This window comes from Mus musculus, chromosome 6 (genome assembly GCF_000001635.26).
Source record: "Mus musculus strain C57BL/6J chromosome 6, GRCm38.p6 C57BL/6J".
NCBI classification, from domain to species: Eukaryota; Metazoa; Chordata; class Mammalia; order Rodentia; family Muridae; genus Mus; species Mus musculus.
In genome coordinates, this window is record NC_000072.6 from 118,461,119 (window position 1) to 118,605,297 (window position 144,179).

The following is a 144,179-nucleotide window of genomic DNA, read 5'->3' on the forward strand; positions in this document are numbered from 1 at the left end:
GTCAACATCTCAGAGTTGACTTTGATCAGGTTTTGTGCTTACTGATTAATGACTTGAGACAATGGCTATGCAATGGGGTCAGGTTTGACTCTGGAGAGAAGGAGTATCACGTTCTCACCAGTTACCTGGGAAGAGTTCAAGCTTTCAAATGTGAAGAACGGCTTCTGCCCAATGGGCACTGTGTTCATCCAGTTATAAAGCCATTTTCAAACACCGTAAGTCAAGGCTCATCTGTGTGAAATACAGGAACGCGTTTATAGGTTACCAGTTAATGTAACTGGAGTTAGGCATTACGTGTTGTTGTTCCATTACATTAGTTGAATTTTTTAAAAAAGATTTATTTATTTTTTGTATATGAGTACACTGTAGCTGTCTTCAGACACACCAGAAGAGGGCATCAGATCTCATTATAGATGGTTGTGAGCCACCATGTGGTTGCTGGGAATTGAACTCAGGACCTCTGGAAGAGTAGTCAGTGCTATTAACTGCTGAGCCATCTCTCCAGCCCCACATTAGTTGAATGTTATATCGATGGAGGAGGGATAGTGGGAGGGCTCAACAGATAGAAGCATTTGCTGCACAAGCCGGATGACCTGACCTCTGATCTCTGCTCCCCAAAACCCACAGTGGAAGGGATAGAACAGACATCTGGAAGTAGTCCTCCCCACATGTGAGCTGGGACATGCCTGAGCCCCTGCCCCGCCCCCACAAATACATATACACACTAATAATAATACAGATAGCGTGCTATTATGAAATAGTAAGAAAATTATAAATTATGTAAGAAAAATTAGTCACTGACTTGGAAGAAAATAAATGAACATCATGGGGAAAGATTAATTGAAAATTTAATTCCATTTAATTGAGACAATGTTTATTTCATATATTTATTACATTCCATCAGGAGATATGCTTTAACGTAACAATTCAGTAAGTGTAAAAAAAAAAACCCACATTTCTTTGGGAAAAAAATACTTCAAAGCCTAGGCTTTTCCCACATATAAATACAATGCACAAAATAAATATACTGCACAAAAATTACCCACCCATACACTGAGGCATCACATTTGGTAAACAGAACGTTTAGAAGAAGGGCTCAGGACCGGCTGCAGCGTGTGCAGCCCTGAGTAACAGAAACCGATGCGGTAAAGTGCTGAGTCAGCAACATCTTAGGTCTGCCTCGCTAGCACAGTTCGAAGGCAGCAAAGGCAGAATGTAGCGAACGGGTTTGTATTAGTGTTCTCAAAGTGCTTCAGTTAGATATATGGAACTTTTGTTTTGTACAACCTTCATGTGTCACAAAATACTTAATTTTTGCAATCATTGAGTAATATAAAACTAATTTCAGCTTACAGGCTACAAAACGGGCTGTGGATCTGGCCGATGGGCTGCGGTTCACCAACCCCTGGCCTTGCCTACTTAGGGTCTGCTCCTGAGCCACGGTGGGGAGATACACAGCCAAATCAAATCAAGGCACTAACAGGAATAAGATGGGAGATAAATTCTGGGTTGCCAACCTTTTCACCATGTGATTCGGGAAATACAAATTAATGGGAATACTATCTAATGTCGAGTTCTTATGTTTTACAGACACTGTTCTGAGTGCTTCAAAATGGCAACGTATTTCAACCTCAGGGCAATTCTAGGATGTTACTGTCATTTCTCTTACAGAGGAAGAAGGTGAGGCACAGTGAAGTTACATGGTATGTCCATGCTGGGATCTGGGTCAACAAAGGTAGTAAGAGCCTAGAATCTCACTTTGAGCCACTGGTCATGTTGCCTCTGCTACCCAGAATAGGAAGGGAAAGTCATGAGGTATTTTTCATACACAATACAAACACAGATGCCACTGCTACATCTACAATAAAATAAGGAAATACTGCTGCTTTAGAAACAGCTCTGACCGCTCAAATGCATGTCCAAGCTGAAGTTCAGCCCATCACAGTTTAGCCGAAAACGTTACAAAAACAGTGTTTCTTTTGAAGGGTCCATTTAGTAACAATGTCTGAACCCATTTGTAAGTGCCCAGAGATGGACAAAAAGACACACTGTGCATTTAAAGTATACACCAATATATGTTACAGGAACAATGCCACCGGTGGGAGTCACTGTTGATACAATGTGACATGTGTTCTTACACAGCTACTGAGCTCAGGAACAACCACAATGGGCTCCAAGAGCAAGACACACAGTTTTTTAGATAGATTTTTTTTTATAGGTAAACACACACACACACACACACACCCCTAGATCCTACTTATTAAAAGACTTATTTGTTTAATGATGTTTTCTGATTGTTTTTTGCTCTTTTTTTAAAAAAAGATTTATGTATTTATTTCATGTATATGAGTACACTGTAGCTGTCTTCAGACACATCAGAAAAGAGCATCAGATCCCATTACAGATGGTTGTGAGCCACCATGTGGTTACTGGGAATTGAACTCAGGACCTCTGGAAGAGCAGTCAGTGCTCTTAACTGCTGAGCCATCTCTCCAGCCCCTGTGTTTTGCTCTTTTACTACCTTTGATATATGTGATATTAGTTGGTTTCTGTTTATATTGTATGTTTCTTTAGGAAGTAAAAACAACCTTGGAACTGGCATTGGGACTAAGAGTGTGACCGCTGCCTTCAGGGCATTTTGTTGAAGGCGGTTCAAATATTTAAAATACGTACATAGGGATGATTAAAGTACTCATGCAATTAACATTTCACGATGGGCGTGTTCCTGATAAGGCTCTCCTATCTGTTTGCAATCTATGCATGAATGCCCTTCCATCTTTTTAAGATGAGTGCAACCTTGTAAGAAGACTTCTGAGTGCCTGATACCCACCGGAGTTCCTCACTGTGAACTCTGCATGTGTAATGCTAGATGCTATGAGAGAAACTTCTGGAAATCCACTTACTTACTGGATTTCTGCCCTGTGTTATTTCTATATGGCACCAGTGTGACTTCTGAAAGAAAAGTTTCTTTCAAAGAAAAGTTTCTTTCACATTTTGTAGCTTGCAAAATGTCTTCTGCCACCTGATATTTATGAAAGTTGACCCTATTGTCAAGGTCTACCTAATAACATCGAAGAATTTCTTTCTGCACATTTGCTGATAATTCTCGGGGGGCGGGGGGAACATGGCTGACATTTTTCCTCCATATTTAGAAGGTTCTCCCTCTGTGTGTATTACAGCCAAAGGGTGAATTCCTGCAGGGGTTCTGAACTTGCGCTACTTGTTAGCCTTTCCCTTCTTGGAGTGTGTCTTCTGATGTGATGTGAGTTGTGACTTCTGGATAAAGCCTTCCCCACACTCCTGGCACTCATAGGGCTTCTCCCCTGTGTGTTTTCTCTGATGGATGACAAAATGGGACTTCTGAGAGAAGGACTTCCCACATATCTCACACTCGTATGGCTTCTCTCCCGTGTGAGTCCTTTCGTGTAATCTAAGGACTGAGTTCACAGAGAAAGATTTGCCACACTCTGCACATTCGTACGGCTTCTCCCCTGTATGCTTTCTCTCGTGTTTGGTGAGATCTGACTTATAGTAAAAGTGTTTCCCACACTTACTGCATTCGAAAGGTTTCTCCCCGGTGTGAGTTCGCTGGTGCACGGTGAGGGCTGACTTCTGGTAGAAGCAGTTTCCGCACTCCTTACATTTGTAGGGTTTCTCCCCTGTGTGGGTTCTCTGATGGGTTTTGAGGTGTGAATTCCTAGAGAAGAGTTTCCCGCACTCCTTACATTTGTAGGGTTTCTCCCCTGTGTGTGTTCTCTGATGTACTGTGAGGTGTGATTTTTGTGAAAAGAACTTCCCACATTCCTTACACTGAAAAGGCTTCTCGCCTGTGTGTGTTTTCTGGTGCACCAGGAGGTATGCCTTCACATAGAAGAACTTCCCACACTCCTTACACTCAAATGGCTTCTCCCCTGTGTGTGTTTTCTGGTGCTCTGTGAGGTGTGGCTTCTGATAGAAGGATTTATCACACTGGCTACATTCGTAGGGTTTCTCCCCAGCGTGGATCCTCAGATGTCTAGTGAGAGACGACAGGTGATAGAAAATTTTGTTACATTCTTTACATGGGTATGTTTTATCTCTGGTATGGACTTTCTGATGGATTGTGAGGTCTTCGTTCTTATAGAAAGCTTGTCCACATTTCTCACATTTATAGGACTTCTTGGTGTGTGTTTCCTGGTGCGCCAGTAGGGAAGACTTCTGGCAGAAAGATTTTCCACATTCGCTACAGTCGTAGCTTTCATGCCGGGTGGGAGTTTTCTGATGCTTTGTAAGTTCTCCTTTCCTAGAGAAAAAGTTCCCAAAGCATCACTAATAGGACTTTCAAAGCTCTTCCGATGCAATGAATCCCCTTGATGATAATTTCCATAATCCTGTTTGTCACATTCATAGGGCTTCTCCCCTGTGACACTGATCTACTCTGTGACCAAGCACTGTACAGAATGAGGCTTAATGGCCAGATTGCACTTTCTATAATATGGCCTCCCCTAGTGCATAGTGCAAGGATAAAAAGATAGCTATAAAGTTTGACTCTCTTGATCCTACATCAAGCCCCTCAGGAAGGTATTCCTGTTTGGGTCACATTCTTTGGGGTTCACTCTTGTGCTAATGTGACCACATTTCTTAGTAATTAATAATTATTCTCCCATTTCCAGCATCACAAACAAGCCTATTCTTCCTCACAAAGCTTCTATTCTACATATTAATTCTTAAACTTGCCTTGCATTTCCAGCCTGTTGCTCCTGATGTTTGGCTCTGGGGTCGTGAGCGGTCCGCCGCTTATCTACAAAACGAATCAAGATTTTTAACACACCATCATGGCTAACGGTTGATTCTTAGGCTTCAGGAAAGGGCATCAAGAAGGAAGCACTCTCAAATGAAATTGTCCTCTATACCATTGTATAATCTTGAGAGTCTCAAAGATGGGTCAGCTAGATCTGCTGACCTGTAGACACATCTTGATTATGTCAATGGATGTGGAAGAAGTAATCTAAATGTGAGAGGCGCTGCTACCTGGGTTCTGGTCTTAAATTGCATAAGAATAGAGAAATCTAGAGGGCCATAGGCATTCAGGCATTCACTCCCCACCCTTCTCAGACACACACACACACACACACACACACACACACACACACACACAGTACCTACATGGCAGCTCACAACTGTCTATAACTCCCATTTCAGGGATACATACAGACATACATGCAGGCAAATTGCCAATGTACGTGAAATAAAAATATGTTATTAAAAAATAAAAGTGTCTAATAAAAGAGAGATTTACATGGAGAGAAGGAAAGTTGGTGTGATTTAGGATTTAAATATAAGTAGACAGTATCTTCCACCATTTCTAGAACTATAGAGGATTTAGGAAGATTCCTTAACTATTTCAAAAGGCATTCTTGATAGATCTTTCTCTTTTTTTCTTTCCTTCCTTTCTTTCTTTCTTTCTTTCTTTCTTTCTTTCTTTCTTTCTTTCTTTCTTTCTTTCTTTCTTTCTTTCTTTCTTCCCTTCTTTTTAGACAGGGTTTCTCTGTGCAGCCCTGGTTGTCCTGGAACTCACTTTGTAGACCAGGCTGGCCTCGAACTCAGAAATTTGCCTGCCTCTGCCTCCCGAGTGCTGGGATTAAAGGTGTGTGCCACCATGCCCAGCTTTTTTTTTTTTTAATAGATCTTTCAAAGGGTCACGTGCAACATGATTTTTTTCTAACTCACCACCACGGCTCTTACGGAAAAATTCTTCTAATGGCCATGGCTCTTTTCCTTTCTTCAACTTTGCAATCACACTTGGCTTAACCACACGATAACCTGTTAATGATAAAGATAAGGGAAATGACACACATTCCTTGGGAGAGAGGTATATATATATATATATATATATATATATATATATATATATATATACATACATACATATATATATATATATATATATATATATTTGATTCACAAATTTATTCTTTAAATAAAGTGGTTAGGAACACACACATGCTTTTTCTGGTATCCCCAAACAGATGAACTCTGAATCATGAAACCAAGTATCACGTGACTTTGTAGCGACCTGACATGTTAATGGGAGAAGAAATGGAAACAACTGGGAGTTACATAGAGGAAAACTCTTCTCACCCACAGAGAACAGGTTACTGAAGGTCTCCAGCATTACATTTTTGTAAAGGGACTTCTGAGCAGGGGTCAGGAGCTTCCATTCTGCTTTGGAGAATTCCACAGCAACATCCCTTAATGTCACGGGTCCCTGAGAAAACAAATTAGAACTCAGTGTGAAGTGACTTCAGGAAGGCACAAAGGTTGGGAGGTAGATCAATAGCAGGTCACTTGCTTAGCATTTGCAAGGCCCTGAGTTCAACCACAGGACAAAAGGGGGATAAGTGGCAGTGACCATTAGGAGGGAGCCATTAGAACGCTCAGATTGAGTTCTTTATGGATTTCTGAAATCTCAGTCTCTTTGGCTGCGTGCATGGTTTTGTTACTTGGGGATGCCACTGTTCATCTGCCTTTCTGACGTTCTGACTGTCACTTTGCTTGTAGGTGACTTGGTTCTTGTCACTTCTCTCCTCTGGCATATCATGCAGTATAATTTCACATCTCTGCTCCCCTGGGTGTGTTATATTCTAATCTTTTTTTGTCTTAGGTCACTTTCTGTCCTGTTATTTTCTTTTCCTGAGTTAATCTATGTTGTGCATTTGTCTACTTTTCTCTCTCTCTCTTGTTTTTTTTTTTTTTTTTACCATTAGCCTACAATTTCTGTTTTCTAAGGCTCTTTCTTATCATAATTACTCTATACCAAAGAATTATATTACAATGTTCCTCAGTTTTGGTTAGGAGACTATTCACATCAACTGAACAAGTAAGCACGCATGCTCTCTGCCTTATCCTTACCTTAGTATTACATGACTGTTAGCGACCTCTTTTGAGAGAGATTACATGCAGGTCTGTGTTTGTGTGTTCTTGCAGGTTCGTGTGCACATGTGTCTATTTGGTTTTTTGTTTTGGGTTTGGGGGCTTTGTTTGCTTTGGTCTGGGCTTTTTTGTTTTGTTTTGTTTTGTTTTTGAGACAAGTCTCACTTGGGCCTGACGTTCACTGAACTTGGCTCCCAGTTGGTGGCACTGTTTGGGGAGGTTTAGCTGGTGTGGTATTCCCAAAGGGAGCATGTCCCTGGGGGGCAGCCTTTGAGATCACACAGCATCTATTTCCAGCTCACTCTTTGCTTCATATTTGTGTTTGATGATGCAAACCCTCAGCTTCCTGCTTCTACCTCTATGCATGCTGCGTGCCGACATGCCTCCCACCATGATAGACTTTTGTTCCTCTGGAACCATAAGCCAAACTCTCTCTTCCAGAGTTTCTTTTAGTCATGGTGTTTTATCACTGCAACAGAAAAATTACTAGTGTAGCCAACTTATTAAACGGTGCTGGGGATCAAATTCTAAGTCCTTATACTTGCCTGGCAAGTGCTTGACCAACTAAACTATCTCCCTGTGTTCTAGTAATTTATTTTATTCATGATCAAGCAGCAATAGAAGTGGATTTTATTATGATGCGGTATGAGAATATTGCCCAAGTGTAGGTTTAAAATTGTGTTCTTTGTTAGCAAAGCAAGTTATGTACGCCTAAAACCCCCTGGGAAGGTGGTGCTGGGGTGTATAAGAAAGCAAAGCGAGCAAGCAAGGAGGAGCGGGCCAGCAAGCTGAGTACTTCTGTGGCCTCTGCTTCAGTTCCTGCCTTCAGGTTCCTTCCTGCGTGAGCTCCTGTGCAGGCTTCCTCCAGTGCTGGACTCTGACATGGAAGTGTAAGCTGAATAAACCCTTTCCTCCTCAAACGTGCTGTGACCAGTGTTTTTTATCACAGCTATAGAAAACAAGGTTTATCCATTTGTATGTGAGGTGTGTGGGGGTGTAGGGCCACGGAGCTAGAAGAGACTGAGGGAGGGAGAGACTAGGACACACACAACATGAACACAGAGGAAGCTATAGGGATGGGTGGAGCAGGGGAAGGTCGGAAGGTCATGGGGAAGGGGGAGGACAGGGAGTAGGGGAATCAGCCTAACAATGTTCATATGAAAATGACAAAGTGAAGCCAGGAGCTGTATATACTTTCTTAAAATTTAAGAACAAGCAGCACAGAATGCACTAGAGATCAACATCAGATCTGAGCAGGCGCAATACAGAATCTGTGAAATGACAATGTCGCAGCAGAGGAACACTGGCTCAGCTTTCTAGTGTCGGTGTGACTCATTACCTGTTACTAAAAACTCAAAGGGAAAAGTGGCATCGTCATCTCAAAAGATCTGCTCATAATGAAAAATGCAAACTGTCCAAACTAGGGCAAGACGGTGCCATGGTTTGGTTTATAAGTGCCTGTCAAAATTCCATGGGTTCAAGTCTTGTCGGGAGCTGAAAGAATCCTTAGAGGACCTAGCTAGACATATTCATGTGACTGAGTGTGTGCCACTCAAGAGCACCCTTTTAATCATAGTATGAGAAGTTCATCTCCACCATGACTCCCACCATGATGAGGTGTTTGTCCACAGACATAAATGCAACTGAGCCAGCTGATCATAGATGAATCTCAGAAACCATGAGACCCAGACAGCCCCTTTCTCCATATGAGCTGACATGGTGACATATGTGACAGCAGATCGACACTGAGGGGACTTCCTTAATGTGATCTAAGATGTTTCTCTGTAACACTCGGTGAATGACTAACCTCTTTCTCCTGACGTAAAGGGGGAAAACAAGGAGGTCTATTATCAGCATTCCCATTCAGACATCATCCTGGATAGACATCATAGCTGTGTTATAAATAACAAACTAGAAGGACTATAGAAGGAGAAATAAAACCATTTCTTTTTGTAGATAGTATTCATTCATGTGGACCATTTCAAAGAATCTTTAAAACACTTCCCATGACTGATAATTGAGTTAACTAAAGTCAGTGTTATTTAAATATGTATTTCTATATATAGTACTATTAAATACTTAAATATTAGTTCAACCAAGTATGTCCATGCATAAAGAAAACCATACAATAGCGAAGAAAGAACTCAAAGACTCGAGCTTGGAAGACTACTGTGTCAATCTTAGACCAATCAGTATATTTAACATAATTCTAATATTAGAACGCAAAACACATCCAGTCCAATTTTAAAAGTTCCCATAGTCTTTAACAGTTGTGACAATATTCAAAATTCAAAGTCTCCTCTGAGACTCAAGCTAGTCTTTACTTTGAGTCCTTATAACATCAAAAGCAAGTACATAGCCAGGCAGAGATGACACACACCTCCCAGCCCTCAAAAGGGAGGCAGAGGCAGGTAGATCTCTGGAGGCCAGCCTGCTCTACAGACAGAGTTCTAGGACAGTCAGGGCTACACAAATAAACCCTGACTCAAAAAACAGTACATACTTCCAACCTACAATTGTATGGGGCAAACATTTCTATTCCAAAATATAGGGAGGAGGGTGTGGGGTGGAACAGGGAAACAGAAGCAAACCAAAAACCTAGCAGGGGAAATACCAGATCCTTGAGCTCCATGTCCAGTATCCAGGATACCTGCAGCACACATAAGTCTCTCCTGAGTTGGCTCAGCATGTGCTTACAGTTTTTCTCAGTCCGGGCATCTCCAACACCCTGGGATCTCCATGACAACTTAAGGATCATCTGCACAGCTTCATGGGTTTAGAGAAGGAGCCCTTTAATACCAGTATTACAGGAGATGCCTGGTGTCCCTGGTGAGGTTACTTTACTCATTTGGTACTGCTTGCCAGTCTCTTGCCATTGGAGCTATTTTTTCTTTATCATACACTATTACTTGAAAACAAACCAGTCTAGTTTAGTCTTCTCAAGAGGGGAGGGAATATGCTCCACCTCCTAGAGGGGACAGTACCTATACATATTTGGACTGTTTTATGAAGAAGAACCAGCCCTTCTCATTTATACTGAATTTATATTGAAGTGGCCTCATATACTTATTTTATGCTTTGAATTAGAAGCAAGCATTATGGTATTTTTGGTGTTTAAACTGTTCCAGCTTTTTCAGGGAGGAATTGTTTCAGGTTCCCCCTCCCCAACCCCTATATTATTTTACTACACTCCAGTTGTTTGGTTACGTCATTCCCACACTTTCTGACACTATGGAATTATCTGAGCTTAATGTATCCCTTGCCTCAGTATTAGACTCAACCAAGTCGCCACAAAGAGACAAGCAGATTCTAGTCTGCACTACATAATGGGACGGTCTTAAAAATACAATACAAAACCAAACAGAACCAAAATCACTTTTTCACAACACAAAATAGGAAGCACTCTGTGTGCACTCCTGTAACTATTAACTCAGAAAAACAAGAAGGACAGTGAGTGTGACGACGTGGAGAACTGGATCCCATCCATGCATTGCTCACTGGACTACCAGTGGATATGGCCACTGTGGAAAACTGTTGGGCAGAGTTCCTCAGAAGATTCATTTAGCGATAAACTCAATTACCAACTGGAACTTTGGTGCTATCCTTACTTTGGTGTGTCTTCAGTTCCCTCCCTGGGATGAGCAGACATTTGTTCATGTACCCTCATGTCATGTTACACAATAAAACCATATGATTCTATGTGTAAAATCCCTAGGACACCACCAAAAAAGTTCCATAGCTGATCAAGGCATTCAACAAAGTATCAGGATACAAAATTTAAGACACAAAAATCAGCAACCTTCTTATGTACAGATGATGAACATATTGAGAAAGGATGGGGCCCATCTCCCATTCCCTCACAAAAATATTTCAGAATAAGTCTCCGTAAGGTAGTAAAGACCTCTATAATAAAAACATAAGCACACCAAAGAAGGAACCTGAAGAAGACACCAGGAGATGGAAAGACCTCCTACACTCAGGGATTAGCAGGATCACCACTGTGAAAATGCCCGTCCTCACAAAAGTAATTAGCAGATTCAATGCAGTCTCCACCAGAATTTCAACACAATTATTCACAAAAATGAATGCATAATCTCATGTTTCACTTGGAAACACAGAAGTCCCAGGAGGCCAAAGCAATCCTGAATAGTAAAAGAATTGCTGTGGGAATCACCATTCCCATTTTTAAGCTTTATTACAGAGCTATAGTGATAAACACTGCACGGTACCACCATAAAAAGACATGTTGATCAGTGGAATAGAGCAGAGGACCCAGATATAAATCCATACACGCAGGGCCACCTTTTTATATACTAGAAAAAAGACAGCATCTTCAGCAGATGGTGCTGACCAAACTGGATGGCGACACGTAGAAAAATGAAACTAGGTCTTATCTCTCACCCTGCACAAAACTCAACTCCATTGGACCAAGAACCTAATGTAAGACCTAAATCTCATTAAAGAGAAAGTATGGTACATGCTTCAATGTATAAGCTCAGGAAAATACTTTCTCAGTGGGACTCTGATAGCACAGCGTTAAGACTAGCAAATGACAATTGGAGCCACAAGAAACTAAAACACTTTTGTAAAGCAGAGCACAATACAATCCAAGTAAAGAGGCAGCCTACAGATTGAGAAGAGGTCTTTAATAACTCTATAGCTGAAAGAGGGCTAGCAAATAGAATATACAAACAACAAAACCACCCTAAATACCGAGAAAACGACCCAATTTTTTTACATGGGACACAGAATGAAGAAGAATTCTCAAAAGATGAGCTACAAATGTCTGAGAAACACTTCTTTTAAAGAGTTATTTATGTAATTTAAGCATATGAGAGTTGTATTTGCTGTTATGAGTACTCTATTTGCATGTGTGCTTGCATGACTGAAGAGGACATCAGATGTTGAAAGGCATCATGTGGGTGCTGGAAATTGAACTCAGGACATCTGGAAAAGCAGCTAGTTCTTACTGGTGAGCCATCTCTTTAGCCCAGAAATACTTTTTTAAAAATGTCCATCATCCTTAGCCATCAGGGAAATGCAAATTTAAAAGACTTTGAGATTTCATAATGCCCTAGTCAGAATGGCTGAGATCAAAGAAACCAATGACAATAAATATTGGTATGGGTATGTGAAAAGGGGAACACTTATTCACTGGGGGTGGGAGTGAGATGATCCAGACACTGTGGGCACCAGTGTGGTGGTGTGTAATGGCTTGTATATGCTCGGCTCAGGGAGTGGCATTATTAGAAGGTGTGGCCCTGTTGGAGTAGGAGTGGCCTTGTTAGAGTAGATGTGTCACTGTGAGTGTGGGCTTTAAGACCCTCATCCTAGCTACCTAGAAGCCAGTATTCTGCTAGCAACCTTCAGATGAAGGTGTAGAACTCTCAGCTCAACCTGTACCATGCCTGCCTGGATGCTGCCATGCTCCCACCATGATGATATTGGACTGAATCTCTGAACCTGTAAGCCAGTCCCAACTTAATGTTGTTTTTATAAGAGTTGCCTTGGTCACACTTGAATTTAGGACCGATATATCTGTGACAAGTATGCCGGGGGGGGGGGGCACCAGAGCAAGCCACTTCCCCATCACCATCTTCCCATGGAATCCAAGACCTAAGACAGACAGCCTGCCAAATGGAACCGCCTTCATCCTCTGCCTGTGCAGGGTTAGACATCCACCTGGCCCCAGCAAGGGGCAGATGGTGGTTTGCAAACCTGTGAGCCTCAGAGCAGATTTGCTACTCGGAGGGAAGGCTGCCTGGCCCTGCTCCAGCCTAGACCGCAGGTTCAGACAGAGGTGCTGAGCCCCGGGTCAAGTTGTTCAATGTTTTTGTTCTGTTTTTGAGCTCCTTCCCACTCCTTTTTGATGACATTTACAAAAGAAGGAAGGTCTGGACATGAGGGAAAGGGCATGAGGACAAGGCTAATGGTGGGGAGTGCTAGAGGCTCGGGTTCCCCTGTCCCCTTGGATGGGACTCCAGAGTCTCTTGTCAAAGGGCCCCTAGGTTTTCCCCAGCTCCCATCCTCTCCTCCAGCCATGGTGATGGCAGAGACAGAAGAAAACTTTGAGCCCAGTTCTCACAGGAAAGGAAAACTCTCATGGGCTTTGCAGAGAAAGTTCCACCTACGCTCATACATTGTCTTTACCATGTGCTAGGATATCACATCAACAGGACAAGAAAAAATGTAAAATACTTGAATGATCTTGTATTATAACATTAATATTATTGAGAGTGTCTGCTTCCCAGGCTGAAGTGATTCATTCATTATTCTGGTCCTGCTCTAGTCCTTTGTAATTGGTGGTAATTACTATGCTTTTCTTTTTAATACAAAAAATGTATAAAAATTAAAACTTGAAAAGGCAAAAAAAAAAAAAAAAAAAGAGTTGCCTTGGTCATGGTGTCTATTCACAGCAGTAAAATCCCAACTAAGACATGGTGAGTCAGAAAGCTAGCAATATATCCATCATGTGTTCCAGCTATGCCATTCTAAGGCTTCTATATCTTACTACACAGGTACTTGCTCATCTGTGCTCACTGCTATTGCATTCACAATAGCCAGCAAAGAAAAACAGTCTCAGTGATTACCCTGGTAAGATATTCCAACTGATACAATAGTAGCACATATGTTACAGGCGTAACCAACTGGCTTTAAGGCCACACAGAGAACTCATTCCTGGTACCCTTAACTAGAGTGAAAACAATTGCTAGCTAGATCATAGGCCCTACAGAAGACCCTACTAATATTATTTTGCTAAGTGGATGTAGTAATAAACTACTCTCTATGATTTTATCACTATATCCAAAGATTAAGGCATTTATCAACCCTTTCACAGCAGCTTCTTTCTGCAGTAGATTGATTAACACAGACCCACAGTTGGACCAGGTGTAGAGAATAGGAGACTCCAAATAGGCCCAGTTGGGACAGGTATATCACACCCTTCTGTCCCAACTCTCAGGGATCAGTGTAGAGATTGTAGTGCCAGAGACAGTGGATAAAAACTACAACTTAACAGTATTTTCCAGACACACTGAGGCAGTTGCACATACGAATGTCACAGTGGCTATGCCATCATGTTTAGGACCTATGCAAGTGCATGACAATGAAAGTCCAGCCTGTGGAGGGAAGGTGGGTGTGAAGCCCCTCCCCTAGCTGAGGAGCTGATAGCTGCCAGGAGAGGAAGAACATTTTTTAAGGATGTGACTCCTTGTGGGTGGTCTGGCTCACATGGAAGGTGACATCTATCAAAAGAGATTGGACTTAATGTTCTTTTTCTTGAAAATGAGGATACAAATTTGGGTGAACAGGGAAATGGAGGTGGATCTGGGAGGAGTTGAAGGCGGGGAGTGAGTGCGATCAAAATATATTGTACTAAAGTCTTAAAGAATTTTTTAAAAAATATTTTTGAAATGTTAATACATAACCAATTAAAGGCTTGGAAAAGCTCTCTGCCATACTCAGACTTCTATCTCAAAGTATCTTCAATTCCATTCACCCTTGTAAGGATATCCAAAGATTCGGGTTCACTCTTCTTAACCAAATTCTCGGAGAACAGAAATCCACCTGCCTCTACCTCTGCCTCACAAGTGCTGGGATTAAAGGTGTGTGCCATCACCGCCCGGCTCATAATATTTTTTTTTTAAATTGTTTCTGGGCATGTGGTGGTGCATGCCTTTAATCCCAGCATTTTGGAGACAGGCAGGAGGATCTCTGTGAGTTCCAGGACAGCTAGGGCCACACAGTGAGACTTTGTGAATTTTGAATAACCATAGTTTTTCTGCCACTTCAGTTCTTTCAATATATAAGATGTCCCATGAAAAACTGTCATGATATTTGCATAAAAATCACACAGGTACTTGCCCTAGGGTACCAATCGTTGCCACTCAGGGGTAGCTTAGAAGGCCTTATAGGAATATCCCATTTTCTCACACAAAATGTTCAAAAGACGTGAACTCAAGGGTCAAGGGTTAACTAAATTAATAATTTTTACAGTAGCATTAAGGATGAATGTGAATGTAAAGTATGATAAGGAATCAGGAAAAGTAAGCCATTAGTACTATTATTATTACAAGTGTATTCTCATTATCTTTTAATCGCCACAAAGTAATAGTGTTTACTGTTCCCTTAAGGATATTCTTAACAAAATGAAAAGTCTTTTACTTAGCTCTTTGCAATAACCCACTGATAATAATATATCACTGTCATATTTTTGCAAGCTCCTCACTTTCATGCTATATTGAAAGCTAAATATGAATCAAAGTCACCATATATCTTTAAAGCAGCAATTTTTAACCTATGGGTCATGACCCCAAATGACCCTTTCACAGGGGTTGCCTAACACCATCAGAAAACACAGATATTTACATTACAATTCATAACAGTATCAAAATTATAGTTATAAAGTAGCACCGAAACTAACTTTATGGTTGGAGTCACTACAACATGGGGAACTGTATTAAAGGGTAATAGCATTAGGAAGGTTGGGAACCACCGCTTTAAAGAATTGTTCTCAGTTCAGAGCAGAAGGCTGACTTATTTACTGTGACACAAATATATAATGAGCAGTGTATCCAAGATGAAATTTCAGCAAGGAAATAGGAAAGAATTTTAGTTCTTTCTCAATACAGCGAATATGTAAACACTACACAATATATATGGAAAACATACAATACATTTCATAGGTAAACATAACTCCCAATTTCTGCTGCTCAACTTGTGTGATCTCTCCTCAGCTGCTCTCCTCCATCATCCCCACTGTTATAAGTGATGCAGGATGGTCATTGGTCTGTATTATTGCTTCTGCACCATTAGTACAAATGCAATTTGCTCATTGATAGCATGACCTTTGGTGGTGCAGGATCCCTTGCAAGGGTCTGGAGGGCACCCGGGGCTCTTCAGACCATGCTTTCAGAACTACTGTTTTATTCAACCCTAAAGGTACTTTCCTAGCTTAATATATTCTCGATCGTTTTAAAGATTGATTTATTTCACGATTTTGTGTGTATGGATGTTCCGTCTGCATGTATGTATGTGTTCCATGTCAATGCCTGGTACCTGCGGGGGTCAGAAGAGGGCATCGGCTCTCCTGGGACTGGAGTAACAGAGGATTTTGAGACACCATGTGGGTGCTGGGAAATCAAACCTGGGTCCTCTGCAACAGCAACAACTGCTCTCATCTGCTGAGTCAACTCTCCAAACCCATAGATTCTCTTTCAAAAACCCTCATTGAATATATGTGTGCACGCACAGAGTTAAGCAAATTAAGGTACCCACCTTGTACTTGGTCATTTTCTGCAGTGTTTTAGAGCGGGGATGGGGAGTGGTGGTGTTCTACCCTCTAAAGTTGGGAGAGTGAAGTCCTAGGAAATCATAGGCCACAGCTCCAGGTCTCCTGTGAGAAAGTTAGAGACAGCATTTTAGTACTGTATACTGAGAAGCTGTCCTGACCCAATCAGAGGGACCAGGATGAAGTACTACTGGCCTCTCTATTGAGCCTTCTCCCCATCCTGATGAGCCTGGGGCGTGTTTGTCTTTGACTAAATCTAAACATTTCTACTGTCTGTTTGAAAAGCATCTGTCTGCTTACTGACTAAGATAAAAGCACCCAACCTGTAAACACCAAAGAACAGATTCATTTCAAAGGAACTGTAACATATGCAAACAGGGGACCTTGGCTGTTTATATTGGAAGTAACATTTTTTTTCTGTTAATATTACATTCCTCCAAAGCTAGAAAGTCATCTTAAAGCTTTCAAATACCAGGCATTTCTTCTCCCTAAATTACAGTTTCTCAAAGCAAAAAGAAAACGGAGCACTTCTTCAAGAACCTTACATGTGATCCATTTTCTCTTATATATGATTCCTTTTGGTTCTGTTGCTATGTCTGCTACCGGCATTGGGACTTAGTTTCAATGCTATTATTCTTAAAGTGAAAGGAATTAAATCATGGTGAATAACCCTCTGTGCAGCCTCCGGTCAAGCCTTGACAGCCACACAACAGGTTTAGATCCCTGTAATTGACTGGCCTCTCAAAACAGGCTGAAACAGGGGGGTGGGGTGAAATTAAATTACATCTTAATGAACTGTTGCATGGCTGCCAAATCTAGCTTTGAAACAAATGAAGCTTTGAAACAAAATTACCTTCAAAAATAGCAATTTGAAGCCACATGGAGTGAGGCACACTTCTAGCCCCAGCACTGTAAAGGCCGAGGCAGGCAGATAGCAAGATTAAGGCTGGTTTAAGCTATAGAACGAGAGCTAGACCAGCTTGGACTACATAGTGAGACATTATTTCAAATAAATACATAAATAAAGTCATTAATTAATTAGACAACAGTTTTAGTACCATATTCCCTAAAAAGGTATATCGTGTATATAGATTAAAAACAAAAACAAACAAACAAAAAACCAAATGCTTAATTCCAGTCAGCCGGGTGCATACCAAAGGCCTAATGTATAAGGCCAGATACAAATGCGCCAATCATCAGCCTTAGGAAATCTCCTTCGTAACAGAGAACACAAATGAACAACAGTTCTCATCTTTTAGATCTGTCTCTGCTGGACGGGGTGGCACACACCTGTAAACCCAGCATCCTGGAGGCTGAGGCAGGAGTTTCAACAGCTCCAAACTAGTCTGGAGCTCCAAGGCCAGATCGACACCCCACCCCCAATCTGTTTTACTTCTATTCCCTTAGAGGGTGAGTGTATATAATTCCCAGATTCTCAGGAAAATTTAATACTGAAAGACCTTTTTTTAAAAAGCAATACTGTACTTCCAAATAACTGTTCAACAGTCTAACAAAGGATAGCTGAGGGATATGGGGAGGGAGAGCCTTAATTAATCTCTCACACTAAGGGATCCAGAGGAGGCTGGAGGAGTTTTAGGAATAGAAGACTCCAGGTATGATCAAGTATGCTTCAAGGCTGTGTCCTCAGCGGCTGCACGGAAAGCAGACGCAGACAGGACTGCGTGGAAGAGACAAGCCCGGCAGAGTTAAACAATAGAGGATTACGACCACCCGCAGGTACTGGGTAAACCAAACAGCCTCTGTGAACAGCTTTGAGGGGCCCAGATGAAAGGACCTGGCTCTGCTGGAAAAGCAGCAGCCCGCCCTGCTTGTTCCACAGCACTCTGCAAGACTGCCCTGCTCCGTGCGCCCTGAGCGATTCTCACCTCGGTGACAGCGGCCTCCGCTGCAGATGCCCGGGGATGGCTGAGAAGCGGGAGGACGCCGACGTGGCGGGAGGACAAGGCGAGTGGGTGCCACGTCACCCGGGCGGTGGCTCAGACCCGCCTGCCTCCCGCTGATGTCCCCTCCTCTCCCCTCCCCTTCCCTCCCCTCCCCTCCCCTCCTCAGCCCGCCCAGCGCGCTCCTCCCGCCGCCGCCCCACAGGATCGCGTGCTCGCTCGCCCGCCCGCCCGCCGCAATCGGAGAACCCCTCAAATCGGGGGATGCCGCGGGGCTCGGTGTCCCCCGCAAGACGAAGGACAAAAGTTCCTCAGCTGACAGGCGAGGGCTCTGCCCATGCGCCTAACGGCCCTCCTTTCTGGACTACGCTTTCCAGAAGCCTCCGCGATGACTCCGTGTGTGATCACGTTATGAAGTTTGGCTCTGAGTACCTCACTGTTGAGCGCTGCGCTGCTTCCCTAAGGCCTGATCTTTAAGGGGATGATTGAACAAGCAATGGGCACCCTGCGGAGTTAGACAGAAGGCCGTCAGAGGGTGCGCAGTGTGTACGGTGGGGTAGCTTAAATACTTGAAGTTTACATCCAAGGAGCTTGCAATTTTGTCTTAGGATTACTACCTTTCAAAACTATGTAAACGATAACACGAAACGCGAGAAACTAAAAAAATATGTACAGTATATATAAACCAAAAGAATACACCAAGTAAAGTGCCCTACATGTTAGTCCCCGCCTCCCCCTGGCCAAATTTTTAAAGTTGTATCCTACCGATGCAGAATGCCATTCTTATCCTCTCACTAAGAACGATGTCCTGAATATGTAAAACAACTTGTATATGTCCTTGGCCATAACTTTAGTCCGCACTGTACTAACCTTAGAAATATGGAAATATTACATTCTTCATACGAAAGTTACAATTTTTACACATAAATGTATACATATAGCATATATGGTGCCAGAGCTTTTAAGATCAACGACTGAGCCCCGGGCAGCCATAAGGACTCAGACTCATTGACTGGTCCTCAAAAGGCCAACTTAAGAGACAAGGGGACCAAACAGCCTGCAAGGTTCAGGATAAAGGTATTGTTGGCACAGAAACACAGCTCTTGCCTCTAAGGGGATAACTCTAAGGGGTTATTGTGAACTGAACATAATGATGGTCCTGGAACATAGACTTAGGGCACCCCAAATTTCCTTTTCCAACGTGCAAGCTGCTTCCCGGGGCTGTTTTATTTTGTGTATATGGGTTTGGGCCTGCATGTCTGTGTATCATGTGGGAGACATGCATGATGAAGCCAGAAGGGGGCATCTGATCCCTTGGAACTGGAGTGACGATCAGTCGTGAGCCATAATGTGGCACTGGGAAATGAACCCCTGGTCCTCTGGAAGTGGACCCAGCACTCGTCACCTCTGCCCCATCTCTTTGGTCCCTTCACAGAGCCTTCAGAGTAATAGAACAGAAGAAGTCATCAATGAGGACACTCACACACACTGGCGGAAACAATAGATGGGCAGGGTAAAACCAAATGGGAAAGTCTTGGCCTCAGACGCTCTCAGATGACACTCATAGCCTTGGGTTGGTGAGGACCAGCCATCTCGTTGTAGACTCCAAGTAATTTACCTGATAGTCACAAAGATGCCAGCTCACACATAGCAGAGGGCAATCAATTGCTTTTAGGAGTGCTAATGTGCTGGGTCACGTGACTGTGTGTGTGTGTGTGTGTGTGTGTGTGTGTGTGTGTGTGTGTGTGTGCAAGCGGGAGCGCAAGTACACTCACTGAAGATGGCCCACGATAACTTGACTCTGAACTGGTAGCATTCCAAATTCTCTATAACCATTGAGGTTCTAGTAAGCCTTTCAGGAGACTCTACTTCTCAGGGATCAGAGAGTGAAGGGCATCCCTAAGAGGAAATGGGGTCGCTTTAGAGTAAGTTGCCTGCTTTGCCTCCATGGCTGGCGTGGGGGATTGGTTTGAATGAGGAGGTTAAGAGGCGGCTCGGAAACAGAGTAGTAAATTTCAGAATACAACCTGTCCTCCCTGAGACTGGCCATTTGGGGTGAGATGTCTGAGCCATTAGGAGTTAGACCCTAATTGTTCTGCGAAAGCTTCCCAGGTTACTGGCAGGAGCCCAGCAGTCAGGCCCTGGCTGCTGGATGGTAAGGTTGGCTTCTTATTTTCAGCCCTTTTATTTTTGTCCTTTTGACTCTACAAGTCATAGTGACAAAGCAAAGACAGGAACTTCATCCAATGTGGCCACATTGGGGAGAGGAACAAAGAGAGCCAGTGTCCAGATTTCCTAATGTCCCCCTTCAGGGTACTCAAATGTGGCTAGGTTTAGATAGAATACAAGAGGTTTGCAAAGCTAGGTAGTCTCATTCTAAGTGTGGCCCTGCAGCTTCAATCCAGCATCCTTTCTGCTCCTGGCCAGGGCTCCGAGTATGTCACATAAATTGGGAGTACTGTGTAATGTCTTTCTCCTGGTTGGTACCAAGGCCCAGCATTTTCCTTCCCCAGGAAAAATTTCAATTCATTGGTGTGTCTATTCTATGGCTAGTCTGAGGGAGGGGAAACAAGTGTCTCTTTTTAGATTAGCTCTGTTCTGCCAGGACAGTTACACAATGTAGAGTAAAAAAGCTAAAACTAAGAACAAAAAATCCCCATATTTTAACAAACACGGACTTCTTGGAGCCTAGCCCAGTGATTTGTTGAGGCCTTAAACACACATTTAGAAACTACACCTATTGGGCTGGAGAGATGGCTCAGTGGCTAAGAAGGTTTGTTCTTGCTAAGGACCCAAGTTCAATTCCTAGCACCTACACGGCGGTTAGCAACTGTGTGATTCCAGCTCCAAGGAATCTGCTTCCCTCCTCTGGCCCCTGAGAACACTGAGTGCTTATGGTGCACGGACATACATGTAGACAAACACTCATACACATAAAATTAAAATTAAAATAAATATGTATTTTTAAACAAACTAACCCATAATGGTCTGTGGCACTTAATGGCTCATCTCAGGAAAGGCAACTGGTGGTGTAAAACTCACTGCCTAAGAGAGTGGTAAGTTAGCTTGTGCTCTCAGATACAGACCCTGTAAAAATGGCCCATGAGATAATACTGAATAATCTCACCCTCAACTGCTGTGAAAACCTCCAACCCCTCTAAGCCATTTGAGATAATCCATCCTCAGAGAGCTTGCTGACTGGGGCTGTGCCACACTGTATTTATTAATGGTTTACTTCTGTCTTTTTTTTTTTTTTAACTTTTGTAAATCCATGACAGCGACTGCATCACTGACCTGTCAGCAGCCTCAATGCACGGTGCACTGATTTGCATTCATAGTTATGCATATATACACATTATAGGTACATGGTACCGTTTTGGATGTCAGGTGTTAGGGAAATAGTTAAGAATAAAGGTTCCCACCAACTCTGAATCTACCTCCCACAGATGACCAAAAGGACGCAACAGCTTTATTAAAAAAAAATTGGCTGTATGAATTACAGGTCATCCACTGATAAGTTTTCAGAGACACAGTTTCACACAGACATGTATACCTCCTCACATGTTCTCTAGACAAAAGATAGCATCCTCAAATGAACGGGCCAAAGGATACCTATACTTATTTGCTTGCTATACCTCATTTCTCTTAAGTTTCTCAGATACCGGAGGCAGCCATCTGTGTTAATTTACTGCCCTGTATCTTCTCCATGTTGCATGTGACTGGAGCTAACAGCAGTGGTGCGCAGGCCTCAGACACAGGTCCACACAGCTTCCGACAGCAGCCTGAGGAAGTTCTCCTGGGACCTCTACTCAGGTAAAGATGGGATTCTTGACTTCACGGGAGAAAAGAGGATTTCAGGATGAGGCAGTATTTAACACAGTCAAAGTTTGTGTAGAAGAGAAAGGATGAAATAACTAAACTTGTTTCTTTTTACTTTAAATGTATATGCTGAACTTGGAGCATAATTCTCAGCCATGCCCCTGTCTTTGTCCTCTCTAGCCTACACTACCTCAGTTTTGCATCTACAGAGATAGCATCTATACAGATAGGATTTTATGTCTTTATGTAAAATATAAGGCACACAACTAAGAGAAAACATACAATATTTGTCTTCCTGAAACTGTTTTATTCTACTTAAGACCTTGCACACCTATGATAGGGTGACTTGGCGTTTGATGGGGGTACTCAGAAGTCATTTGGATGTGGAAGGTTGATTTTAGTTTGTTGTTTGTTTATTTATTTTTTCATGACAGATTCCCATAATGGCTGGAGTTGTTTCTATTCCTACCAGCAGGTGTAATCATTGCCTTATGTCCACATCCTCACCAGCACTTACTATTCTGTTTCTTTAATGACCGAAAAGAGATGGAATGGCAATGCAGTTTTCAGTTACAGCTCCTCATGGCTAGGCATGCTGAACAGTCCTTCCCACGTGCACTGATCATTTCTCCCTCGTCCTGGGAGAACTGTCTGCATAGCTCATTTGTCCATTTATTGCTTTCTTACTATACAGTTCTTTGTACAATCCTAATAACAATTTTCTGTTCTATGAATAGCCAGCAAAGGTTGTTTTTTTCCCTATTCTGTAGGCTCCCTCCACTTGACTAGCTATTTCCCTTGCTATACAGAAGCAGTTAAACTTTTTAAGGTCCCACTTTGTCAGTTGTTAGCCCTATTTCTTGAATGAGCAGCACTTGGGAGGCGGAGGCAGGAAGATCTCTGAGTTCACGGACAGCAGGGTCTACATAGCAAATTCTAGGACAGCTAGGGCTACACAGAGAAACCCTGAGTCAACCAAACCAAACTAAACCAAACCAAACCAAACCAAACCAAACCAAACCAAACCAAACAAAACCAAACCAAACCAAACCAAACCAAAAACAAAAAGAGAGGACAAACACATAGGAAAAGAAGAAGTTAAAATGTTTTTATCAGCAGGTGTTATTCTGCAGACCCTACAGACTCCATAAGAAAACTTTTTCTAGCTGTTAGAGGAAATACTTTGAGTTTGTCTCCATTTTGTATAATAGTGGCCATAGGCTTTTCATATGCAGACTTTTATTATGTTAAAATATGTTCCTTCCATTCCCAGTGTCTTTGTGGCTTCTTTTTTCATTGATGGAAGTTAGATGTTCTCAAAAGCCTTTTTCCCCCATACATTGGCATTACCATTGGTCTCTTCAGACACACCAGAAGAGGGCATCAGATCCCATTACAGATTGCTGCAAGCCACCCTGTGGTTGCTGGGAATTAAATTCAGACCTCTGGAAGAGCAGTCAGTGCTCTTAACTGCTGAGCCATCTCTCCAGCCCCTATTATGTATCTTTGAATACTTTTAGCTCCCTTTATTTATGAATTTTTCCCAGAAGAGTGATAGATCAAATCCTCTCAAAAAGCTTTTCTTTTTTACTCACAGAATCTGAGAAGCCATGGCAGAGGAGGATGTGTTCCAGGCAAGCTTAGGCCATACAACAGCCTTTTTAAAAATTCATTTTAATTTAAAATATAATTTTAGGCTGATGAGGTGGTGTGTGCCTATAAGTAAAGCATTTAGGGGGCAAAGTTAAGAGGAGCAGGAGTTCCCATAATTCTCAGCTATGTGGGAATTCCAAAGGCAGCCTGAGTTTCATGAGACCCTGTGTCAAAATGACAGTAACTTTTCCATTCTGCATTTTTTTCTTTTTCATACCAATTACTACTCTTATTTTGCTGTTTCCTTTCCAAACATACCAACTGTAAGTAACTATCTTAAGGTATACAACCATTGGAATCAAAGTAGTAAATTTTGTGTTTATTGCTATGTTGGTGGGACCACCTTTACAGTTGTATTTTGTGCGGATGACTCTACTCTCTGTGTAGTACTGAGGACTGAACATAATCCCCCAAACACACGGGCTGAAAACCTAGCTACTGAGGTGAACCCAGTCTAGCTGAGAAGCATGTATGTATGATACCTCAACTGTACCACAATGTACTCTTCCTCAAATACTGCAAATATTTCCATTGGAACAATAAAGGTAATTTAAAAAAAAATCCAACCAATGACATAGCCCATATGCACAGGACTCAAAGAGAAAAACACAAGAACTGTTAAAAACGGAGACTCCATGATGGCTTACTAAATAATGGTTTCCTCTAGAATGACCTCAAGCAGAGGTAAATTAGATGAAATCCCAAAGATTCAAAGAGTGTTCATAGGTATATTTACAGAAATCAGAGAGAACACAGACTTCTGCATGAATTTCAATAGAACACAAGGAGCCAGATGGAAGAAGGAAGCCAGTGCAGCATCTAAACCCAGTAAAGAGATAAAAAAAACGTCAACCTGACACTCTGGAAATGAGAAATGTAATGACTCAAAAAGCTCTATGGAGGCCCTAAAAAACAGTTACCTTCATATCAAAACCACAGAAAGCTAGGTGTGGTGGCACACACCTTTAATCCCAGCACTCAGGAGGAAGAGGCACTATGAGTTTGAGGCCAGTCTGGTCTATAGAGTAAGCTCCAGGACAGCCAGGGCTACACAGAGAAACCTTGCCTCAAACAAAACAAAGCAACAACAATAACAAAAGAACCATATACAGACACAACAACAAAGAAAATTAAAGGTAAGTTTTTTTTTTTTAAAGATTTATTTATTTATTATATGTAAGTACACTGTAGCTGTCTTCAGACACTCCAGAAGAGGGCGTCAGATCTTGTTACAGATGGTTGTAAGCCACCATGTGGTTGCTGAGATTTGAACTTCAGACCTTCAGAAGAGCAGTCGGGTGCTCTTACCCACTGAGCCATCTCACCAGCCCTAAAGGTAAGTTTTACTGAGGAACACAGATGCAAAACTTTTTGATACAGTCAGGGCTATACAGAAATAAACCCTGTCTCAAACAAACAAAGACATAATATTCTGTCCCCAGTTATGCTGAAGTCATTAGTTGCTATGGGTCATGACATCTGCTCTTTCCGTATGTTAATCTTTATAGTTTTCATATATTGGAAATCAATATTATGTCTTATCCTAATTACAGTCTTTGCCTTTTCCCTCTTCCCCAGATCCTCTTTCTGTAATTTTTATTTTTATCATAAACCCACAAAATAGGGAAAAATATTCACATGTGATCATTTTTATTCCTGAAAACTGGACAAAAGAAAACACAGTGGACTGTGTCAGGTTTTTGTAACAAAGTGTCATTTGATAAGAAGTATAATCGAGTTCATGTGGGAAGGTTATTTTGTTATATTTCTACAACTTTGGAAAGTTGAAGGACAGGAACCATAAAAGCCAACCTAAATATTTATATTCACAAATAACAAATGCCTGCTGACTGAAGAATGAGGCAATATGAAAGGAAAAGGACTCAGCCCGGATGTTAATGCCTTTCCTCTGTGAGTGTGACTTGGAAGCAATACCTCCTAACTGCATTTCAGAATTTATTAGGAAACCATACTCAAGAAAAAATTCTGATGAATTTAATGCTTATGGAAAATTATTACTCAACATTAAATGTGAAAAAAAACTTGTTAGAGATCAAAGTGAAGTTTTAAAACATAAGGCTACATACAGCCAGCGGTCACAGAACTCCTGCTCAGCGTGCAAAGGTCCAAGCTATAGAACAGAGTTTTGAATATTCTGTATGCAGGAGGCCATCTTACAAGATGGTGATAGCGCAGGACACAGTGGCTGTGAGTGAAATGAATACAGGAGCTGTTCTTCAATGGCTTGCCCCTTCTGACTCCTCAGACATCTTTCTCTGAAGATGATCGCCAAGAATTCAGTCATTGTGATAAACTGTATATGAAGTTTGCTGCTTCCAAACATGATAGTATACATATGAAACACTGGACCCATAACAAAATTGAAAAAAAAATGTTAGGAGTGAATTTTATCTCTCCCAACTTCAGAACACTCAGAAAGGAGAGAAATGCTTTGTGTGTAAAGAATGTGGCAACGCTTTCTTGGAGAAATTGCATCTCACGTGACATCCGAGGACACACACGGGAAAGGAAGTCTTGCAGTGAAACAACTGTGGGAAAACCTGGGAGAAGTCAAAGCCATGGAACCTCAGAGATCATATACGCAGACTCCATGAATTCAGTCCACTCCATGTGGAAAAGCCTTTTCTACAAGTCAGTTCTCACCTTATACTAGAGAACACACACAGGTGAGAAACCCTATGATTGTCACACACACATGGAACATCATTTTGTATGAATTCACACTTTAGAGTACATGAAAGGGCACACACATATGAGCAACCCTTTCTATGTCCAGATCATGGGGAATCTTTTGGTCAAGACCCACATCTTAGGAGCACCAGATAATTCATATAGGCAACAAACCCTGTGTTTGTAAATTATGTGGGGAAAGTTTCTACCATGAAATACTCCTCACCAGGCAGCGTACAGGACTGAAACCTTATGAATGCTGGGAATGTGAGAAGAACTTCTGCTTCCAGTCAGACCTCACGGCACACAGGAGAACTCACACAGGGAAGAAACCTTTTATGTGTCCAGAATGTGGGAAATTCTGTAGCCATGAGTCAACACTCTCCCAACACTTGAGAACACATACAGGAGAGAAACCATGTGAGTATCATACATGTGGAAAGATATTTACAATGAGCCATACCTGGCTAAACATAGTAGGGGAGAAGCCATATGAATGCAGTGAATGTTGCAAACACTTCTGCCACAAGTCACAGCTCTAGAGCACAGAAGCAGAGGACTCACATAGGGGAGAAACCCTATGGATGTACTCAATGTAAAAGAGCATTCTCACTAAGTCAGCTCCAATTGTATAGCTCCACACAGAAGAGCGCTACAAATGTAATGAACGTGGAAAGCATTTCAGTGTGCAGCCAGGGCTTGTTTTACAACGGAGCAAACACACAGAGAGCAGACATATGGATGTGGGAAAGCCTATAGTCACAACCATGCCTCACAGCACACAGCACACCACAGGACTCACACAGGACAAATCCTGCCGCTGTATTGTTACTAGAAAAATCTCTTACAGTAAATCAGACCTTGCTAAACACTCCCACAGAGGAGAGAAACCAAATGAATGTGAAATGTGCCGGGGAAACCTTTTGTCAAGAATCAAACCTCACTGTAGCCAGCCAGATACACACAAGAAAAAAAGCCATATGAACAGAATGAATATATGAATGTTGATCTACACTTCAGACTCCACACACTGGAAAAACTACCCCACTGCTACATCCTTAAGCCTGGAAATCATTTGATTTTGATGAGCTTTAAAAACAGATAATTGAATAATATGATAGCCCTAATAATTTATGTAGACATACATTTTTTTGCAACCTACTCTTAATAAGGGTTCAGCCTCCCCTCTGGCCCACCACCCAGAAGAGGTAGCGGAAGAGAAAAGTTATTAGGATGTGGGGGGTGTGGACTTGTTCCGCCATAGTTCTCTTGGGCGCAAGCTCGATCTTCTTGGGCAGCAGTTCAGTCCTGTAGCAAACACCAAATATGATTCAGCAGCTGCCGACCAGTCCTCTTGGCAGGCAGACACCAGACAAGAACCAGCAGCTGTAGTTCAATCCTGAAGAAACCACCAGGCTCACCAAATGGTCTAAGGTAAGGCTGCGGAGGGGGCAAGCTGCTGCAGGAACCTCACGGGCAGTTCTTGGGCAAGTTTCTCTCAATGGCAGCATTTTCCAAAAGGTGAGATCAACAATGCTATGTGTAGTGGCTATTCCTGGTTGTCAACTTGACAATATTTGGAATGAACTACAATCCGGAATTGGAAGGCTCACCAGTGACCCTTATCTGGAGGCTTGGAGATCCTTATCTGGATCTTGGTTTGAAGATCTTGAGCCATAGTGGCTATGGATTCCAGAAGATTGAATCTCCGAGTTAAGGAACACACCTTTAATCTGGGCTATGCCTTTCATCTGGGATTAAAGGTGTGGTGGAACACACCTTTAATCTGGGCTACACCTTTTGCTGGAGACAATATAAGGACATTGGAAGAAGGGAGTCTAGCTCTTGCTCTTGCTCCTTCGCCTGCTTGCTGCGTGAGACTGAGTAACTGCTAGATCCTTGGACTTCCATTCACAGCTGCGACTGAACCATTGTTGGGAATTGGGCTGCCGACTGTAAGTCATCAATAAATTCCTTTACTATTTAGAAATTATCCATAAGTTCTGTGACTCTAGAGAACCCTGACTAATACAGAAGTTGGTACCAGGAGTGGTTCTAGAGTAACAGAAGTACAAGGATGAATCTTTTAAAATACTGGAATTGGCTTGTTGATCCACCAGCACTTTCAAATATTGAAACCTCTCCAGATTCTCTCCCTCCTGGGAGCTCAGAGAATTTTGAAGACCCATGGTTGAAACTATATTCCGAACTTAAAGAAGCTAATGCCCTTGATTTTCTTAATGAATTAGGTGATTCAGTGCACAAAGCTTTCTACAAGATGGGGAAAAAATCGAAAAATGATTTTACTGGCTGGCTGCTCTTAGTATCTGTGGAAAAAATGATGAATGAAAGGAAGGAGTTGTGTGATAAAATCGAAAGGCTCCAGACACAAGTAAACGATCTAAAAGTTGCTAAGTGTGTCCTTGAGGAGAATCTTCTCTCTTGTAGCAATAGAGCTCAAGTTGCAGAAAATCAAACAGAAACTCTCATTGTAAGGTTGGCTGAACTACAGAGAAAATTCAAGTCTCAGCCTCAGAGTGTGTCGACAGTTAAAGTAAGGGCTCTAATTGGCAAAGAATGGGATCCTACAACATGGGACGGGGATGTGTGGGAAGACCATGTTGAAGCTGAGAATTTTGAATCCTCAGATTCTCAAGGGTTTGCCCCACCTGAGGAAGTAGTACCCTCAGCCCCACCTCTTGAAATAATGCCTTCCCCACATGAGGAAATTAATTTTGCAGAGTCTGCTTACGGCCCACCAATAGTTTCTTCTAGACCTGTAACCAGACTCAAAGCAAAACAGGCTCCTAGAGGGGAGGTAGAAAGTATAGTCCATGAGGAAATTCGCTACACTACTAAGGAGCTTAATGAGTTTGCTAATTCATTCAAGCAGAAACCTGGTGAATATGTGTGGGAATGGATTTTAAGGGTGTGGGATAAGGGTGGAAGGAACATAAAACTAGAGCAGGCTGAGTTTATTGACATGGGTCCTCTGAGTAGAGATTCTAGGTTTAATACGGAAGCTCGCATAGTTAAAAAAGGTGTCAAAAGTTTGTTTGAATGGTTGGCTGAGGTGTTTATCAAAAGATGGCCTACTGGAAATGACTTGGAGATGCCTGATATTCCGTGGCTTAGTGTTGATGAAGGGATTTTAAGACTTAGGGAAATTGCAATGCTAGAGTGGATATATTGTGTAAAGCATAATTGTCCACAATGGGAAGGTCCAGAAGATATGCCTTTCACCAGCTCTATAAGACGCAAATTGGTGAGAGGGGCACCAGCACATTTGAAGGGTTTTGTTCTTTCCCTTTTCCTTGTGCCAGATCTTAGCATTGGAGATGCTTCTGCTCAATTAGATGAATTAAATTCACTGGGTTTAGTTGGATCCCGAGGTAACAAGGGCCAGGTGGCAGCATTGAATCGCCGGAGACAAGGTGATCCTAGTTATTATAATGGACAGCGTAGACAAAAGAATGTTTATAATAACATACCCAGTAATGGTCAGCACAGGAGAGGTGAAATTTATAATGGCATGACTCGCTTGGACCTTTGGTACTGGCTAATCAATCATGGTGTTTCCAGGAATGAAATACATAGGAAGCCTACTGCATATTTGTTTGATCTGTATAAGCAGAAAAATTCTCAAACAAATGAAAGAAAGGCTACATTAGATCGTGGTAAACAGCAATCTCGGCCAGTGAATCAATTTCCAGACTTGAGACAGTTTGCAGATCCGGAACCCCTTGAATGAAGGGGTGGCCAGGTTCCTCTGAGGAAGGATCTTGATAAGACACTCAAAGGTTTTGCTGTTACCCTTTCTCCAGTTCTTCCCCAGAGGGACCTACGGCCTTTTACAAGGGTAACTGTACACTGGGGAAAAGGAAATAATCAGACTTTTCGGGGTCTCCTGGATACTGGTTCTGAGTTGACACTGATCCCAGGGGATCCCAAGAAACATTGTGGCCCTCCAGTTAAAGTAGGGGCTTATGGAGGGCAGGTAATTAATGGAGTTTTGACTGATGTCCGACTCACAGTAGGTCCAGTAGGTCCCCGGACACATCCTGTGGTGATTTCCCCAGTTCCAGAATGTATAATTGGGATAGATATACTCAGAAATTGGCAGAATTCTCATATTGGTTCCCTGAACTGTAGAGTGAGGGCTATTATGGTTGGAAAGGCCAAATGGAAGCCTTTAGAGTTGCCTCTGCCAAAGAAAATAGTGAATCAAAAACAGTATCGTATTCCTGGAGGAATTGCAGAAATTACTGCCACTATCAAGGACTTGGAAGATGCAGGGGTGGTGGTTCCCACCACATCTCCATTTAACTCTCCTATCTGGCCAGTGCAGAAAACAGATGGATCATGGAGAATGACAGTTGATTACCGAAAACTAAATCAGGTAGTAACTCCAATTGCAGCTGCTGTACCAGATGTAGTTTCCTTACTTGAGCAAATTAACACATCTCCTGGCACCTGGTATGCGGCTATTGATCTGGCAAATGCCTTCTTCTCAGTACCTGTCCATAAGGACCACCAGAAGCAATTTGCTTTCAGTTGGCAAGGCCAACAGTATACCTTCACAGTTTTGCCTCAAGGATATATTAACTCTCCTGCCCTGTGTCATAATTTAGTTAGAAGGGATCTTGATCGTTTGGATCTTCCACAAAATATCACATTGGTGCACTATATTGATGACATTATGCTGATTGGACCAAGTGAGCAGGAAGTAGCAACCACTTTGGACTCATTGGTAACACATATGCGTATCAGAGGATGGGAAATAAATCCAACCAAAATTCAAGGACCATCTACCTCAGTGAAATTCTTAGGAGTCCAGTGGTGTGGGGCATGCAGAGATATTCCTTCTAAGGTGAAAGATAAGTTATTGCACCTGGCCCCTCCTACAACCAAGAAAGAAGCACAACGTTTAGTGGGTCTATTTGGATTCTGGAGACAACACATCCCTCACTTGGGTGTGTTACTTAGGCCTATTTACCAAGTGACTCGGAAAGCTGCTAGCTTTGTGTGGGGCCTGGAACAGGAGAAGGCCCTTCAACAGGTCCAGGCTGCTGTGCAGGCTGCTCTACCACTTGGACCATATGACCCAGCAGATCCGATGGTACTTGAGGTGTCTGTGGCTGATAGAGATGCTGTTTGGAGCCTCTGGCAGGCCCCTGTAGGTGAATCACAGAAAAGGCCTTTGGGATTTTGGAGCAAAGCTCTACCATCATCTGCAGACAACTATTCTCCCTTTGAAAAACAGCTCTTGGCCTGCTATTGGGCCTTAGTGGAAACTGAACGTCTGACAATAGGACACCAAGTCACTATGCGACCTGAACTACCCATCATGAGCTGGGTACTATCAGACCCTGCAAGTCATAAAGTGGGACGTGCACAGCAGCAGTCTATTATCAAATGGAAGTGGTATATACGTGATCGGGCCAGAGCAGGTCCTGAAGGCACAAGTAAGTTACATGAAGAAGTTGCTCAAATGCCTATGGTTTCTACTCCTGTTACAATGCCATCTGCTGCCAAACATGCGCCTATAGCCTCATGGGGTGTTCCCTATGATCAACTGACCGAAGAGGAGAAGACTAGAGCCTGGTTTACTGATGGCTCTGCACGTTATGCAGGCACCACCCAGAAGTGGACAGCTGCAGCATTACAACCCCTTTCTGGGACAACCTTGAAAGACACAGGTGAAGGGAAATCTTCACAGTGGGCAGAACTTCGGGCAGTACACATGGTATTACAGTTTGTTTGCAAGAAGAAATGGCCAGATGTACGATTATTCACCGACTCATGGGCTGTAGCCAATGGATTGGCTGGATGGTCAGGGACTTGGAAAGATCACAATTGGAAAATTGGTGAGAAAGACATCTGGGGAAGAAGTATGTGGATAGATCTCTACAAATGGGCAAAGGATGTGAAGATATTTGTGTCCCATGTAAATGCTCACCAAAAGGTGACTTCAGCCGAGGAGGAGTTCAATAATCAAGTGGATAAGATGACCCGTTCTGTGGACAGTCAGCCTCTCTCCCCAGCCATCCCTGTCATTGCTCAATGGGCACATGAACAAAGTGGCCATGGTGGTCGAGATGGAGGTTATGCTTGGGCTCAGCAACACGGGCTTCCACTCACCAAAGCTGACCTGGCTACAGCTGCTGCTGATTGCCAGATCTGCCAACAGCAGAAACCAACACTGAGCCCCAGATATGGCACCATTCCTCGAGGTGACCAGCCAGCAACCTGGTGGCAGGTTGACTACATTGGACCACTTCCTTCGTGGAAAGGACAGCGTTTTGTTCTTACTGGAGTAGATACTTATTCTGGTTATGGATTTGCCTTTCCTGCACGTAATGCCTCTGCTAAAACCACCATTCACGGACTGACAGAATGCCTCATCTATCGTCATGGTATTCCACACAGTATTGCTTCTGACCAAGGAACTCATTTCACAGCCAGAGAAGTACGACAGTGGGCTCACGATCATGGAATTCACTGGTCTTACCACATTCCCCATCATCCTGAAGCAGCTGGGCTGATAGAAAGATGGAATGGCCTTTTGAAGACGCAGTTACAGCGCCAATTAGGTGGTAACAGCTTGGAAGGCTGGGGCAGAGTTCTTCAGAAGGCAGTATATGCTTTGAATCAGCGCTCGATATATGGTACAGTTTCACCCATAGCCAGGATTCATGGGTCCAGGAATCAAGGGGTGGAAAACGGAATAGTTCCACTTACTATCACTCCTAGTGACCCTCTAGGAAAATTTTTGCTTCCTGTCCCCATAACTCTAGGTTCTGCTGGCTTAGAAGTTTTGGCTCCAGAGAGGGGAGTGCTCCTACCAGGAGCTACAACAAACATTTCATTGAACTGGAAGCTCAGACTTCCCCCTGGTCATTTTGGGCTTCTAATGCCCTTAAACCAACAGGCTAAAAAAGGAATAACAGTGTTAGGAGGGGTGATAGATCCAGATTACCATGGGGAAATTGGATTACCTCTTCACAATGGTGGTAAGCAAGATTATGTCTGGAGTGCAGGAGATCCCTTAGGGCGTCTCTTAGTACTACCATGTCCTGTGATTAAAGTCAATGGGAAACTACAACAGCCTAATCCAAGCAGGATGACAAAGGACGCAGACCCATCAGGAATGAAGGTATGGGTCAATCCTCCAGGAAAAGAGCCAAGACCTGCTGAGGTGCTGGCTGAAGGTGAAGGAAATACAGAATGGGTAGTAGAGGAAGGTAGTTATAAATACCAATTAAGGCCACGTAACCAGTTGCAGAAACGAGGATTATAAAGTAATATGAATGCCCATTGTAAATTTACTAATGCGTTTGCGATTGTACGAGGGATAGTTATATCATGTTAGGCGTATTTACAACCTTGTTATTGTTTCATGTGAACATGAGATATTATTTGTGTCAAGTTGACAAGGGGTGGATTGTAGTGGCTATTCCTGGTTGTCAACTTGACAATATTTGGAATGAACTACAATCCGGAATTGGAAGGCTCACCAGTGACCCTTATCTGGAGGCTTGGAGATCCTTATCTGGATCTTGGTTTGAAGATCTTGAGCCATAGTGGCTATGGATTCCAGAAGATTGAATCTCCGAGTTAAGGAACACACCTTTAATCTGGGCTATGCCTTTCATCTGGGATTAAAGGTGTGGTGGAACACACCTTTAATCTGGGCTACACCTTTTGCTGGAGACAATATAAGGACATTGGAAGAAGGGAGTCTAGCTCTTGCTCTTGCTCCTTCGCCTGCTTGCTGCGTGAGACTGAGTAACTGCTAGATCCTTGGACTTCCATTCACAGCTGCGACTGAACCATTGTTGGGAATTGGGCTGCCGACTGTAAGTCATCAATAAATTCCTTTACTATTTAGAAATTATCCATAAGTTCTGTGACTCTAGAGAACCCTGACTAATACACTATGTAAGGTGAATCAATACATGTGTGTCTTAAGTGAAGAACAGTGAGGCAGAACAAACCAAACCAACACTCAGTGCTCCTCTCCCACTGTCTGTGGGGGTCATATTTATATTCCTTCATCACAGGTTCTTTCATGTGTTTGCTATATCAAAACATCCTTTCACCTGTGTCTGCTTCAGGAACAGTCTTTCACATGTTTTAGCAAGACATCCTTTCACCCGTGTGCCCTAGCAAAACATCATTTGACATTATTAATTTTCCAAAGAAACTAGAAGTTTCCACTTCACATCTCTGGGAAGAGTCCTTAATATGTGTAGGCCTTTCTTACATCCAAGTGCTAAGGCATATAAGGTACGTTTTGATTTGGGGGTGTGCAGCTCAGTCTATCTATAGAATACTTGTGCAAGACTCTTAGTTAATTCCCCAGCACCAAGGGATGGGTATATACATGTTCCCTTTGTACAGTGGATCTTAGAGTAACTGATAACCTAGCTTAAATGGATGGATTCTATTAAGATGAATTCTATCAAAACTTATGCAAGCATAAACACTGAATGTGTATATTAATATATGGGCATATTTTAAGAATTTAATTAGTATTTAATAATCTTCCAAACATAAAATTCCAGATCTAGATTAGACCACTGGTGAATTCTATCAGACATCTTGGGTAGAAATCCCAGCAGTTCTATTTTTTCAGAATGTAACAACAGCAACCAAAGGCCTGCTCCCTGACTTATTACTCCATGTGGTCAGCAGTACACAGACCCTACTCAGTCATTTCAAAGGTGAAAACTGCTGTGCGGGGGAGGGGGGCAGCCCGGTGGGGTCTTTTTTCTTGTCAGTTCTCAAGACAGCAGAGGGGGAAGAGAGTCACCAGGAGCAAGACTTTGTCTTGCGAGATATTTAGGGCTGCTGTGTAATAATAAAAATAATAATAACAAGTTACTTCTCTGAATCAAAGTAACCTTGCTGATCTGCATTCTGTGATCCTCAGAGGCCAGGACCGCAGCCTCGGGCATTTAGCACCTCTTCCTAAACCAGCAAAGGATTAAGTACATAGCCTTTGTACCATCTCAGCAGGAACTGCGGGACTCTAACTAGTGGGAAGTTCCAGGAAGAAAAAGGGACACTTTAAAAACTGGTTAGAGCGTTTATTACTAAGTTGTAAAAAGTTTCCTATTAAAGCTACCTAAGAAAAAGGGGAAAGCGGAAAGATGCTAAGCAGGGCAAGGGAAAAATTTCTCCATCTCTTCTCTTTGTCCTCCGTACTTATACATCTTTCAGAATACATGATCACACGTTAAAAGTTCATCACAGGGTCACACATAAAATTCAAATCATAAATTGAAATAGAAGTTTACAACAGAGAATGTTTACATGCATAACCATCAGGAATAATTATCTGGCTAAACATCCATCACCTGTCTCAGCTCCACAGGCTCATTGAAAGTTGAAAACCATAACTAAGTTACTAGCAAAGTTTTGTATAGATAAACCCAGTCAATATTTTATCTTCTGTTCTAGCACCTATAATAAATCATTAGTTCCTTTTTTATGACTTTTGGTTAATTGTTTTACAACCTCTTGGAATGTGCTCTGAGTAGGAGAAAGTCTGGTTACCATCTAAGAGGCAATTAACTGGTGACACATGGGAGACTGACAGAGTTCTCATTTCAGTTTTGACTATCAGAAAAGGACCTAGTATCAGTCCCACTATAAAAGAGCTTAATAATCACAGATATAATTATAGGAATTCTTATAGGATCATCATTAAGACTTAAGAAGTCATCTACTTGTCTATATAGTTTTACTACAAGACAGTACATCTTCGTAGATCTGCAGAGATCTGCTTAAAAGGGTGGACTAATACCTATTGATTGTTATATGTGTTTAATAATAACAGGAAAAGCATATTGATAACAAGAATCTTTCCTAAAATGAATTCTCTTGGGTCTTGCTTATAGAGCGAATCTGTCATTGACTAATCTGAAGCAGATCATCTCAGAAAGATCACCTACTAGTTATAAACTTATCCTATTATGGCTCCTGTAATCTGTCATGAAAATGATGAAGAAATCCTCAGCAAATCATCAAATCAACTGTGCATAAAAATAATTCACTCAGTGTTGTCATGAGGGATTTATTACTTAGCCATCTTTACACGAGGCTGGTTCAACATTGAATAATCCCTGTGTAACCTATCACATCAATAGGCTGGTAGCAAACTGTGATCGTATTGATATCAATCATATACAATAGATGCCAAACAGGCATTTGATGATATTCAATACTCACTTGTGAGAAAACATCTCCGCCAACAGAATACCTATGGAAAAGGAACTTCAGTATAGGAAAGAATCATTACACTGCAGCTAGCATCATGTTTTAAAGCAGGTTTGTTTTCTCTCTCTCTCTCTCTCTCTCTCTCTCTCTCTCTCTGTGTGTGTGTGTGTGTGTGTGTGTAACACTACAAAGGTGCCAGCAAAGCGCAGAAGGGGGAGGGGGCCCTGGAGCTTGAGTGACAGACGACCGTGAGTTGCCCAGTGTGGGTGCTGAGAACCAAACTCTCTCCTTTGAAAGAGCAACAAACACTGTTAACCACCGAGTCATCTCTCCAGGCCCTGAGCATTCGACTCAGTGGCTGGAATGCAGATGTGTCCTTGCTGAGATCAGGGAAGATGCACGGATGCTCCTTTCCCCACTGCTCCTCCTTAGCTTCCTCAGAGCCCCAGGGCGTGCAGTAAAATGTGTGATTTTTAATAGATCCAACAATTTTGAAAGTTTGGAGGATTCTTCCCAGCCAGTCCAGCTCCTCAACTCACAATAGGCAAATTAAGTTGAGAGACAAAGTATTGAGGCCAGAAGGTAAGTATTCTAAAAATTGGCTCAAGATGAGGCTCCCAGCGTACAGCCCATCTTGTCCAGGAGCTGATGCAGTGGTGATGCCCCTGACACGTTTCTAGCTCTTTTTATTTTTTCTTTCAAGTTCTGAAAGAGCACTGTTTCCTCAAGCCAAGTCTGTCACCACTGTGTTATATACTGTGTTATATACTGTTCAGTGGACAGAGCAGAGCCAGTGATTGCTGCCTGAGGCCCTCCTGGTGCTTCTTAGGTAAATGTGAAGCACCACACTGCAGAAACGCCCTTCTCCTCCCGAGCGTGGAATTCTGGTACCCTGCCCCCTGCCTGAGTTTCCCAGTGTTAGACTACAGTCTAGGGGGATTTGTGTCAGTCCTTCAGACCAGGTTACCTACTACTTAGTGGGGAACCCACAAGGGGAGGAGTGGGCAACCTGTCCTGATGGGACATGAGTACGTCTGTCATCTAAAAATTAATAGATCTATTAATTAAACAATTTAAAAGGCAAACTAAATGAATATTCTCTAAAATAACTTGCCAATAGGATAGGTTGGAATTTTAGCCCCCAGTCCCATACCCCATGCCAAGCAGTAAACGGCCTGATCAGGTCCATGTGGCTATTAAAGTCCCTCACGGTGAAGACAATTTATCTTACACTAGATTAGATTCCAATCATCCTGAGAAGGCCTTAAGTCCAAACAAGTCCCTGGGCCTGCATTGTCTGCTCCCAGAGGAGGCTCTTTGACCATATTGGGTTTCCCAAGACATCTACATACTACCCTTTCTGATACAGTTGAAGCTAATCACTGCCTCCTAAGTACTACTCTATTTAGAAGTATAAAAGAACTGGGCCCAGGACACGGCTCAGTTATGAAGTGATTGCCACATAAACATGTGCGGCTTAGTTTGGACCACAGCACCCGTGCAAAAAGCCAGGCACAGAACACAGCTATAACCTCAGCACTTCCTCTCCATGTTCCTCTTGCTGTGATAAAACAGCAGAGCTAAAACATGGGAGGAAAAGGCTTATTTCACCTTACAGTTTATCGTCCTTCAGAAGGGGAAGTCAGGGCAGCAACTCAAGGCAGAACCTGGGGCAGGAATTGAAGCAGACCACGGAGGAACACTGCTCACTGAGCAATATTTATAAAGTGCTCATATCCTTAGCCACCAGGGAAACGACATTTAAAATTCTTGGAATTTCATCGTACAGTTAGAATGGCTAAGATAGAAAAAAATAAATAAGATGGTAAGTGCTGGTGTACAGGGAGAGGGAGCACTTGTTCTCACTGTTTCTGGGAGCACAAATGGCTAATAGCCATGATAGAAATATCACTAAGTGTGGAAGTTCCTCAAAAAAGCTGGAAATAGATCCACATGACCCACCTATACTACTTAGACATACACCCAAAGGCCTCTGTATCTTACTGCAGAGATAGTCGATCATCTTTGTTCATTGCTGCGTCATTAATAATATCCAGGTGATGGCAATAGTCTAGACATCCATCAATAGATAAAGAAAATGTGGTATGTTTACACAATACCATGGCATTCATCTGTTAAAAATGGAATTACGAAATCTGCAGGTTAGGAACACTATTTTGAGTGAGGCAAACCAGACACAGAAAGGCAAAAGTTGTGTTCTCACTGATGGAGATTAGCTTTTAATTATCTGATGTGTGTCCCATTAGGAATACCCATAGCTTAAGAACTTAGTTACGGGGCCATTTATGGGGAGCAGTCTTCAAGGAGCAAGAGGTAGAAAGGAGAATAACAGAATATGAAGTGTTAAATTGGGTGGGAGCAGGAATGCAGGATAGAGGCTGGACTACACAGAGGGATAACTAACACTAAGGCCTTTTGAAAGAGCCACATGGAAGCCCACTAATGTAGGAGCTACCTAGAAACATGCTAGAAAATAATATGCTCAAGACCAGGAGGGGCTACCTCTTTTTGAACTGTTGGCCAATGGGTCATATAGACCTCAGCCACTACAGGCTGCTGTCAGCACTCTTGTCTGTCCTGCAGAACTTGACAGTTAGACCGTGTTGCCGAAGACACCACTTCTTTGAAGTACTGGAATTGAGGACACTAAGTTGATACTCATCTGTAAACTCCATGCCTGATGACGACCTTCCAGTGTGCCAGAAGCTGCTATGTATGCTATCAGAGGAGAAAAACTGACGATAACAACCGGCCTGGCAAGACATGACCACTGTGCAATACTGGCACAGATGTTATCTGAGTCACAAATCACTTTCTGCCTAGATCTAAGGCCTACTTATTGAGACGGAGCCCATACCTGGAACTGTTAAAGGCGCCAACGACCTGCACTCGGATGTGCCATAGGTAATAGGGCCTAGGGAAGAACACAACCCTCATCAGAGAATCTTTTCTTTGCAGTGGACAGCCGTTATCACAGAAACTCTCAACTAGCAATATTAGGTCCTGGATTGTGCAGCGCTAAGCGTAGGTGGGGCAGTGATCTTCATGGAAGAGGGGCAGAAAGACTGTAAGAGCCAGAGAGGTGGTAGACACCATCAAAGGAGAGTTTTCCCTACAACAGGGCAGCTGTGCCAGCATGCTACAGACCTTTGCAAACTCTAGCCAGACAAACATGCCAGCACAGAGAGAAGGCAGACACAAATTCTCATTTTGAATTTTTTCTCTATAAGAAGGACACATTGAGATAACTGTTAAAATTGAAAAAGGGCTTGCAGATTAGATATTGATCTTCTTGATTCAGATTATTCCTCCATGGGTACAATGATAGCCCCTTGTTTTTAGAAGATATGTATTTAGGAATAAATGTGTCATGTCTGCAACTCACAAGGGACAATACACACACACACACCACACGCACACACACACCACACATACACACCACACATACACACACACACACCACACGCACACACACACCACACATACACACATACACACCACACATACACACACACACACCACACATACCACACACACACACACACACACACACACACACACACACACACACACACACAAGTCAAAGAGGCCATGAATTTGAGAGGGAGCTGGCAGAGACCTAGGACGAGCTGAAGGGGAGAGAAAATGGTGGAAATGGTATAAATATAGGATTCATGTATGAAATTCTCAAAAATTTAATTTATTAAAATATAAAAATAATTTGTTATCAATAACTTATATCTCATTAAATAAAATAAAGAGCCATTAATCTACATGAATACTAGTAAATGAATATATTGTACATTTGATAAGAAGCAGATATTTACAGTCACAAATTATCTCTCCACATATCAATTATTACAAAACAAAAGTAAATATACTGAGGAAAAACAGTAGGTAATTGCTCTAGTGATCAATATCAACATCATAATAACAGAGAAACATCTATATTAGAGATCACATAATAGGATTAAGTGAGAAAAATTACTTCTGTAATACTTCTGCCAAGAATGCGCGATGAAACATAATAAAATAGAAAAATTCAATTCAAGAACATACTACACGAATTGCCCCTTGAAGATTTAAGGTCGTGAAAGTCCAGGAAGGACTGAACAATGTTCCAGACTGAAGGAGTCTCAGAACGTCAGTACCTGGGACCCATCGGTCCGAATGGGACCAGTCTTTATTAAAGGACACTGTAGAGAAGAAGCCAAGCTGGAAAGGAATCTGTTAGTGTTAGCCTTCTCGTTACAAAGGCGACACTACAGTTACTTAGAGCGTTGCTAACTACAATAAATACTGAAGTAGTAAGGAATGACAATGGCCGGCAGCAAGGCTCTCTCAAATGGTTCAGACGAGCGGGATAGAATTACCTGAGCTTCTCCCTAATTTTATGACTTGAAAAAACTATCAAGGATGAACCAGCAAATGAATAAAGAGACTTGGTGAAAAGCCTTAGGTCATCGTGCTGTTCCACAGGATCAAGAATGATCAGTGCTTAAAATTAAAGTTAAGTTTGGTGGCAACACTATGGCTGGGAACCGTGAAAACATTAACAGTGGCCAAGGCAGCAGCCTACTGAACTGAACTGATGTCTGGCTAAATCTTTTGGCCCATGCAGAGTGACAAAAATAGAAAAATATAAACACAAGGATGGTATTTCATCCCACCAAAGTATTCACGGTAACTTGGTTGTTTGAACAACTCGCTTTAGGGTGTTTTCATAAGTAAAATTTAGTAATACTGGTTCAATAATACTTGCAAAATCTGCTTACGACCACCAAAAAACTCCTGGTAAATATATTAATTTCTAATACATATGACGAAAAAGTTTTTCTCGTGCTTTCAAGTTATATGGTTAATACAAATATAAACAGTTTAATAAATATGTTTTATTTATTTTAATAAGCACTTATATCTTTGTTTTCTTTTTTTAAAGATTTATTTTATGAATATGAGTGTTCTATTTGCACATAATCCTGCACATCAAAAGAGGACACCAGATCACATTATAGATGGTTAGAGCCACCATATGGATGCTGGGAACTGAATTCAGGACCTAGGGAAGAGCTGCCAGTGCTCTCAAACTCCTGAGGCACCTTTCCAGCCCAAAATGTTATATTTTAGATCATGTATATTAATGTGTATTATTTGTACAAAATAGTAGGTTCCATTATGACTTTATTTTTCAGTATGAGACATGTAGCTCTGACTGCCCTTGAATTCAGAGATCTACCAGCCTCTGCTTCCCAAGTGCTGGAGTCAAAGACACGTGCCACCACACCCAGGCCACGGAGACATTTCAGACACACAGCACGTGCCCCTTTAACTTCTCTGATCCTCTCTCCCAAAAAGTCCCACTTCTACTTTTTCTTCCTTTTTCTCTTTTTAAATTCAGCAGATCATATATTTTTTCTTTAGAATGTCTATAAATTCTTGCGATGCGTCTGAGAGTTGATCTTGGCTTGCTTTAGTAGCAGATCCCAGGGGAGAAACTCTGCAGAACTCAGATTCAAGTTCAGCAGTAGCTGGAAAGAAAGGGATATATATATATATATATATATATTTATATGTCAAGAGTTCACAGTTAACAAAGCACAAGTCAGAAGAAGAGCTGAGACTGAATTGGTAATCTGCATATGAAACTGCAGTGCACACTCATGACTGAATTTAACTTGTTTGCAGGTGCATACTTAATTATCATCGTGAATACCAAAGTGTCTGTGTTGTTGACTCGTTTCTTCAACAATCATGTGCGAAGCTACAGTTACAAGCACAGGAATGACAAGATGAGACAATACAGTTCACTGCAGATAATCACATAGCGGTGACATCAAAGAGTATTGAAACCAGCATGGCCCCGGCACACAAACAGGCACTTGGACCAGTGGAGCAGAATGCCACTGGGACCATGTTGTAAGACCACATATTCATAGCTGCCGATATATGACAAGATTCCAAAAATACACACTGGAGGAAAGAGAAGTTCTTTGACTAATGGTGTTTGGAAAGCTGATGTCCACCCGTGGAACGAAACTAAATTCTTCTGTATCAGCCTGCATGACACCAGCTCTACACGGGTGAGACGTCAGCGAGAAACCTGAGAGTGCTGGGAGAACACAAGGCAGCACCCTACAGGACACACACAGCACAAAGGACTTCCGGTACAGGCGTCAGATGGCTCAGCACAACTGACAGAGTGGCCTCATAGACCAAAAGACTTCCATACAGGAATGGGAACAGTCGGATAAAGAGGAAACCTCTCGAATGGGAGAGAATCTTAGTATAGCTGACAGAAGATTAATATTCAGAATATATAAATACCAAAGAATCAAGAAAACCAATAACTCAATTAAGAGTGAACTATGGATCTATACAGAGTTCTAAACAATGGAACCAAAGCCCAGAGAAGTCCAAAGGGAGCACTGGCTGGAGGGGATGGAGAGAATAACAGCAGGATGCAGGCCACAGGAAGTAGGAAGTGGAACACGGGAGGAGGTTGTGTGATACAGACCCAGGGAACTGTATTATTTTATATTTGCCAAAGAGTAGGGTATGTGTACATGTGTGTGTATAAAGATTTGTGTAGGAAACCTTAAAGGAAGTTATGCCACTTAAGCTACAATGTTCCTGACAGGAACCATGAAAAACTCCAGTAACAGTCAGGAGACTCCTCCTTCTGAACGGTTGTGGGGGTACCAGGGACTCCCACAACGATATGTATATCGCTGATGTAGCCTTGGCTACCTGGTAGAGGTTGATGGTAAAGCCCTATTGCCAAAGACACTGGACACTTAGGACAAGGACTAAGAAGTTGGATCTGACCAGAGAGCTCCTCCCAGAGGCCAGCACGCAGTGTTAGGAGGTCTGGGATAAGCTGCCGAGGGAGGAAGTTAACTCTACCAGGCTGTAAAGCCAGAGAACCACAACTGGACAGGCAAGATACCCCAATAATGCAACAGTGGCCCTTGTTCCTTGGGGGTAACCAACAGTGTCTAACTGAACCTAAAGCCCACTCAACAGGAGGGAATTCATGCCTGATATTATAAACTAGCCAAGAAACTGTGGCTGGACAGGCCTCAGACCTTAGAGGAGAACCCAACACTATCATGTCATTAAAGTAAGACTTTTCACATTCCTTTGAAATTTCTCATTCTTCATAGCCTTAGATATGTGTAGCTCTCATCTGTGAGCACATGGAGACTATCACAGAGACCAGCACTGGTCAAAATCAAAGAACAAGTGACTGTGTGGTGCCGATCACCAAACAGAACACCTCTGTCACAAGCCTACACTTAGTGCAGGACACATCATGGAACAGAACCGTGAACTCCCAACAGTATGACTGCTTCCACATTACCTCCAAAGACCACACCAATCTGCATACCTACAAGGGTAGAGGAAAAATCCAAAGCGTGTACTTGGCTTTTTTTGGGGGGTGGGGAGGTGGTATAAAAATGACACAGTTTATCTGGGAACAGGCTGCAAGCATCAAGTCAGTAGGTGGCCTTCATCCATGGCCTCTGTTTAGCTCCTCACTCCCAGTTCCTGACTTGACTTCCTTCAGCAACAGACTTGTAGGATGAAATAACCCTTTCCTCCCCAAGTCACTTTCGTCATGTTCTTTATCACAGCAACAGGAGCCTTACCTAAGGCAGCCGTACCCTGAGATGAAGAGCTAGAGACAGGCGATGGCTTCTGGGAAAGGGAGAACCGTTCTTTTTTCAAGGATGAGACCTTGTTCCTAAGTGGTTAGTCCAGAGCACAGGCAAGCAAGGGCAATGCTAACTGGGCTACAGGTTGCATACATGAGAAGAGGCCATGAATTTGAGGGGAGGGAGAACGTGGGTGGCATTAGAGGCAGGGTAGAGGCAGAAGCGACGCTAATGCAGTGTACTTATATATGAAGTATTCAAATGAAACAAACATTTGCTGAATTAAACTCCGAAGGAAATACCTTCATATGTTTAATTTTGTGTAAAATAATGCTTACTGTAAAATCCATTCATTGAGCAAGGAAAATTAGGTCATGTAATACTTATAATTTATTTTAAAAATTAGTCAATCTAACCTTAATTCATAAATTTTGGCACATACCTTCTTTAAGTTCTCTATTTATACTTTTTTCCAACTCTTGATGCATCTGAAATGAGATGAATATTTATAATGGTTAAGAAAATGGAAAGTTTTTAACTCAGAAATTAATCTTATGCAATGCTACACATTTATTTATTTATTTATTTATTTATTTATTTATTTATTTATTTATTTCCCTGGAGCTGAGGACCGAACCCAGGGCCTTTCTACCACTGAGCTAAATCCTCAAAGCCAACACATTTACTTACTTAATAATAGTATTTCTATCAGATTCCTCTAAAGGATACACATCCACATGTAGGTCTCTGGATGTCTGCCCTTCTCTTGTCACTAGAATAGAATGATGCTATGGGAAAAGTGTCTTTAGAAGGTGTGTCATGATGTCCCAAGCTATACCTTTAGTCACAGCCATATCTATTTTCCAAACTATAACTTAAGCACAGCTTTTAAAGAAATGTACTGGTTTAGCGACCGTCGCTGAACCAAGCAACAGTGAGCACCTACTGAAACGAGAACTCTAGAAACTTTAGTAATGTTTTTCCATTCATATAAGTTCCTATGACAGCATGCATTGGCCAAGCAAAACAGTATCATGTATTAAATTAAAAGTGAGAATTTTATCAGAAACTTGAACAGAGAAATACACTAACCTTGGTCAGGTAGATCTCCACTCTCTTATTTGATGGCTGTAGGCCTGAAGTAGGAACCACTATGTTTTCTCTTGGAATAAGAGTTCTGTTGAATACCAAACTATTATGGAAACTTCCAACACAAGGACACTCCACAACAGGCCTTGTACTCAGAGTGCTCAGCAAGGACCTGTTCTGCTGCTCCTCCAGGAGCAGCTTGCTGCTGGCCTCCTCCAGCTTCTCACTGGTCCTGTGAAGACCACAGAGGGCAAATGCTTAGTGTCTCCAGGGTCCCAAATGAACCCTGAGTCATGGCTGTCTAAGAGGTTGCGGTGAATACAAGGAATTTGCAACTCAACAGTGACACAGCCTAGAAAACCTGACAGAATGCAGCTACTGAGGATTGCAGGTTTAAAATTATTCTAAAAAGTGCAGGTATTTCTAGAGGGAATCTTAACACATGAGAAATTCCAGCCAAGTAGGAGGGAGAGACATGGCTGCTGGGATGAGCAGCTTCACCAGGAACCATGGTGCCTTGGAAGGGCCCTGCTTCCCGGCTTCCTGAGGGCCTCATCAGAGACACTAAGTGGTAACTGGGAGATGATTGATGTATCAATTTGCTTCACTACAGCAGACGTGCCACTGTGTATAATTAACACATCTCACTCCCTGAAGACATAGAAGTGGAGACATGTAAGCATTCGCTCCCATTACTCAGGATAAACTAGGAATAACTCAGAGCCACAGCTGAGAGAGAAAGAGGCGCCGTGCTGAAGCTTCAGTCTCACATTACTGCTTCCCTGCATCGCACATGCGTGTAAAAGCACAGATTAGAAAACCTGTCAATTACAGTTTATAGGGACCTCTACTGGAAACAGTACAGACGACAATCAAAGAATATTAAAATACCAAATGCTGAAATTGCTCAGAGGAGAATATTAATTACAGTACCTGATCCTTGGGACCAAGTTATCATCTTCCCAAAACAAAACAAAACAAAACAAAACACAATCAAACCTATTAGTAGTTCTATTTAAGGGAACATGAATAAGCAATTTTATAATAATATAACTTTCTTAACTATAAAGCTTCAAAAATATCTACCTAAAGTTGACCATATTAACTAAGACAGAAGGATAAAAAAAAAAAGAATATAAGCTATCCCAAATGAACATTATTTCTAGTGTTGTCTATAGCACTCACAGCCTCCTAGTCTCACTGAAGACGATGCTGTAGAGCTAAAGCCCCGAGTTTCTTTTCTGAGATTCAATGTTAGAACTTACTTGTTTAGTTTACTTGACAGCGATTTTCTAGCTCTGAACTCTTCCTGGTAGAGCTGCTTATACTTTTCCAGTTCTATTTTATCGAAGTCTTCCTGGGCTTTCATTCTGTAGAGCTGGGACTCCAGGTCTTTAATCCTGAGCTCCATCTGACTTCTAACCGAAGCGTTACTGTTCTCTCTTAACTGCTCCAAGCTCTCCTGGGATGCTGCTTGAGCCTACAGATCGAGAGAACACACTTCAGAAGCAGTTATAACCCGAATCATTACTGTCCAGTTGTTTTGAATGAAACATGTGAAAGCAGATGCTGATGCTGGGATTAAGACAGGAAATTATAAAAAATGGAATCTTCCTCATCGTCTTTTGTTTATTTAGTCCTGGGACTCAAATCCAGGGCCTGGTGCATGCTAACTGAACACATTCCCACTGCGGGTATGCCCAGCTCTGAACGACACATAGGCACACAGTGATCTCATCATTTCAAGAACTCAATCAGCTCCAGATGAAAGCCTGAACTAGATGGCTTAGGAGTAACGTGAGAGTTTCGTGTGCTTCATATGTCAACCTGTTCTGTTCCCCTTCTAACAATCTCAGTTTTTGCAAACTAGCTTTGAAAGTCAAATGAGTCTCTAATGAAAGGTCCACTGAGTTATAACAACAAAGAATCCTCAAACACAGGAATAAGCACGTGTCTTCTTCTCTCTAGAACTTTCTAAAACTCTAGGGATAAGCACGTGTCCTTTTCTAAGATTTGAGGAGACACAGGACGCTGTGCAACCCCCCCCCCCCCACACACACACACTCCATCTCTCCCTTAGAGTGTGAGAACCACAGTGGCCATGGAAACAAGCTGACCTGCAGGAAGAGGTTGACCTGTTTTAACTTTTCCACCAAGTCCTGCCTCGCTCGCTCTTCGACCTCCCGCGCGTACTGCTGTGCTTGGCTGTGCTCCACCATGTTCTTCTCCATGTGACTTCTGAGGTTCACGACCTCCTGCTCCAATTGCTTTTTATTCTTCTCTAGTTTCCCACACTTCTTTTGTATAGTCCTCATCAATAGTAACTCCTGCTGAAGCAGCTGATTTTTTTTACCCAGATGTAGACATTTTGAAGATGCAGTTTCCAGTTTTGCTGTAAGATCATCAATCTGCAGGAATAAAATGCTACAGTTTGGTGATGATGAAGGCAGCCGAGAACAGGGCAGCATAAAGCAATCACAAATCCTACCTAAGAACAGATGCGATTAAATATAGCCTGCAATAATAACAATAATCAGGTTTTTCTTTTTCTTTTTGGTTTTTCAAGACAGAGCTTCTCTGTGTAACTCTGGCTGTCCTGGAACTCACTTTGTAGCCCAGACTGGCCTCGAACTCAGAGCTCTGCTTGCTTCTGCCCCCTGAGCACTGAGACTAAAGGTGTGCGCTTCCATGCCCAACTCATAAGGTTTCTAGTCAAAAGTAGCAGCTGTCACAAAGCATACTTGTGATCATTATTTTTTACACACCAGCATTCACGTTAGATTTATTTTATGTGAATGTCTCCTATCTTTCCTTCTTTGTCATCTTGAAAAATCTGCACAGTGGCACACTCCTTTAATCCAGCATTTTTGGGAGGCGGAGGTGGAGGCAGAAGGAGAGGAATAGAGGCAGAGAAGCAGAAGCAAGCTGAGGCAGGCAGATCTCTGAAATCAAGGTCAACCTAGGACAACAGGGCCTATGCAGAGAAACCCTGTCTGAAAAAAAAAATCACTCAAACAAACAAACAAAAAAATCTGTAACTGTGATCCCTATCTTTATGCCCCACAATTTCTAGAGAAGTCTTAGGGATATACTGTTGTTCAGGCACCGAAAACTTCAGTGACTTTGGTGAGGAGTGGTGACATCTTACAGTTTAAACTAACTGACATGGCCACTGTTGCACTCTGGTGCTTCCCTTAAGAATCAGATGCTAGGCTGAGAAAGGAGAGCAGGACTGGTGGAGCACACCTGTGGCCCCACGGTCAGGAGACTGAGGAAGGAAGACCGTGAGTCCAAGGCTAGTCTGGGCTACATGGCAAGATCCTAAAGGAAAAATGGAAGGAAGGAAGGAAGGAAGGAAGGAAGGAAGGAAGGAAGGAAGGAAGGAAGGAAGGAAAGACAATTCAAATCTGAACTCTGGAATCAGCTCAGTTTCCAATGAGAAAAGCTGGGAGCGCATACTTAATCTTCTTTCTAGGTGGCAAAGATCTACAGACGATCTTAGAAATGGTAATGCGTGAATGAAATACAGTGGCATAAATGCAAACACGCTGAGCCAGCGGATCCCGTGCCCACGACCAGAGACAAACAGAAGCGAAGGGAGAAGCACTCGGCAAGACACCAAAGGTTTGACTTAAGAAGATGAATGGACCCTGCCTTTCCAAGTCTGCCTTCACATTGTGTCATGGGTCAGCAAGGCAGAAAACAAGTTTCTAGATGAAAACCAGTGTTTCCACAGGAGTGAAAGTAAAGGCCTTCACTCTGCGGCCATAGGCTACTACCACGGTATCCAGCCATATGCAACATGACTGGAAAGTTCTCCCTTGAGAACCCAACTTGATTTGGCACCGTTGCATGCAAAGTGGGGACTAAAAGTCCACTCAGGTATCGATGGTGAGCTGACTCCAGCAAGTTTGATCAAGAATGATGTGAACTATGTCTTTCCAGCAAAACCATTGCTTGGACGAGTGGAGACCCCCATAGAAAACAGTAACCCAGAGCATACTATCTAAACATAATAAAACTATAAGATTCTTAGAAAAAAGCACAGGTATAAGTTCTTGTGACTGGATCTGGTAAGCTTTTTAGACATTATATTAAAGGAAAGAAATAGATTAAATGGACTTTGTCAACATGTGTTTGACACCATCAAGGAATGAAATGCAAGCTACCAAGACAAGAGCAAATACTTGAATATCCTGTATCTGTTTTATCTGTAGATATCTAGGAGATATAAAGGATTCTTACAACAACAACAACCTCAAGAAGATAACCCTTGAGGGGAGCACTCAAACAGACGTTTCTCCAGAGAGGACACACATATGGCCAAGAGTCACATGAGAACACATGTTCCACGCCATTCCTTCACTCCTAGGAAACAGCGAAGGAAAGCCGTAACCAAGCATCACGTCACGTCATTAGGTTGGAAACTTGTAAACATGGTGGAAAACAAGTGTTCCAGGGGCTATGGAGAAACTGTTAACCCAATGGCGCTGGTTACAAAGTGTGGCCACTTTGTGGGAGCTGCTCAAGTCTAGCAGTTTCCACACAGCTCTGTGGTTCCTAAGCACGTGAAGAAAAACGAAAATAGATGCAAGCTACACTTCTCCACAGCAATGCTATTAATACCCAAGCAAGGTGAAGCAATAAGTGATGTATGTTAAATATAATGTACGTTCTATCATACAATAGGGTAGACTCAACAACAAGAAGACACTGTAAGGATGCTTGCTTCAACACAGATGGACCCTGAACACAGCGATAAATCGAAGAAGTCAGAACACATATGGTGACTGACATGGAATGCCAGAACAGGCAGATACAGGGACAAAGCTGACTTGGTGGATCCGTAAGGCCATGCAGAGGAGGCACGTGATAGATGAAAGTGTTATTTTAGGGTAGCAGAAATATCCTGAAGTGGAAGGGATCACAATAGTATGGGATATGCTAACTGCAGTCCAATAAAACTGCTACCAATAAACAAATATAGAAGATGTGTTACTCATTTAGGATCACATAGTGATGGACTGCAGCCTGGGTTCCAGATGTAAGACTCAACAGTACATCTTTCTAATAGAAAATACAATTTTCATTGACATAAAGTCCGTGAAGCAATATAAAAACTTCAATGCATCCACAGATTTATGTTACTTAAAATTAAGTTATTTTTCATCCCCAAAACTGATTTAAAATTACCTTTTTTATTAGTGTACTAACTGGGATATCCATTTCAAGGTGATTGTTTTTTATATCTTGACGAAGATTAAGTTCTCTGTTTTCATATTCATTTAATTCTTTTTTGGTCATTTTTAAGACTTCCTTAAATCTGCAAAAATGAACAGAATAAATGAAGACTTTAAAGAGTATAGCCAACAATTATTTAAACATATACTAAGTTCTGTCATTTAAAAGACATACATTTTGGGGGTGTGGTGGCACATGCCTTTAATCCCAGCACTTGGGAGTCATAAAATAAGCAGCAGATCTCTTTGAGAGCAAGCGGTTCAGAGAAAACAGTTTCAAAAAATACAACAACAAAAAGATAATTTTTAAGTTACCATACTTAAAATCTGAAAGCATTCTGATGTAATTAAAATCTTAGGTAAATAATATGAAGAAAAAATATGCTATGCATGGGAGGCAGAGTTAATATTGTAATCATGTACAGAACGCCTGTAATTATTTATATCCATTTTAGTATATTACTATAAAACATTTTTGACACCATTGCATACACTAGCAAGATTTTGCTGATAGGACCCTGATATAGGTCTCTCTTATGAGACTATGCCAGGGCCTAGCAAACACAGAAGTGGATGCTCACAGTCAGCTATTGGATGGATCACAGGGCCCCCAATGGAGGAGCTAGAGAAAGTACCCAAGGAGCTAAAGGGAACTGAAACCCTATAGGTGGAACAACATTATGAACTAACCAGTATCCCAGAGCTCTTGACTCTAGCTGCATATATATCAAAAGATGGCCTAGTCAGCCATCACTGGAAAGAGAGGCCCATTGGACTTGCAAACTTTATATGCCCCAGTACAGGGGAACGCCAGGGCCAAAAAGTGGGGGTGGGTGGGTATGGGGGACTTTTGGGATAGCATTGGAAATATGAATGAGGAAAATACCTAATTAAAAAAAAAGAAATATAAATAAAGAAAATATCTCATAAAAAACAAACAAACAAAAAAACCCATTTTTGCATGTTAGCTATAACCCAGATATTGGTAACTCAGGAGGAAACACTTGAATGCTGTCACCTGTTGTCCCTCCTCTTCTGCAAGGCAAAACACACAGCCGAGCATGAGGATTTAGTATAGAATGAGAATGAATGATCAGCATCCAAACCCAGAAAGTATCAAGAGCATCCAGAGCAGAAATGGGGAAAAGCAAACAAGTCTTTGTAGTTTGAGTAGAGGGAAAAACTAAACAGAACTTCACAAGAAATGAAAGAGAAAAACAGTGTAGGATGACTTACAGAGAAAAGAAGACATCACAAAGTCTTTGATCGGGATAGCTAAAAAACCCAAAACATGTACAACTGCACACAGAGCCCAGGGCTGGTGCACACATCACTAAGTCATGCACACAAGACAGTTAAATTTAAAAAGAAAAAAGCATTGATTAGAATCAGACAGAAACCCCAAAATCTCAGGAATGAACAGAAAAGCTGCAAACAGGGCTGGAGAGATGGCTCAGCGGTTAAGGGCACTGACTGCTCTTCCAAAGGTCCTGAGTTGAAATCCCAGCAACCACATGGTGACTCACAACCATCTGTAATGAGATCTGATGCCCTCTTCTGGATGACAGCTACAGTGTACTTACATATAATAAATAAATAAGTAAATAAATCTTTAAAACAAACAAAAAAAGAAAGAAAGAAAGAAAGAAAGAAAGAAAGAAAGAAAGAAAGAAAGAAAGAAAGAAAGAAAGAAAGAAAGAAAAGCTGCAAACGCTGGGAAAGATTCCACTTTAAGAGACCAGCAACACAGGGAAGAGGCGGGTCTGCCAGGTCCCCTGCGTGAATACCACAGCTTTCAGTTTCCTGTTTTTAGGGGACTCCTGAGTGTGTGAACAAGTGGGTCTCTGACTCCTGTGCCTTCTCTTGGGCTCCTGCCCAGCCATCCAACAGTCTGTTTTATCTCGCTCTAGTTTATTTTCTTATGTTTTGTTGTTATCACTTAGAAGCCTGTTCTTTTCTAATGAGAGAAAAAGGGAGTGAGTCCAGATGGGAAGGGATATGGGGAGGAACTGGGAGGAGTAGAGCGAGGAGAAATGCATAAGAGAAACAGCTATTTTCAATGGGGTGGGGCGGTGACAGAAACACAAATGCTCACGTAGCTTTATTTAAGCCATGCACACGTTTGTAAGCAGGAGCTAACCAGTCAGCTCTGTGTACTCGTGGGCTCCATAGCTAAGAATTCAACTGACTTTGCATTAAAAATGGTGAAGAAGGAAAAACTGCGTTTATACTGAACACGTGCAAAACCTTTTCCTTGCGATTATTCCCTAGCCAACAGAGGACAACACATGCTTAATTAACATTTACGTTATTCTTGGTATTTTAAGTAGTTTAGAGAGGAGAGACAGTATACTAGAGGCTGGGAAGAGGTTAAATGCAAATAGTACCCTATTTCATTTAAGGGACCTGAGAATCACCGATTTTGTTATCTGTAGGGTGTCCTAGATACAGTCTCCTGAAGATACCGTAGCAGACTCACAGTTTAATTTTACTGGAAGTCCTACCTCCTCGTTTAGGCCCCTGGCTGCCCAGTAGGAAACTCAAAGCAGATAAAAGTCTGGGCGCCGTTCTTATTCCCTTCTGTGGCCCTGACTGTGGGTTACGCTCTTGTCCAAGCCTGCAGCCACCTTAGTCATTTCAGGAGTTTATCCACAGCTAGCTGGCAATCCTCCTTTAAGACTAAAGACGCAATGCCACGAGAAACAGGACATTGTTAAGACGCTCAGGGACAAGATAATCAAAAGATTGCCCGATGCCAACTTTTACAGCGTCATGTTCCAGGCCCCTGCCGTGGTGCCTGGACTCTCCAGTCATCACCACAAGTCCGAGGGAACGGAATCCACCTTCCCTCTCAGACTTCCTCGGACTCTAGGGACAGTACACACTATCTGTAAGCACAGTGTGACAACATTTCAAGCTCTTCCTAGACAGCATCCACTTTACTGGTAAGAGTCTCCAAGCACATAAGAAAATGGTAACTGGATCCCAGGCTGACCACAAGCATATTTCTCTCCCGTCTCCCAGTCCCTCTCTAGATAGGCCTGATGCTCTTGGATTGCAGGGCAGCACAACTTTTTCCCAGTATGAGTATCCTGAACAATCTCCTGCCTTCTGTCCCATGGTCCTTTTACCTCTTGGTCAACTGGAGTGAGGGACCCTCAGAGTCAGACCTCTTGTCTACATTCTGGTGCCAGCAGCAAGGGATGGCATGCCTATATGCTATGTATGTGTATGTATTTAAAAATTTTAACCTGAAGTTCAATATCATGTAAACCTCATATACACATGGGAGATGCCCATGGAACAAGTTTCTCTCCATAATAAAGTTTTGTAACTAAAGAGAGAAAGAGCCAGGCATGGTGGCACACACCTTTAATCCCAGCACTTGGAAGGCAGGCAGATTTCTAAGTTCAAGGCCAGCCTGGTCTACAGAGTGAGTTCCAGGACAGCCAGGGCTACACAGAGAAACTCTATCTCAAACAAAACAAAACAAAACAAAACAAAACAAAACAAAACAAAACAAAACAAAACAAAACAAAACCCCAAACCAAACCAAACCAAACCAAAAAAACAAAAACAAGAGAGAAAGACAATATAAGTTATATAAAGGTAGTTTATGATATAATTAAAGAAAACCACAGATAAAGGTTTTCTTGTTTTGTTTTTGTTTTGTTTTGTTTTGTTTTTCCAGACAGGGTTTCTCTGTGTAGCCCTGGCTGTCCTGGAACTCACTTTATAGACCAGGCTGTCCTTGAACTCAGAAATTCGCCTGCCTCTGCCTCCCGAGTGCTGGGATTAAAGGTGTGCACCACCACGCCCGGCTCAGATATAAGTTTTTAAGATGTCGAAATAACCAGATGGTGAGGAGAAGGATGCTGCAAAGGAAGGAAAGAGATGGGGAGCGAGCTGCCAGTGAAGCCTCTAAGCTGATGAACAGCTCAGCTCACACTCTACACCAAAGACACTGCACCGTCTCAGAAAACCTTAGCGTAAACGCAGTATCTTAGGGAGGAAAAAACCTTCAGTCTCGTCAGTTTCTGAAGTCAATTTTAAAGTAATTTACTTATGAAAAATGAATTGAGAGAGAAATGAATTTGTATGCAGGCTCTAGTACAGTTAGTTCCATCAGCTCAGAACGGCTGAGAAGACGGAAACAGTAAAACCTTACTCTGCCAGTTCTTTTTCTAACGCACTGCTTCTCTTCTGTTCTTGATCCACAGTACATTCCAGAGACTCCTTCAACTCGGTAAGTTTCTGCAGTTTTTCCTTATCCTCTTCAGACTTTGAAAAGAATTTTAAAAAAAAAGAAAAGAAAGAAAAGACTTTTTGTTTTTACTTGATTAAAAAATTATTTCTCTTGTGTGTCTACTGGGGGTATTTTGCATGTGTACCTGTGCATGTGTCTCTGTGTGTGTGCACACATGTGTGTGTGTACGTGAGTGTGCATGTGTGAGTCTGTGTGTCTCTGTGTGTATGTGCACATGTGAATCTGTGTGAATCTGTGTGTGCACGTGAGCATGTGGATGTGTGTGTGCATGTGCGTGTGTGCACGTGAGTCAGAGGACCGCTCTCAGGAGTCAGTGCTCTCCTTTCAGCACACAGATTCCCGGAATCAAGTTTAGGTCAGGCTTCGTGGCAAGAGCTTTTATCTGCCTGACCCATCGTGCCGGCACTTGGGCTTTGTCAGTTAGATTTGGTTTTGCTTCACTTTGCTTTAAGTTTTTCACAGCTTGGCTTGGAGCTGACTATCCAGCCCAAGCTGGCTCTAACTTTTGGCCATTCTCTGCCTTCAGTCTCCCAAATGCTGGGATTACAACTATAAACCTTGGCTCCTTATTAATAAACTCTTCATTCACAGAGAAGACTTCAACATAGCGCATATTCTGAATTCTTATCATTTTCTCAGAATGCTACAGAAATGTCATCACTTTGGAATAAGCTTAACAAGTTTGAAGCCCTGCTATAAAATGCTCAGGGGCAGTGAGGTGGCCCAGTAGGTGAACATGCTTGCTGCCAATCCTGACCAATTGAGTCTGATCCCTGGAATCCATGATGGAAGGAGACAGCCTAAGTTGTCTTCTGAGCGCCACACCCAGGGCATGGCATGTGCATATCTCTCCTTCCATCAAAGGAAACATATAAAGGAAACGGGAGCTGGGCAGAGTGCCTTTTATTTCAGCACTTGCAAGGCAGAGGTAGATGTAGATGGATCTCTGTGAGTTCGAGGCCAGCCTGGTCTACATGTTGAGTTCCAGGACAACCAGAGCTATGTAGTAAAACCCTGTCTCAAAAAACCAAAACAACACGAGACACAAACCATAAACTTAAATTTGTATTCTCAATACATTCCTCCGCCAGCCTCATAGATTCATCAACAGATTATCGTGTTAGGAAAAGTATGTTCCTCATACAGAGCACAGTGACTCTGGTGGCTCAGGTCAGCGGTGAGAACAGCTCTGTGGGTGGGTGTCCAATGCGTCTATCTTGTAAACTTTTCTAGTGTCAGCTGTTTTTTTTTTTTTTTTTTTTTTTTTTAAATTCAAAGTGGAAAACATAGTTCCCTAGGGAAAAATGCTTATATCATGATCTGGTATCTATTCTGGATAAATAAAAAGGGTAAGCAATTCATTTTCAAAATCTCAGTGGAAGGCTTTGATTACTAGAAAGTTTCAGGCGTCTGGATCAAATAACTTTCATTAGAAGCTTTACTGTAAAGCTCTAGTGGGGCGATGCTGTCCGATGTCCTTAGCAACATTACATCTCTTCACCGAGAGACAGCTAATCCACAAGCCTACCAGTGCACAGATCATAAACAGGATGAGGTATGTACACAGCAGCACACTATCACAGTACTTTATTCAAACGTTTGGGCTGAACTTATTAACTTATGAACTCAGCCAACTTCTCTGCAGAGAGGACTTGTACTGTGAGGAGCAAGCAGTGTGAACAGAAAACAACACCAAGACTTTGTATACTGCCCACTGTGTGCATTCCCACAGCACCACTGCAGAGGACTGCCCACTGTGTGCGTTCTCATAGCACCTCTGCAGAACACTGCCCACTGTGTGCGTTCTCATAGCACCTCTGCAGAACACTGCCCACTGTGTGCGTTCCCATAGCACCTCTGCAGAACACTGCCCACTGTGTGCGTTCGTTCCCACAGCACCACTGCTGAGGACTGAGGTCCACCTGTAGTACTACTGCAGAGGACTGTCTGCTGTGCTCTCTCAGAGCAGAGACCCTCCCTCTCAGCAGGGAAGACTCCAGGAAGAGGACCACTTACCAAATTCACCCTTGACAGGTTTTCCTGAAGTTGATCAATTTCCTCTGATTGCTTTTTAATTGTAATTTCGAACTTGGATTTTTCAAGTTCAAGCCTAAAATTATATTTTAAAATAATTATATTTATAAAGTAATTTTTAAAATATCACAAAATTTGAAAATCAACAGTTACTTAATAAATTCTTAAATTCTTAAAAGTCTGAAATGTAGATGATTTGATAACTATTATTTCTCTAGCTATGTTTTGTGGGTTAGGAATTGAGCCCACATCTGCATGCAAAGGTCGAACCCCTAACTGCATCCTGTTTTAAAGGTATGCACTTCTGAAACTTAGAGGTGAAGCGGTGTCCTGGCTTCAGAGGTACTGCTACCATAACTGGCACAGTAGCCACAATATATTGCTTATTTGCTTCCTAAACACTGGAGTCACACTGTGTAAACTGTACTTTTGTAGGTGGTCTTCCATCTTCTCAGCATGGTGTACAGCCTCTCTGTGTTGATCCCGCGCCTCCTGCAACTGGAATAAAGAATAAAACAAACCTTTACTAATGAGCTATTCTAAATCTGCACGCTTTGTTCTGTGCTACGACTTTCTAGGAACACAGGGATACCTGTGATCTGTGCTGTTCATGTGCATCTCTGAAGGGAAGGCAGTTTTAACTGAGTTGTTGCAAAAGGGGTCTTATGCTCTCAAAAGCTAAAATATTACTCAGCCCTTTACAGAAGTTTACTGATATCTGCTGTGACTGACAGTCCCATTTGTAAATCATTGTCTACTAGTACTTGGCTAGCTCAGTCAGCAGAGCAGGGAAGTCTTAACTATAACTAACCAGATATGCAAACCAGCTACACTGGTGGAACCAAGAAAAGAGAATTTCTCCTCTCTCTCTCTCTCTCTCTCTCTCTCTCTCTCTCTCTCTCTCTCTCTCTCTCTCTCTCTCTCTCTCTCGGGTGTGATTTTAAAATTTCTTATGCATATGTGTTATCTACCTATATATCTATAAATTGTCATAGCTCTGCCAGTTATGATGAACATAATATTTTAATGACAACTGATCATAGATCTACCAGCTATGATGAATATAACATTTTAATGATAGTTGGTTGCCTTATGAAATAGCTTCAGTGGAGGTATATCCACAAGGAAGCCAGAATGACTGGGTCCAAATCCCATCTCCTCCAGTTGCTAGATAGATTCTAAGCAAATAAACTTTGTGTATCTTAGTGTCTTCATCTGTGAAAGGGACATGCTCCTACCCATGCCAATAGACTACTGAGATGATTAATTAGAATATAAAATATTTGAAGCATCCAGTGAGTGAGATGTTAGGTAGGTGCTATGACAACCATAGACAAGATCCGTTATGCAAACTGTATTGGCTTATCTCACTGAGTATGGCAGGAAACGGGAAGACTGGAGCCCATACTATATCCCTAGGACCCCCTGCAGCTCCCGGAAATCTCTCTGGCCACCAGTTGCTTTGTCCACTGGCTCAGTTTTTAGCTTCTTTTTTCTCCACACCACTCAGCTGGTGAGGATCACACAGTGCAGTAAACTGTGTTTCCTGGTGTCAGCAGTGAATGCAAGACAACCAGAGGCTGGACTGAGGTCCTTAAAGCAATACACTCCCAAAAGTGTGTTGGGTTGCTTTAGCCAGGCCCCTAATGGCCCATGAAGGTTTTGCGTAGGAAGATCAGAAAAGCTGCAGACAGAGCCTCACAGCTGGCACCTCCTACAGACTTATAGATCCCAACTCTGGACACAGAATGAAAGGCGGCAAATGCAGTGACTTTTTTTCTCATGGCGGAAAAAAAAATGTTTGGCAGAGCATTTCTCCTCTGTCACATTATGTGCTTGCTGTCTCCACATGCAAGTCCTTACGGTACTTTAGAGTAAGAGCCTTATTCCAGGGAGGCATAAAATTCAGTTGGTGAAGTACTTGCTGTATACATGAAGCCCTGGGTTTGAGCCTCAGCAAGGCATAAACCAGGCATGATGGGACTTGTCTATAACTGTAGCATCTGGGAGACAGAGGCAGGAGGGTTAGAAGTTCAAAGCCATCCTCAGCTATATTACAGTTTGAAGCGATCCTAGGATACATGTCTCAAAAAAAAAAGTTTAATCAACTTAAGGTCTCAAAAGAAGTAGTGGTATGAAGTACCTAATTCTATTCTAATGACTATTAAGCAAAAACATTTTCAACTTATTCAAGGGTAAGATTTCTTCTCATACAAATAACACCCAAAGAAGCAAAAACCATTTAAGAGTAATGGAAAAATCAGGATGTTAAGAGTGACGTATATTTAGGGAATGCTTCATGAAAATGTTAACTGTGAGTCAGTTCTGGATAAACGAGGTAAAAATGAATAAAAACCAAGAAGACTAAAAACATGGCATGAGCAAAGCCATGCAGGTAGCACTCGGGGCCTAGGTAACTGAGGCGGTAAACCCCACGGAAGACAGCGAAGTGCCCTGCAAATGACAGTGCACAGGCAGCGTTAACAGCCACGGAGTAAGCAGCCTAACATCCGCCACCTGACGAAGGGAGAAGAGCAACAGCCTGGTGCAGCAACAGGAAGCTAAAGGGAGATACCGAGGCCTGACAGCAATGTGCTGAGAACAGAGCCGTTCAAAAGGAGTAAATATTGTATGATACAAAATGCTCAGAAACAAGAAATTATATACAGACGTAAAGAGGATTAGTAGGTCTGGGAAAGGCAAAGGGACAAGGGTGACAACTGAGAGGCGCAGGGTTTATTCACTACACCGAAAGGTGCTGACGCCTATGTATCTGTAAATACAACGCGACGAGGATTTTTTACTTCAATGTGAGCTGTGCATTCTATGTTAATGGTAACTCAATACTGTTGCTGCACTTTGCGAGCCACGCATACTGGGACCTGCTTATAAGCCCAGCACTTGAGAGGAGGAGGCAGGAGGATGGCTGCAAGCTGCAGGACAGCCTGCTTCATGCTGTTACTTCTAGACCAGTTTGGAGCTACAGAGATTCTAAACCAAACACACAAAACAGATGGTAGACTCCAGACACTGCTTTCATTTTGTTTTAGATATGAATACTATATATGATCTGAATATTTCCATACGATTTTATTTCTAAATCAAAGTAATGCCTAGCTTTGGAGACAGGTTTTAAATTATCCTAAAACATTTGCTTTTGATTTATTTCTGGCCCAAGGGATTGAGCATAAGGACTCAATTTTCGAGGCGAGTCCTGCACCTGAACACACTCCTCAGTCTCTTTCTCTTTTGTTTTGTTTTCAGGCCAGCCTCAAACTCAGTCCTCCAAATAGCTGACATTACAGGTGTGCTACCACACCTGGCTAACATCTGCATTTTTGAACAACATATATGGCCGTTCTGTATCGTTCAAGTTATCTTGAAGTTCATTAAATAAGTTTCAAAGATACTGTACCCACTCATAAAAGTGGGGGTAAAAAGTAGGCAGATTTTCTGGAACTTTCCATAAACAGAATCTGAGTTTAACCTACTTTATCTCAATTGGAATAGAAAAATCTCTGAGGAACGATATATAGCTCTCAATTTGCACAAGGATAAATATATTAAAGAAAGACGAAATTATAAGAAAAAGATGGGGCCGGTGAGATGGCTGTGGAGGTGGAAGGTGTCTGTGGCTAATGATGACATAAGCCAGACCTTTCAGACCTCTAGATCATGTGATGGCAGATGAGGACAGACCCCACAAGCTGTCCTCTGCCCTCCACTGGAACGAGGAGGCATGCTTAAGCCTGTTCCCTCACAAGAAGCAAATGCATTCTTTAAAATCAAAGGAAAAAAATGGTAAAATCAAAGTGGAATTTAAGAAATAAGTTCATCATAAAGGTAATGGTGGATTACATGAAAATCCAGAGGAAGGCTGTCTGCTGACACCATCCCGAGCAGCTGGCATACCAAATTCATACATACCTGACTTCTGAGCTGACCTAATTTCTTCTTTAAGTCTCGCGCCTCTTCTTCTAAATTGCTGCGGTAGCGGGAGGAGACTTCCAGCGAAGCCTCTGACATCGACTGCTTTTTTAGGGTATCAGCCAATTCTTGCTGGAGTTGCCTCACAACTACCTGGTAAGACATTTGTTACTAATTTTATAAAACATATTACAACATCTACTCATACTATTTCTTTCTTCCACACGCTCTGAGGAATATCACTGCACACAATAGTGTGTGTCAGTGGGGCTGGCAGGGACGGATGCTACCTTGAGAAACTTTTTTACGTATTTTATTTTTAATTTACTCATATTTAAAAATTCCATTTTCTAACTGATATGAAAAAACATAAGATTGTACATAGTATACATACTGTCTTGATACATGTATACACTGCCTAGTGCTTAAATCAAGTTAGACACAGTTATGGCTTCAAACACTGATTGGTGAAGTCATTTCTTCTAGTTGAAATACAGGGTATGTTATTGTTCAGTAGCTCCACGCTTCCTGTTCTTCACTGTAACTGACCCACTGACCCACATCTCCCGTCACACCTCCCTCCTCATCTCACCCCCAGCTCCAAGAACCACTATTGTACTTTGGGGCTTTTAAGAAATTAGTTTATTAAGATCCTTCATTTTAAGGGAGATCATGAGGTCCTTGTGTTTCTGTGCTTGGTCTTCAGTTACCGTCCTTTGGTCAAGCACCAAAGGATTCTGCCCAGCTTTGGGCAGAGCCACTAGATTTTTTTTTTTAGCTAGACTTAATGCTTAGTATTAACAAACCATATTTTGAATTTCCCTTTGGGATGTTTTTAAAATGTTTATCTTTCTTGGGATTGGAGAGATGGCTCAGTGGTTAAGAGCAATGACTGCTTTTTCAGAGAACCTGGTTCGATTCCTAGCACCCACAGTGCGGTTCATGACCTCCCATTCCAAGGGACCTGATGCCGTCACCTGGCCTCTGCAATCATTCTGCATGCACGCAGTGCACAGACGTACAGGCAGGCGCACACCCATACCCGTGAGATGGGAAGGAACGGAAGGTTAAATTATACTTCTCTTTGTTGATACTCACCTCTCTTTCGGCTTTCTCGTTCTCGTACTGACACAGTCTTTCTCTTAGATGGCTGCACTCACTGACTAACTCCTGGTTTCTGTCTTCTAGCCTCAGGCTGTGCCGCTGACTCTCAGCTTGGAACCTGGTTAGCACATCCTGGAACTGGTCTTGGATGTTGACTATGGTCTTGTCTTTGCTCTCGGCCTTGTTGGCAGCGTCGTCCAGCTGCTGCCGGAGCAGCGTGTTCTCACTCTGCAGCTGGGCCAGCCTCTCCTCTATGGACTCCTGCTTCCCCATGAACTTGCTCACTTTGCCTTGTTCGTCCTGAAACATGTGCTCCACCTCCTTCATCTGGCACTGGGTCTGGCTCAGGTCTCTCTGCGCATGCTTTAACGCCAGCGTCTTCTCTCGAAGCTCATCTTTCGTGTGATGAAACTCAATTTCTAGGCTATTCAACTTCCTTTCAGTTTTAGAAAGCTGTTGGGAGAGAACCTCATTGTTATCTCGGAGGTTAGACATATCGAAATTCATCTTGTCTTTCACACGAAACCACTCATCTCTCGCTCTCTGGAAAGCAATTTCTAGGTCTCTTTTTGCTGTCTGAATTTCAGCGTGATCATGCAGAGCAGAAGCCAGCCTAGATCGGAACGACTCAACGTCTGTTTCCAGTCTCTCCTTATTTTGTTTTTCGTTGTCCAGCTTAGAACTCAGCATTGTGTTCTCAGCTTTAAGACTATTAAGCTGTCCAGTATACTGGAATATGGTTTTTGTAAATGTTTCTTCATTCAGCTTGACCATCCTTTGAAGGTTGTCATTCTTCTCATTTGCAATCTTAATATCCTCAAGATACCTCTTTTCCTTCTCCTGGTTATGGCTTTTTATTGTGTCCATTTCCAGTCGTAACACAGCAACTTCATCCTGCAGCCTCTGGTTTTTATGCAATAGATCTTTTTCTTTTTCATGACTAACAGAAACCTAAGAAAGGAAAGAGACATTTAGCCAGCAGTATATGAAATGTCAAAATCTCATATAGAATTCAAGAACAGCATGTAGTTCTTCGAACTCAGCACTGAGACACATATAACCACTAGAAAAATAAACTAATTTCTGAGCTTATAGTAGTATAATTCCTAAAAGTTCATAAATGTAATAGAGGACAATGACTTTATGAAATTAAGAGAGAAATACTTCGTAAGAAACTTAGCACTAGAAAAGCCGTTCTCTGAATTACAACAGGCTTCAGGTCCCATTAACCCCTACACACATGCACACATGTGCCCACAAACAAATATGAACACACAATCAGGTTTACACTGATAACAATCAGTCTATAATAAGACCCTTAGTTCTTTCATTTACACAGAAGAAATTTCCCAAAGCTTTTAGTTCTTTTTATCCAGAAAGACTTTTCTAACACTATTTTTAGTCACTAAAATCACATTTATTGATAAATGCTAAAAATAAGCACTAAACAAGAAAGTATGTCTGCACATGTGAGTGAATTATTGTCACTACCACTGCGAAAAGGAAAGATTCAAAATATAACAAGCTGGGCTGGAGGGATGGCTCAGTGGTTAAGTACATTGACTGCTCTTCCAGAGGTCCTGAGTTCAATTTCCAGCAACCACATGGTGGCTCACAACTATCAGTAATGGGATCCAATGCTCTCTTCTGGTGTGTCTGAAGAGAGCAACAATGTACCCACATACATAAAACAAACAAACAAACAAACAAACAAACAAACAAATGTTTAAAAAAAAAAAAGACAGGAGACGATTGTTCTCTCCTTTAAAAAAAAAATAATTACAAGCTGCAGAATTCCCCAGTCCCCTGAAGCTGTGGCTACTGCTCCCTCACAAAGCACTTATTTCTTTACGTTACTTCAGACAGCAGGAAACCTCCTGAAACAGGTTTATTATGTATGCACACATATGGTTCAGAAATCCTCTATGTGTTCTGTGGTCTATAAGGCTGGTTCTGAAAATATGTAAATACATAAATCTTTTGAAAGCTACAGAAAATACCTCAGAAGTCATTTTCTTCTGCGTCATTTCTATCTCCTTTTGCTTGCAGAGGTGACTTGCAAGAATCCCATCTTGTAACATTCTGGCATTCTGTTCTCGGGAGAGCTGCCTCTGAGTCTCATTTCGTTCCTCTAAGACCTAGAGATACAGTGATGAAGTTTTCAGTGTCAGGCCTCTGTGCCTGCTGTGGACACGGTATCTAAAAGCTTACTTAGGGCTAGAACAACAAAAACAAACTGGAGACAGCCAATGAAAACATGAGGAGCCCACACAAAGCACTCAAGTTTGTACTGCCTATTATAGTTTAATTGCTTAAAAAGCAAATCCACTTCCTACAGGTGGAAAGTATATTGTAAACTAGAGTTTATTACAAACATTTAACTAGGTTTAACAGTTTCAAAGTCAGCTTTTGTTTGTAAGAGTGCTAAACTAACTTTATTTTCCAGATTAAACTCGCCTTCCGTTACTTCACTTTGAGACATATGTAAACCCGTCTGTTTCCGAGAGTCACAATGAATAACTTCAGCTCTCTAGGTAAGATTTACTCTCAGCACTAGGAGCCACTGGCCCACAATGGGCTGTATACACCCCGGCAGCCCCACCCAATCACGCCAACTAGTGATGAAGCTCATGACGTTTGCATAATAAGGAAAACGACATATCTCAAGTGGCTCATGGAGATATACGTATGTGTATGTATGTGTGTGAATACACTTATATAATTAAAGTAACATTAAGATAACAACAAATGAAGGTAAGAGAGACACTTTTACCAGGGATTGGCATACCTGGTTGAGATGGCTTTTCACCGTCTTCAGCTCCATCTCCAGGGTTCTGAGAGAGGCTTCAAGCTGCTGCCTGGCTTCCACCTCACTCTGACACTGCTCGCCTTTCCTTCTAAGCTGCTCCGAGGTTTTCTCAGAAAGCTGGTCTGCACTCCTCCTCTTCTCTTCCTCTTGTTTCAGTGCAAATCTGAAATTAAATGTGCTCACCTTAAAATTAACTTGTTTATAGAAACAGAGATCACGTTGTGACCTGGACCTCAACACGTTGTGACCTGTGACCTTTATAAGGACTACCCTAATAAAACTTCTCTGCTGTTAATCTCTTCTAAAGCCCATATGCTCTTGATGATAATAAGGATGAATAAAAGCTTTAATTAGCAAGTTTCTAGAAGTCTGGTAAGTGTTATTAAAAAGGAATTCTGAACTCATTCAGTAAAGTTACAAGTTGAGAATTATCTTTTGAAGGGAGAGATTTCTCAGTGGTTAGAGCACTGGCTGCTCTTCTTCTAGGACTCCAGCCCAGTTCAGAGCATCCACATGGCAGTTCACAACCATCTATAGCAACAGTTCTAAAGGACCCGATGACCCTCTCTGGCCTCCGCAGGCACTGCACTACACAGATATACATGTGGACAAAACTTCCAAACTCATGGAGTAAATTTTTTAAAAAAGGAAATGATATCTTTACACAATTGTATTTACTTCTCAATCAAAACAGGCAATTTAAACTTAATTGTTTAAAAGGTATTAGTTATAAGGATTAGACTGGGGAACTGGAGAGATGGCTCAGTGGTCAAGAGTTCTTGTTGACTGTTCTCCCAGAGGTCCTGAGTTCAAATCCCAGCAACCATGTGGTAGCTCATAACCATCTGTAATGAGATCTGATGCCCTCTTCTAATGTGTCTGAAGACAGTTATAGTGTACTTATAATAAATAAATAACTCTTTAAAAAATAGAAAATAAAGATTACACTGTGTATCAGAAGTAAAATTTTTATCTTTATGAAATATTTCAGGCCTCCCTAAAGCATTACATCTTAAGACAGCACCCTCTAATTCCATAAAACACACACACCAAAGCTTTAGCCGAGTTAAACAAGACTATCCAAATTAATAAAATTAAAAACAAAAATGGATATTTTTTTTTCTATCCGTAGGGTAATAAGGATATACTTTCAAAATCTTTATTCCATAAGCTGGAAAATCTGAGAGAAACTGATGAATATGTGACATACCAACATTAAGTCATAAAGAGATTTAAAAATGTAACAGATCCCCCACAAGCAATGAGACCAAAACAAGAATAAGACCTAGGTCCAGATGAATCCTCCGCAGAACCCTGTCACAGCTTTAGAGAACTAAAATCAATTCTATAACAAAGAAAAGGAAGATAAATTAAGTAAGTTCTTTTAAAAGGAGATTCTCTTTATGAAGGAGGCACTGCACTGATAGTAAATCCGATAAAGAAACACCAACGAAGGAAACGTATCCATCAGTCTACCTGACGAACACAGATGCAAAAATTCCCATTAAGATATGCCAATCAAATTAAAAACACATCAAAAAATTATCCACCATGATTAAGTTGGCTTCATCCCAGAGATCTAAGGATAGTTCAACCTATGTAAATCAGGCAATGTAGCCTACCGCATGATCATCTCACTATCTGCAGAACAGGCTGCTGAAAAGGCTCTAACAGGCTTTCAGAGCTGCGCTATCATGGCTGGGGACATGCGTCAGAGGCTAAAGGCACCTGATCAAGCCAGACTACTTCAGCTGGATCTCTGGGACCCACATGGCGGAAGGAGATCAACACTCCCATTAGCACCCGACTTCCACACACTTGCCAAGGTGTATACGCTCGCATATGAGTGAGTGAGTGTAACAGAACATTAAACAGTAATAAATAAAGACAGAGACAGCACACCTCAGCCTGCAGAGCTCCTGTTCCCATCCGACCTTTTCATGTTCCAACCGTGACTTCACTTCTTCTGTCTCTGACATTTCCTTCTGCAATCCCTTATATTTGTTTTCCATTCTTTTCAGTTTTCCTGTAAGTAGTTCACAGTGGCTTCTTTTAAGTTCTATTAATCGTTTATATGAATAAACGGCATCCCGGATTTTCAATAGACTAGCAGTATCTGAATGAGGAAAAATAAGAGACAGATAAAATGAGTGTGCATATTAGAAAAAGCCTGCATGCTTGCGTTCACTCACTCACACTAAGCGCCAACAATGAGGAACACATTACACTAGGCTCTGCAAATAACACAGGCGACCCTTGCCCTGGTTCAGCTTTAAAAAAAAAGTGTAATTTATACACAATGGGGTTGTTCTTATAAAACTGGATAGAACTGGAGATCTTCATGTTAAACTAAACTCAGTCAAACATTCCATGCTAGATTTAAAACAGAAAAACAAGAAGCATTTAATGAGCCTCCATTTCAATCTGCTTTTAGCCAGGATGAGGTAACAATTGTGGAGCCATGTTCCCACTTGAAACAACACAAACGGAGACTGATAAAATATCTTAAATAATTCTCACGACAATGATCCTTAATAGACAAATGAAATTTATGAACATCCCAAGCCTGACTCTCTTACCACTCACGGACAAAGAACTGAAGTAGAGCTCCCTAGACTTGCTGAGTTGAGGTGAATGAGTTCAGAGTCTGATAATCAAAGACAGCTTGAGATCACAGGACAGACCAGAGAGGAGCCAGCCACACAGATAAAGACCCTTTATCAGGTCTATAGAGGGCCTGGAGTACTCAGCAAGGAACTGAACAAGACACGAACAGCAAGAAACTACATTAAACAAGAATAAACTATCTGAAAAGATTAGATGAAATCTCATCCACCGCTCCTATAAGAATAATGTCTATTCTGCTTAGTCAGGCTGGACAAATACAATTTACAAGATAATGGACACAGATCAAGAAAGAAGTTCATCAAAGACACAGTAATGGAAAAGAAATACACGGAAAATGTTTGACGTTAAGGAAAATGTTTGACGTTAACTAGTAGTGTAATGGACATGAAGACCAGCATGATATGCATACTGTGCAGCTGTCAGAATAGCTAAGATTTAAAATACTGATAATCAGTGTTTCTGAGAACACACACACACACACACACACACACACACACACACACACACACACACACTCACACTCACTCACTCACACCCACCCACCCACACACACACTGGATCTCTCCTATCTCATGGTCTGGAAGACAGAACGGGGGACATGCTAGAGAACAATCTTTCAGCTTTTAAATAGAGAGTGTGGGAGAAACGGGGGCTTCTTCAATAGATCTGTTAACTAGGCTGACTCTGGTAATTAAATATGTGTTTAATACATATGTTGAAATGAACCAAATTACCCTCTATATATCAATATGTCTTGCTGAAACTGTATAAAACAAAACATTCTACTGCAACATCTAAGACAACTGAAACACAGAAAAGCAAGCTGAACAAAAACACTGGATGTGTCAGTCTCGTGAGAGGGACTGCAGCTTTGGCTGAGAGTACATATTGAGCAGCTCACATACTATGTTATCTAACGAGTACTTCTCTCTCGAAACACTCCTCAGTACAGGAACAGTACTGCCACACATCCAGGGTCGAGGGGCAATGCTGAGCTAAGTGGCATACATCACCATACATAACAAGGCCTTCCATTTACACCATGGCCATACCTTTACACTCCAGTCTGAGATGCTCGATCGCACACAAAATGCTCTCGGAATCAGGGCCCTGGAGCTCATGGTCCTCAGAGGCTGTTTCAGACGACTCAGTAAAGTCGTCAAGGTTGTCCACTGCAGCTGTCTGCCCGCTGTCCTGTAAAGGAAACACGATTTTAAACTGTTCCCTGATGCTTACACCGTACATGTAAGATAACAAGCTTTCTGTTTATACAAGCAGAAGGAGGCACTTTCTAAAAGAACTCAATTGTAGTCAAAAGGACACTGTTGTCAACCGCCACTGTTTGTTACCTGATGACAAGGTCCTCTGTTTTCACTTTGTCTTTTATATCTTTTAACTTACATTTTTAAATACATCTCATATTTTAAAACAAATTATTGTTTTTTATTCTTTTCACATTACCTTGTTATGTTTACTAGATGTTTTCTTTGTGGGCCTAAAATAAAAAAAAACAAAACCATTAAGAATCCTTTAAGACTAATGTTAAGTTAAATATAAAGAATATATAAGCCGGGCTTGGTGGCACACGCCTTTAATCCCAGCACTCGGGAGGCAGAGGCAGGCGGATTTCTGAGTTCGAGGCCAGCCTGGTCTACAGAGTGAGTTCCAGGACAGCCAGGGCTACACAGAGAAACCCTGTATCGAAAACCAAAAAAAAGAGAAGAATATATAAGATAGATTATTGACTTTTATATAAAACCTCTACATTTGAAACTTATTTCTTTCACTAATAAAGTTTACAGATTATTTACATAATCATTTTCTGTAGGGGGTTTAGTTATAAACAAAGTAAGAGGTAAAAAACAATTATTACTATCGTAAGAAAGTGAAACACACATATACTTGATTTATTCACTTGGGGATGATCTTGAGCCCCAGCCTCACCCCCAGAGCTGGGGTCTGAACTGTGAACCACCAAGGCCCTCAGTGGGTTGTTGGTCATCAAATACAGGGTTCTGTGTATTCTAGGCAAGCTCTCTACTACCTGAGCCATATATCCCCAGGCTAGAAAGAATTAAACTTCGGTCGAAGTTCTGATGATCACAGAAAAAGGAAAAACATGCTACCTGCTTTATTCGATAGAAAAAGATCATCAAGAAAGTTTTTTACTTTTCTTTCTAGTGTGTATGTGTGTGTGCACATGCAAAAATGTGTGTTATAGTGCAAGGGAGGAGGTCAGAGCACAATGTGTATGAGTGGTTCTCTCCTGCAGCCAGTGTATTCTGGGATATCAGACTCAGGGCCTCAGGCTGGTGGCAAGTGCTTTCATCCTCTAAGCTGTATTGCTGGCCCCATTTGTCATTGTCACTGTCATTTGTAGGCACTACAACCTATATAAAAAGTGTTTCAGAAGTTCTTACATAGGAAACCATTTTGTTTTGAGATAAGGTAAATGTCTTACAGTTCTGCCTATAACAGACAACTCTGTAGACTAGGTAAGCCTAGAATTCATTATGTGTTCCAGGCTGGCTTATGTGATCCTCTTGCCTTAGCCTTGAATTACAAGCATAAACTACCATACCTGGACTGAAAACAGTTTTTTAAAACTAATTAATTAATTAATGTTTTGTTTTAATGTATGAGTGCATGGACATCCGCTTGCCAGAAGAGGGCATAAGATCTCTCTATAGATGGTCATGAACCACCATGTGGTTGCTGGAAATTGAACTCAGGCCTCTGGAAGAGCAGCCATCACATCAGCTTTTAATCACTAAGCCATCTCATCTCCCCAGCCTCAGAGACACTGTTTTGTTTTTTGTTTTTTAATGATGAGAAAATGTAGCCTTTTCTGGACCTACAATTACTGTGCATCACTGTAAGCACTATTCATGTGCTAATCTCACTGTGGTCCTCACAATCCTGTGAGAAAGGTTAAAGTGCAGTAGGCAGTTTACAAAGTGGGGCAAAGAAAAGCTCTAGAGAACACAGCGGATCAGTGGCAGGCCCAGTGTCTTAGTTAGGGTTTTACTGCAGTGAACAGATACCATGACCAAGGCAAGTCTTATAAAGACAACATTTAATTGGGGTTGGCTTACAGGTTCAGAGGGTCAGTTCATTATCATCAAGGTGGGAGCATGGCAGCATCCAGGCAGGCATGGCGCAAGAGGAGCTGAGAGTTCTACATCTTCATCTGAAGGCTGCTAGTGGGAGACTGACTTCCAGGCAGCTAGGATGAGGGTCTTAAAGCCCATGTCCACGGTGACACAACTATTCCTACTCGCTGGGCCAAGCATATTCAAACCATGGCACCCAGCAAACCCAGAGGCATGCTACACAGTGTGAGCACAGGCCTATCTATCTCCAAGGGATTTATACTGACACAGCGGCAAATGAATTCACATTATTATTTTACTGCTACTTGTAACTTAATTTCTGAATCTTGTAAACATTTTCTAAATAAAAAACCTTACACCTCCACAGTTTTGAAATAAATCTTTTTGTTGTTGTTGTTGTTGTTATTATTTTGAGTCAGGGTTTCTCTGTGTAATCCTGGCTGTTCTGGAACTCTCTGTAGACCAGGTTGGCCTAGGTCACAGATGTGCCTGCCTCAGAGTTGCTGTGCTACCACACCTGGCTTGAAAATGTCAAGTGTCAGTAACTTAGACGTACAAACCCAGCGACACTGAGGTAAGCAGAGACAGCTCTGCTGGGTCATCCCTGAAACTACACAAACATTCTGATTTTAAAGAAGACTATTAAATCAGTCAGTACCCACATTTCTATTATCGTTCCCAGCATAGAAATCTGATGAGTATTTTACCTGGCTTCACTTTGGTCCGTGTCACTCCAGCAGGAACCATCCTGCATTTGTGGCCAGCCACCAGTTGGTAAGCCGGTGCGCTCACTCATTGCCGTCCTCGCGGGCTCTCTGGATACCCATTTTTCATTTTCCATTTTCTTTGCTTCCTTCATAAGCAAGGCAGGACCACTATTTAAAAACAAATCATTTTTTAAAAAAATGTCTTTTAAAAATAATTCTACTGACAAAGAATAAAAGAAAAGCAATTTTGGTACAATTCTGACAGGCAGCAGTGGAAAAGAGTGAGACTGGGCCTGGTATGGGCTTTTGAAACCTCAAAAGTCACTCCCAGTGATGGACCTCTAACAAGAAAATAACATTTCAAATCTAATGCTGGCCATTCTCACTCAAACCCAAATGAAAAAAGAATATGTATATATTATATATCAGTTACCTGAGTAGTTTGTTTTTATTATATTTATAATGTATTGAACTGGAATTAATTTGGTATGTATATATTAATCCTTAACATGTATTATTAATCTCTAATAGTACCTCTTCAAAAAGGATTAAATTCCCAGACTTGTTAAAATAATATATTAAAATAGTATGCCATTCTTGAAATAAATTTTTAAAATAAATTTTAAAAACCAGAAATATATTCACATAACATAACTGAATTTTAAAGAAACCAAAATTCTTACTATAGGAGATAGTAAATACTTTTTGAAGATAGTTTAATAGCATGTATCATGATCTGAAATACACCCTAGCCTGACAGTTAATAGCTTCATTCCTGGGATCAAATCCTTCTGGAATAAAAAAAAACCATGACTTATAAATACTTACATGCATACATATGTTAAGGATGTTTATATACTGTGTCACACATTATAGGTAAGTAACATAATGTATGTTAAGGATATCTTATATATGTTTTGTATATATTTTTAAACAAAATATTAATATAATTGGAAAAAATATGTCCTTTAATGTTTTTCTGTCAATCATGTAAGGCTGAATATGCCTAACCTATATGCACAACATTTATTTAAAAATGAATAGTAACTCAAATTAAATTGCAATGGGTTTTATAGTAACACCTCTACAATGTTAAATATTGCCCACTCTTACCTGCCACGTCCCTCACTCCCCTCCCGGGGAGACTGCTGGTTCTCAGTGTCTCCACTCTGTGGCTTTACATCAGCACCGCCGTCAGCAGCACCGCTGTATAGATTTCCTGAGGGTTCTGCTTCGTTATTTTTGTATTTTCTCTTTTCTTCAACCTTTAATGTAAAGTGGACAGAGGATGACTTGATTTAAAAAAAAAAGAAGAAGAAGAAAAAAAAAAAGACTTTCTGTGGGAGGGGCTGAAGAGAAGGTTCCGGGGTCGAGAGCGCTGATTGGTTCCCAGCACTCACGTGGTGGCTCACAACCATCTGGACCTGTTGCTGCAGGGACCCAGTGCACTCCTCCGACCTCTGTAGGCACCAGGGTGAACATATGTACATGCAGGCCAGACACACCCACACATAAAATAAAAATAAATCTTAAAAAAAAAAGTCATTATTCAATGGCAAAGGAATTCCTGCTTTTCTTAAAAGCTCTTAGTTGTCATTGATCTCTATCACGTGACAGTTTAGCCAGGATTTGCGTTTGACACTCGAGTCCCACGTTTTGCATATTGAGAAAGAAAACGTTACACAGAATTTTATTCTTAGGAGTTCTTTCTGGGACTGAAGAGATGGCTCGGTGGTTAAGAGCACTGACTGCTCTTCTATTGGTCCTGAGTTCAATTCCCAGAACCCACATGGTGGCTCATAACCACCTGCAATGGGATCCGATGCCCTCTTCTGGTGTGCAAATGTACATGCAGGCAAAATACCCATAAACATAAATAAATAAATCTTTAAAAAGAGTTCTTACTGTAAGGCTGTATATTTTTAAAAGAACTTTATTTTTAAATAATAAAAGAGTATATACAAAGAAAGCAGTTGAGATCTTACCAGTAAGAAGGGCTTTAGCTAATTTTAAGTCACTGGACTGTAACTAAGAAGTAAAAGCTAACTTACTCAGTGTACAGTGGACACCGTGACCCAGCAGACTCATCGTGCCTACTGACTGACTGCACCACACTGGACTCTGTGCTACACTTACTAAACACAGATTACGAGGGTCGTGTTTTGTTTTGTTTTTTAGTGTTACAAAGCCTTACCTCATCACACGCTAAAGAGTAGCTTAAGTCCTCTTTCTAAAGATCACCAAATGATCTTTAGAGAGGAGGCAAACTTTATTAAGTGCCAAAGTCAATAAATACTGATTAGAAAAAAGAGCAACATTAGTTCCAATTATAAAACTATAACAGTGTAGTCATTTGTATTAAGTCCAGTTCTAATACAGTCTCCTGTTCAATAAAGATGGTGGATGAAGCCATTTAGGGTATTTGCCAGGTTCTGACGATACATCAAATTAGAACGGTAAAGCGTATCACCTAGTAGCCCAGTACCGAGGCCTCACTGCAGAGCTGTGATTCTCTGCCAGGCGATGGAGGTATTTTATATGCTGGCTCAGCGAATAGTTCAAAGGTTATGTTGTGGGGTTACTGAGCTCCCACACTCTGCTACTTCTGCCCCTCGGTGCTGCAGTTACCAACACACATGTCTACCTTGGGCTTTTTCTATGGGAATTCTGCACATCGCCTACAGGCTGGCTCCAGACACCAAGAATGGACTGGCGGGGGATGGGCCTTCCCCTTTTTATAAGGGGGTGGGGGCTTTGAACAGAATCTTGTCTTGGCTCCATTAACCTCTCGCTGTCTAAGTCTCTTTCAGCCCTAGCCTGCCTCCCTGGTGTACCTGGTCCTTGTAAGTCGCAGGCCGGCTTGCAACATTCACGTACCTTCTGCTGGCTGTCCTCGCTGCCACTGAGCCTTGTCTGTTCTTCTCTTGATACTGATTCTGGCTCTGAAATCAAATGCGCACACTGGGTTAAAATAAACTTCTTTACTAGATAAAATCTTTATAAACCTAGAAAAATAAACAATTTGCTTTTAAGAGTTTAAGTCACACTTAATCCTTAGCTATAAAGCTACATATTTACTACTTTAGGGAAATACTCCTAATTATCCAAAACTTCTACAAATCATTCAGACACTCTCTGGAGCCAAAATCATTACATACAAAATCTCAATGACTCATGCACAAATTCACTCACCATAATACACCCCGAGGAGGAGCATTAGAAATTCCAGACTCACAGAACATAAACTCAAAGGGCACACAATTCCGTGCGCTACCAGTGACTTTGGCTTCCACAATTACTGTTACCTCTTATGCCCGTCGTGGCTGAACACTGTATTACATCTGAATGCGTCCAGCCGCTGCTGTGAGGCATCTCGTCACTGGCTAACAGGTGCTGCTTTCTTGGGGCTGTCTTAGCAATTTTCCCGCCACATCTTTACCACTTGAGCTGCATTCCCCTCCTTACATGTATATTCGTTTTGCTCCTGTATTGGACAGGTCAATTTTTAAAAACCATCTGCATATAAAGATTTTTATTTTCCTTGGGAACCAGTACTTGAGTTCCTACTAAATGCCAGGCTTTGGAGTCAAAAGCATTTAAAGAATGGCGCGAAGGACGGCTTTCCTAAGGGTAAACCACCAGGTTAGCCAGATAAAGGGCGGAAAAGGATCATTAGTTCAAGAAAGGCAGCAGTGTAAGAGCGGTGCCAAACGGGACGGTAAGAAAAGGACATTACCAGCAATGTAGTAATGTCAGAATCATGAGAGAGAAACAGAAGGAAGAGTTAAAGATTGAGAGCTGGGCAGAAGTCGGCCTGTGAGGTTTTGCAGGTAACTGTGTGGCCCTAACATTAGGGTGCTTTATGATCCCATCTGCACTGGTGGCAGAGTGCCAAGTGCCCTAGGGTGGTGGGAGCAGTGGGTGCTAAGTGTGAGGGCCAGGGGAACTGAAGTCAATGAATCAGTAGAGGACAGCAGCAGAATAAAGGGGACAGAGGGACTGTTTCTAGAAAAATTTAGGACACGGCATTATCTGGGCCTAGGATAGAACAAAATTTCATTTAACAAAGAAATGTACAAATTTGAGTTCTGAAATACTAGTCTTTTCATTGCAAAAAGTATCAAGTATCATGCAAAAAGAAACTACCCAATTCGTTAGCTGTGCTCACTTTGTAGTTTGGCCTCACATCTTCCTATGTTGAAGGAATTCATTCATTTACAATGCTAACAAAATATGTGAAAATGATATCTCCAGTATTATAAAGATAGGCAGAAGTATTCTAGAGTTGAAAGTTCTTTGTTCTGTTTTCTGTCTTCTATGAGTCACACAAGCCATGCAGAATATAATTTTCTAATGGAAAAGATACATTCAATATTCATCATCCCATGTCCTCCTGGGGACAGCTTTGCAAGTTCTGTGCATGGCACCTGAGTTTTTGACCCTGACTATGCTATGAACTCATTTTTATTATCACGTTAACACAATCTTTGATGAGTCTTAGACAAGGTCAAATCAGGATTACAATCTGAAATATCTGAGTATAACGTTTTCACTTCTTAGGACATAAACGATACAAATATAATGTGCACAAAGTTTTCCTTGAAGAAGCCCCATATCCTCCTCTGCCTCACAAGCTCGACACCATGGGTTACTCTACTGCCACGCCACCTCCCGTAGGATCTGCGTGACAAGTTCCACAGACTGAGGCGATTGACCTCAAAATGGGGAGGCCTCCTGGAACCGGTTGTGGAACTCTTTGCCGGAGAAAAAATATTGAGCCGTAGTTCTCAGGGCAGTCTATCTGTTTTGTTTTCTCTTATTCCTTTTCTTATTTACATGTTCCTGGGAACCTAGGCCAAGATCTTAAGTGAGAATAATGGGTAAGAAACCATCCTTAGAGATGGGGTCACTAACATGACCTTATCCCCAGGGAAACCAACGCTTTACTTTCTAAATCATTTACAAAACTATGATGATAGATGAAAACTTCCCAACAATAAAATTTCATATGTCTACATGTGTGTCATCAGAGGTAGGTTTTAGTATATGGTAAAGAAAGCCTTAATTAGAAAGAATTAAAATAATTTAAATTTATGCATTGAAGATTTATTTTAAAAAAGCAGGCACTAGATGTTAAATAATAATTGACCACAGGGCTGGAGAGTTAGTTCAGCAATTAAGAACACTGACTGTTAAAGATTTATTAACCTGCTCCTGGAAATATGCCACTAGCCTTGGATGATAGCCCCCACTGAATACATCCTTTTAGAATTGTTATATTTTGATGATTTATAATGATGTTACCTGTTCTGTTTGTGATTCACTGACTACATAGTTTCAGAGTTGTAATGCTTGGATGATTTTTGTGCTTTATTGTGCCAAGTGATTTTTGTTGGTATTTGTGATTGTTTCACTGGATATAGTTTCTAAGAGATATAATGTTTGTTTTTTAAAAAATGTATAAAATCCCCTGCTTGAGAGCTGCAGAATACACTCAGATTCAAACTGCCTCTGTGTTTGTTTCTGTTTGTCACTGCTGGATCCTTACCCACCTAGCTTCAAAGACTCTCATTCCAGGGACCCCCATACCCGACTGGGGTGGTCTGTGGAACTCTATGTCACCTATCCCTTTTCCTATTCATTCAGAGATGTTCAATTATTTATCCTCTTTTCATCTATTAGTACTACTTGTTTGATGCACACCAAGTATTTTCAGAGTTCCCCTTTTAAGACAAGGATAAACATCACAAATTTAAGAATAAATGATTTCCAAAGTGATTTCCTGTCTCCCATGTAAAAACAGAATGAGTCTTGTTCCACATAAAATCAAAGAGTGGATAAACAGGAGACAGGAAATACAAACACAACAAATATTTGTTTCTTTTTTCTTTTCTAAGCAGAGTGGCCAGAGTTAAGCTTTTTTGAGATAAAAGGGAAAATATGATGAAACTGTAAGAACCATTTCTCCACTAAAGTCCTCTAGTCTTTTGACATTGTGGTGGTTTGAATATGCTTTGCCCTTAGGGAGTGGTTCTGTTAGGGGGTGTGGCCTTGTTGAAGGAAGTGTGTCACTGTGGGGGTGGGCTTTGTAGCCCCACCCAGTCCAGAAGAGTGACAGACACTGACAATTATGGGGACACGAGAAAAGAAAGAAGCCACTACAGTATGTGGTTACATGGCCAGCCAGCTGAGCAGCAGAGGCAAGCCTAGGTACCACTTGCTTTGGAGTCATGCTCCTCAACCTGTAGGTCACAACCCCTTTGGGGGCTGAATGACCTATTCATGGGAGCTGCATCTCAGACATCCTGCATATCAGACAGTTACAGTACGATTCATAACAGTAGCAATGAAAGAATTTTATGGTTGGGGTCACTACAACCTAAAAACTGTATTAAAGGGCTGTGTTAAAGAACTGTATTAAAGCATTAGGAAGGTTGGGAACCACAGCTTTAGAGACTTCTGTCTTCTCAGCTGTAAACCTGGTAGAGGTCTCACCAGAAGTCCTATTTACACTAAAAGATATAACCCCCTTGCATGGCCCTCGTTTACCTTATCAGAGCATTTTCGCTTGCAGTTCGGAACCAGATAGGGAATATTAGTCACTGACTCCAAGTAGAGAGAGCAGTGGTAATCGCCTGCTAAGAACAGGTGTTAATTGATAAATGTCTGTGGCTCTAGGTAGAGAGCACAACAGATAGATGCTATAACAGGATGGCTGCTCTAGGCAGAGAGCTTAACAATTAAAAACCATCTGCTTCCTATAGGCAGATATTAGTGGAAGTTTGAATTAACTGCTTTAAAGATGGTATAAAGATATATTGCTCTAGTAAGTCTTATAAGATACTCATATTCTATTTAATGTAGGTTCCACGGGAATTTTTGAATTTTGAATTTTTCATTCAAGGGACCCAGAGTCAATTTATAATCTCATTTATCAAAACAAGAGGAAAATATAAGAAAAAAAATCAAAGTTTCTAAACAACCCTTTGAGATGTAACTTGAGAGCCACCAAAGCGATATGGCTAATGATCCCACACTCAGTCAGGTCCTCCTTAGAAGCTCACACCCACTCGTGGGCATATCCTCTTTCCCACATGTCTCTCTTAGCTCCTCTGCTTAGGAGCCACAGCTCAATGAAACGTCATACGCATGTTCAGATGGGCTTTTATTCATTTGAGTGTCTTCCTCTCTACTTTTAGCAAAAACCTCAACTTTGTTTCATCCTGGCTAGTCTGAACATTCTTTCCTATGTCGAATCCACAAATCCAGAGACTGACTTAGTTGAAGCCCCTAAACAATTCGGGTAACTCCTGGCTTCCAAAGGAGACAGTGTGGTACCTACCAATGACAGGTACCAATAACAATGCTGTTTTATTTACTTCAAATCTTTCTAATAAAATAGGGAGTAAAAAATGTTTAGGAACCATAAGACCGAGCATTTCCAATGTGCAACGCGCCTTCCCCTAGAGTACCCCACAATTTACCTGACTTGAAAGTCTGTGCATCCGTCATTCCCACTGTCTCCGTTTTGTTCAGAACAGGAGCCCTCCTTTCGATGGTAGGCTGGATGGATTTGAAAACAATATTTAACAAATGTGTACTCCATATAACATGTAGTAAAAACTCATGAAAAACATTACTATACCTCCATGATTGCATATTTCCTGGGGGCCTCTGAAAAGCAAAAGGAAAATGTATAATTTATTATATATAAATATGGTAAGCCAACCATCGATTTATGCAGTTACTATGGCACTGAACCCTCATGACACATTTGAAAATGATCAGTTCTGCTATCCCCCTCTGCTAAGGCCACCCATGTATCAGAAATCTATTCAATGAAAAACAAGAGAGTAAGTTTGACAAAACATGCAGTTAGGACTCAAAGCGAGGCGTGTCCAGTGACCGTGACTAAAACAGAAACATGTGTTTTCACCAAAGTGAGCATGCTGATGAACAGACAGAAACATGATCGTTAGTTAGAGCGACAAGTCATGACTGTGAAGATCCACTGCAGAGACGATGGTAAAAGCGTGTCTTTAATGCAGCACCCCAGAATGGTTTTTCACATTATACTACAAGCATTCATCATGGTTTTCAGTTTGCCCTATAATTTGCAAAGCAGAAAGATAAGAAAGTTCAGTGGAATGCACAATTCATTTCCTGCCAGAGAAGATTTTAAAAATCAATTAGATTTAGACATATACTTGTAGAATAATAGTTAATAAAAATACCATTTTTTTCCATACCCATGTGGGCTACCGGAAGGCCTACATTTCTTGACTCCTCTAGTTTAGCCATTTTAAAGCTTCTTGATCCACTCATGCAAGAAGGTATATAAGTCACATCTAAGAAATAACGCACATGTTTTAGACTGAGTCATCAGATACTAGAACCAGAGATATTAATACACTTTTATTTCAAGATTGGTTTAATATTTATTTAAAATACTTAAGAAATGAACCATAATGCTTTGCTTTAAAATCAGTTTGGTTTAGCTGTTAACTATGTTAGTCTTTAATAGATTTTCATGAAACAACAACTTCTTAAAAAAAAAAAATCAGTTATCTCAAAAGACAGCAACACAACAATAACAATAATAATATAATCTAAGTAACATATTAATGAGAGTCTCAGGTGCCTGTTAGTTGTTCAGATGACATCTGTGAGTAAATCAAATTCTAACTCTGTTTCCAAATTCCAGTAACACCTCGAAGCAGCAAGAGTCTAGCCTGAGTTCCTTAGCATCCCCACCCCCACCCCGGGTCAGCTCCCACAGCGCCCGGCTGCTTCCCTCCTTTCCACAAAAGTTACTCTTCTCTTCTAGTGACCTCCAGACCTTCACATGCATGGCTTTCATCTTACATGTTTTCTACTGATTATTCCAGTACCTTCCTTCCTCTGTATTATAATTCTGAATTATAATCCCTATTTCCCCTTTCTTTTGAACTTTCTAACTAGAAGCATGACCAGTCTGTATTTATAACTGCCACATATTCAAAACACAATATTCACGGATCCTATGTCTCCTATACAACTTCTTGGGTTTCACTTAGAATATAACTAGAAATGTTTTCTAATTATGTAAAAACAGTAAGACTGAAAGAACAGTCAGAAAGAAGAGGGGATGTAAAGGTTAGAAAATTTGTTTTGGGTTAACTGTTAAAGGAAAAAGAAACGCTTTTGAATATGAAAAGGCTTTGTGTGGTAAACTAGGAGGCCTAAAGGAAAGGATTTTTTGAAAAGGAAAACAGGTGATAAGCAATTGGAAGGCTAAAGATTGTCCTGAAGAGTTTTGAAAAGGTAAACCTTCAAGCATGTGCTGGGTGTAAGGTAGCTATAATGAAAGGTTATTAAGAATTCCTCATGTCAGGGCTGGAGAGAGGGCTCAGCAGTTTAAAGTACTGGCTGTTCTTCCAGAAGGCCTGGGTTCAATTCCCAGCACCCACACGGCAGCTCACAACTGTCTCTAACTCTAGTTCCAGGGATCTCACATCCTCACATGAAGTCAAAACTTCAATGCACATAAAATTAAAGATTCCCAAGGTCAAAACCCAGTCTGTTGATCCAACATGGCACCATGGTCACAATAGCCATTCTGCCAGTCTAGGAGCGCGGAAGCTCTTCCATCCACAGCATCTGCCTGGATTCCCTTCTCAGGGTCCTGACATTCCCACTAGAAGGGTCTCTCCTTTTTTAGTTAGGTATATTCCATGCACACTTAACTCCTCTAAGCTATTGTAAGTGTTTTTTATTTTTAATTTCTTTCTCTGAGAGTATACTGTTATGATACATATGAAGGCTACTTTACCAACTGTTCAAACAGGGGGCTAATATTGAGAATTTACAAAGAAATGCAGAAGTTGCATACCAAAGAAGCAAAACTACAAAACGACCAACGGGCTAATGAAATGGACAGCTTTCAAAAGAAGAAACACAAATGGTCAAGAACTATTTTTAAAAGTCTTGAATATTCCTGGTCATCTTGGAAACACAAATTAAAACTACATTGAGATACCACTTCACCCTATTAGAATAGCTGTCATCCAGAAACTGATAGAGGATTCAAACTGGATTCAAACTGGCCAGAAAAAAAATAAAGAATAAAAATAAATCATTTAAAATACTATGAACTTCAAAGCAGTTGGCAGAGTATGAATGACTCTGGTACAAGAGGAGAATACAGTGTAGCTGCTCAGAGTGTGATATAGATATACTTAAATATTGTTAAAAATGCCCATTTCCAGGCTGGAGAGTTGGCTCAGTAGCTAAGAAGAGCACTTCCAGAGGTCCTGAGTTCAATTCCAATCAACCACATGGTGGCTCACAACCATCTTCACTGGTACCTGATGCCCTCTTCTGGTGTGCAGGTGTACATGCAGATAGAGCACTCATACATAAAATAAATATTTTTAAAATGCTCATTTCCTTTACTGCAGCCTTTACTTTTTAAGGCCATGCTCTGTTTTTTATTTCTTTGACTTTAGGGATAATATTCCTATTATACTTGTATGTCACATGGATATGTTTTGTAAGGTAATAGAGGGAAAATTAATTAGAAAATCAAACTCAGATCATAACGGCTGGCAGACCTGATAGGATCTAGGGTTTCTTCTTCTCTATGGCTCCTCCCACCATCCTCCTGAAGATGCTTTGCTGCTATGCACAAACTATGAAGCCATTCTTACCTTCTATCTGTCCATGTGCTCTCCTTTTTCCCGTTTGATCTGCAGTCCCAGAGAAGTGACCTACGTCTTTCAGTGACACACTCTCGGAGATACTCTGTTGGAGCAGAGATCAAAACGAGTTACACAGAGATTTCTTAATCATTTTCTAAGATGATGCTTCAGTTTCTTGTTTAAACACTGCTAGAAAAATAAGAAGTCTATACTGAAAAGAAACATGTCAATAAAGAAGACTGCATGTGTTTCCTCTAGATTAAACCCACCTTCACTCTTCATCTGGTTACCAGCTATGAAGGCAAGCGTGGAAGGTCAGAGGAGGGTATTCATAAAGAATTAACGTGTTTTCATGCTTCGGCAAGCAGCGAAGCTTAGAACACTTAGCACTGCTCCTCATTCTTCATGCAATGTAAGAAGATGACTAAAAAAACAGGTATCTTAAGAAATTCTTGTAAGTTCACCTGCTTCAATACAGCATGAAACCCTTCAAATATGTCCAATGACAGAAATGTATAAAGTAAGAAACGTCAGAGCGTGTCACAAGGATTACACAGAAGGCACTGTAGACGTTGCTAGCTTCAGGTTTCCATCTGCGGCCAGAGCTGACCCTATGCCTCAGCTCTCTGTACCCAAATCCTGCTGGGAGAGAGCTGGTCTCCCAGGAGTGCTGACACACCTGAGAGCACAGGTAAAACCACCACTTCTGCTCAAATACCTTGCCCAAGAGGGATTCACCTGGAGCCCCCAGGACACAGGAACCAAGGAACAGCCGGGGACAGGATGCTTCCGGTTTCCATTTCTGTCCTGGAGCTGACCCTGTGCCACAGCTCTCCATACCTGAATTCTGCCCAGAGAGAGCTGGTCACCCAAGATTGCTGACACACAGGCTTACAGGAGGGACAAGCCACAGTCAGAGACAGCAAGACCAGCTAACACCACAGATAACCAGATGGCAAAAGGCAAGGGCAAGAACATAAGCAACAGAAATAAGGCTACTTGGCATCATCAGAACCCAGTTCTCCCACCACAGCAAGCCCTAGATACCCCAACACACCAGAAAAGCAAGACTCTGATTTAAAATCACATCTCATGATGATAGAGGACTTTAAGAAGGACATAAATAACTCCCTTAAAGAAATACAGGAGAACACATGTAAACAGATAGAAGCCTTTAAAGAGAAAAATACAAAAATCCCTTTTTTTACAGGAAAACACAACCAAACAGGTGAAGGAATTGAACAAAACCATCCAGGATCTAAAAATGGAAATAGAAATAATAAAGAAATCACAAAGGGAGACAACCCTGGAGATAGAAAACCTAGGAAAGAGATCAGGAGTCAAAGATGCAAGCATCACCCACCAAAAGAATACAAGAGATAGAAGAGAAAATCTCAGGTGCAGAAGATACCATAGAAAACATTGACACAACAGTCAAAGAAAATGCAAAACAAAAAAGCCAACCCAAAACATCCAGGAAACCCAGGACACAAACCTACGGATAATAGGAGTAGATGAGAATTGGGATTTTCAACTTAAAGGGCCAGCAAATATTTTCAACAAAATTATAGAAAAAAACTTCCCTAACCTAAAGAAAGATATGCCCATAAACATTCAAGAAACCTTCAGAACTCCAAATAGACTGGACCAGAAAGAAATTCCTCCTGCACATAATAGTCAAAACACGAAATGCACAAAACAAAGAAAGAATATTAAAAGCGGTAAGGGGAAAAGGTCAAGTAACATATAAAGGCAGGCCTATCAGAATTACACCAGACTTCTCACCAGAGACTATGAAAGCCAGAAGACCCTGGGCAGATGTTATATAGACCCTAAGAGAACACAAATGCCAGCCCAGACTACTATAAGCAGCAAAATTCTCAATTACCATAGGTGGAGAAACCAAGATATTCCATGATAAAACCAAATTTACACAATTATCTCTTCACAAATCCAACCCGACAAAGGATAATAGATGGAAAATGCCAACACAAGGAGGGAAATTACACCCTAGAAAAAGCAAGAAAGTAATTTCCTTTTAACAAACCCAAAAGAAGATAACCACACAAACATAAAAATAACATCAATAATAACAGGGAGCAACAATCACTATTCCTTAATATCTCTTAACATCAATGGACTCAATTCCCTAATAAAAAGACATAGACTAACAGACTGAATACATAAACAGAACCCAGCATTTTGCTGCATACAGGAAACACATCTCAGTGTCAAAGACAGGCACTACCTCAGAGTAAAAGGCTGGAAAACAATTTTCCAAGCAAATGGTCCCAAGAAACAAGTTGGAGTATACAAAGAACTGAAGAAGTCAGACTCCAGAGAATCAAGCAACCTTATCAAAAAATGGGGAACAGAGCTAAACAAAGAATTCTCAACTGAGGAAATTTGAATGACTGAGAAGCACCTAAAGAAATGTTCAACATCTGTAGTCATCAGGGAAATGCAAATCAAAACAACCCTGAGATTCTACCTCACACCAGTCAGAATGGTTCAGGTGACAGCAGATGCTGGCAAGGATCTGGTGAAAGAGGAACACTCCTCCATTGCTGGTGAGAATGCAAGCTGGTACAACCACTCTGGAAATCAGTCTGGCGGTTCCTCACAAAACTGGACATAGTACTACCGGAAGATCTTGGGCATATACTCACAAGATGCTCCAAGATGCAATAAGGATACATGCTCCACTATGTTCATAGCAGCCATATTTATAACAGCCAGAAGCTGGAAAGAACCCAGATGTCCCTCAACAGAGGAATGGATACAGAAAATGTGGTATATTTACACAATGGAGAACTACTCAGCTATTAAAAATAATGACTTCATGAAATTAGCAGGCAAATGGATGGATCTAGAAACTATCATCCTGAGTGAGGTAACTCAGTCACAAAAAAACACACATGGTATGTGGGTATTAGGCAAAGAGGGTGGAATACCCACAATACAACACATGGACTGGACCACATGAAGCTTAAGAGGAAGGAAGACCAAAGAGTGGATGCTTCAGTCCTACTTAGAAGGGTGAACAATATAGTCAAGGGAAATAGAGGGTGGGAGGGACTTAGGAGGAAAAGTGGAGGAGGGGAAGAGGGGCAGAATCAGGTATGGGAGGAGATAGAGGAGATACAGAGGGTCATGAAATTGAACAGAGGTGTATAGCAATGGGGGATGGGGAACTGAGAGTAGCAACCAGAAAGTCCCAGATGCCAGGAAAGCCAGAGCCTCACAGGACCCCACTGGGATGATATTATCTGAAATACCTAACGAAGGGGAGGGAGAACCTGTTGAGACCAAATCCAGAGGTTAGGCATGCCCCCCTGGTTGAGGGATGGGGCCACCCACCCATCTTCAAAATTTTAACCAAGAATTGCTCCTAAAGGAAGGGCTATCCAGAGACTGTCCCACCTGGGGATCCATCCCACATGTAGACACCAAACCCTGACACTATTGCCGATACCAAGAAGTACTTGCTGACAGGAGCCTGATACAGCTGTCTCCAGAAAGGTTCTGCCAGTGCCTGACCAATACAGATGTGGATGCTTGCTTTAAGCCATCGGACTGAGCACAGGGACCCCAATAGAGGAATTAGAGGAAGGACTGAAGAGGCTGAAGGGGGCTTATCTGGCATCAATTGGAGGGGAGGCCCTTGGTCCTGTGAAGCCTTGATGCCCCAGTGTAGAGGAATGCTAGCGTGGTGAGGCAGGAGTGGGTAGATGGGTGAGGGAGCACCTACACAGAAGCAGGGTAAGGGAGATGGGATAGGGGGTTTGCAGAGGAGAAAATGGGAAAGGGGAGAACATTTGAAATGCAAACAAATAAGATATCCAATTTAAAAAAGTTGCTATATTTAGGTAAAACCAAGGCTTGGAAAAATCTAAGTAATTTTGTGTGAAACTTTTACAGCCAGCAAAAATTGGTTGACTAGAACGATAAAGAACCTGTTTTCTGTTTGTATAAATAAAAGCCCACAAACATCAAAGGCAGAATGTGATCCCTTCCAATCAAAAAGAACTTCCAAAATATGTAGTAAGCTTGAACAAGAGAGAACATAAAAATGCCTAAGTGTTTACAATGCGCCAAGGAATTATTTTGTATAGACTATACATATATAAATGAATATTCAACTTCATGCTTTGTCTTTGGACATTTAGAGCAAAGTGATAAACAAACTCGGTTCACCATTTCTTGGAATGTTCTCAACTCCCATGGGCTGGCTGCTGCTCTCCTCCTTTAGTTGGGAGTTTGAATGTCATCCTCAGACAGAGCCCTAATAATGCCACCTCAACTCCACCTGAAACCCAGACTCCCTCCTGTTTCCTTTAGCTGATGCAGTGAGACTGACTGACAGCTGTGTGGTCTTCTGTTCTATCGCTACACTAACACTGAGCCTCCTCCACTTGTCATACCGAGTGTCTAGCTGCTTCAGCTATAGCGGTAACTCAGTCACAGTTTACTCAGGGCAAAGCATTTAAGGCCTCTTGGGAAAGACCTCATGCACAGAATCGCTGTATCTTCCGGGTTACCTCAATGGGTAATTTCTTGAGACTTCCAGAATGAAGATCTGAGTGGCCCTGCACCTTTCCATCCTTTCCTTGACACTACGTCTCTTTGGTTCATTTCAAGGAGCAGTAGGATTGTGCTGCCATATGGGTGCTGCCACATGAGTGGAGGAATGTCACTCCTCACAGGATGTGTTATCTTCTCACCTCATTGGTTCGTCTCATGTCTTTATGGCAAACACAGTCTCTGACACTCAAATAGGTTAACTTCCTCCAAATTCTATAAATATTAAATGTCAGAACCAAGGATGGCCATGTCTTTTGACTGTGAAGTTCCAGTATGCACGGCTGCTGCACTTCCAAGCCGCCCCCAACTCTTTCTATGGTGGTGTCATTAAAATGGGTCGTTATGGACAGACGGACAGTACACTGGTACTAAACGCACTTCACGTCTGAAGACAATTTAAATCTATTACAGCAGAATTAGGTTAAAACAAATTTAACCAAAATCACTACAGCTACAAAGTTACACTGATTCTTTTCTTTCTCCCTTGTGGTTTTATACTTTACAACCGAGGTTGAATGACACCCCAAGTCCCACCTGTTTCAGGTCTCAAGGGTAAAAACTCAGTTTACCCTTTCCCTCAGAATCCCATTGGACGTGCACACACCCACATCTATCACAGAATCTTTCAGGTCACAGGTTGACGGACTTTTTAATTTGCACTTAAATTTAATCCAAAGTGGTTCCTCTGCCTTCTACATCTCTGACTGAAGCATACAGATGAGCAGGGTTGGGGTTCGAGCAGTCCTTGGTTTAGAAGTATTATTTATGGATTGAAGATGCGAGGAAACAGCCCCTCAAAGGCACGTGCAGGTGAGAACGTGAGTAGCTGCAGTTATGCATTGTCCGTACCTCAGAATCCCAAGGCGAGTGTTCATCTTCGTCTTCTCCTAATCCTAATGCAGACATCATTTCTATAAAACACAGTTGCATACATATTCATTAAAACACGTAGTCCTGAATTTTAAACTCATGTGTGTTTATCTATATCCACAAAGTTAGAATAAAGATGACAGCTTTTGGTGGTTAAGCAGCTTCACACGGAATTGGTATAGCAAGGAAGAGCAAGAGAGGGCTGGAGAGATGGCTCAGCGGTTAAGAGCACTGGCTGTTCTATCCAGAGGTCCTGAGTTCAATTCCCAGCAACCACATGGTGGCTCGCAACCATCTATAATGGGATCCAATGTTCTCTTCTGGTGTGGCTGAAGACAGCTACAGTGTGCTCATATAAATAAAATAAATAAATTAAAAAAAAAGAAGAGCAAAAGGAAGAGTAGTTAGAAGAAACAGATGCTGGCTTTGGTGCTCAACCCTTCAGTGCTTTTTAACAGTAAGCATGGAAATGTTTGGAAGTAGTCACTAACTCACCACTTTTATTACTTTTGTGCCAACCATCAGCACGGGTTAAATTGTCATGATTTGGTTGCTCCTGTGAAGCGCTCTCAATAACATCAGTACCGTTTTCTTCTCCTTCAATTGCTAGCTCGGTTGCTCCTTCCTATCGGGGAGAAAACAGAAACTTCACTCACCCTGCAGCTCACAGGGTGCTTGCTATTCACTGTTTGGTGAAAATGAGTAAGACAGGCTGCAGTGAGTAAGCGAAAGGTCCATGCCCTCTGTCTGAGGTAGACAAAGGACCAGGAAGGCAGACATGAAGAATGTATTCAGAGGACAACATGGGGCTGGAAGACGGCTCGGCAGTTAGGGGCACTTGCTGTCTTCAGAGGACACAACTGTAATTCTCAGTACACCCACAGAAGCTCAGATTCACATGCAATTCCAGTTCCAGGGCATCGGACACCTCTGGCCTACACAACATGCAGCAAAGAGAGAAATTTGACCAGTATTTTCAGGGAAAGAGAAAGGAGCCCCCAAAACAATCAACAGGCATGCCCGACTTTTAAAGATAAAAGAATGTGCTCACCACAGGGTCAGGTGACTGACGGGATGGGGAGAGGGTCTGGACTCTGACTGATGGCGCAGGCTCAACCTCAATGGCATCTTCACTTTCACTAGGGGAATCACTGTCATCAAACCGGGCTCCATTGTCTAGCTCCTCAAAGCCACATTTTGTTTCTATTATGAAAAAAAAAAAAAAAAAGAACACATGGAAATACTTACTTTTAAATGAATGACCAGCACAAGAAAAGGCCATCTTTAAATTTAAATGACTTACGGTTTTTCCTAGACTGCTGAGCAGCTGTCCACAACTCTGTCAAATTAATTTTGGGGACATTCTAGAAAAACAAAAATAATTTTGAAAATAACATGATAATAAAGTAAATATAGTATTCACTCTTACCATCTGATCTAACAGCAAGAGTATGTTTCTGAATCCTTAAGGTAGATTCAAATATTAATTGTGCCATTTACTAGTCTACATACTCCAACTACACGAGGATTATGGGATAGGACTATCAAAATTTTACTCTCCTTACACCTAATTATTACACAAATTTTATGATATCCTTTAGTGTATGATTTAAATGAAATAACCTAGAACAAAAATGTATTCACAATTTAGAGTACTTCTGAAAACACTAGCATTTAAAGAAATTGAAAATACTTTGAATGTATCATCGTGACCTATATTTGCATGACTGCATCTAAAGGAGAAGCTATGAGGGCTTACTTTCTGTAGTTCATGGTTTAAAATCCAAACAGTGTAAGTGATTCTACCCTGTGTGCCAAAAGTAACATGCAAATTATTATACACATTTAGCTCTTTCTAACCAAGAGGAGGGAAAAAGAATAAATCTTGTGCGGCAAAGCCACACGCAGGGACTGAAGAGAAGCATGGCTAAACATGCCAACCATGGAGAAAAGGGCACCGATAGAAGACACCGCAGACAGCTGTCACATGTCCGCGTACGGAGGCAGGGAACGTATGAATGAGTTTTAAATGAAGAAGAAAGGAGGAAAGCCCGGCCTAGTTAGGGTTACTACTACTGCGATGTAACACCATGACCAAAGAGACTTGGGAGGAAAGGGTCTACATCACTGTTTACCAAGTCAGGACAGGAACCCAAGCAGGGCAGGAACCTGGAGGCTGGAGCTGATGCAGAGGCCATGGAGGGTGCTGCTTACTGGCTTGCTCCCCATGGCTTGCTCAGCCTGCTTTCTTATAGGACCCAGGACTACCAACCCAGGGATGGCCCCACCTACAATGAGCTGGACCACCCCCATGATTAAGAAAATGCCCTAGAGCCTGATCATATGGAGGCATTTTCTCAATTGAGGTTCCTTCCTCTCAGACAATCCTAGCTTGTATCAAGTCAAAATAAAACCAGCCAGCATAACATGAGAACCTTGACTCACAGTACAACCCTAATAATGATTTGTAGTTACATTTTAAAGACATTACTGTAATGAAAAGTTAATTCTGTACTGTAAGTACATAGCGCTCAGTCACGTTTAGCTACCATCACCTGAGAGATGTAACATCACTACTAGATAAAGATGACACTGGGAAACGCAATGCTCCATTAATTTCCTACTTGGAGATGATTTGCTAATTAGAATTCTATGGATAATATACAGATTCAAAAATATATTAACTAATGCAATAAGGCAAAGATATTTTAGTCTCATCATGATCCAACGCCACAGTTTCAGACAGCAGTTATGAGCTGCATCGCCCTCCTTTCACGACACTTCTCTGTTTTTGCTTTTTGTTATTTTTGTCTTTTTAACATGATTATTTCCTCAGTGTCATGCAAGTTTACATCTAAACATCACAAGGTGAGCATGTTTTTAAGAATTCAATAGACTTTATGATTTTATATGTGACATTTCCTCAATGTAAGGCACACTTGAGTTTACTATACAAGGAATATAAAGTGAGCCACAGTCCTAGGAATTCAAGAGACTTTGTTCAGGACAGAGCATCCACTCTTCGGGTCTACAGATGTAACAGTCCTGAGGGAATGACATGGGGCATGGACTGCAATAAACTTGCATAAATTAAATTTGCATATTTCTACAGCTTCTGATGGTATGGTAATTTACATGCAGATCAAGGATAGGAGTAGAGAAAAGTTCACCTAAAGACTAAGAGGAGTCCAAGGAAAAAGATGAAGAGAAACTGCATGCTGTGTGTTGACACTCTTGAAACTAAGTCACCATGGAGAGTCAATGGTTTACTGTACTAACTGGGCCCATCAGAGATTTAATTTGGGTATAATAGTCAGACATATAATTTACAAGTCATAACAAGGCATATTTATTAAAGTAATTCTTGATCCAATCTCCTGTTTTGTGTACTGTAGGACGTTTTTCTTGATGGAGATTTCTTTTCCAGCTCACTCACTTTCCCATTCCCAGCCTCCACCTTCTGAAGGAACAATCAGTCTTTGATATTCATCAAAATAAAAAAATTATTTAACAAGTCATTGTTCTAAAAAAATGTTTCTCCGATCAATATTCCTCATAAAACAATGATAGATCATCACTAAATTTTCAGAGCAAACACTCAGCAAAACATTACTTCCACAAAACTGCATTTTACCTTGTTGTCAAAGTTATAGTCCTCCTCATCTGATGTCGGCCAGGAATCAGCAGGGCCAGGTGTGTTATAAGACCTTTGAGCAACAGCCAACAAAAACTGTAAGACGAACTCTTTCATTTATTTACTTTTTGTTTGCTTATTTATATGAGTGCTCTATTTTCATGTATGGTTGCATGACAGAAGAGGACATCAGATCCCCATTACAGATGATTGTGAGCCACCATGTAGATGCTAGGAATTGAACTCAAGACCTCTGGAAGAGCAGCCAGTGCTCTTAACCGCTGAGCCATCTCTCCAGCAGTATGGGAGTGCTTAAAAGAAATCTAGGAGCAGATCGGCAACCAGTATAATACACGTCTCTTGGTGGATGTGACTCAGATTTGGCCTCTTCTCAAAAAGCTTTTCAGTTGCCTTTCTGCCTCCACTTCTCCAACTCTGAAATACTTAAGACTCACTCTTCATTCCATATTAAACTGAGAAAGTCAATATACTGGCAAGCCTATGAGTGATTTGGTTTCAAAAACTGCCTGTGCCAATGAGGAGGCAGGAAGAGTAGAAGTTGAAGGACATCCTTGATTACATAACAAATTTGAGGCCACTCTGGACTATATGAAACCCCATTTCTAAGCTCTGTGACCATTGTAAGAAATGTTAGCCACACCACACAGTATCTAGCTCAAAGCAGAACACTTAGCAAATCCTAGTCTCTTTCCTCTGTATTCTTTAAGCCATTAACATTTAATTTTAACAATTATATTGTTATATATGCCTACCCACCTGGTTAAAGAGCCATCTTCAGAACCATTATCCACTGTTAAAGAAAAACAGAAGGTACAGTTTAAACCAACAGAACAATGTAAAGCAATGTTATTATTATTAATGCTTTCTCTTTGGTACCACGCTAGAGGCTATCCTAGAAAGAATGCTAATACTAGCGATAGCTAACAAATTCATTAAGAATGCTTTGTCTCCCCTTCATGTTTATCAAATCCAAGAAGGAGGAGAATTTATAAAACTATGATACTTAAAGGAAGACTGCCAGTACGATGGCCACAACTGACTGGACACTCTCAGACTGACAGCACCTGGCATCATCATCAGAATCCATATCCTCTGCAGGGTTTTTCTGGACTAATAGCACTGGAAACAGTCACAGGAGTACAATTACTTTGTTATGGTGGAATCTGGCTCTCCCAGGTGTCATGTAAGCTAGACATGCTGGAATAATAAAGGTGTGTCAATGTAGGGTTAACTAGTTCCCCTTTTTTAGCCTTTAGATAGATACACGGTTTCTCTATGTAACAGCCCTGGCTGTCCTAGAACCCATTTAGTACACTAGACTAGCTTCAAACTCAGAGATCCGCCTGCCTCTGCCTCCCAAGTGCTGGGATTAAAGACGTGAGCCATCACCACCCAGCTGGACTAACAGATGTATCCACTACTCAGTACTCAGGTAGATGGTAATGACAATGTAAGAAGCTATGCATGTTTGGGAGTCCCAGGGTGTATGGGAAATTCTGTTTCTTACTGTTAATTTTGCTTGTGAACTGAAAACTTCCTTAAAGATTATTAGGGGGTAGGATTTAAACCCACAATAGAACATTTGCCTAGCATATATGAGGCCCCAGGTTCTGCTCCCAATGTGCACGTGTATGTGCGAGCGTGCGCGCGCGTGTGTGTGTGTGTGTTGTGCAGAGAAAACCAAAACAAAAAAATTCAAAGGAACAATATGGTATTCTCTCCTAAACTGAAGACTCTGAAAATACACTGAACTATTCTAATTCTATATCTAGGGAAGAAACAGATAAACATTATTGAAAAAAATTATATTTACTTTTACTTGCAACACTTTATTAGTAATCTAAACAACTAAAATAACATTCTCTTACTAAAGCAATCTACTTGCTGTGAAATCCACTCTTATGCTAAACTCAATTTGCTGTCATGTGGATGGAGGAAGCATGCAATGCAATAACTGAAAATCACTTTTCTAATGGACTTCAGGGCCAAAGTAAAAAGATCTCCATCCCCAGGAATGTTGTTTTAGAGTGTAAACTTCTTTTCACTAATTTCTTACCTAATCCTGCATTTTACACTGAGAAATAAAGACACGCATGCGAGTGACACTCCCATAATGATCTATGTTTTATATTGCTCTTCTGTGATCAAAACATCCTTCATCTCCATGGCTACCCAGGGACGGCCCACAGAGCGATGCTTCATGAGGGACCTTACCTGGATTGCTGTTTTCAGATCTTTGTAGTCTCTTCCCATCATATTCAAACATTTGCCTGTTGCTATGTTTAAAAATGACAAAAAATATTGTTTTAATTCTGGTAGGTTAAAAAATTATAAATATATTAATTAAATTCATAACAGCATTACAGACAAAATCAGAGCTAATATCAGGATCCTATCCCACATGATTCAAATGTGCAGTGAAATGTCGGTGATAAACTGAAGGCAGTCGGTTAAATATAAATATGTGTTAAGCTCGCTTGGAGTTCCAAGCAGAATCAACACGACACGAGCATGCATTCACAGTTTCTAACAATGTTGCAGTGGTCACAAAATACTGAGGCTCACCCCGATATTAACGCTTCAATTCTCTGTGGCCATTTGGGCCAAATCAGTTACATAGTAATCTGAAACTAAACGGATTGGTCAATAGCTCATTCACCTAGGTAACTCTCTACTATGACCGAAGTATCCAATCACCCAGGGCAGAAAACGTGAAGACTAAGACTTGGTCTGGGCACTGTTCCTTTCTAATCAAACTCTGACCCAGGACTTCTCTCCTTAATATTTAATTTCTCCATTTATCGCTAATTGCAGTGGAAGATAAATTGTTCTTTTATAATGGTTGGTCATGAGGGCCTAGGTCTTGTAGGAGTGTAAGTGACTTTGACTTAGAGATGTCTGCTGAAAAGCTTCTTTGTTAATCCAAATTTTAAATACTTTGAAAAGCGAAAGCAGATCGTGGGAGCTTGCTGGCCAGGCTGTCTAGCCCAGAAGGGAAGCTCCTGGTTTCTCGCTCTCCACCGGACTCCTTTAAAACAGGCTCTTTCACTAAACCAGATGTGCTTTTGGCTGCTTAGCCAAGCCCAGCAGGTCCCCAGGATCTGTCTGTCTGCCCCTCCATGTTAGGACTACAGGCAAACTGCCTGGCCTGGCTATTTACACAGGGCCCGGAGAGTCTAACTGCACTTCTCCTCTCACACATCATGAACTCTTACCCACTGAGCTACCTCCTCAACCACAGTATAATCCACAGGACATATTACCCTCCTTTTTATATGAGGAAGTCAGGTGTTAAGCTTGGCAATATCTGAATCTAAAACTATCTTTTCCCCCATTATTATCCACCAATGGCTTATTTTCATTAAAGGAAAAGATTATCCATTAAAGAGTATCCCTTTCCTCTGCTCAAGCTACTTAAAAAAATACATTAGAAATACATTAGAATATTAGACGCAAAACAGAAAAAAATTAAGAAGAGCATATAATGTTGACAACATGAACATTCTTCACAAAAGTAATTTAAAACAAAGAGTAAAAAGACGGGCTGATTTGCAACTTCATTTATGTTCAGTCTGGTCAAAAGAAAGGGAGGTTTAAAATGTTGAAAAAAAATTGAGAGGTCAATGTTACTAATGTGAAATTGGTATAGCTAATATAAGATCATAGATCAGGTTACAAATATCACTCATAGTAAATGGGAAGGTGAATCCAACTAGAGGTTGTCTTGCCTAGTGTGAATAACTGCTTGTTCACCCAACTAATGTAGGTACTGATGTTTTTCCAACATAGCAATAATTAAATTAATCTCCTCCTTCTTCTCCTCTCCTTCTTCCTCCTTCTCCTCCTCTTCCACTTGTATTTCTGAGTGTTTGTTATCACACCAGGTTTTACCTGTTTAGTGTGTGTAGTGTGTGGTGTATGCATACATGTATAGGTGCACACACATGCAGAGGCCAGAGGAGGACAGTAGGTGTCTTCCTCTATTAGGCTCCACTTCCTGTTTCGAGACAAGGTCTTTCACTGAATCTGAAATTCCACAATCCACCCCAGTTAGCAAGCAAGCTCTTGGGGACCGGCTTCTCTCCATTCCCCGTCACTTGGGTTATAAGCACACACAGCTATGCCTGGCTTTTACAAGAGTGTTAAGGATGTAAACTCACAGCAAGCACTCTTACCCACAAAGTTTGAAAAGATAAACTACTATACCTTCCAAGCTGATCAACTGCGTGAATACTTGCTTTCTTCTTTACTAAAAATTCCACAATATGTTGTTTATTTTCCTTTACAGCAAGTAACATAGGTGTTAGGTCATCCTGTAAGACATCACAGGCAATCCATAATTCACAAATTACTGACTTCTCACCTGAACTATACTTTGGAGTTATGTGATTGCGACCCACCCAGTCAAGCATCTCTTGAAGGCAGTTGTGCTAACATTTTTGTCAGTAACTCTAACAGAAGTAAAAGTTATAAATGTCTTATTGAATTAATGAGCAAAATTAGCATCCTCAGAGAAGGCTTCTACATACAAACACCAAATGGCACTGACTTCTCTAGAAGCAGCATTCCTAGAAGATCCATCCATTCATAAACTGACATGACAAGTAAAGGGGATCTCCAACTCTACTCAAGTTTTATTTGAAAATTATTTCTTGTGGCAAACATTAAAACAGAAGAAGTAAGTTTCGAGGAAGCAGGTTGAAACACTTTATAAGAATGTGGATGTTCCCTCTAGGATGCAAACTCCCTGCTTCTCCTCTGTTTATGCCAGGATTCCAGGGTCCAGTGTCAGACACTCCTGCTTCAAGTGAGTCTCTAAGGAGATGGGCACTTAATTAAAAGACCTAGATGCCAATGGACATGCCCTTATTACTAAAAGGTCTGCGGGGTTCTCTTAGAGTGTGAAGGGATGCTGTTTCCACTGCAAGGCGCAGGAGCAAGGGTTACTGTTGCTCATGAAGAACCTGGATACCCTACTGTTTTTCATTTGTTTGTTTGTTTTTTGTTACGCTGGCATCATTTTAATTGAGACTCAGGTGTTTTTGTCATTTAATCTTAGACAAAATATAAATCACCAACACAAATGTAACACTTAAAAACCAGTGGGCTAGGCAAAGGCGCTGAGACAAATACTAATGCCCGGGGGAATCTATTCGATGAAATCAAAATAAAACAAATCTCACAGATCTCAAAAAAAGAAGCATCCCAAAACATGAGGCATCAACGATACAATTCGAGAAGACCTGCCCCATGACAGATAACAGTCAAGATGTCAAAACACCAACTGACCTCAGGGGCAAACACAGCAGATCTCTCATCAGGAGAGCCATCTGCATATAGAGAACAATATTATCTCAAGCCCCTAAAGTAAGTAACTGCCAACTCTTGTGCTATCTCCAGCAAAGCTATCATTTATAGCTACCTGAGACCTAAGAACACTTCACAACACACACACACACACACACACACACACTAAGGCAATTCACAACAAGCAAGCCACCACTGTAAAATACAAGAGCCTGCCAAGATGGTTCAGTGGGTAAAAAAAAAAAAAAAAAAAAAAAAACCAAGTACTTGCAGATGACTTGATCCCACAGTGAGACGAGGAAACGGACTCCCAGATTTCATAAAAGGAGCAAAGGAAAGCTATCATGTCCAAAACAATAGAACAACAAACTCATAAAATTAACGGGACGATAAATAAAAGAACAAACAGTAATCTGACCAGAGAGAACCAGAATTAGGATGGGCGTGAAGGTCAGATTCTGATAGGATAACAGTGAGTGATGTCAACACCCTACTCGCATCTTTAGATAGCTCATTCAAATCAGAATTCAAAGAAGAAACCTCAGAGTCAAACTATGCCACAGACCAAATGCGCTTAAGCGATCTTCACGCAACAGTTCTTACAACAGGTATGGAATACACGCCTGTCTCAGCAGCCTCTCCGAGCTTCTCTAAAACACACCACATCCTAGACCACAAATCAAGTCTAACATATGCAAAAAGGACCAAAATCACTTCTTGTATTACTATAGTGAAAGAAAACTAGAAATCAAAAGCAAAGAAGCCACATAAATATCAGGAGATGGAAGAAATCAGGGAGCAAATGTAAAAGGTCCTGGAATGAAAGGAAAATGAAAGGTGACCTCTGGGTCGCAGAGGAGGATCCAGGAGGAACGTTTATAGCTGTTTTAACACTGAAAAGTCAGAGAGCTCTTAGATAAATAGCCTAGCAATGGACCTCACAGTCTTAGGAAAAACAAACAAACAAAAAAAACCTAACACAACAGCAGTAGAAGGCAAGAGGGTCCCTGGAAGAGGAGTTAGGGATGATTGTGAGCCACCAGGCAGGTGCTGGGAACAGAACTCGGGTCTTTTGTAAGTCAGCAAGTGCTCTTAACCTCTGAGCTATTTCTCTAGCCCTTAAAACATCTAACTTTTCTAAAAGGGTAAAAAGGACATTTTTTAAAATGCAATTGGTTTGGGAGGCAGGGGGAGAGATGGGTCAGCAGGTGAAGGTTCTCACTGCTAAGCCCTTCAACCCGAGTTCAACCCTGACACCCGGGCGGGCAACTCCCTAAAGCTGTCCTCTGCTCTCTGCACGTCCACTGTGGCGCACAGGCACCTCCTACCCCTACAAATAAATAAATGACCGCAGTAAGAAGAAAATAAGACACTGGCTTGATCAGCGAGATCCTGACTGGTGTATGGATTACCTTTATCACAGCCACAGTACCTTAAAGGGGCAATTCTATTCAATCTTACATTCTAACCAATGGATTCAAACATTACTTAGATCCCGAGACCTCATGATCTGAGCATTTCTGAACACATTCCTATAAAATACACAGCAGTGTTTTCTCAGTCCAGTCAGGGTGACAAGAATGACCTTCACGATGTGTCTCTGTGTCTTTGGTGATTTTGGAAAGAAAGATGCCGTTATACCTTGTTTTTGGCTTCTATGTTTGCATTGTGTGCGAGCAGTTTGGCTGCCATGGACGTGTTCTCACTGTAGACCGCGTAGTGGAGGGCGGTGTTGCCGCTGCTGTCCATCACATTTGGATCGGCCCCGTGGTCCAGCAGTATGGCTGCACATTCTTCCTCCTGGCACTGCACGGCCTGGTGTTAGTGCATCAAGGAGAAAATCATCAGCTTAGGGATTCAAAATACACACATTGTCGGCTTTACTTATTACTATATTTAAATCAAATCGAGGTCTTTTATGCCCCAAGTGTTTAAATGAGACGCAATTCAGCCAGAAGTGCTGGCTGCTGGTACCTTAATGAGGGCCGTGCTGCTCTCGCTGTCACGGGCATCTATCTCACATTTTCTCTCTACTAAGAGAGTCACCACTTCTGGGTGGCCGTAAGCACAGGCAAGATGTAGAGCAGTCCTGTGAAAACCAGAGCACATCTTAGGAAAACTACATAGTATCATCTAAAAATACATTTCATGAAATGTAGAACGCTATGTTATATCTTCTTTCAAAACAAGTATTTTTCTGCAGACAACAGTACATTCTTGAAAATACAACCGTGTGTGTGTGTGTGTGTGTGTGTGTGTGTGTGTGTGTGTGTGTTTTGCAGCAGAGACTTTTGCTAAGCAAACAATTACTGAGTTACATTCCTAGCCCAGAGCAGCCAATTTGCAAAGAAGTGTATATATCCTTTGGATGTGGCTTGGACTTGGGTATAAACATGGCTTTAAGGTCTGCTGCTTACTAGTCATCACTTAGCCTTTCTCTGGACAAAGGCATTGGCCACAAAAGCCCAACAACCTCAATACACTCCCTAAATCCTATGTTAAAAGGAGAACTGACTCCTGAAAGTTATCTGGCTTCCACAAGCACAGCATGGCATACACACATCTTCACTAACACACACACACACACAGACACACTCTCATCTATCTATCTATCTATCTATCTATCTATCTATCTATCTATCTACCTACCTATCTATCATCTATCTCTCTTAAGAATATTAAAAAGAAAGAAAATAGAGCGACAGCCCTGGCCACAAGGCGAGCCTGCAGTTCTTGTGTATGTGTGCATGGGTGAGGGGCAGGTATGACAGGGGACAGATAAAGAGATGAGAACTGGGGATGGAAAGGACTAACAGTATACCAGCAAACCCCAGGCTATGAATACAAAAGAATAAACCATATTTGAACCAATGGGGTGGGTGGGGGAGATCCCCTGAATAACACTACTGTTTGTCTGAGTGAAACACATCTCACTAAAGCCACACAAACTAAAGGATGGAAGCAGACGTACTTCCCCTCCCACCCACGATACAAAGCAACATAAAAATCAGTGCATCTACTGGGAAGCCCTAAGCAACACCAGCTTCAGCAGGAACACTGCTCTCATCTATCTATCTATCTATCTATCTATCTATCTATCTATCTATCTATAACACACATATATACTAATATATATACATATGTGTGTATATATATTATATATATACATACATACTGTGAACACTTTGCAAGTATACAGTCCCTTTATCCTCAGATTTTGTTCAATGGGTCTTGAGAATGCTTCATTTTAAAAAGCTCAATGTTAGAAAGTATCCTGAGGATACACTACAAACCTGCATTCAATCACCAATACACGGATACATACACGGGTGTGTACACACACACTCACACACACTCACACACACAGTGGTTCTGCAGTCGTTCCTCATCTCTTTGTTTTGTTTTGGTACTTTTCTCACTGTGTTTTCTTTTAGTGTTTAACTTATATTCTATCAGGGATTTATTTTAGTGACATAGAAATGTTGCTAGTTTTCTCCAAACAAGTCAACAACCATTTCATTCCTAAGTGTTTGTTCCCTACTAACTGGGGTGTCACCAGAATCAACTTCTAAATTCTTTTTTGGTTTTTTTGTTTGTTTGTTTGGTTGGTTGGTTTTTTCGTTTTGTTTTGTTTTTTGAGACAGGATTTCTCTGTGTAGCCTTGGTTGTCACGGAGCTCACTCTGTAGACCAGGCTGGCCCCGAACTCAGAAATCCACCTGCCTCTGCCTCCCAAGTGCTGGGATTAAAGGCATGAGCCACCACTGCCCAGCAATATCTAAATTCTTACATATACTTGATTGGATATGTTCTGGGTTTTCTATTCCACCCTGCTCACTGCTGTGTCTCTTTGGCTGCTAGTAAACGACTGACTTGTGAAAACTAGTAGTTTTATCCTTTAGAAAGTTTTTTTTTTCTCGTCTCATCACAAAATCAAAAGCAACATAAGAAACTCAAAATTGTTAAAACGCTGACGGTCGGGTTTGGCTTACGTTAAATTGATCAGGATATTCAGAGTTCGAGTTCTGGGAATTACCAATCTTTGACTCGAGAATATGGAACTATTTTCCCACTTCAAAATGCAGTAAAAACAAACCAACCAACCAAAACCATTCACACAGGTGTACGGCAGTGATAAGATGGATCCTGTATGTTAGTGGAAGAATTTTTAACCTTGAACAGAAACATTTCTCCTATTATGTATTTCTACAACATAAAACTTTCTTATATGTATGCAGAAAGTTAAAATGTTAGTTAACTCGCTTTACATTGCCAGTGAAGGGAACTGTCAGTGGATCAGAAACCAGCTGAAGTGTTTTTTGTTGCTGTCCTTGCTGTTCATACAGGTCAGGGCTTAGACCCCACTAAGACTTAGGCATTCAAAGCCAGGTGGGAAGAGTCAAGCTTCCTTAATGAAAGATAGACTCTCTGTCTTCCAGCCCCAAAGCCAGACAAGGTAGGTGCACGCTCCCCCACCAGCTTCGTCCCGCCCCGCTAACTGGCGGGCCATTTATTACCTGTCCTTCTTGTCTCTATCGTTCACGCCACTTTTTCCAAGGATAAGGATATGCTGCACTTTGGCTACATCTCCCACGCTTGCAGCCTTGTGGATCTTGCCCATATCCTTGTCGTGAATATGGTACCTGGGCACGTGGGAGCCACTAGCACTCTCGCGTCCAAAGCCCACGCAGTTGCTGCGCGGGCGGGCAGAGGGGCCTAAGGGCGATGGGCCCTTACTCCTGAAGCCAAAAATCTTCTTCATGGCAGAGGGTACGCCCCTCACAGGCACCTTCTTCCCCGCGCAACGTTGGCTGACAACACAACGCAGCTAGGGCACTTATTGAAAAGCCGGCCTAGACGCACGGGATCCCACCGGGAAAGACGCTGCATGGCCCGGCAGGTTTTTAAAGCACAATAATCGCCAAGCCGAGCTGCAAACTAGCAACCCGCGCCTTCTTGCTGCCGCGCATGCTCACACAGGCCCAGCAGCGACCAGTGCCCAGCACGCGTGCGCACGGCCAGGCTCCGCCTTCTTTGCTGTTCAGGAGGTCAGGGCGCTGCAACCTAGCGGGTTCTCTAACCCGGGGTTTAAGGCGGAGGTGGGCAGTGTGTTGTTTCCAGAGGCCCGGGTTAGCCTCGGTTTGGGCGTGATCGCTGCAAGGCTTCAACAGGAATGGGGGTCGCTCAGCAGCGTGGAACCCAGACCCAGTACTCCAGGACTGCGGGCATTGAGGGCGCCTGGCAGATGGGCGCAGAACCTTCTGGAGTCCGGCCTCCCTGCTTAGCTTTGGCCTTGTGTTTCAGTGGCAGTTAAACCTGTTGGGGAGCAAACCTATTGGACTCTAGGTAGGCGATAATCAAAAAGTAAACTACAAACAGCATGGATGGAATCGTGGCGTGGAAGAGTAAGGGAAGAGATTTTGTTAAGCTAAGTAGTTTGGGAATTAGTGCAATAAATGATCGTGTTTCACAGCCTAAAGAGTCAGTATATGAGTTAGACAAGCTGATGGGAGGTAAGAAGAAAAGGTTGTCTGCATTTGGGATCTGAATGAAACGATATGATGTGTGTAAATTTTTGGTTTTGGACCTGGAAAAAGTAATACTTAGTAAGCAGTTTTCCAGTGTAAGTGTTCACCTTGACGTTTTAAATTGTTAATAAATTTTGTCAATCTAAAGCCACAACTCACCTCAAAGGGAATAAAATACCGTTCGTGCCTAATAGGACCTCCAGTGGCCGCAGGAACTACCTCAAATTCAGGCTACCTCAAATCCTGTTTCATGTTCCAATTTTAATAGAAACGACAACAAATCAACCCACTTTTCAGATACGTCGGTGGGTACGTCAGGTAAGTGGGTTTTGTGTTAACACCCCTCAGATGGCAGTTGATGAATTTCTTACCCCCTTTGGCTGATGGAAGCTAGGAGTCCCAGTGGACATTCCAAAGGCTTTACCTCCTGGACATAAAGAAGCTAGGTCCCACGCACAGGAGAACACGATGGCTCAATGTGATTTGCTTCTGGACTTGCAACGTTCAAAACTTGCTACGGCAGTAGTTCAGATCAGTCAGTTCCTATGGTACAGCTTCTTTTTTTTTTTAATTTTTAATTTTTTATTAGATATTTTCTTTACATTTCGAATGTTATCAGCTTTCCTATCCTACCCCCTCCCCCTGCTCCCCAACCCACAGGAATCCCACTTCTGCAGTGTGGATCTGTAATACATGCTGTACTCAATGGAATGATTCCACAGGTTTTTGATTTGACTATATCTTTTGTAATAAAAATTGAAATAAATTCTATTGCTAATTTTATCTTTGTGTGTGTGTGCGCGCATGTGTGTGCATGTGTGCCTCTGTGTGTGTGTGTGTAAAACAGAATCTCACTCTAGCCTATGCTACCCTTGAACCTTAATGATTCTCCTGCCTCCGCTTTGGAAAGCTGGTGTTTTGGGTGTAGACCACTGCCCCTGCTTTCTGTCTCTCTATCACACTGCTCTGGGCTTTGCTCTGGGTCCATTTAACTATTAGCTAGTTATTCTCTGCATTTTGACCAGCTGTAGATTGCTTTAGTAACCTCCACCTGTTGCAAAAAGAAGCTTCTTTGGCAAGGGGTGAGACTTACACTCATCTGTGGGTACAAGGACAAGTATTTAGAACACAAGTACAGGGGATTGGAGCTATGGCTCAGCCGATAGAGCACTGACTGTCCGGCACCCATGTGATGAAGACTAGCATTGGTCGGTTGTACAAGTTCCAGGGGACCTGATGCCCTCTTCTACCTTTCATTGGCTCTGCATATATGTGGCACATAGACAGGCATGCAAATGGGACATTCATACACATAACATAGAAACCTCAAATGTAAAATTATACTAAAGTTAGACATAATAGTGCCTTAGGAAACTGGCAGTAGTGGACCATAGGGTCCCCAACCCCAGCTGATACATTACAACAAATCCCCTATATACCCAAGCCCCAGAGACTCCATGGAAGGCTAGAGGGTAGAATGATTGTTAGAACAAGAGGACTCATTAGTGTCTTCTGGATATGAGAGGAGAGTACACCCATAAAACCTCATCAAGGCAGTTGAGACAAGAACTGCCTTTTGAAGCTCAGCATTATGCGTGTGTGTGTGTGTGTGTGTGTGTGTGTGTGTGTGTGTGTGTGTAAAACAAAGTAGACAAGATGAATTTGAAAGGGAGTGAGGAGGACATGGGAGTAATTGGAGGGAGGGGGGATGAGGTAGAAATGATGTAATACAGTTCTGTATGAAATTCCCAAAAGCTGATTTAAAATAATAGATGGCTTTACTGTTCATTAAATGTGCATTAAAGTACAATCATCACTTTCTTATTACATAGGGTCTCCTCCCCCAGAGACCATGGTCAGCTGTGTAACTGAGAATGACCTTGAATCTTCTCCCTCTCCCTCCCAGGGCTAGGATTATAGGCAGGCAGTGCCAAGCACAGTCCATGCTGTTGGTACCCAGTTGCATAGCACCCCAGGCAAGCACTCCACAGCTCAGCTACATCCACAGTCCCCAAAAGCACATTTTTTCCACACCATCAAGTCTTATTATCCACGAGCAGTATTCTCTCCATTGAGACCTCGCTTTGTGTTTTTATGCTTAGATTTCTTCTACAGGCTGTAGTTTTACCATTGTTTATGGAGCTCTTCATTTTTATTAAACTTAATTACTTTATGGACTCAGATCATGAGGCTTAGCAGCAAGAGCCATTACACACCGAGCCATCTCCCCAGCCCTTGATTGCCCTTTCTGGTAAATTTTCCTAATGTGAATAAAGCTATCAATTTTGCCAGTCTTATCTTGGATCTATATCCTGTTGTAAATTAAGAATTTTGGTGATAATTTTTATAGTAGTCTTGAGTTTTCTAAGTAAGCAGTTGTATAATTAAGAATAGTAGTTTTTAAAAAAATCTTCACCTATATACTATTTACTTAATGTCCTTTCTTAATAAACTTAAATACTATTTAAACAAATTAAAATATTTATTTATATTACTTAATTTTGTATATTGATTAGAATAGTTGTCAAGCTTTTCTTTCCTGATTTTAAATATCGTTTTTTGACATTTAAAAATGTTAACTATTTTTAGACATTACATTTGTTATATTTGTGTTTCTGCTGCTCTGATGAAACCCTATGACCAAATGTAACTTGGAAGGAAAGGGTTTATTTTTGCTTACAGATTGGTGTCCATTATCTAAGGAAGCCATAGTGGAAACTCAAAGTAGTAACCTTGAGCAGGAAGACCTGAGACAGAGGTCATGGAGGGGCGCTGCTTTCTGCTTGGTCCTCATGGCTTGCTCAGCCTGCTTGCTTGCTTGCTTGCTTTCTCTCTTTCTCTCTTTCTTTCTTTCTTTTTTCTTTTTTTTTCGAGACAGGGTTTCTCTGTATAGCCCTGGCTGTCTTGGAGCTCACTTTGTAGACCAGGCTAGCCTCGAACTCAGAAATCCGTCTGCCTCTGCCTCCCAAGTGCTGGGATTAAAGGCGTGCGCCACCACCACCCAGCTTAGCCTGCTTTCTTAAACACCCTAGGGGCATCTGCCCAGGGATGGCACCACTTGCCTTGGCTTGGGCTCTCCCACATCCACTAACAAGCAAGAAAATGTCCACATGGATATGCCCACAGTCCAGTCTGATGGGAGATAATTCCTCAATTAAGATTTCCTCTGCTTCTCTACTTCTAGGTTGGTGTCTCATTGGCAAAAACTATGACATTCAATCCCTTGTCAGCTTTGTCACAAACACATCACTTGAAGCAAATCCCTTTCATTTTCACTCCAATTTTTAAAAGTGCCATGGTTTTTAAAAATGTCAACACTTAAATGTCCAAGATCTCTATAAAACTCCAAAGCCTCTTAACTAATGCGCTCCTGTAAAAATGAAAGTACAGAGACAGACAGGTCGATCAATGGAATAGAATCGAAGATCCAGAAGTAAACCCACACACCTATGAACACTTGATCTTTAGCAAATAAGCCAAAAACATACAGTGGAAAAAAGAAAGCATCTTCAATAATTGCTGCTGGTCTTACTGACAGTCTGTATGTTGAAGAATGAAAATAGATCCATATTTACCAACTTACACAAAGCTCAAGTCCAGGTGGATCAAGGACCTCAACATAAAGCCAGATACACTGAATCTAATAGAAGAGAAAGTGAGAAAGAGCCTCAAACTCATTGGTACAGGGGGAAATTTCCTGAACAGAACACCAATGGCCTAGGCTCTAAGATCAACAATTGCTAAGTGGGACCTCATGAAACTGCAAAGCTTCTGTAAGGTAAAAGACACCGTCAATAGGACAAAAAGGCAGCCTCAGATTGGGAAAAGATCTTCACTAACCCTACATCTGACAGAGGGCTAATATCCAAAATACACAAAGAACTCAAGAAGTTAACCTTCAAAAACCTAAGTAACACAAAAAATGGGGGACAGAGCTAAACAAAGAATTCATAACTGAAGAATCTTGAATAGCTGAGAAGCACTTAAAGAAATGTTCAAAGTTCTTAGTCATCAGAAATACAAAACAAAACAACCCTGAGATTCCAACTCACACCAGTCAGAATGGCTAAGATCAAAAACTCAAGTGACAGCAGATGCTGGCTAGGATGTGGATAAAAAGGAACACTCCTCCATTGCTGGTGGGATTGCAAACTGGTACAACCACTCTGGAAATCCATCTGGTGGCTCCTCAGTAAATTGGAAGTAGTTCTACCTGAAGACCCCTCTATACCACTCTTGGGCATATACCCAAAAATGCTCCACCATACCACAAGTACATGTGCTCCACTAAGTTCATAGCAGCCATTTTATAATAACCAGAAGCTCGAAACAACCCATATGTCCCTCAACTGAAGAATGGATACAGAAAATGTGGTTCATTTACACAATGCAATACTATTCAGCTATTATAATCGAGGACATCATGAATTTTGCAGGCAATAGATGGAATTAAGAATATCATTCTGAGTGAGATAACTCAGACCCAAAAGGATATGCATGATATGTACTTACTGATAAGTGGATATTAGCTAAAATGTACAGAATACCTAGGACACAACTCACAGACAGTAAGAAGTGTAACAAACAGAAAGGCCCAAGTGAGGGTGCTTCAATCCCATTTAGAAGGAAGAAGAAAATCATGGGAGGCAGAGGGAGGGAGGGATCTGGGTGGGAAAGGGGAAGGTCTGGGGGAGGGGAAAGGGGAACAGGATCAGGTATAAGGGTGGGGGAACAGAAGTTCAGAGGGCAAGGAGAATAAATTGAAATATGCAGTCTCAGGGAGAAGGAGGTGTGGGGACTACCAGAGATCTGGGAGGTAAGAGAATCTCAGGTCTCAATGGGGTGACCTTAGCCAAAATGCTCAACATTGGTGAGAGGGAACTCAAAGAGTCCACCTCCAGTAGATAGAGTCTCAAGTGGAGGAATGGGGTTACCAACCTATGGTCAAATTTTCTGATCAGAATTGTTCCCGTCTAAAAGAACTGCAGGGACAAAAATGGAGAAGAGACTGAAGGAAAGGCTGTCCAGTGACAGGCCCAACTTAAAACCCATCTCAAGGGGAGGCACCAAGGCCTGACATTATTACTGATGCTATGATGTGCTTACAGATGGGAGCCTCGCATGGCTGCCCTCTGAGAGGCCCTACCAGCAGCTGACCGAGATAGATGCATATACTTACACCCAACCATTGGACTGAAAACAGGGACCTCTATGGTTGAATTAGGAGAAGGATTGAAGAAGCTCAAGGGAGAGCGGACCCCATAGGAAGATCAGCAGTCTCAATTAATCCAGGCCCCAGGGAGCTCCCAGAGACTGAACCATCAACCAGACAGCATACACAGCCTGGTACAACTGGTACAAGGCCCCAAGGACATATATAACAGAGGCCTGCCTGGTCTGGCTCAGTGGTAGAAGATGCTCTCAATCCTCCAGAGACTTGAGGCTCCAGGGAAGGGGGAGGCCTGGTGCGGAGATTAGGGGAATGTCGGGGTGAGAAGGAATGGGATGAGGAACTGTGGGAAAGGGGGGGCAATGGCTGGAATACAAGTAAATAAAATAAATAATATTAAAGAATAAACCAAAACCAAACCAAACAAAAAACAAAAATACCCAAAGTTCCATACTTATCTTGAGAGGGAAGAACAAGGGCACAGTTAAAATCATCAGAGCAATAAAAAGCAAACAAGTATCAGCTATGGAAGTGTCACCTCCTATGTCTGTAGCTAGCTTTTAAATATAATTTGTCTTTTCAAATTTGACATGAGTTATTTCCATTTGTGTTAAATTTCACTGAAATGCGGTCCTTTCTCTTAGACCTTAAATCAATTGCCACAATTCTAATTATTGTCATCAAATCCCTTCCTGATTTGTTGTTATTTTGCTTTCTCCAGGCTGATACCATAATTTCCCTCAACACCTTTTTCTTTATTAATGTTCACAGCAATTTACTTCATTGTTTTCAGTGTTTCATGTTCTTTCTCACAAATTTTCCTATGTAAGTTTTCAGTGTTAATGATTTGATTTTTCAAAAAATTTTATGTGTGTGGACGTTTTGCCTGCATGTCTGTCTGTGCACTGCATTTTTGCCTGGTGCCCGTGGAGACCAAAGGAGGATGTTGGATTCTCCTGGAGCTGGAGATTCAGATGGTCGTGAGTGGACATGTGTGTGCCAGGCCTCCGGAAAGCACCCAGTGCTCTTAGCCACTGAGCCATGTCTCCACACCCGTTAATGATATTTTAGGAGTAGGGTGCTTTGTAATGTTCTGCCTATTTCCTAACTACTGTGACTGGTTATTTAGTCCTGGGTGGAGAGTCTTCCCCTGTTCCTCTTCTGCTTTGACATAATGTTATTTTAAGTGGTTTTTTCTCGAGGCGTAGAATTTACATTTTGGTGTTCTCTTGCACGCGTAGCTGGGTATTCTGGGAGGGGAGGGGCTAAATTTACTGCGGTTGCATCTTTAGATTTACACTTGTAATTTTCCAGTTAAGAACTGTGTCTGTTTTTCAGAAGCTCAGCTTCTTGCTACTTTCAGGACTGCGTGGCTCCGAGAATTCATGCAGACTAAAGACAAAACTCGATCCCTGGTCCGTGCACTGCAATGAGGGATTTCCATAGTTGAAAAACTGAAGACTTATCTGCTTTTCTTTAAAAAACATGTTTTTTTTAAATGAACATTTACTAATATTATAGGAATCATTTTTTGTTTGTTTGTTTTCTTGTATATGAGTACACTGTAGCTGTCTTCAGACACACCAGAAGAGGGCATCAGATTCCATTACAGATGGCTGTGAGTGTTGGGAGCCGCGCCCACATTCGCCGTTACAAGATGGCGCTGACAGCTGTGTTCTAAGTGGTAAACAAATAATCTGCGCATGTGCCGAGGGTGGTTCTCCACTCCATGTGCTCTGCCTTCCCCGTGACGTCAACTCGGCCGATGGGCTGCAGCCAATCAGGGAGTGACACGTCCTAGGCGAAGGATAATTCTCCTTAATAGGGACGGGGTTTCGTCTTCTCTCTCTCTTGCTTCTTACACTCTTGCTCCTGAAGATGTAAGCAATAAAGTTTTGCCGCAGAAGATTCTGGTTTGCTGTGTTCTTCCTGGCCGGGCGTGAGAACGCGTTTAATAAGAATTGGTGCTGAAATCCGGGACGAGAAATTCCGGGACGAGAAAAAATCCGGGAAGAAAAAACCCGGGAGGAAACTCGGGACGGGAGTTTCACCGGCGCAAGGAAGATCCCTCATTCCAGAACCAGAACTGCGGGTCGCGGTAATAAAGGTTCCCGTAAAGCAGACTGTTAAGAAGGATTCAACTGCATGAATTCAGAACTTTTCAGCTGGGGAACGGCGGTAACCCGTAAGTATAGCTTTACGAGGTACGCCTGGCCTTGAACTTTCTAAGGAAATTCAAGACAGTCTATCAGAAGTAAAGTGGAAAATAGCTTTATAAGGTATGTTTGGCCTTGAACTTTCTCTAGTGTTAGAAGCCCTTTTGTTCCTTTTCACATGTTATCAAGTGGTTAAGGCAGGGCGGATTCTGGATGAAGTTCAGGACAATCTATCAGAAGTAAAGCGGGGAGAGAGAATAGGAGCAAAGAAAAAATATGGTTCACAAAATAAGTATACAGGCCTTTCCAAGGGTCTTGAACCTGAGGAAAAGTTTAGGTCAGGTAAGAATACCTGGGGAGAGATTAGAAGGAAGGAGAAGGAAAAAGAAAAGAAAAAAGATCAATCAGCAGAGGTTTTTAGGAGAAGGAGCCTATACTCATCACTAGGTGAGCTCAAGGAGCCAGTTCTTAGTAGTTCTGAATCAGATGAAAAGGCTATTAGGGGCTGGAAGGCGCTCTCCCGAGCAGGTGAAGCCACTGGACAATAATGACAGAGGCAGGCTCTTGCAGCCTACAAGGTCTTATTGTCCACCCTGGAGTTGTAGATCAGGATTGTAAAGGGGAACTTCAGGTTCTCTGTTCTTGTCCTCAAGTTGTCTTTTCTATATCACAAAGAGACAAAATAGCTCAACTAATAATTTTGCCAAGCCTACATGGCTGTTTTTTCTTCCTCTGGTATTCCTAGAGCTGCAAGAGGGATTAGTTCTACTAGAAATGATTCTGATTACTTAATAATGCCTTTAGATTGTTGTCAAATTTTATCTACTCACGTAGGGGTAAACCCTCGTGGCGTCAGGCCATTACAGGTCTGACAAATGGATGTCACGCATATTTCCTCCTTTGAGAGAAATCAATATTTACATGTTTAGAAGAAACCCACTTAAAAATGGGATTGTGGTATATACTGATGGATCAAAAACTGGCATAGGTGCCTATGTGGCTAATGGTAAAGTGGTATCCAAACAATATAATGAAAATTCACCTCAAGTGGTAGAATGTTTAGTGGTCTTAGAAGTTTTAAAAACCTTTTTAGAACCCCTTAATATTGTGTCAGATTCCTGTTATGTGGTTAATGCAGTAAATCTTTTAGAAGTGGCTGGAGTGATTAAGCCTTCCAGTAGAGTTGCCAATATTTTTCAGCAAATACAATTAGTTTTGTTATCTAGAAGATTTCCTGTTTATATTACTCATGTTAGAGCCCATTCAGGCCTACCTGGCCCCATGGCTCTGGGAAATGATTTGGCAGATAAGGCCACTAAAGTGGTGGCTGCTGCCCTATCATCCCCGGTAGAGGCTGCAAGAAATTTTCATAACAATTTTCATGTGACGGCTGAAACATTACGCAGTCGTTTCTCCTTGACAAGAAAAGAAGCCCGTGACATTGTTACTCAATGTCAAAGCTGCTGTGAGTTCTTGCCAGTTCCTCATGTGGGAATTAACCCACGTGGTATTCGACCTCTACAGGTCTGGCAAATGGATGTTACACATGTTTCTTCCTTTGGAAAACTTCAATATCTCCATGTGTCCATTGACACATGTTCTGGCATCATGTTTGCTTCTCCGTTAACCGGAGAAAAAGCCTCACATGTGATTCAACATTGTCTTGAGGCATGGAGTGCTTGGGGGAAACCCAGACTCCTTAAGACTGATAATGGACCAGCTTATACGTCTCAAAAATTCCAACAGTTCTGCCGTCAGATGGACGTGACCCACCTGACTGGACTTCCATACAACCCTCAAGGACAGGGTATTGTTGAGCGTGCGCATCGCACCCTCAAAACCTATCTTATAAAACAGAAGAGGGGAATTGAAGAGATTTTACCCCGAGCACCAAGAGTGTCTGTGTCTATGGCACTCTTTACACTCAATTTTTTAAATATTGATGCTCATGGCCATACTGCGGCTAAACGTCATTGTACAGAGCCAGATAGGCCCAATGAGATGGTTAAATGGAAAAATGTCCTTGATAATAAATGGTATGGCCCGGATCCTATTTTGATAAGATCCAGGGGAGCTATCTGTGTTTTCCCACAGAATGAAGACAACCCATTTTGGATACCAGAAAGACTCACCCGAAAAATCCAGACTGACCAAGGGAATACTAATGTCCCTCGTCTTGGTGATGTCCAGGGCGTCAATAATAAAAAGAGAGCAGCGTTGGGGGATAATGTCGACATTTCCACTCCCAATGACGGTGATGTATAATGCTCAAGTATTCTCCTGCTTTTTTACCACTAACTAGGAACTGGGTTTAGCCTTGATTCAGACAGCCTTGGCTCTGTCTGGACAGGTCCAGATGACTGACACCATTAACACTTTGTCAGCCTCAGTGACTACAGTCATAGATAAACAGGCCTCAGCTAATGTCAAGATACAGAGAGGTCTCATGCTGGTTAATCAACTCATAGATCTTGTCCAGATACAACTAGATGTATTATGACAAATAACTCAGCAGGGATGTGAACAAAAGTTTCCGGGATTGTGTGTTATTTCCATTCAGTATGTTAAATTTACTAGGGCAGCTAATTTGTCAAAAAGTCTTTTTCAGTATATGTTACAGAATTGGACGGCTGAATTTGAACAGATCCTTCGGGAATTGAGACTTCAGGTCAACTCCACGCGCTTGGACCTGTCCCTGACCAAAGGATTACCCAATTGGATCTCCTCAGCATTTTCTTTCTTTAAAAAATGGGTGGGATTAATATTATTTGGAGATACACTTTGCTGTGGATTAGTGTTGCTTCTTTGATTGGTCTGTAAGCTTAAGGCCCAAACTAGGAGAGACAAGGTGGTTATTTGCCCAGGCGCTTGCAGGACTAGAACATGGAGCTTCCCCTGATATATCTATGCTTAGGCAATAGGTCGCTGGCCACTCAGCTCTTACATCTCACGAGGCTAGTCTCATTGCACGGGATAGAGTGAGTGTGCTTCAGCAGCCCGAGAGAGTTGCACGGCTAAGCACTGCAGTAGAAAGGCTCTGCGGCATATATGAGCCTATTCTAGGGAGACATGTCATCTTTCAAGAAGGTTGAGTGTCCAAGTGTCCTTCTCTCCAGGCAAAACGACACGGGAGCAGGTCAGGGTTGCTCTGGGTAAAAGCCTGTGAGCCTAAGAGCTAATCCTGTACATGGCTCCTTTACCTACACACTGGGGATTTGACCTCTATCTCCACTCTCATTAGTTGGGTGGCCTATTTGCTCTTATTAAAAGGAAAGGGGGAGATGTTGGGAGCCGCGCCCACATTCGCCGTTACAAGATGGCGCTGACAGCTGTGTTCTAAGTGGTAAATAAATAATCTGCGCATGTGCCGAGGGTGGTTCTCCACTCCATGTGCTCTGCCTTCCCCGTGACGTCAACTCGGCCGATGGGCTGCAGCCAATCAGGGAGTGACACGTCCTAGGCGAAGGATAATTCTCCTTAATAGGGACGGGGTTTCGTTTTCTCTCTCTCTTGCTTCTTACACTCTTGCTCCTGAAGATGTAAGCAATAAAGTTTTGCCGCAGAAGATTCTGGTTTGCTGTGTTCTTCCTGGCCGGGCGTGAGAACGCGTTAATAACATGTGAGCTACCATGTGGTTGTTGGGGATTGAACTCAGGACTTCTGGAAAATGAGCCATCTTTCCAGCCCCCACCCCCAAATAAAACAAAACAAAACCACACATACATTTTTTGTTTAAGAAATTTAAAATATTAAAGCTCTGAGAATAAGGTAAGAAATTATATTAGTGAAAAAGGCAATAGACCATGATGACAAGTTTAGAAAAAAAATGTCCTTTTCAAGTAATAGTCAAACTGCTCCAATTTGTAAGGATGAATTTTATAGAGGACTTTATAGCTAGCTACATACATGCAGATCATACAGTCCTCGCTACAGAATTGTTTTTTATCTCTTGGTAAACAGTCATCAGCATATTGTGACAGTAAGTTTTCATGTAAAAGAAAAACACATTATATGCTCCACGAGAGAGTTTACATGGTTATTTACAGTGCCTTAATCCCAGCAGTCAGCTGAGCCTGCATCCTAGTTCAACATTAATTTGTGGGACTCTTCCTAAGTATCAGGGTCTCATTATTTCCCAATCAAGACTCTAATCTTGCATCCATATGAAAGCCTTACAAAGGTCATGAATTCACCTGTTCCTTAATCCAGTCACTTGCACAGCTGATTCTGTGTTTCATTTTCGACAACAGTGGCCTTGTGGTTACCAGGAGTGAGAGTCTATCAGGGGGCCGCCATGGAACCCTCCGATTCTCATACTGTAAACGCGGGTGTTTCTTTTTATTTCTTGAAGTGCTACACTGCACTCAGGAAATTCAATTACAGGCTGCAGGCTTGTTGCAGCACAGTTACCGTAGCAACCAAGCAGCCCTTGGGCTCCCCAGGGAATTGCTTTAGTTAGCACATTATCAAAAACCAGGTACAGGTGGTGACTTAATCACTTAGAGTGGAATGTATGGCATGCTGAGGTGTGGTTTGCCATGGCCAGAGCCTCAGCAGTGCCCTTAAACCTGAATATATGACACATGAACATGCCCATTGCATTCATTGCTGAGAGTCTGTCTCCAAAGACCACCCCTACTGCCAACTCAGTGTCAGGAACCAATCTGGAAACAGTAAGTTCACTAGAAACTTGAACGGGATTTTTTTTTTTTAATGTAAAGATTTGTAACTTGAAAAGGTCTTAATTATCAAATCAGAAATAGTAACTACAAAATTCAGCTCCTGCCTCTGGAGCAGAGCGATTTGAGATGGAAACTGGAGTTGTGATGGGCCTCTCACACAGTCTGCCAGGGCTAAAGAGTCCTCCTGCCTGGGAGCATGGCCCAGAGCTGGGTGGAAGAGAGATGCTGAAACACTACAGGCTGGAACCGGTCGGTTGGAACCACTGAGTATCCCTGAGTATCCCTGGCACCCTGACTTGTGGGGAGCCAGCCCAACCCAAGGCTGTCTCAGTGGCCCTGATGAAAGACAAAGAAAACTTTAGTTCTGTGTCCTCCTCCAAGAACACACTTGACAAGGTCTGCCTGACAAAGGAGCCAGTGCCTCCCCATAGGAGTCAAGTCTGTGGTTTCTGGGGACCCAACTCTTCTGCCTGGCCTGTGGTTCCCAGTCCTTAGGCAACTGCGACTGAAGAACCCTGTGTTCTCATCGCCAACATTGTCTGATTTAGCTCTTTGCGGATCTCGACTGTTTTCCCCTGCAAATAGTATATATGATTCTGTACTTTTGTTTTGTTTTGTAAGACAGGCTTTCTCTGTGTAGCCCTGGCTGTGTTGGAACTCACTTTGTAGAACAGGCTAGCCTTGAACTCACAGATCCACCTACCTCTGCCTTCCAAGTGCAGATGCTGGACTTCTTAATAAACTTGCTTGGCATAAGTCATCAGCTTATGCAAGATCTACTGATCCCAGCTATTGCTTTTGTCTTCTTTATATCTTGTTTTCTTTATTACTTACCCCTGTCTTCTCCACTCAATACCTTGCCATTCAGGACTCTGAGTCCTGCTGGTTCAGGTCATGCCACGAGGTCCTCCTCATTGGAAGGGAAGTCACCACACTCTGAAACAGCACTAGAGTGTCCTTTCCTTGACTGCTATTGACAACCCCACTACTGGTGACCAGCTGGCTGACAGAGAAGACATACTTACAGGGTCAAGCTCTGGCATCTTGAAGCAAGGTGCAGCAGTACACTTGGAGCCAAGAGGCAAATCTGTGGATACATGACATGAGTGAATAAAGTTGGTGTGTAGCTGGAGGTGGGTGGGACAGGGAAGGTGGGAAATAAGGTCTGAAAGTCAGAGAAACAGGCAGCATCAGCTCACACCAGGCAGTGTGCATGGTTGCACAGACTCAACTGAAATTCAAGTATGAAGGGAAAGCTTTACACAGAGAAGGGAGAGGTGTGATAAGGTCTGAGTTATTTAAGAAGGCTAGTCTGTAAGTCATGTGAATACATGACTCCACGGGACAAAGGCGAGTCCAGCAGGCTTGTAACTGACAAATGCTAGTTCACCTACACTCCATCTTCCTCAGGCTCCAAAAGTTTCAGTTAGTCTGGGGCCACCAAGGGGCTATGGGTTGTTCTTTCGCGTGCCCTGACTCGCCAGCAAGAACGATGCTGCAACAGGATCCTTCTGCTCACGTTTATTGGGAGAGCTTGATTGCAGAGGCGAAGAGACCCCAAGCCCAGAACTGGTGCTGCTTATATAGGCCTAGGAGAGGCGTGTCTCACACCCAGATTGGTTGTGCATGGGTAATGCTTACCACCTCATTTGCATGCCTACATCTGATTGGTTAACTTCTCTCTCATCTGATTGGTTAACTTCTCTCTCATCTGATTGGTTAACTTCTCTCTCATCTGATTGGTTAAATTGTCTCTCATCTGATTGGTTAAATTGTCTCTCATCTGATTGGCTAATTTTGGTTAATTCTTAAAACCTCATCTTGGCAAAAAAAAACTTTACTGCCTATGTATGCGTGGTGGTCAGCGGTAGCCAGCGCCACCCTGCAATGGCACATGTGGCTTCCCACAGGTTGTTTACTCTCAGGAGTTCTGCATAGAGTGTGGTAGTGCTATGCCTTTAAACACAGAACTTGCGAGGCAGTCCTCCTGTAAGATGACTTACTGTGTGCACGGGGGATTATTTCTGGGATCTCTGTACCACCCATTGCTCCATACGTCTGTGTTTAATCTATTAGTCTACAACCTTACTGCTTTCCGGGTTTTAAAGTAAGCAAAAATCAGGCTCCAGCTTTGCTCTAATTTTTCAGGATGGTTTTGAATATTTGGTTTCCTTTGTGGTTGTATTATATATGGACATATTATATGGCCACCCAGGGTACAGCATGCACCCTGCATACAGTATGACCTCTTTTTCTTGAAAACATTCTTGGAACTTCAAGAGTGCTAGGCAGAATGCCTGCAGGTGACACCATGGCATAGTCTATCATAATCATGCTTGAATAGTGCTGAAGTACGGGAATGTATTAAACCCTTTCTGAATTCCCTAATACCTGCAAATCTTCTTTTTCTTCTACTTCATAGTGTCAACTCCCTGAACATTAGTCTAGTTTCTGCAGTGGAGGTGACACTCCTTTGACATAGGTGTAGGAAAAAAGGGCCAGGGAAGGAACACCCTGTCCCTGACTTGACCTCAAGACCAAGACCAGGACCAAGGGAAAACACTTTGCCCGTGGCTTGCCCTGGAGCTCCTGAGACTTCAAAACCCCTGTCCCTGTAACTCAGAATTAATGGCCAAACAATACATCCTGCTACATGCTTTTCCACTAGCTCACTGTGCATGCTCCAAAAATCTATAAAAGCCCTCCCCTCCACTCAACAGTCTGGGGATGGGCTTTGACAATACGGTTGTCTTAGAGTCATTTTTTGCACTGGTGAGCAGTCCTTCACTCATATTCCTACAAGGAATCTCAATAAACTTGTGGGTTCATCAAGTTTACTTTGGTGGTAACCATGGGCACCCTATCTAGGATGAGTAGATGTGTGTGTGTGTGTGTGTGTGTGTGTGTGTGTGTGTGTGTGTTGTTGTTGTTGTTGTTGTTGTTGTTGTTGTTGTTGTTGTTGTTGTGTCTCCTCAGGAAAAGTCTGTCACACAACAGTTTGGAATCTGTGCTTTAATCAAGAACCACAGGTTGTTTGGCTGAGTGCTTCAGGAGCCAGGTTTTGAACACCTTCTGTTGAATAAAGGAGACACATGTGCTACACTTGCGTGCGTCCACTGTGGGAGGAGCTGCTTTAGTGGGTATCCAGAACTATATCACACAGATAATCACATAGCTAGCCCAACATAGCTGATGAGATTACACAGAATAGTGACAACATCGAGGTTTCTCAAAAGACCAAAGTCTTGCCTTCCTCCCCTTTCTGTGGGATTTGACGAGAAATTATATACATGCAATTGTAGCCAATTATAAGCATAAGTATCATTTTATTATGAGATGTCTGTCCAATAACACACAGCATAGAGGTTTGCAGAGGCTGGATTGGAGCCTGCCAGTGGCTCACAGTCTTCTGCTTTGCCACTCGGCCTCACAGACTCGGGTCTTCACATGCCTGTGAAGGGAACAGCATGGGGACACTGCTGAGCTAATTCACCATAGGACCATAGTAGGGTTGTCATATGCTAGTAATAGGGGGAAGAAAATGCAGGATAGCAATATATATATGGAGAGAATGTTTGTTTCAGCTCACTACATGGAGGGGAGAAACTGTATAAAACATTTCATATGCTGTATTCACACACTGTTTGCCACACAGCAATTTAGCTCACTACTAACTGTGGCCTAACTAGTAGGGAACACTTCGGTCAGTCAGATAAGTAACCATCCCTCGTTGGGGAGCATGAAGAGATACAGGCAGAAGTAGAGGTCATGCAGGAACAGGTGGCTAAAAGCCAGGCTAGATATGCATGTCTAACACCTAACACCCATTATACAGCAGAATGTCCCTACCCATAAGGTGGGTGACATTGACTTGGTGATGCTTGTCCACTGTGGCACAACATCTCCCATGATATTTCTCTTTGTATTTCCACTCAAGAGAGCACACACACACAGCTACAACGGAGTAATTTAATCAACTGTACTCTAGTCATTAAAAATACAATGCTTGAAAACTTCAGCACTTGAATGATGCTACTTACAACTGATGGTTCTCCACCAATATGCAGCGATCCTAGAGGCTGGGTCCTGGCAAACTTCCATCTACTGTGTCTGTTGCAGAAGCAAGCAGCAAGTTTAGACAGAGTCGATCTCCTGCTCCTTTCTTCAGCCCTGGAACTCCATATACTGAGATCAGGTCCTGGCAGTTGGGAAGGTTGAGATGGCTCTGGAGGGAAGAGGGTCATTGGCTGATACCTGCAATTCCAAAAACTGTTTTCGTCATCAATAGGGAGAGTAGATTGCTTCTTTTGTAATTATATTCAAATTAGTTCACATATATTTCTTGGACTGTGGGAAGTTTTTCCACACTATATTGTTGACCACAGTAACAATTTTTAGTCAGATAGTTCAATAGTATTAATATACCCATGGTCCTTCTTTCTTCTTTCTTTCTTTCTTTCTTTCTTTCTTTCTTTCTTTCTTTCTTTCTTTCTTTCTTTCTTTCTCTCTTTCTCTCTCTCTCTTTCTTTCTTTCTTTCTTTCTCTTTCTCTCTCTCTCTCTCTTTCTTTCTTTCTTTCTTTCTTTCTTTCTTTCTTTCTTTCTTTCTTTCTTTCTTCCTTCCTTCCTTCCTTCCTTCCTTCCTTCCTTCCTTTCTTTCTTTCTTTCTTTCTTTCTTTCTTTCTTTCTTTCTTTCTTTCTCTTCTTTGATCTTTTCTTTTCTTTTTGGTTTTTTTGTTTTTTGGTTTTTCAAGACAGGGTTTCTCTGTGTAACCCTGGCTGTCCTGGAACTCACTTTGTAGAATAGGCTGGCCTCGAACTCAGAAATCCACCTGCCTCTGCCTCCTGAGTGCTGGGATTAAAGGCATGCACCACCACTGCCCAGCCCCCATGGTCTTTCTTATACAACCATCACCACAGTCTTGTTTTGAAATCCTTTATCTCACAAAACTAAATCTTTATACTCGTCAGACAGAAACCCTCCCCTTGCCTTCCCTTCAACTCCTACAACCATCGCCTTCTGTGTCTGATTTTTAGTTACATGCAATAGTGCGTGTACTGAAGACAGCCCTGTTACACTTAGCCTCCAGGTTCTTCTACTCTGCAGCATGTGTCAAATGTCCTTTCTTTCTAAGGGGGGGATAATGTGATGCTTCAAGCAGGTGCTGGATTTCATGCTTCCATGACTGCTGGTGGGCACTTAGGTTTCTTCCCTGTTTTAGCTGTTATTAACAACTAAGAAATCTGCTTTCAATTATTTGGATGTACCCAGAAATAGCATCAGTTTGTCACACGGCAATTCTGCTTGACTGCTGAGAAACCGCCATTCTCCGTGGTAGTCGCACCATTTCATTCTCCTTGTCAGTTTCTCTCCATCCCAGTCAACACTTTCCTCCTGTTCTGTTTATTCTCTCTCCACTGCTTCCTTCTGCCCCTACTAGTTGGTGGCTTTAGGTTGTCTTTTCAAAACTGGTTAATAATTTTGACTATTTTCTTTTGTGCTTATTGGAAGCACACATACACACACACATTTGGAAAAAAATTACACAAATTCTTTGCCAACTTTTATTTTTTTTATCGGTTATTTGGCTTTTGGTTGTTGAATATCAACCCTCTCCATATTCTGAATATTAATCTCTTATTTTTATTTTTTCTGTCTTTGTCTTTTTGAGACAGAGTTTCTCTGTGTAGCCCCAGCTGTCCTGGAATTTACTCTGTAGATCAGGTTGGCCTCAGATTCACAGAGTTCTGCCTGCCTCTGCCTCCTGAATGCTGGAATTAAAGGCATGCGCCACAAGTATCAAATGTATGATTTACAAATATTTCCTTCCACTCTATAGGCTTCCTTTTAAAACAATTTAAAGCAAGGTCTCATATGTAACCCTATCTGGCTTCCAGATGGAATCCTGCTACCCCAGGCTTCTCGATGCTGGAATTGCAGACATGAGCCTTGACACTTAGCAAGGCACATTTGTTTTAAGAGTTCTTTTGGTTATGAGCCTAGTCTTTAACGGCTGAGCCATCTCTCCTGAAGTCAAATCATTAGCCTATTTTTTCTATCCATTCCTTTGGTGGCACATCAAAAAGAACCATTGTTCAATCCAGTGTCATAATTCTGTTTCCTTATATTGACTTCTAAAATATTTTGTAATTTTAGCTCTTACATATATGCCTTGATTCGGTTTTCATATGGTGTGTTAGATAATGATATAACTTCATTTTTTTTCTCCCACATGGGCATTGGAGTTTCTAAGACCTATCAGTTGAAGGCACTGACTTTCCTACAGTGAGTGGTCTTCAGTCTTCCTCAAGGATGACTCACCACGTGCATGAGGGATTATTTCTGGGCTCTCTGTGCCACCCATTGGTCCATATGTTTGTGTTTAATCTATTAGTCTACAACTTTACTGCCTTCTGGGTTTTGAAATAAGCAAGCATAAGGCTCCAGCTTTGCTCTTATTTTTCAGGATGGTTTTAAATATTTGGATTCCTTTGTGGTTTTCTATGAATTTTAGAATGGATTTTCTATGTTGGCACAAAGTATGATTGAGCGTTTGGTAGGAACTGTATGGAGTTTTATGATTGCTTTGAGTAGTTTTGACATCTTATCTGTGAATGTGAAATGTGTTTCTTCTTATTATGCCTTTTCATTTGGAAATACTCTGTAGTTTCTCTTGTGCAATTTTTTTAACCTCCTTTGGTTAAATGACTTCCTACGCATTTAGTTCTTTTTGATATGATTATCATAGGTGGGACTGTTTTCATACTTTCATTCCTGTATTGTGTATTGTTAGTGTGTAGAAATGTAACCAAGGCAGGGATCCAGCACAGCAGTCCAGCGCTTGCCTGCTACATATAAAGTGAGGACTTTCTTCTCCCAACACCAAAAGCAAAGTGCAACTGAATTTCATGTGTTCTTTGTTTCCTGCTACTTTAAACTCATGGGTGAATCTAGTTTTCCATGCATGTGGAATCGTTCAGGGTTCCTACATGTCCTGCGGGTGAAAACAGATGGCTTTACTTTATACATTCCTACCTGATGCCTTGAGTTTGTTTTGGCATACCTGCTCTGCCCAGAGCTGACAGCACTGTTTGGAGTAGATATGCAGAAATGGGCATCCTTGACTTGATCTGGATCTTAGAGGGAAGCGTTCGTCATTCACCATTGAGTGTGTGGTATTCACTGTGGGCTTCTTGTGCAAGGCTTTTTATTATATCATGGTGGTTTCTTTATTTTAATAATGTAGTATTTTTAATTAATTCTTTCAAACTTTTATACATGCACATAATGCATTTTGATCAGATTTATCCCCATTCCTCCTTCTTTCCAGTTTATTTACTTAAAGGATTTTAAATTTCATTGATGCACTTGAGAAACAGTTTGGCTTTATTAATCATAGCATTATCTTTTGCTCCCTTTCTTGCTTGCTTGTTTCTTTCTTCCTATTTCTCTTTCTTTTGCTTTTTCCTTACTCCTTCCTTCCTCCCCTCCCCTTTCTCCTCCTCCTCCTTCTTAGCTCTGGCTGTCCTGGAACTTGCTATGTACACCAGGCTGGCTTTGAACTTATAGATAATCTATCTGCCTGCTTCTGCTTCCCAAGTGCTGGGATTAAAGGTGTGCCCAGCTTAAAAAATTTAAATTAGTATATGTGATTGTAGGCTTCCTTACAACATTTTAAACACAATTCATTTCTGTTGATTTTCCCATTCCATAGTCTTCCCTAGTTCCTTCAGCCTCCCTTGATTGAGCCTCCCAGGAGCCTCTGTCCTGCCTTTGTGTCACACGCCTCCTGTTGCACACTCTCTTCAAGCCCTCATTTTCCTCTTGCATGCTCTCCTTACTAGCTCATAGCCTACACTGCACTCACAGACCTCGTACACACATAGCAGACATCATGGGCTAGGACCTGCATAGGGACAACATGTGGAGGTTTTTGTTTTTTGACTCTTCAAGTAATTAATATAAGACTTTCCAGATCCACCCATTTTATTGAAATCTATAATTTTATTTTTTTACAGCGGAATAAAATTATATTATGTATATATATATATATATACATATATATATATATTACATTTTCATTATCTATTCATCTGTCGATATACATTTGGATTTATTTCATTTCCTCTTCTGCTGTGAATAGTGCAGCAACAAACATGGATGTGCATGCATTTGTATGGTAGGATAGACTCATTTCAGTCTCTGCTCAGGAGTGGTATAGCTGGGTCATATGGAAGTCTGTCTTTAATTCTTTGAGAAACCTCCATAATGGCTATATAACTTTGCCCTGCCACCAGCAGAGATTAAGTGATCAATTTTTCCTACATCCAAATCAGCATTTCGTTGTTGTTGGCTGAAGTGTGTGGGGGGTGTAGAGTGTGTGTGTGTGCATGTGCGTGTGTGTGAAGTGTGTAGGAGGGTTATGGGGTGTGGGGTATGTGTGTGTGTGAGGGCAGGTGTTGAATCCCAAAGCAGTTTAGTTTCTGTTTCCTGGGTGGCTAAGGATGTCGTTTACTTTCAAAAATAACTATCAGCAGCCAGGTGTAGTGGCTTACATCTTTATTCTCAGTGCATAGGAGGCAAAGTCAGGCAGATCAGTTCCATGCCAGCTAGGATAGATCCAGTCTCAAAACCAAACAGGAAAACAAAATAACACACACACAAAACCACTCACACAACTACCCAACCAAAATCCTTTTTTTAAAGGAAGATCTTATTTGCCATTTGTGTTTCTGCATTAGAGAACTGTCTGTTCATTTCATTAGAATATTTATTGATTGGTAGCTTTGGTCTCTGGGAATGTTTACTTTTTGTATATTTTAAATATTAATCTTACCTGTAAAAGATTTCCTTTCACTCTGTGGGCCATCTATTCAGTCTGCTGGTAGTTTCCCTTGCTATGTAGAATCCTTTATTTATTGCGATCCCAATTGTTAGTTCTTGTGGCTATTTCCTGTTTATAAAGTTTCTGTTTATATCCATTTTTTGGAGTGCATTATCTATATTTTCTCTAGCAGTTATAGATTTTGTGAAAGACTCTAAATTCCCTTTTCTGCAGGTAGATACCCAATTTTGCTGGTTCCATTTCTTGAATGGCTTTTATTTTTTTATTTATTTACTTTTTTGAGACGAAGTCTCTCTATGTAGCTATGGCCATCCTGGGACTCACTTTGTAGACCAGGCTGATTTTGAACTCAGACATCTGCCTGCCTCTATCTCCTTAGTTCTGGATTAAAGGTGTGCACCACCACCGCCCAGCTGTGTTCTTCCCTCAAAGGATTGCTTTGGCTATTTGTTGTCTTTGTGTTTTCATATGAAATTTTGGATTATTTTTCCAATTTCTGTGAAGATTATCAGTGTAATTTTAACGGCAATGTCACTGAATTTACAGGTCACTTTTGGTAGAATAGCTATTTTCACAGAATAAAGTCTGCCAATTTGGGCGCACATAAGGTCTCCTCAGTATCTAGCATCTTCTTTAATTTTAATGTCTTCTAGGGATTTAAGTGTCAGGCATCAGGATTATCCCTTGGTATTTTATTTTGCCAGGGGTCTATTGTAAATATAAATGTTTTTCTTTTCTTTTCTTTTTTTTTTTGGTGGGGTTGGGGTGGTGGTTCTCTGAGTAGTTCTGGCTATCCTGGAACACACTTTGTAGCTGAGGCTTGCCTCTGCCTTCCGATGCTAGGATCGAAGGCCTGCACCATCACGCCTAGGGGCTGGAAGGTTTTCAATGTGTTTTTGGTATGTGTGAATGCTGCTGAGTTTTGTGTTAGTTTTGTAATTCTGCAAATTTACTGACGCCATTCAATCTTGGTGATTTCTTCTGGTGGACTCTGTAGATCTTTTAAGTATACAATCATTTGCAAATTAGGAGAATTCAACTCCTTCCTCTCCCAATTTTATCCCTTGTGCATCTTTCATCTTCTTGCTTGGCCTAACACTACATGACCTGTACTAAATATGTGTGGGAAGCGTGGGCACCCCGTCTCTCTCCAGATCTTAGAGGACATGCTCTCTGCTGTCTTCTCTTCCTATGTTGGTAGGCTTGTCAGATGCAGCCTTCGTTGTTTTTAGGGCTATGCTGCCTATTCTTAATTTCTCCATGACCTTTATTATACAGACACGTTGAACAGTCAGAAGCTTACTCTGTATTTATTGAGATGATCGTATGATTTTTTTTTTCCTCCTTAAGACCGGATCTTTAAGATTTAAGCTTTTCAAGAGACATCTGTTAGACAATATAGAGTTGGTTTGTTTCTAAAACAAAACAGAAATCCAGATTGTTCTGCCAATTCCTATCTTTGATTTGGAAATTTTAATTCATTCACTTTTAAAGGAATTGTTCTTTGGGTCGGACTACTGTTAATCTGTGACTGATTTTCACATCATATAGCACCCAAGTTAGGTGTCTTCATCTATCATTCTTCACTTTAATTCTTTTTGAGGGGAGTAGGGTATCGAGACAGGGGCTCTCTGAGTAGCCCTGGCTGTCCTGGAACTTACTTAGTAGCCCTGGCTGTCCTTGAACGTTGGGCTCTGGGATGAAAGTGCACCACTACCCAGCTTTTTCCTTTTCTGTTCTATTATTTTCTCCCAGCCCCCCCCCCATCTTTAGCACTCTAATTTTTGAAACAGGTTCTCTCGCTGACTCACTGGTTAGACTAGCCGACCAGGAAGCCCCCGGAGCCTTCTTGTCTCCAGTTCCTGCACTAGGATTATAAACTCGATGTTCTTGCTGTATGACATTTTGTTGACTTCCTCTAGATTTTTCTTAGTTTAGATCATCAAGAAACTTAGATCTCTGGATGGCGAGAACTGGTTCCTGAAAGTCATTCTCTGACTGCCACGTGTGCCGTGAGGCTGCATGCTGTTCCAATCAATCAATCAATCAATCAACCCATCTTAAAAGTAAGCACTGTTTAATAGTTTTTCCAGGTTTTATTCAGAGATGGCCAGTTGGCCTTTTTTTCCCTTTCAAACGAGTCATACTTGCCTATTTCTGGTTTGTTTTGTGATTTCTTTGTTGCAAAATGAACAGTTGAATTTAAAAAAACGTGATAGCTCTTTTCACTAAATTTTTCTTTGTGGTTAAAATGAGATGTCTGCATCCCCCACATTTCTTATTATTTGCTCTTCCGTTGTGGGGTCTAGCTTGGTGATTTTTTTTTCCCCTGTTGTTTGTTTTTGTTTTGAAACAAGGTCTCTCTGTAGCTCAGACTGACCTGAAATTCACTATGTAGGCCAGGCTGGCCTCAAACTCATAGTTACCTTACTGCCTCAGGCTCCCAGAGTACTGGGATTATAAGTCTATAAGGAAAAAACATAAGGATCAGTATGATTTGATGGGTATGATGGATAAACAGGCTTTCTTGCATCTTTTCTGAGACTAATCTTTCCTTGTTATGGGCAATCGCCTTCTACTAATGTTCTCCAGCTATACAGCTGCTTTCAGATGCATCAGTCTTTAATGTCTAGTTTCTGAAAGGAGGAAAAAGGAAAAGAGAATGGAAACGGGTACTGGCCCTTTAAATCTAGGGACTCACTTCAGCTGGACTGGGAAACAGCTTTCAAGGATGGGGCAACAATAAGGACTTTCTGCTTCTGTGTTTGCCCGACTGTGACTAGACACAGCAATCTGCTGGTTGCAGATCTTTGATGTTTGGGAAGAGTTGCTTTTGCATCTACTCTGGGCCTCACAGGCTCCATGCCAGCTGCTCTGGATGAAGATTCAGATGCTGGGCTGGGCAGGGCTGGGCTAAAGGCTGAACTAGCCAAAGGAAGTAAATTGGCTGCTCAGGTATTCCTCTTTGGGGGTTTCAAGGTGTCAACAGACTCCAGAGGAGTCGCAGGGAGCCTGAGTCCAGTAGAAGAGTCATTCTCTAAGCAGGAGACAGGTTCCTGAGGCCCCCCCCCCACACCTGTTCTGGTTTTTTTTCCCCACGGGGATTATTCTGGAAGCTTTGCCTGAGGCAGTTCTAGTCCTAGTAACCACTGAAGCTTGCATTTGATAGCTTGCAAAGTCTTGCACTTTTATCTCCCCAGTGTCTTCCCTATTATATATACCCCCCCCCACACACACTTTATCCAAAATCAGTTATTTAGGGGAGAGTGTTTCTAATTTCTGCACTAACCATTTCATTTATCCTGTTCTGCCTCCTCATTCGTCTTCGGCCATTTTGGTTGACCCTTTTATGGAACGGAAGAAATAAACGGTGAGATCAACGGTGGTCGTGACGTTAGGGATTACGCTGGAGTCACAACCCCTATCCTCCCTGCCCCTTCCCCTGCACCTTTGAAGGATCCAATACAAGTGAAATATTGAGAGTTAAATCTATTTCCGTGACCTGTAGGGAACCGGAGAAAAGGACAGGTGTGGAAGAGGGGAGATACTGATTAAACCAAGATCGACATTGTTAAGAAATTTATTTGCAATTCTTTTTTGCGTTTTTGTTTGTTTTTTAAATAACATCATTCCTTAGATAAAAATGCAATCTTACAGGAATATACAGTAGCGTCTCACACAGAGATGGACCCTGAAGCTCTCCTCGAAGGGTTTCCCTTCTAGTTTCCCTGGCCTTGCTCGAGGGGGGAGAAGGCGCAGCAGGCAGGGCCTTTGACGACATGAGTATTTGATTACAAACTGTACAACAATATTTACAACAGTCAGACTGTGGTGTCGTGGAGCCTGGAGGGGCAGGTGTGGGATGGGCAGGTGTGTATGAGTGGTCTAGAGGCCTGTTCATCTTTCCATGCCTCTGGGAACAGGCATGGCACATGACAGGTTTTCTTGGGGACATAAAAGTGGACTGAGTACACATATGGGGAGCGGCTTTATGTGACCCTTTTCACGGAGGGAAGTTTTCCTTAGTAACACTGGCAGGCTGAATTTCTGAGAGCAGCAGACATTGCAGCACTCACTCCAGGGCTCTGCCATCCATTTTTCAAAGACTATTTCTTCCCACAGGTTGTTCTTAACTGCTGTGATCACAGAGATGTATAAACCTCACTGTTTCTCTGTCATCTGTGCTTTGCTCAGAGAAGTGGGCAAATAAAAACAAACAAACCAAAAATACCAAATGTCCAAGCAGGGTAAGACAGATGGGTGCATGGTCTGGTAGGTGGATTTCAAGTCTGAGGGGCTGGTGCAGCTGTGGATGTGTGTGGTGTGCAGAACAGAAAGGTGCCCACAGTTCAAGGGTCACCGTGATGCCTTCTAGGGGGCCCTTTGCAGGGACCACTTGCTTATAAACCATCTGTCCTTAATTACCAATGGTTTCTCCCTACTTTTAACTTTGGTGTGTTTCTCCATGCTGGGAAATCCTAGGAGACACAGACTATCTCAAATAAGAGCTAAAGCACTTGTTTAGCATGCATAAAGCCCTTGGTTCAACTCCCAGGACCTGCACACTCCCCCCACCCCCACACACACAAAAAAAAGAAAAAAGAAAAAAGAAAAGAAACAACCCTCCAATTCCCTATGGCTTCTGCATTCCCAAGCTGTCCCTGTCACGAGCCTGCTGAATGGTGCATGGGGGGATTTAAGGTGCCAAATTTGCAAGAATTGCCTCATTTATGTTGGATCAAGTGGCATGCCACCTATTCTGTAAGCCTTGCCCCATCAAGTGGTTTGCATTCTGGGGGAATTGCAGGCCCTAGGATTTCTCATGAGGACGTGGGGTTTATACCTCTAAAGCAGTGAACATCTGAGACAGTTTGGTTCTGGTGATATGACATTTCATATCTGCACCAAGTTTTACCTGGCCTTGTCTTCCTGATTGCTAGTGGAGACCTAAGAGAAATGTAATAGAAAGATCTCAGTTGAGACTACTCACAGCACTGAATTGATTTGCAATGCTTGATCTGTTCAGCTCCATTCTCCAACTCCCTTCCCGAGATGGCTTAACAGGTCTTCCTAACACACCAGGAAGACCAGGCTCTTTTTCACATACTATGTGGATCAAACTTCTTAAGACAGTTGGAGGAAAAGGGTGGGCTTAAGAGTGGCAGCATTTCCTCAGTGTAGATGAAGAACACGGGCCCTATTTCTACCTGTGGAAACTGTTCTAGTTTCTTCCACGTGTCCCTCTTCAAAGGTGCGCAGTGCTTTTCTGTTCTAATAGGACATCAGCTATAAATGTACTGGGTCATATTCACAGGTGTTCTGGGACACACAGCCACACATTAAACAGGTTGAACATGCTGACCACAGCCCTCCCCTTCTGTAGGAAAAAAAAAATCACTATGTGGCCATTACCTCCAGCACTTATACCTGTGTGTGTGTGTGTGTGTGTGTGTGTGTGTGTGTGTGTGGCATTCAACTGACTTCCTAACAAGGTGACAATATGGCACACAAAACAAACAAACAAACAAACAAATAAACAAAAACATTGTGAGAATCTCCAGTGAGTTCCTTTCACCTCTGTTCCCTTCACTGGGTTTGTAGAGGAAGAAGAGGAGGAGGAGGACAGGTAAAAGAGAGGAAGAAGCAGAGAAGAAAGGGATGAGCAGGTAGATGAGAAGGAAGAGAAGGAGGGAGAGGGGAGGACGGGAAATAGGGGGAGGAGGGGGAGGGGGAGGAATGATGAAATGCTCAAGGAGGGGATTGTGCCCTTTACTGACATCATAGGTAGGGTGGTTTTCCCGTCACACCTTCCAGGATACGTTTCCCCAGGGCACCAGCTGTAGAACATGGACCTTATCGAGTGAGAGCCAAGCTCCCCCAACTACTTCTCCATTGGCAAATTCTTTGGCAGACACAGTGGAGGGGCATCCCAGGGCCAGGCAAGGGCCACATTTCTCTAGCTAGGTTATCTGGCTGGAAAAACACCTAGGGTAGGATTTTTTTCCCCCCATAATTTCCAAAGCAGACTATGGAGCCGTCAGCCTTTGCCAAGGCTGGCAACAGAGTGACCACACAGAAGAGCTTTCCATACAGTGAGATGACCTGGTGGTGGTGGGGTTTAAGGCTTGACCTTTCCTCACTCCCCACCCCTCTAGTTCTCTTGCTGCTGACACCTGTTTCAGAGCTGGGGCTTGTTGAAGAACAGAATTGGTCAGGACACTTAACATCAGCTTCCGTGGGCTTGGAGTAGCTCTTTTGAAATCCAGACACTCCTTCCACAGCTCCTTGCTCAATGTTTTTCTAGCTGATGATTGAGGACATTTCAATCACTCAGGGAGAGAGGGGCCATCCTTCTCCTTGGAGATGTCTGAAAACTGGTATGATAAGGCTAAAAACCCTGATTGCCAGAGAGTTTACTCCATACTTGACCTAGATCCTTGTTCTCTAGGCCCAAATTTAGGAGCAGTAGGGGTTTGTCACTTGGCCTCTACTCACCAGCCACGTTCTTTCTACTGATTTCCTGACTGTTCCAGGAATGTGCTGACTTTGGCAAAGGAAGGGCTATCTACTGTGTTCAGTTGGACTTCTCCAGAGCTCTGGATGGTTGAGAAGTGTGAGAAAGGAATGTAGACCTTCTCTTCATACAAGTTCCAGAATTTGGAACCAAGGCACCAGAGGAGGGTAAAAGACACAGTTGGGCCTTGGGTTCCTAGTCAGATTAAGAAGATGGGAACCCCAACTAATAGAAAAAAATGTTTATGAATCAAACAAGGCCTAGGAAAATCTCTCTCTTTTTCATTTGAAGATACGAACAACCTAGGACCAGGCAGAAAGGGATTTAACTGGACTTGTCTGTTACTTGGACTGTGTCATGGACACACACACACACATACACACACGACAAGATCATAAACAAAAGAGACAGAGATTGTCATAGGACAGATAAAAACACACGATCTACACTCCTTCGTGCCCCTTTGGTCCCCAGCTGCAGGCTAATTCTGCTGCCATCCAGAAATTGTCAGGATTGCAGAAGGTTTGATAATTATGTTCAAAACAGTCATTGGGAAAATTCCATGTTGGGTGGAGAGTTGATAATCTGGTGTAGATGTCCACTGGTTTTCTTAGACACTGTTCCCTACTGTCCTGGTGACAGGTAGCATTTGTCATTTTTATCCAGGTAGTCATGAAGCCAAGTATGAAAGATCCTGTCCACTGAACCTTCTTTCCTTCTAGCAACGAAGGGCAAGGGGTCCATTGTCCCTGTATGAGTGAAAGGCTACTTCAGTTTCCTTGGCACAAGGAGAAAGCAGTCTGTGGGTATGGCTGGTGAAAGGAGGGTGGGTTGGGCATGACACTGGGCAGAGTTCTGGCGGGGGATGCTGGGACTCAGCTTGTAGCTTATATCTTTGATCAATGGGATCTGGCAATGCAGATCAAAGTGTTCAAAGGAAGATACAAGGCAGCAGGAAGAGATTGAGTATGCAGGGTATGCATGCTTGTGTGTAGGGTCAATGAGAATACCACATTTCTCTGGTGGGGGGGAGTCAGATGCAAAGAAGAACCACACAGCCAGTCAGTAGGGCTCCCTTTCTACCACTAAAGACTCATCAACACAGTCGCAGAACTTCGCAGAAACAAGACAAAGGACACCATCTAATTATTATCTCTAGAAGCCCTTATGGGTGCTACAAAGGCTGCATAAATGCTCGGTCAACCACATATGGAAATCCAAGGAGAAAGGCTGTTTCTACACTCCGCTTAACCCCGTGAACATTCACAAGAGCAGACTCATTGCCACGGAGGAACATCCTTGCTGGAATTTCGAGCAGATTCTCACATGATCTCCATAAAAGGCTGGTAGGTCACTGGGACTGGAAGATACTCCGTAGGCAAAATCTGAGCGAATGGTTGAGTCTTATTTTCCTCAAAGCCCTTCCTTTTCAACCATTCTTATTAAGACACAATAGAAGGACCTAGCACTAATCGTAAGGGTTGTTGAAGGCAGATACTGAGGATCCTAAGTGAAAGCCTCATGTATCTGTTTCTTTCATCCCTGTGAGATCCTGGTGCTCCCACCCTGGTCTCGATCCCATGCTTCTCTGCCTCCCTGCTTCAGGAGATGGAAAGGATGAATAGTTTTTACAAGGGCTACAGTTCCATCCAGTGACTGCTCACCAGCTCCCAACTATGGCTGTCTGTGTTTGGGCTAATCATGGGTCAAAGGTGAGTCTATCCCACCACTGTCCCCGTCTGATGGTTACCGCATCCTCTCAGTTGAGATATATGCTGTGACAGTGCTTGGGAAAGCCAGCCACCTCTTCCCACGGGATGCTGGAACATTGGACAAGAATCCACAGAGAAGAGCAGAAGACAGCAGAAGAGCTGGGTGGAACACGTCCTGACCTCGAAAAGCAAGATTCGGCATGGGCAACCTTACCACTGGGTTTTGGAAATAACTGAGGGATATGGAAACAAAACACAAGATATGCAAAATGGCACCTCCCCTCTCTCTGGAAAGCAGAGTGAGGACTTACACCGGGGACACCTTTGTTCACTTTGCAAATGAAAGAAAAACCATCTTTCCCCCCAACCACGTACAGAAGAAGCACTTAAGAGCTCAAAGGTAAAGCTTTTCACACTCCAAATACAAAACGATTTACTTTACATGCAGCAAAATATACAAGAAGTGAATTTTAAAACAAACTTAAGTCATTGTATTTGCTTGGCACAATTGCAATTCAGTTTTAAAAAAATATTTGAAAAATACTGAAACTGACCTGAATTCAAGTATAACAGTTTCTTCAACAGAAACATTATCAATGCAATAAAACATTACACAGAATATATCGAAGCAAAATGTCTTCTTGAGTTTTTCCCTTAAATTTCGTGGTTTTTTTTTTAAAATAGAATTTTAATGCTGACACAACTCACAACCATATTTTAAAATGGATATTATTGCATTGCTTTTGCATATCTCGTGGGACAGAAAAATGCAGTTACCGATTCTCGTTTCAGAAGCAGAAGCAGAGACAGTGGTTTGTTCTTGCTTTCAAATAGCCCCAGATTTAGAACTCCCTGCAGTCAAACCCAAACGGGGTTCTACAGGCTTTTGTGCAGGGGTGGGGTGGGGCGCACACATACCACGTGGGTGCACATACGCACATACTATGGACACAAGTGTGACACAAAGATGCCCATATTTCTTCTCTCTTGAACCAGTCCATATGCCCAGCACAGAAAGGAGCCCAGCTCAATCGCCCAGGCGCACACCGCCTGATCTAACTGCCTGTTAGCCTGCTGATTGTGATGCTCAACCAAACTCGAAAGAAAGAAAAAAGTTGCTTTTACTTAAGGAAATTGGAACAAGTTACTGGGCAGACACAGAGCAGGTAAAACCTTTCTCTGGTGATATTGAACCCTTGCTCCAGTGGGGGGTGGGGGTGGCGGTGGGGGTGGACCGCACCATTTAAAGAATACAATCAAACCAAATCCGACTTAAATACGCAAATGCAAATGTGGAAACAGTGAAGTGAGGCCGCGCAGTTGTAACCGCTCTTATTCCTCCCCTCCCCGTGGGAAAACACAACAAATAGTAATAAAGAAACCAAACCCCAGAAAGTCGCAACATGCTGACAAGAACCCTCAAACCATGAAACCCCGAGCACCAGGCAGCAGCCTGCGCCCCCCTGGCCTGGCTAGCTGAGGGCGGGTGGTGTGATCTGCACTGGCTCCTGCCACCTGCATCTCAGCTCCTTGCAGGGAAAGAGTCCCTGAAGGGACCATAGGGACCAGACCTGCACTGCTGGGAACCTCGCAGCCACCTCCCGGCTCCTACTGGGGGCGCTGGCCCATTCCTGCCATAGATCCCTGGGGCCCTGCTCCATAGAGACGGCCAGGCTCAGACAGAACATGTGCAAATGACTGTTTATACAAGCAAGGGGAAAACACCCTTTTGCTCAGGGGTGGGGGTGGGGTCCTTTGGGCGGTGCTGCCGCGGAAGGTGCTGGAGCCCCCGCACCACGGCCTTGGCCTTCTCCCCTGAAAAGCCGACTCCGTACACCGCCCAGCTCTGAGGCTTATCCCGACAGCAGTGAATGAAGACGCTGTTCCGGTTACCTCCAGGTCACGAGAACAGTGAGGCACTTCTGAAACGAACCCATTAGGAACATTGAAACGAATAAAAAAACCACCCGCGTCTCGCCAGCCCTGAGGACTACAGGTTGCTGACGTAGGACCTGCTGTCCGCGAGCGCCTCCTCGCTCCGGCCTCGCCCCAGGGCATATGCGCAGCTCTCGTCCTCTGGGGCCACAGCCCTGTCCTGCCCCGGGTCCCTGCAGTTCACAAAAGGTAAGAGGGTGCCGTTGGGGCTCTGCTGGGCGCCCCCACTGAGGATGTTGTCTGCGGCGTTCTCCATCTCCTCTATTGTCATGTCGCAGGCGTCAGCCAGCTCCTGGGTGGTGACCTCGATGAACTTGGGATCTTGAGCAAACTGTCCCAGTCCTTCTGAAATCAAGACCTGAACAGGAGGGGCAAGAAAACAGGAGAGGGGCGTGGTCACTGGAGTTCCAAGCTCCCTGGGAGGAAGTTATGGGCTGGTGTTCAGGCAGCACCTCTGTGAATGTGTGAGTGCATGTGGGTATGTATGCACGCTGTGTATAAGTGCGCATGTGTGCATGTGCCCATGAGAGTGCATGTGTGCCGGGTGTGTGCATACATGTTTGTGTGACTGTATTTGTGTGCTAAGAGAGACACTCACAGGAAAGTTGAGATGGAGTATGGACGGAACTGAAGGACGTGGGCATGCACGGATCAGAGGAGAAGGTTTTAGGTTAGGGTCAACCACTATCACCAAATAAGGAGAAACTTGCAGAGGGGCTGTGGGCTCTGCTCTGCTTTTTCACAGGCAGATCTTAGTATGCCCCTTCTTTTCTTTCTCCTCTTTGGCCCCCAAGACATCTTTCATGTTGCCCTATCTGTCCAAGAAACCTTCACTTTGGTTTGGTGAGTGTTAAGCCCTGCCCTCCCCCCCCCCCCCCAGCTGTCTGCCTCAGGGTAAGGTGCACTCTTTGCTTTTGTTTGGGAGGGCTGCAGATGACCATCGTGTGTCCAACTGGCCTGCCAGCTTCGTTAGTGACTAGTTAGAGGGAAGATTATTAAGTCTCAGAGCTGAGGGGTTGAGGAACATGGCGGAGTCACAGTGGTCTCCCCCGCTCACCCCTCAGGATTCTGTCCCTCCTCCTCTGCCTGCTCTCTCTCTCTCCTTACCTTGCTTGGTCATCCTACAGACACCCTTCCTGTTCTGGCCACACTGTGCTCACACAGTGGGCGCTCATGAGAGCTGACATCATTCCTCCACCTACAGCTTCTGCGCCTAAAAAAAGTCTCAGATTTCTGAAACGAATAAAGGACATCCAAGCTCAAATGAAGAATTAGGATTTCAGAGCTGGAAAGGATCAGAGGTTACTCCACTCTTAGGTCCATTTGACCACAGGACAGATGCAGCCTCTGTTTTGACATGTCCAGTGATGGAGACTGACTCTGTCACAGACCCCTACTGGGGAGAGCTCTGTTGCCAAGTCTTCCCTCCTCCAGTTCTCCTAGGAGATGGTTTCTAAGGATCATGCTCCTTAGGGTTTGTTACAGTTTGTTAATGGCATCTAAATTGTGGTGCTAGGGCTACAGTTGATGTTCCTCAAAGGCAGAGAGGACTGCGGCACTAAGATATCTCTAAAGGAGGGACAGAAGCTCAGGAAGGAAAAAAGGTGTCACTTTGAACATGGCCACTGGTGCATTAGGATTGCCGGAAGCAATGAAAGTGCCAGTTTCCTCTGGCAAGCTTCCAAGGCTCGGGGCTGTTCTCCTGAGCTGTCAGAGCTGAGCATATTGAAGTGTGGCCCTCTTTGTAGGAGCAAGGGCCAGCAAATGTGTGCCGGGTCTGGGAAGCAGCAGAGCTTTTCTTAGGGTTCACTGGGCCCCCGCTTTATTAAGGTCTTTCTCCCTCTCCATCACACCCAGTGACCAGTGTCTTCTAGGTCATGGTGGTAACTGTCTGCAGGCCACGCCCTCCCTCAGCATTTCTCTAGTTCACACGCTTGTCCCCCAATCTACTTGGGAAGGAGCCAGGCTTCTTGCTTTCTGGGGCCTCTTCTTCCCCCACAGGAGATTGGCTTCACATACCGCTTCCACCAGGCTGCTGGCACTGCCATGGAACTGTCTCCCTGGAGCTCCAGCCTGGCTGGGCACGGTGAGGGAGACGGGCCGGGCTCTCCGGGCCATGCTGCTGCTCCCACTACAGGCTGTCGTCTCCTCAGACCAGGAGCTGCAGTGGATGGATGGGAAGCTGCTGTTGAGTTTCTCGCTGGACTCTGCCCCCTCCAGCCGTAGGGTAGGGATGGGCCGTAGGGGTCTGCCCCGGCTGCCTGGAGTGACAGGGGGTGTGGGGCACGGCCTGGGGAATGTGGTAGGAGAATGGCTTCTCTGCAGGAGGGGGCTCAAGCCTGCCACTGCCAATGCCTGTGGACATAAGAGACAGGAGTTACTAGGAGGCTCCACCCCTCTGCCAACTGAGCAATTATGAAGCTAATATTTTTCCAGAGAGTTCTGCTTAGAATTCTGGAAGCCAAGATCCCATCTACCTCACTGAGACCTGGTGTGATATTTAATTCTATCTGGATATATTTTAAGGAACATTTCCTTCTGATATAACGGCAGTTCCCTTTTGCTACAGGACCTTACAGTTGAGTACAACATGGGTCATCCCACGTTTAGACTGGCTCTACCATCCGTAGCATCTGGATTCCGACGCTCTGGCTTTCCCACCATAACAGAGAGGACAGTGATGATGTGTGGGTACACAGAGCCACAGAGCTCACCAGCACCATCTCTATGAACTGACCTATATAGGTCCATGTGTTGTCAAGCGAAATAAGGCTTTTGAGGGACTGTGTCCATCATAGAGACCTAGGAACACTGGTAGTCATGATTTTAACTTTTACAGTGAGAAAGGCCCGTTGATAACACTGTCATTCTCAACAGAGTGTGTTTTGAACTTCTTTTATTATTAGACTGTATCCGTGATTAAAGGCTTTCCACGCCTGCCTTCTGTCCCTGACTGTTTCTGAGACGTCTGAGGGTAGGTCTGAATTTCCACCATCACTGTGACTCTCCACTGTCCACTGCTCAGATGTGATACGTTTGTTGAAAAGAATGGGACCCTTTGGGACCAAATGGTGGGAATGTCCATCCCGGGATGACAGAGAGGATGGGTTGGAGGTGCCAGATCATACACAGGGGAAACTAGTTTCCTTCCTATGGGCATGAGGACAGGTGGGCAAACCAACCTGGAGAAACCTTTTGAAATACACACACACTGTCCCTACAGCCTGCTTTTTTTCCTCCTTCCCAGCTCATGAGGGTCCCCAGCTTCTGGGTACCTGGAAATCCAAGGGAAGCATAATGCTATGCGCATTATCTTGGAAGGCTTATGACTATAATCCCTATTTAGAGAGTGCTTTGGCTTTGAGCTGAAGTGATATCAGTTTAGAAAACACGTATGTGCACACATGCACACATACATGCTTACACATGTACACGCACATATACATGTACACATACACGTTGAAAACACAGGACCCACCCAAAGGGAGTTTTTAATTAAAAAGGTAACCTGTGGTGTTCAGGTGAGAGCCTATTTGCTGCAGATAATGTATTGGCCATAGCCTGAAGTTTCTCCTCCATCTCAGAGTGAGTATGGTACAGGTGTTCCCACTTTCTCAGCTGTGTCACGCCATGATGGATTTTATATAATGAGTCTCCCTGGGTCTTAGTTTCTCAAATGCTGTGATTATAAGCATGGCCACCAGGCCTAGCATTTCCTACCCTCAACTATGTTGCTGACAGGTGCTGCCATCACTTCTGCATTGCAGTGGACAGACAGACTGCTCTGAAGTTCAAGTTCCAGGTCCCATCAATCCCTAGGCGTACTGTATCCACTCACTTGTATGCGTGTAGCATAAGGCAGTGTGGGGGTGGGAGGAGGGATATCTGTGCACTGTAAGGCGAAAGCTCACAAGCCCCGAACCTTCCAATTAGACTCACGAGAGGAATCCTCACTAGAGTTTATTGGGACCTGCCTATGTGTACAGAAGTGGACAGTCTTACTTAGGGGCAGAAGGGAAGACAGAAGAGTATCTGGGGAACTACTGTCATCCTAGGGGGTGCGGCTGTGGCCTGGTCACAGATGTTAATACCTGATGATGAACCAGATGCAAGGGCAAGGCTGTCTTCTGAGAGATGTCTCCCCCTTGATCCTTTTGTCGCTTTAGACATTCCAGATGGAAGGAGGCCCTTCGACCTGCAAAAGTAGCCGGGGAACCGGAATCAGGACGCAGGACAGATGGCACCGCCCCGTGACAGCTCTGATATCGTTTGGATCACAATGTCTACCAGGGACCACGCATTAAAGGCTCAGTCCCCAGTTTGGTAGAGTTGAAAGGTTGGTTGAATATTTAAAAGGCAGAGCCTCATGGGGGGCTTGCTACCAGGGGGATGTGTCTTTGAAAGTGAACATGGGATATTCACCTCTTGCTCTTTTACTTATATTTCATGCCAGTAGACAAAGGACACATTTCCCGACATAATTTTCCTCCTTGCCACAGGCCCAAAAGTAATGAGCCAAGCTTCCAAATCACTGAGTTCAAATCAGTCTTTCTCATTTTTAAGCTGACCATCTCAAGTGTTTTATTACAGTGACAGCTGACTGAGGCTCACTCTCTACACAAGGGTCAGTGCTATCGGCCCAAGCTCTCTTGTATGTCTGAGGCAGCTGAGTTGGCGATGTCTATGTCCCATTCTAACAGACTCTGTCTTTGGAGAGCTATCTTGTTACGTTGCATGTCTACCAGGCCATCTATAGACATTGTCTAAGTGAGGCCCAAATAGTTTCTCAGTTGTCACTTGCTGCAAAGCGAGGCGTGAGTTTACCTAGAGAGGCAGAGCGAAGGAAACTCCTCTTTGGAGATGGCTGGATCTCCCTCTTGTCCTCCTCTGGGCAGGTCAGTTGTCGGTGTTCATCTTCCTGGTAGGAGAACCTGGAACGCATTAACACTTGTTCTTGAAGGCCCGCACCTGCCAGGACAGCTGCTACCCCCAGAAAGCAGTTTCTACTTTCCTTAGTGAAGGCGAGGCCCATTAGTGTATCTACATTATGGTGTGGGGAGCAGGTAGTAGGATATGCTAAGAAATCTGCATCTGCTCTTAGGCACTACAGTTATTTCCTAGGCTTGCTTGTTGGGGGTCCCAGCTCTCGATATATATCCAGTGCAGGAGCCTTGTAGTTGATTTTTGTTTTTTCCCCCTGGGCTGAGGATTGGAATTCAAAGCCTCATGAATGCTAGATAAGCGCCCTGCCACTGAGCTCCTATCTCAAATCCTAGCCTTCCTTGCATTGCTGATTTCAGCCAGTGGGGGCTTTCCTGGGTATAGAGAAAGTTGGAGAAAGAGTTCTAGGCCCATATAACATTCTCTTAGAAGGGCCTTACATGCCTGGCTTCACTACGGCCATTCTCAGTGTTACCACAACATCCCCTACCCCTCCAACTCTCCCCTGCCTGGCTATCCCTTCACTACCAAAAGCATACAAGCCACTGCCTGAAGGGCGCATGTAGATAGCAGAGCAGTGGTAGACCTTAGGGTGTCTAGTTGATGACTTCCAAACTTTTAGATGCTGTATCACACTGAGAAAAATGTATTATACATATCCCTACTCCCATAGACATCCCTAGCCATAGGAGACACCCCCCCTAGTTGCATGCACCCCATTCTCTGTTTCTGGATTACTTTAGTTGATTTTTTTTCAAAGACCATTGGCTATCACCCACTGATGTTCCTTCATGACCCTCCACTGACCAGTCTTCAGTTTGAGAAGCCCAGATGTATCCCAGCCCTCAGTGTAGATTAGAGCATAGATGGTGCTAACACTAATATGCTTTTGTTGAGTTTATTATTAATAATAATAATAATTATTATTATTTGCAGTACTGATGATGGAACTCAGGATCACAAGCATGCCTAGCAAACACTCTACCACTGAGCTATGCTCGCAGAACTCCTTGCATCTTGAAGGCTGACAGAGTACAGCCTGTTTGCTTTGAATCCAACCCTGCAATTAAGCACACTTATTCCAAGAATGTATATATCTGTCTGCAGGGGGAGTTTGGGACACAAGGATCTCATATTCTGGTGCTGCCCAGCCTTGCTTCCATCCCCAGCTACATAAGCCCTCTTCAGTTGTGCCCACTCTCACAGACCTGACTTCTGCTTGGCCTGGAACACAGCTCCAGCTACCCTGGCTGATGGACTTGCTCTGCATGTCTGTGCCCCTTGGCACTGATAGCGCTCTGTGGGTAGCTGGTTAAAAAGGCCCACATTTTCCCTTCTTCTATGACCTCTTAGCTCCTTAACTGGATAGAACAAATCTTCTGGATTTAAAATCTGGCTTATTTGGAGTCAGGCAAGTATTTAATAAGAACAAGGATCTCTTCATCTTAGCCTTTTTTTTTTTTTTAACTTTAAGGGCCCAAAAAGCTGGTGCATACTAAAGCTCTTTCAGGCAAGTGAAGGGTATCTCCATTAGTCAGAAACGTTTACAAGGAGTCTAGAGAGGCCCATGCTTAAGTATGTACTTCTTAAACAATATTTATTTTTGCAGGATCTGATACATCCAGCACCTTCTGTTGTAATTCTGTTTTATTTATTTGTATCAATTATTATTAATTTAACCACATAATTACGAGGCACAGTGTGATCATTTGGCATAGGTAGATAATGTGTAATGACGAAGTCTAGTTAGTTACGCCCATTTCCTTAAACAGCAAGCTTCACTGACTATGTAGCACCATGTAATCGCACAGTATTTATCCAGTGCACCGAGATAGTTAAACAGGCATGCACTGTATGTAATGAAGGTCTCCATCTTTTTATTTTACTTTGTGTTTGGCACCTTTGGGGTCCTCTTGTCTAGTTATTTATAAACTGCATGCTGATCTGACTCTTCAGAGCACCACTTCTTACCAGATGGGCATTACAGCCACTCAGTGGATCAAGATGGAAGCTAAAGATTCCCAAGAGGACTGGGCTAGCATCCCTAAGTGTGCCAACTGTGCCTCTTGAGGGCAGCCTTAAGAGAAGCTGTACCAGAACAAGTTTATTTAAGCATCAGTATATGTGAGTACTGACTCACACTAGGAAATACACCTTGGTCACAGCCCCAAAGTTTAAAAAAATGCTATTTAAAAGGTTTCCTGGAAGTGTTCTGCAGTGAGACAACCCAAGCTGCAGAGGGAATCCTGGGTAGGTGTTCCAGACATGCCATTGTCTGGCCTAGAGGAAGGGATCTCAGCACTGCTCAGTCCCCACCCTGTTCTACACGTACTATCGCCTGGACAGGAGGCTTACATATCTGTGGAGAGCAGGCTGGGCTCACTGCAGTACTCGGCTTCTTCACTCATCCTTACGCTGCGGGTCTCATCTGGAAATATCTCCTGATTCACCGTGGCTCCCTGGCTCTCTCGGGAGTGGCACCTGCAGCATCCGAGGGTGGGGAAATATCAGAATCCATCAGGCCTTCTCCCCAGCAAGTAAGATGACATTGGCCATACACAGAGACATGGTCCACGGGTTCTGATGATGCCACAGAGCCACAGATGCCACAAGCTGTGTCAGGGCTCTGTGTGGAAGACTCAAGGAGGTCTGAATTCTGCTACCAACTCTCACACTGTGGCCCAAGACCTTTAGCTCCCTCCATGCCTCAGTTTTCTCCTCGATAATAGTAGGTAGAATAACATGCATGACGCAGGGGCTTAGTTGTAAGGTGACTGTTATACAAGCGTGAGGCCCCAGGCTCAATCCCTAGTATTCATGAGAAGCTGGGAGCCACCAGCTGAATTGGTGAGCCCCAGGTTCAGTGAGGAATCCCAGCTCAGTGCAAAGTAATCGAAGGTACTGGATGTCAATCCCTGGCCTCCGCACACGTGCACACACAAGTACATGTACCCCATACACAAACTTAAACATGTAAAGACAGATGTGGAGACTTGGTTTTGAAGCAGCATCCTGGTCTGGGCAGTCAATACAAGGAACCACAGGCTAGCTGTGGGCAGCAGAGCCTTTAGGAGATGGCTTGACCCAACTGACAAGTCCCTGGAATCCTATTCAATACCTCTCTGTTCTGACCCTGAAGGGAAGGCACAGAGCAGGGACCCCACACAGAAGGCTTGTCTGAGCAGACAGAATAAGCCCATCTTTCCTGGTGTTGTCTGGGTAGGGTATGTGAGCCCTCATGGCCAGGCCTACCCTCCTGCTTACCTCTTAGAGCTGAGCTTCCATGCTGCCTCCTGTACTCGGACAGCAGGGGACAAGGGAGGCCCATGGCCCTCCACAGTGCTGACCGTGCTGGAGTAGCCAGCGGGATGGGGGAAGCGGCCCAGGGCAGTGTTGTTGGCATTGTTGATGTTGGCATTGGAGCCCGTGGATGAGTAGCTGCTGGGGGTGAACGTGGAGTCCACCAGCTTCTCATGGGACGGTGACTCAGTGTCAGCTTGGTTGTTCCCTGTCTTGTTGATGTGCAGTGGGCGCTGGGTGGCGAACGTCTGAGGAAAGTTGCCCCTGCTGTCACTCTGATAGTAGGTGACATGGTTGCCGAACAGGCCTCCAGCCCTCTGGGGACAAGACAGAGGTGCAGGTGTAGAAGGCGTCTCCATCATCTCTCTCTCCTCTCCCCCTCACCCCTGCTTCCCTTGTACGGCAGTGGTTGAGAGGCACAGGCCACAGGGGAGCGAGCTTGACCTTCAGTTTGACCTCTACCACACTCTGGACACATGGTAAAGGGAGGGACTTAGATGCTCGTGGCCCTACAGGTACCCTACAGCACCAGGGCAGGAATTCCTCCTGGGCCTGGACAGGCAAGTGGTTGCTGATCTAGAAGCTTCCCTGGAAGGTTGTTCCCAAAAGAGCACTGGAGACTGAGGTTGGGTTTCAGGGACAAGTCTGAGATGGCGTTCCCCCACAGAAGCCAGCTGTTTAGCTTTGGGGAGCCTGCTGGGAGTGCTGGAGGGGTGGGGAGATGGAAGGGAAGGCAGGAACTAGATTGTTTCAGTGGAAATATAACTGGCCTGTGGAGCTAGAAGCTGCACTGTGCAGATTGAAGCTAGGTGCGTAGAGTCTACTGACTCAGTGATATCATGGCTCCCTTTCCTGTAGGGGATCCTCTGAGACTTGAAGTCAGGGATAAGTGATTTTCTCCAATATTCCTACTTTGTCCCAGAGCAAGGGGTGGGGGAAGTGATGGTTTGCAAGGTTTGTCTAATAATCTTTGATATCTGAACGTCCCTGGGTTCTGGTGACATCTTGGCTTCTAAGGTCTTATGAGAGTGGTGTTGTGTATCTCTGAGGCCATTCACTGATGGACAACTCAGTGATGCCAGGAAGGTTGCAAGGCTGGCCATAGCAGGGTGGGCTGGGCTTGGTTCCCTGTGTGCTTTATAGTCTGGGAAACGGATCTGGGGACTGGGGTTGGCAGAAAGAACAAGGGAGGTAACAAGATGGGAGACTGTCGTTGTACGGCACAGCAGTGTTTGATCTTTCCCACTGCATTAATATTACTCCAGAAAAAGAGGAGGAGGCCTGGAGGGTACCACTGTGCCCCAGACATCACATGCTCCATCTTAACCGGGCAGCTGATGTTTGTCTGTCTGCCACATGAGAACCCACATCGAACATGAATGCTTAACCTACTTGTCCTCCAAGAAAAGCCGTAAGTTTATATTTCTACTTAGATGTGCCAGATATTCAAATATTGGTGAATAAAGCAGGCTTTCAGATTAGATGTGGCTCAGGAGTTCCTATTCCACACCTTCTGATGAGAAACTTCTCCAGGAAAATTCCTTTCTAGAAACAGGATCCCCCTGTTCTCTGAGAGCTGGCCATCTTTTGAGCTGCTGTGTCCTAGAAGGATGGCATGGCATGGCCTGGGCTCAGGAAGGAGGCAGAGGATCAGGAGATAGCTGGTTAGGGAGAGTGGGCACTCCTCAGAGAGATAAGGCAAAACCCTGAGACTTAGTGCACGGTTGCCCCCGACTGAACTTCACAAAGGACACCAGTCATGGCACTTACCCTGAAGATGTCATCTTCGGAGGCAGCAGACACCGCCTCCTTCATAGCCTTGTCCAACTCCTCCTCAGCAGTCAGATCCCCAGAGATGGCCCGCCGGATCTCAGGCCCAATGTCATGCAAGGTGCGCAAGCCAGCCTGGAACCCAGAAGGACACGTGAAGACCCAAGTCCTTTCCACTGATCTTTCCACCTCGTGGCTCCTTCCCAAGTCCCTGCCTCTCTGCTCTGCCAGGCAGTTGGTTCTCCACACCAGGTGATGGGCTTCCCTGGACACCCCTGCCCCCATCATCCTAGAGCAGAAGAATCTATCCATCTTTCTAGGAGGAATTAAGGTATGTTACAGGATCAGCAAGAACCAGGGGCTAGGAGAGGCAGCAGGGCTGCTGAGGGAAGCCTGTGGGCCAGAATGTGAGGGGGAGGGGGAAGAAGAGCACACTGCCTTCCCATAGCCGCCTTCGGGTTACAGTGCTCACAGGGGTTCTTGTGATGGGACTTAGCCTCTAGGTAGCTAGCAGGGCTTGGACCCTCAATAGGGTCAGTGGGAGGTGACCAGGACCTTTGAGTGTGGGCACCCCCTTCCAGCCCCTCACCTGGAGGGACAGTGCATTCCTTTGTGAGGGCTTGCCCACCAGCCCCTGCTCTTTTCGCTTCTTGAATTTCCTGAAGTACTCTTGGATCAGGAAGGTGGCATAGAACTTGCCCACTGTGACCTCGTCATCTAAGGCATACGGAGAAGAGAAAAAGATGAGTGATCCCACCAGGTTACCTTGATATTTTTCAGCACCTAAAACTTCTTTTATTTATTAAACTGCTTGTTCCTGTCTGTACATGGCTGTTTTTTTTTTCCCTTCATTTTTCCCTCACAGGAAAGGTTGGATCTTGTCAAGGTTACTTCCCATCTATTTTTTTCACCCCTCCTGAATAGACATTACTAAGTCTCGTTGGTTCCACTTACCATGAAATAGCCAGTCTTCTCACTGCCAACACAAGGTTGGCGATTTCCCTTCCAGCCAGGCAGACTGGCTTGACACGAGTCCTTGCTAGGCTGGATGCACCAGACCACACATGACATAGTCTGGATCTTAGGAGTGTGCTAAATGGTAGGGAAGCTGTAAGCGTCTAGGAGAATGTTTCATGCCAGGCAAGTGGCCCCTTCATCTTGTGTGAGAGCGACAGATGGTTGGGCTGAGCCTGGGGACCTGCGATGGCTTTCCTGATCATCACTGTCCCTTGAGAGTAGCCAACTGGAGAACCCAACTCTACAGAAGTTCTGGGCTTGCTGTGGGGCAGGGACTCATTTCTACATGGAAGAGAAAACCCTGGAGATTCCTGATGAGGTAAATTGGGAATGGACTTGGAGTCCTAGGTTCTTCCAGGCCTGAGCTGGATGCCTAAGTCGACACTGAATTCACTGAAAAACCGGTATCTCTTCTATGAACACCAGTGCCTGG

General features: G+C 42.6%; 3 protein-coding genes, 1 long non-coding RNA gene and 1 pseudogene across 61 annotated transcripts in view; 2 read left to right on the forward strand and 3 right to left on the reverse strand.

Moving 5' to 3' along the window:
• Positions 1–831: 831 nt before the first annotated feature.
• Zfp9 (zinc finger protein 9) lies at positions 832–18,843 on the reverse strand. Of its 2 annotated transcripts, none has more exons than XM_011241293.2 (6): positions 18,088–18,843; positions 16,189–16,306; positions 6,121–6,247; positions 5,725–5,802; positions 4,717–4,780; positions 832–4,282 (listed from the first exon to the last, which is right to left on the reverse strand). In XM_011241293.2, the coding sequence occupies exons 2-6, from the start codon at positions 16,201–16,203 to the stop codon at positions 3,217–3,219; spliced, it is 1,350 nt and encodes a 449-aa protein (XP_011239595.1). In that variant the 5' UTR covers positions 16,204–16,306; positions 18,088–18,843; the 3' UTR covers positions 832–3,216. The 2 variants fall into 2 exon arrangements, with proteins under 2 accessions (XP_011239595.1, NP_035893.1); NM_011763.2 differs by having other exon boundaries at positions 5,710–5,802; positions 18,088–18,155.
• Positions 25,767–26,588, forward strand: Gm18223 (predicted gene, 18223; annotated as a pseudogene).
• Ankrd26 (ankyrin repeat domain 26) lies at positions 40,182–101,162 on the reverse strand. 7 transcript variants are annotated; one of them, NM_001081112.2, is made up of 34 exons: positions 100,695–101,153; positions 98,153–98,267; positions 97,820–97,993; positions 95,078–95,184; positions 93,086–93,147; positions 91,628–91,661; positions 90,851–90,923; positions 88,520–88,580; positions 88,268–88,419; positions 87,712–87,841; positions 87,196–87,257; positions 81,772–81,865; positions 79,333–79,431; positions 78,729–78,757; positions 78,568–78,646; positions 73,961–74,025; positions 72,197–72,348; positions 71,084–71,251; positions 68,725–68,758; positions 68,316–68,457; positions 66,538–66,751; positions 64,615–64,798; positions 63,827–63,964; positions 61,821–62,777; positions 60,723–60,875; positions 57,223–57,293; positions 56,778–56,871; positions 54,663–54,775; positions 50,448–50,577; positions 47,372–47,662; positions 46,520–46,734; positions 45,258–45,486; positions 44,608–44,653; positions 40,182–42,038 (listed from the first exon to the last, which is right to left on the reverse strand). In NM_001081112.2, the coding sequence occupies exons 1-34, from the start codon at positions 100,937–100,939 to the stop codon at positions 41,905–41,907; spliced, it is 5,046 nt and encodes a 1,681-aa protein (NP_001074581.1). In that variant the 5' UTR covers positions 100,940–101,153; the 3' UTR covers positions 40,182–41,904. The 7 variants fall into 7 exon arrangements, 6 of the variants coding, with proteins under 6 accessions (NP_001074581.1, XP_006506085.1, XP_006506086.1 ...); XM_006506022.3 differs by having other exon boundaries at positions 40,190–42,038; positions 79,318–79,431; positions 100,695–101,162; XM_006506023.3 differs by lacking the exon at positions 79,333–79,431 and having other exon boundaries at positions 40,190–42,038; positions 100,695–101,162.
• Positions 101,163–126,121: 24,959 nt separating this feature from the next.
• Cacna1c (calcium channel, voltage-dependent, L type, alpha 1C subunit) overlaps positions 126,122–144,179 on the reverse strand; it is a 610,145-nt gene continuing 592,087 nt past the window's right edge. For 46 of the 48 annotated variants that reach the window (XM_006505443.4, XM_006505436.4, XM_006505438.4 and 43 more), the window contains 8 exons: positions 143,319–143,446; positions 142,730–142,864; positions 140,924–141,276; positions 140,015–140,140; positions 137,543–137,649; positions 136,810–136,913; positions 134,738–135,073; positions 126,122–133,076 (listed from right to left, as the gene is read on the reverse strand). In XM_006505443.4, the coding sequence (XP_006505506.1) occupies positions 132,774–133,076; positions 134,738–135,073; positions 136,810–136,913; positions 137,543–137,649; positions 140,015–140,140; positions 140,924–141,276; positions 142,730–142,864; positions 143,319–143,446 (1,592 nt within the window). In that variant the 3' untranslated portion in view covers positions 126,122–132,773. The remainder of the gene's footprint in view (positions 133,077–134,737; positions 135,074–136,809; positions 136,914–137,542; positions 137,650–140,014; positions 140,141–140,923; positions 141,277–142,729; positions 142,865–143,318; positions 143,447–144,179) is intronic. The other 2 variants (XM_011241193.3, XM_011241192.3) reach the window with 1 other exon arrangement.
• Gm38887 overlaps positions 135,037–144,179 on the forward strand; it is a 9,345-nt gene continuing 202 nt past the window's right edge. The window contains exons 1-3 of one of the 4 annotated variants that reach the window (XR_003956352.1): positions 135,037–135,692; positions 136,460–137,054; positions 138,596–143,555. This is a non-coding gene — a long non-coding RNA (predicted gene, 38887). Of the gene's footprint in view, positions 137,055–138,595 lie in introns of all 4 variants that reach the window. The other 3 variants (XR_003956353.1, XR_003956351.1, XR_869403.3) reach the window with 3 other exon arrangements.

Coding starts and splice junctions, on each gene's coding strand:
- Zfp9 (NM_011763.2), bottom strand. Junction 5,803..6,120: donor CAGTAACCTGTTCTCTGTGG/GTGAGAAGAGTT, acceptor TATCATTAACAG/GTTATCGTGTGGTTAAGCCA. Junction 4,283..4,716: donor CAACAGGCTGGAAATGCAAG/GCAAGTTTAAGA, acceptor CTTTTTCTCTAG/GAAAGGAGAACTTACAAAGC.
- Ankrd26 (XM_006506022.3), bottom strand. CDS start 100,939: ATGAAGAAGATTTTTGGCTTCAGGAGTAAGGGCCCATCGCCCTTAGGC. Junction 63,965..64,614: donor TGAAAAGCCATCTCAACCAG/GTATGCCAATCC, acceptor CTGTATCTCTAG/GTCTTAGAGGAACGAAATGA. Junction 44,654..45,257: donor TGGAGATCTACCTGACCAAG/GTTAGTGTATTT, acceptor ATCTCATTTCAG/ATGCATCAAGAGTTGGAAAA.